The sequence below is a fragment of the Ixodes scapularis genome, unplaced genomic scaffold (assembly GCF_016920785.2).
Source record: "Ixodes scapularis isolate PalLabHiFi unplaced genomic scaffold, ASM1692078v2 PGA_scaffold13__105_contigs__length_92229423, whole genome shotgun sequence".
NCBI lineage: Eukaryota > Metazoa > Arthropoda > Arachnida > Ixodida > Ixodidae > Ixodes > Ixodes scapularis.
The window spans coordinates 56,122,790-56,266,968 of NW_024609839.1; the positions used below are offsets into that span (position 1 = coordinate 56,122,790).

General features: G+C 48.8%; 3 protein-coding genes across 4 annotated transcripts in view; 1 reads left to right on the forward strand and 2 right to left on the reverse strand.

The window, feature by feature from the left end:
• LOC115323039 (G2/mitotic-specific cyclin-A-like) overlaps positions 1-2,080 on the reverse strand; it is a 17,435-nt gene extending 15,355 nt beyond the window's left edge. The window contains exon 1 of the mRNA XM_040220891.2: positions 1,954-2,080. Within this exon, the coding sequence (XP_040076825.2) occupies positions 1,954-2,070 (117 nt within the window). The 5' untranslated portion in view covers positions 2,071-2,080. The remainder of the gene's footprint in view (positions 1-1,953) is intronic.
• A 64,687-nt stretch (positions 2,081-66,767) lies between these two features.
• On the reverse strand, positions 66,768-106,703 carry LOC115332903 (cyclin-A1-like). 2 transcript variants are annotated; one of them, XM_042289909.1, is made up of 9 exons: positions 106,253-106,703; positions 102,451-102,697; positions 101,092-101,216; positions 99,715-99,786; positions 97,929-98,152; positions 94,939-95,143; positions 92,366-92,479; positions 87,178-87,310; positions 66,768-67,047 (listed from the first exon to the last, which is right to left on the reverse strand). In XM_042289909.1, the coding sequence occupies exons 1-9, from the start codon at positions 106,469-106,471 to the stop codon at positions 67,025-67,027; spliced, it is 1,362 nt and encodes a 453-aa protein (XP_042145843.1). In that variant the 5' UTR covers positions 106,472-106,703; the 3' UTR covers positions 66,768-67,024. The 2 variants fall into 2 exon arrangements, with proteins under 2 accessions (XP_042145843.1, XP_042145844.1); XM_042289910.1 differs by lacking the exon at positions 99,715-99,786.
• A 28,989-nt stretch (positions 106,704-135,692) lies between these two features.
• Positions 135,693-138,676, forward strand: LOC121835441. The gene is made up of 2 exons (XM_042289641.1): positions 135,693-136,192; positions 138,537-138,676. Exons 1-2 carry the CDS (start codon positions 135,739-135,741, stop codon positions 138,674-138,676), a joined length of 594 nt encoding a protein of 197 aa, XP_042145575.1. The 5' UTR covers positions 135,693-135,738.
• Positions 138,677-144,179: the final 5,503 nt, after the last annotated feature.

Genomic DNA, 144,179 nt, shown 5'->3' on the forward strand with positions numbered 1-144,179 from the left:
GAATCCGGTGTCACTAGTCTGGGTTCCCAAACTGCCTTTTGGGGGATGTAGGGGGTTCCTCCAGGACTCTCCAAACTCCCAAATTTCCTCGAACGTCCCCACCCCCGAGTGAAGCGTTTCCTTGGTTTAAGTGCCAATTTAGCAGATCTAAGCCACCTGTCAATGCTTAACTACAAGCCATACACTTCCTGCACATCCTGTACATCTTGTAAGCAACGGTGGCTCCTTAACCTCCTCACTGGGGCATCTAAAAAATCCTGTTACCTTATCAGTTTGACATTGTTTTCAGAATAAACGTCCAGTTTTAGGTAAACATCTGGGCAAGGCCACTGGTGCAAGCGCAAGAAGACAAGTTAGTCCTGGTGCCAGAGTTTTGAGAGGCAGCAATTCAGGTTCCACCAAGACTAGCTTCCAAGCGGAGTCGCGTGCACTCTGTCCTGCACCAGATGCTCATCAATTACAGTCACTCGAAGAAAGGGAAGCACAGTTTCCCGACCGGTGCCGATCACGGTGGAGAGTCCCCGGCTTCTACAGAATCGCCGAATTCCCCTAACAACTCACGGTTTCCACTGTTACCAGGTTGGTAGATGACCAGTTTACTGCATAAATCTCCACATTGGGGTGTCCTCGAGTCTGGAACATTCCCCGGAGCGGTTCGCTGGCGAGTGCGGGTATTTCTCCCGGCGAGAGATTATCTGGTGACGTGACTGGCTCAAAGGACGAACATTACCTGTACTCAATGTCACTAGTTGTGTGCAGTGCAGGCCAAGGCAATGACAGGCAAAGAGAGAAAGGACGAGCACTAGGAAGGCGAGGGGAGAGAGGCAGAGCACTACGAGCCTTGGAGAGGAAAGGAGGTTTCTCTCCTCGTCCCCAGCCTCCCTAGTGCTTTCCCCTTCTCACCTGGCGCTGCCTTTGCCTGAACCGCATGCAACTAGTAACACAGGCAATAGCGTTCCAGCCGATATCGCTCGTCAGACCCTTGCCCATTTTTTTTTACTCTCACTCCAAGACTATCTTTCCCAGAGATAACTTCACATGCCGCTCCTAAAGCAGACAAATGCTATTAGTCTCGCATTTCATGCCTCTTCATCTTCTCGCCCGTGCAAAAGCGTACTCGAATAATCTCAGTGAGGACAGAATTGTGTCAAAAGGGGGCTTAAGCTACGTCTTACTTTCTGTCCATGTCTCGTGGCACTTCTGTCAAAAGGAATGACGTACCAACTAGCCCGTCTCTCACTATTGATACTATTTATGGCAGCCATTTGCCAATCTCACAGCCACCTATGCTGCCCTGCAGAGTCGAGGCTGGCGCATCTTCCACAGGGCTCGCACACCGTTAAAGCCACAAGCTCGAGCGCTGTATTGTCTAAAGAAACGATAGACGAAACAGAAATCAGATAATAAAAAAAGAAGACGAAAGTCGTACAACTGAATCGGCGTTTCTTCATCTTACATTTAACTACACCTCATTTGCGTTTACAACGCGTTTAGACGGTCTCCTTTCCATGAGAGAGCGTGAAAACGAGATGCAAGACAAAGCCGTGCACTCTCGCAGCAGTGCCGCGCTGCAGCACAACACAAGAGACGCTCTACAACATAGCAGAAAACAGCAGACGTCGAGTTTTCTTTGTAGGTACCTAGTCTATCAGGAAGCCGGTCATGCGACAGCCGAACCACCGGCAGAAATAGCCACATTCCCTAGCAAACCGACCCAGGTGGAGAAAGCGGCCCATTCGGCGGCTCTACTACACCGGCCGCGGCGAAGCCGTTCCAAAACGAAGCAGCGGCACCGTCTCGCCATGCCGCAGTCACACTGCTCGTACAACGTACAAAAGGTATGGTGCGTACATGGAGCACGTTTGCTTCATACTTATGTATGGTTCCAACACATCCTTGCAAAAGGATGTGTTCGCATATCAGCAGCAGCGTGAACGAAAGAAGCCCACCCACCTCCTGCTGCCTGAGGTGGGTGTAGATGTCCTGGGCGTACTCCGAGCTGGCCTCCAGGTCCCGGATCTCCATGTAGGACATGGGTTCCAGGGTGTGCAGGGACGTGTCCAGGACCATGGGGGAGTCTGGGTCCAGGGTCGGCAGGGTTCCCCGGTTGGAGAAAGAGGGGAAGACGGCGGGGGGTCCGCTCGTCGGTGCAACCAAATTGCCGCCCCCAACATGTTTTGACCGGAGCGCCCGGCCTCCTGTTCCGCCCACGCATTACACCATCTCCAGAGCGGCGACGAAACGAGTCGCAGGAGCCGTCGAGTAAAGGTGGATTCGGGCATTTGAATTTCAGTGACCAACTACGCCGCGACTCCTCGAGTAAGCCTCGTGTTCCCCAGTCTGTCGCACTCTATGCAAATGTCAGAACAGGTATGCATCAGGTAGGAGCCTCTCTGGCACTTGTCAATGCGTAAAAAACTTCGTGAGGTAACAAGGCTGTTTTTACTTTAAAGGTGCACTAAAGACGTTTCTGAGATCGTCTGTTCTCAGGGGCGGATTTAGAGGGGGGGGGGGGGGGGGGGGTCCGGATGCCCTGACCCCCCCTCTCGATTTCTGAATGTGTAAATTTAGGGCGTGAAGAGAGGAAAAAGGGGTTCCATAACATATGGTACGCTGACCAACTCCTGACCCCCTCCTCAGGAAATTCCTGCATCCGCCCGTCCGTTCTTGGTGACAACTCATTCTATGGGATCTTAGCACCACAGAAATTTAAAAAAAGTATGCTCGTGCGACGTCCATTTTCCTACTAAAAATGTGATTGACGTTAGTGACATGCCCTTTTGTGAGCGGAAAACTCTGGAGCACAGAATCCAGCGGACGCGTGACAACGGGCACACGGCCTGGCTGACACTCATCGTCACTCGGCTGCCTCCGCTGGATTCTGTGTTCCAGAGGTTTCCACTCAGTAAGAGGCATGCCACTAACTTAAATCAAATTTTTAGTAGAAAAATGGACGTCGTACGAGCATACTTTTTAATTTCTCTTGTGCTAAGATCCCGTAGTATGAGTTGTCACCAAGAACAGACGATCTCAGGAACGTCTTTAGGGCAGTTTTAAGTTCGGAAGCTCCTTATGCCATGAGCCAATGGGGCTAACCACAGCGCAATAGGTGCATATATGCGGTGGTCCTTAAATTACGGGAAAGGCCCAGTAACTCGCGTTTTCGAAGTTCTTTGGTCGGTCCCATCGTCTGCGACTGAACTTAGTGAAACGGTGTGTAGGAGTTGTGGGAAAAGCCGCAACGCCGACGGACGGTCCGCAGGTACGGGACGCGGCGGTAGACTCACCCAGGGCATCGCACTCCATTCCACAGTCGGGAGAGTCTGAGCAGACATCGCCGGACGTCCCCCGATCATCGGAATACGGAGCCTTCTCGCCGTCCTCATCGGGAGCAACGGCGGGGACAGCCGCCTTGACCTCGACTTGCGACCCCCGTGCGCCAGACGACTCTGCGTAGATCTCGAAGCTGGGCGGAGCACGGCACAAACTGGATCCTCCGCAGCTCAGTCTGGCCGACCGCCGGGCGTTGGATTGCTGCGTTCGAACGTTGTTGCCACCGTCGATTCAATCGATCGATAAAGCGACCGAAAAAGGGCACCGTATACCCCGGATTGGAGTCGCTTTAGAGCCACGCGGAGAGTCAGGCGTGCTTTGTTAATCCGGAACGCAATTTAAAAGAGGCAGAGTAGGGATTGGTGCCGCCGTTCCGCAACGGTGTAGCCACACGGTGCCACTGCCGGCTAACTTTCCTGGGCTACCTTTCCGCCACGTTTGGTGGGGGCGCCGCGGGGGATCAACTGGGCATGCGACTTCTCGGAGTCTCGCAACACGGAATGCAGTCGAGTAGTCGTGTCGTAAACGATCAAAAGCTCCTGTTGTCCCGACTCCAGCGCTACTGCTTTACCTTCGACAACTCGTAGACTTGCAGCACGGGTGCACAGCCATTCAGAAGGCATGAAGCACGTGTTCGAGGGCTGGCAATTCAAAGACATGCCGTTTTCAATCTGCCAGCGACTGCAGCGACGTTGGGGATCGAGTTGCGGTGCAATTTGGCACCACGACCCGACTTCTCGACGTAATGCTGCCCAGATTCGCATATGTATTACTAAGGCCTTCTGTGTACGGGATGTCTGGGCGGCAGATCAGAGAAGCTCCTTACTTATTGCAAGGAGCAGAGACCAGAGACAAGCAGGTGGGCTGCCAAGGAGGTTATAAGTACTAGGAGGGGGCGCGTTGCAATATTGGTGAAGCCTAGTCATAAAACGTTTAAACGATGTTGTGGCCAATGTGGTAGTAGATCTCTCTGGCAATTGAGGCGCGTGGCATATCACGTGAGAGATGGATGGTTGATTGTAGAAGGATTCCTTGCAGGCTTGTGCGCGCTCCGTCCAGTAAGTTTTATCAAATCGAAGGCTAGAAGAAGGCTAGCTATGGTCACGTGGTCATGTTAGGCTGAGAAGTGAGGAGAGTAAGGAGGAAAGTGAGAAAGAGGCGTCAAGGGAGCATGGCTTGTGCAGGCGGCTGACGTCATGCCCTCTCCTACCCTTCTATCCTCTTTGTTGGCTGCTCTTAGGGAGCAGCCATCGGGTTTAGACCCTCAGCATGGGCATCGCGAGAGCGACCATGTTTCAAGAGCAGCGACACACGTGCATCTCATTACCATCGGTGGCTTCCAAATGCCCGCATATCGCCATGATAGTGGAGTAGGCAAACTTCGTCAGAGAACAAAGACCCAACCTCCCACGGACTGTAGACCACTCAACAGTAGCCCCAGCGAACCTTTTCATTCATTTAACACTCAAAAGCCCACATGCACCTTATGAAAAGTTTCAAATCGCAGGTTGTTTAGAGTGGGGAAATATTTTTCATAACCCCCCTTTCCCCACCCGATTTAAAGGTGCACTAGAGACGTTTCTGAGATTGTCTGTTCTTGGTGATAACTCCTACGAAAACTTAGCATCCCAGAAATCGAAAAATTATGCTCGTGCAAAGTCCATTTCCCTACTAAAAATGTTATCGAAGTTCGTGCCACTCGTCTTTCTGAACAGAACAATCTGGAGCACATAATTCAGCAGAGGCGCCAGCCAGTCGCAAGCAAAGGCTCCACCAGCAACTCCGCTGAATTCTGTGCTCCAGATTTTGCCGCTCAGAAAGGGGCGTGGCACAAACTTAGATCACATTTTCAGCAGGGAAATAGACGTCGCACAAGCATAATTTCCCAATTGCTGGAATACTAAGTTCTCGTAGAAGGAGTTATCACCAAGAACAGACAATCTCAGAAACGCCATTTAGTGCTTCTTGAGGATGGTGGCCAATGACTGCCTATAAGATTTCTTACCTAAAGAAATCTAAAGCTAAATTTTTCCAGCTGAATCCGACAACACGGTATACAGTACTTTTGCCAAATTCAGTGGCTCTCAACTGCACCAGCTACATTTGCTAACTAGTCTTTTCTTTACTGTTTGTGTTTGGCACATGAGAACTCTAACCAAGCCAGAAGTGGCATCATTTTGACATTGAGGAAACTACTCTATTTCTAGTTGATGTAATCATACTACTTACTCACAAGCAGTCTTCTGTAGCATTAGGTTAAAAAGGTCACATAACAATAGAAAGAAAGGGGGGGGAGGGTACTAGGGGCAGAAAACTTAAGTCTTCAAGCTCTCAGTTTCTTGCCAAGGGAGAAACTCCGTTACTCCCTTTAATCGAGAGCACAACGTCGCATATGTACCAGAATTCAAAAAGAAAGAGGCCAGGTGAACTGCAAGCTTCTTTACCTCACAAACTGGGCAATGTCGATAGATAAACAAACTGTTTGAGAAGCTGCGTGAGCGGTTGTATGTACGTCTTAAATCAGAAAAAAAAGACAAAGTTTAAGAAACGGTCGACATAGAAAACCACCCATTCCAATGTTACTGTCACGGATATCAGCGAAAATCAAATTGACCGGAAAGCTGACGATTGTTCAAATTTTGCATTGCCAAAAAACATCTAAAAAAAAGGGAACAGGTATGATTTTACACAAACGAGCATGGAAGTGTTAGCACAATGGAAAGGCAGTTCGCACCAAACACTACCGGCTTCGAAATGATGCATGTACAGTGCTAATCACACTTGTCTATGACGCGCGAGAGTGCGGCTTTCTCCGGGGAGCGCTAGAATGGTGGCATTCGCGTAAACTAAGCTAGTCACGCGGCGCAACATGGAACGGCCCGCTCGAGGGGTGTTCTGCCCACTCTATCAGCTGGAGGCGAACGCGGAAGAATGCTCGCACGCTTTTTACATACATCATTGCTCGAACAATAAACAAACTGAAGCATGAAGGCATATCAACAACGTCGTAATCAAAAAAAAAAAAAAAAAAGAAAAAACATACCATAAAGCACTTTACTTTTATCGCTTATCAAGAGATAGAGTGGGGAGGATACCCCTCGAGCGGGCCGTTCCACGTTGCGCAACGTGACCAGCTTAGCTTCCGCGAATGCCAGCAGTCTAGCGCTCCCCCGGGAAAGCTGCACGCTCGCGCGTTATAGACAAGTGTGATTAGCACTGTGCTTGCCAATTCCCATAGCTTTTAAAATACATATTCTCACAATAAAGTGCTGAGATTCTGGCGTCGAGCACTAACGCTCGGAAAAGCCGATCCAGGCTGGATATGAAAGCACACTTGCTGCGTCGACCTAGCATGTTCACCCCTGCAGCAATCAGGACTACCCGAGATATTTTTATCCAGTACACAGAGTATCATAATTGCTAACAAATTTACTCGGTAAGAAAGAAAAATCTACGAAATCCTCTTTTCGAAAACGCACGTAAGGCACACAACCAAACTAGCGAAACGAGGAGGTTTAATAAATGTCGCGAAGATAATCCAGAGTTACCGTGAAAAACACAAACACAATTACAGCAAACCGAAGCTTTCACAACAAAGATCCCAGGTCCAAGACGCCCCCAAAATCTCGCGAACAACAGAGAAGCGACGAACAAATGGTTCAAGACAACGTGATGAACAGGCACATTCATCCACGGGAAGATCTATGAACAAGGACAACATAAAACCTAAAAGAAAGGAGGAAGGTTCTCCGGAAACCAATAAAAAAAGGGGGTGTCAACGACTGGAACAAAGCGGCAAGGCATGAAAAAACGCACCTGTCGAACCAAATCCCGCTTCGTGGGCCCGGCCTGCTTGCCACCGCCCACCACCAAATTGGGCTGCAAATTGGTCAGCGCCGGCCTCTTGGTCAAAGCATGGGTATGCATGTTGCTGTCGGGGTTCTCGGACCTCTTGGAAGGGGCAGCCCCCAAGGGTCTGGAGTTTTCGTCGTCGGCGTCGACAACGGATGCAACGTGTGCTTGACGCCTCGCCATGTTTAAAAAAAACGGTCGGCTCGCTTCTTGCGCTCACGGGCAGAAAGAAAGACGGGCCAGTTTGAAAATCTCGCGTCTCCCGGTGTGGGTCTGACTCACGGCTGCATGGGGGCTCCTTTCGGTGACCTTCGTGGCTGACCCGAGCTGGTGTGCGGTCTTTGTATTGATGTCCGAATGAGGATTTGTTTCCCAAGCATTGGATTGGATTGAGGGCGCGACACTAGACTAGACCCAGCTAGCGCTACTAGAGTTACTAACAAATGGGGTAAAGCCGCAGACCCCAACCCAAGCTTTACAACGAAAGTATCCGAAAGTGTGCATCTGGTGGCCATGCTGCCATTCGGTTATTGACGTGTGTAGTTGAGCTTTGTGTTCTCAACGTGCCTCCGAAAGTGGCCTCTTTACTGACAATGATGGCAGCAAGAAAGTGTTCATTTAATCCTGATTAGCCGAACCCTAATATTTCGGAATATGCAAGTTGGATTAAGCCCGTGCACAATGATTCTAGCAGTGCTCAGTGCTCAATGCCTTGTGTTGTAATGGCCTTATATATTTAACCACTTCTACAGTGGTTAGGAAATTTCACCTGAAATTGACAAGGAATTTCGAAATAATAATTTGCTAGACACCTTGATCCACAAAATAAGCTTCTTCATTGACTCTAATCCCGGAGTAACAGGATGCCGTGGTACGGGACACAGTCAAAACACACTGCAGCAGTGACCAGAACTACAGCAATTCAATTTGTGTGTTCAAAGTTGTACCTTCTGTTTAAAAAAAGACATGATTGAGCTGACAACTTCCAAGTGCCCCTATGTATGTTTTCTAGTGTTGATCGTTCCCCCGTATCGCTGCGCTTTTAAAACCCTCGATAAGAACCACGGTATCTTTTAAATGCGCAGCCGTGCCTCGCTCAATTATTTATATAATTTACAATATATTTCTATACCCAAGCGGGGAGGGGTGTACACAATTCCTTTGACTGGTCTCTTGTCATTTTACAACAATCACATCTTCATTCTCTTCAACGTGTTATGTGGTCCACGCGTGGGCATAGGACCGTTCCCAGTGTCCAGTGGACATCTTTGAAGAGGAGGCAGTTTGTTTAGAAATGTGGCTTTCTTGTGATTGCAGGTTTGAACTGAGCAATAATTTCGACACGGAATTCCCATTAACGCTATCTGCTAAGGTAAATACCCTCTTCGAAATCCTAACCCATTCACTGACAACCCTTAATCGCTGTGGTTATCTTGAGAGACGCTCTTGTAGAGATATGCTAGTCTTAAGAAACAACGGTTAAGATTTCAGCACAAATCTGGCTGTGATATGGTGACGCACAATGTGGGGTCACGAAATTTTGCTAGCACAATTGTCGTAAAATTGGTTTGTCTCGCTAACATACTTTGGTCCATTTATGGCCAAACCAACTTGATTATAGGCTGCGATACATGTTACTGGCCTGCAGAAGCTCCTGTGTGCAAACAATCATTCTGTATTGTCTATGAATGCGACCTCGTAAGAGGCTTGCACCAGTTTTTCATAACCTTAGTTTTAATTATTAATAACTGCCTACTATCACTAAGAAATAATTGTTCCTGTCTACGAAAACAATCTTTAACAAGCCCAGTGAGCCTGTTCAGTGCATTTGGCGGTAGTCTTTTACCGCCGTCCCCGCTAATCCTATCTGAGTGGACCGTTGACCTCGATAGGTGCAGGCTGCGTAGGTGCAACTTCAGACACAGCTGGCAGCTCAACTCTCGCCTTTTCCCGCTGTTTTGTTTTGCATTTAATGCTGTATGTACTTTCCCAAAGACATTGAAGAAGCATCCTGCCGCATTTAAAACAAAAAGGAAACTGGTTACTACAGGGTGAAACAAGGAGACGGCAGGCTCTTTAAATCGACCGCAAAATTCGGTTTCTTAACCTATCGCGCTACGACTTTGTGCAGCGTAGCCCACAGATGGTGTATTTTGTTCGTAAAATTTCCAAAGAGCGACCTTACCTGAGGAAAAAGTAAAGAAAGAGAAAGGCTTAGCTCCTATGGAAGCACAGCGACGCCACCGGTCTTCAAACAACATGGCGCCGTTTCGCACGGGACACAAGAGATGGCGCAACGAACGCCGCCAGTGAAGGAGCATACGGTGCCGAGCGTGTCAAGAGCCGGCGTTTTTAGCAGACGATCATTTCGACCCAAAAGCGGCGCGCGTTCCGCAAACGGCGACAGTCGCGGAAACAAAAATAGGCGCGGTAACAACAAGCAACTGCAGTTTCTTGTCTGCTAAAAACGCCGGCTCTCGGCGTCGTCTGCTCGTTCGTTGGCGGCAGTTGGCGTCGCGACCGCTTGCGCCATTTCTTGTCTCCCGTGCGAAACGGCGCCGTGTTGTTTGAAGACCGGTGGCGTCGCTGCGTTTCCATAGGAGCTAAGCCTTTTTCTTTCTTTACTTTTCCCTCAGGTAAGCTCGCTCTTCGCAAATTTTACGAAAAATATGCACCATCTGTGGGCAACGCTGCACAAAGTCGTAGCGTGATAGGTTTAGACACCGAATTTTGCGGTCGATTTAAAAAGCCTGCCGTCTCCTTGTTTCACCCTGTATTCTTGTTGGGTACGTGCACGACTAAACAAATGTGGCTGGCATGTTTGTTTTGTTTACGACAAGTTTTGCTGGCACCGCCTGCTCGGCAGTGTCAGTCGACAAAGCTGTCGAAAATCATTGACAACAGAAGGAGGCCGAAAGGCACGCATATTTGACGAGCACAAATGATGTGATACCAATCTACACGGCACGACTCTGACATCAAACTTAGCAAGCGTCAACATTCAAACAATATATTGCGCATACCACAAGGTACACCATTATTCGAAAAGGATTTATCCGAGAAAGATATCAAATAACGCGGCACAGCAGTGTCGACGAAAGTCGCGCCTCTACAATCGGCCGTAATCCAAGAAGACCTGGTTTTAGGGAAACTTTTTTTTTTACAATACCAGCACCAAGCAGAGAGACAACTGTTCACTCCAGTCCTCAAGATAAACCTCTACGCAGATTATCTCTGGGACTTAAAAGAACAGTTCTCTTTGTTTGCAGAATTGTGTCGTGGCCCGTTCGATGTACTTTCCTTGCTTTGTTTCTTGTGAATGTCGAGCAGAACCGCTCAAATGGTGTGCACTTACCAGCGTCATTTCTCACGGGGGAAGACAACAAAAAAAAGGGCATGCAGCATGCTCGAGGAAAATAAAGCAGAAACTTCCAAGAGAGGCTGGAAATCTTTCTATGCGAAACCGCCAAACATAGGTGACGATCTCACTGAGCAGGTTTCAACAATGCAGGAGAGTGGCAGAAAAACTGATAGGGCATGCGAGAGTCGCACCAGACGCTTTCATCATCAGCAGCATGGTGGCAGCCTCGGAGCGTTTTTTTGGAAAAGGTGTGTCCGGATTGCCCTGCTGCATGCCCGACCCGGAGGAATAACACATAGTCAGTTCCGGTTGCTGTCCCGACCGGTATCCGCCTCTAGAAAAGACGAGTGTCATGCTGTTGCTTGTAACGAAATCTCGGCCCACGATCACGGGTGCCGCGTATCCTGGCAGATAAAGAAATCGCTGACGCCGCTCCTTTCCATTAAACTGAGTCCGCAGCCTCACTGCTCCTGCAGCTGTTATCGCTGTGCCAGAAGCTAGCTGCAAACGGGTTTTTGCATTCCTGGAGGCTTGTCTCCTATGCTTTGCAGAGAAATCACCTATAAGGGATATGGCGGCCCCAGAATCCTATAGCACGGCAATGGGAACATGAAGCAGTGAAGTAGTCATGCGCGGTTCCATGATGTTGGGCGCCGGCTAGATTCGACGTACCGATGGAATTTGTGCCGCGGCCTCACTGCTCCCAGGGACTGTGATGACCGTCAGCGAGTCGCTGGCTGGACTGAAGCACCACCAGTGCTCGTTGGTTTTCTGTTAGTATTCTTCCTCGTTCCGTCCACGTCCAATTAAATGTAGTTTCTTGTTGTTGAAACCGTTTTGCTCCGTGTTATTTCTCTGGGTCGGGCATGCAGCAAGGCAAACCGACCACTAGGTGTACACTCTATTGCATGTTAAGAAAACTGAAACAAGCTCTGCCTGCAAAGCCCTACATTCTTTCGATTTTAGCAGATCAAACACTGGAGAGCAGGCAAGGGAACTCATCTCCTCTTTGGCATTCACTCTGCTAAAGTAGAAAGATTGGACGGCTTTTTGGGCAAAGCTTGTCTTCCTTTTCTTAACCTGCAACAGAGTATATACTCAAGGACACCTTGCTGTGGCTAGGCGGTCAAAGTTGTCGGCCCATGGGCACTCGAACATCAGAGCCGTGCACGAGCGCTCTTCACTGAAATGCCACAGGAAGTAGTCCACGAGTATAGAGGCTTGCATTCGTGAAGTGTGTAACGAGTTTTAGGAATGTACAGTCGGGGACAAAAGTCTCCAGGACGTGCGAGCTGCGGCTGAAACGCATCGCTCTGCCATCTGCCGGCGGGTGGCCTGGTTTCGAGATCACACAGAAGCGCATGCGCGTCCTACTCTGCCTGCAAACATGTCTGTTTTCCCGCTCTTCTGCGGCACAGCGCCTAAATCGGAATCGGGCGCGTGGTACCGCCTCGGAGATAGCGCTGGCGTCTGACGAGCGTCTGCTACACATTCCGAAACTCGAGATACCGCCTGGCGCATTTCGCCGCATTTCGCCGTGTCAGCGCACCTTGCTTTATAACCAGTTGAGCTTATCGCTCAGTTGAGATGCCGTGACTTCTTGCTTGATAGGTGCCATGTCAGTTAGCGCTATCTCCGAGGCGGTACCACGCGCCCGATTCCGAGTTAGGCGCCGCGCCGCAGAAGAGCGGGAAAGCGCACACGTTGGCGGGCACAGTAGGACGGGCATGCGCTTTTCTGTGATCTCGAAACCAGGCGACCCACCGGCAGATGGCAGAGCAATGCGTTCCAGTCGCAGCTCGCGTGTCCTGGAGACTTTTGTCCCCGACTGTACATTAAAAAAAATGCTGGGCAGTATACGAGGCAAGCAAGTGGCTCTGACTGAGCAGGCGAAACAAATGGGCACTATGAGCAGATATCGTTGCCGGACCGATACTTTTCATCCACCGTAGTCGATGGGAAATGGCGCCAACCTCGTTTACACGTAGGGCGAAAGTTGTTTCTCGTGCGAGGTGGCGTGCTGTGGTAGCTGTAATTTAACCAGCTGCAAAATTACCGCAGGTGGCTATAGAAGAATTCAAAGCTAACATTGTGCGCATCAACAGCGTCCTGCCCAAGACTCTACCCGTGAACGTCAAGTGGCTTTTCTGCGGCTGCCTCTGTTGTCGCTGTACCCTCGGATGCTCGCTCTGGCCCGTCGTCTGCTTGAGCAAACGGGTGAGTCGTTCGTCTTCTCGAACACTGAGCTCCCTTCCCAACGTTTATCTTTTCCCGAAGTTCTCTTTGGGAGCATCTAGCCCAAGCGCTAGGAGGAAGTACAGTGGAATCCCCATTAATAGAACCCGAAGGGGACCAAAAATTTCTTTGAATAATGCAAAGTTTGAACTACCGGGAGTTTCCTCCCTTATAACTGATAGGACGGGACCTGCATGTTAGTTTGAATTATCCATGAGTTTGAATTAAGAGGGTTTAAATTAACGAGATTCCACTGTAGTAATGAACCCTTTTCAAGTAACAAGCACAGTCTGAGAGGTTGCCTGTGAACTTGAAACAAAGTGCAGACCAACATAGCATCCGTCCGTCAAAACGTGGTGGCATTGTATTGGTTTTTATTGATATTCATGCTGCATACTACCATTGCTTAAAAGAGAATCGTCGAAAAAGGCTAAATATGCCCAAAGACGGGTACTGACTACGTTGGTCGTGCGAGACGTTGCCCTTCGAAAAGAACGACAGCGGGAAGCAAGGCAATGGGAGAGGGTGTATGTACAGGGTGGGGCAGTAAGGACCGACACATTTGGCACGCCTTACAAAATTCGAATTCCAAGCATGCATGCGAGAAATTGGGCACGGAAACGTAGTTTAGCAAGAAGTTTTATGTCTTGTTTTCAGAGCCCAACTCGGAGGATGTGAAATGTTAGAAATAAAGTGAAACCAGGGGCCGTGTATTTCTCTTGTCCTATAAAAGCCTGTTCGTCGTCTGCACACTGGTTTACGAGTTCGCTCCCGCATGGCTCGCAATACGCAAAAACACTAAGAGCCAATAGTAGAGGCTGGCGATGTGCGAGATAATCGCGTTAATTAATACTTTTAACAATATATGATGAATAATGACCACCTGCGGGAAAGCTCACAAACCGATGTGCAGACAACAAACATCTGGTATAGGCCATAGGAAATGCACAGCCGTCGTTTGTGCTTTAATTTTAATATATTACCATCTGTGACTTGAGCTTTGAAAAAAAAACAGACATACATCTTGAGAGACTATGTTCGCGTCCCAATTGCGGGTATGCAAGAGTTTGAAATTTTGCAATGCATGCCGATGTGTTGATCCTTATGGCTGCACCCTGTAGGAGCAGAGGAATACTGGACTTAACGTTGCTGTTAGTTTGTGGGGTGGCGCTGAGGCTTGCTTGCGCCAACCCACTAACTGACGGGACTGTTGCTTCCATCACACTTCATCGGAAGAACGGAGTGGAGTCAACAGTGGGTGAACTGAACGCGCGCAGCGCGCTACCGCTGCTTATATCCACACTTGAAGGAGAGGAGACTAGAGGAGGAGAGTTGCGCATGCGCGCGCGGTGTGAGTAGAAGCGAACGCGCGCGAAGTGCACGCAACTGGTAGAGAGAGAGAGCGGAGAGAGTAACGCGCAGCTGTTGAAGAGAGGGAAGGAGGAGAGTTGCGCATGCGTAGTGTGAGTGCGGACTACGACGCCGCGGGACATAGACCCGAGCAAGATATGCTCCGCATCTAAAAGATGCGAAAACGGTGACTCAAATATACCCGAGTTTTTCAGGGCCGTAACGTCAGCGGCAGGCGGGCTCGTCAGTCGAGCAGGCAGTCTAAAAAGTGAACTGTGCCGAGCATTTGCTTCGTGCTGCTGCGCGGTGGCTGGAACGAGTTTCCAGAGAATTCAATTGAAACTCTGAATCTGCTTGTAATCATTTGGGAACAAATCCTGCAGTCCAAAGAATGAACCCCTGCCTGCCAGTGGCGTCACTTTCTTGTTGTTGTCAGAATAGACTTTCAGTTTGAAATACATGAGGAGGACCAAAATTGTAGATTCAATATATTAGCGAAAGAACTATTTTGGTCGAATATATAGGATACTCTTTCTGTGATGTGTGCAGGTAGTGTCTAGGATAATTTTAAACAAATCGGGAACCATGAAGAAAATGCCACTGACACCCCCAATATATTTATTTTTATTTTTTAATGGCGATTGAATATGGTGGCACTAGACTACCCACTCGATATTTTGCCGCAAAGTCACGTATGGTTTTAATAAAGCCAAAAAACGCAACTACTCGTAACAGAAACGGAAACACGAGCACTCAGTAATGGCTCCACATGCCGGCTATACTCAGTTCACACTTAAAAGGATTGTCCGGTCGAAACCGGAAGTACTTAAGTTTTTGCGCTCGTTACGTTAAGAAAGCCTTCATATAGACATACGTCATTTTCATTTCGATATATGATTTCCCCTTATTAATTAAATCTGTCATGAGCTATGTACGAAACTGCACCTTGTGGACGCTATAGGGGGCGCCACTCTGTGTAGAGAGCGCGGGGGCGTTACCCCCAGGGTGTCGAACCGGAACCGAACCGAACCGAAAACCGGAACAGAACCGCTATTTTTAGCCGAACCGGAACTGAACCGAACCGAAATCTTCGCCGCCATCTTGGAACTGAACCGGATCCGAACCAAAAAAAAAATATAATGGTAACCGGTTCAAAACGGTTCAAGGTAATATTTCTTTTTTTTTTCTTGTTTGTTAAGATCACAAAATGAACATATGGGAATAAAAAATTGGCGTCTGTATTTCTATCTATCGATCAAATCGTCATATACAGAATTGAAAAGTATGGTAAGTTGTAGGTTTTCATGGCACTATGATTAACCATGTGTCACGTTGTCACGTGACGTCATGGTGTCAATACATGTTGTCACGTGACCTCGTGACGTCACGTGACTCTCTGCGCCAACTCGATTTAATTTGAGGAAGTCACTAGATGTATTAACATTGTTGACAACATGACGTAGCATGACATCACGATTTCGCACCGAGGGTTACGTGACACCGTGACGTAAGTGATTTTCATAACCCCTAGTCGAGTGCTCGGGTTCATGACAATCAGCACCGCCAAACATTCGGGTAACAGCTCATGTTCAATTACATATGATAATAGCCCAACTCTAACAATATCTGAAGCTCAGCCCAAGCTTTTGCTTTCCAAACCCTGGCCGCCTAGAGCATGACTGTGATGAACACTGGCGGTATCAGATCACGTGGCCGCCTGTTTAAATTGCGAGTTGAGGAGATATCGACAGCTGTCTCTTTCCTTTATTTTTTCTGCATCTACTATTAGGGGAAAACTAATGGATGTTTCCGCAAGCTATCAAAGTACAAGAAAAAATGTTGCAAGACCCATTTTACATTACTAAGGCACCCAAATATTTTTTCGTTGTTGCTGAACTGCGTCCGAAAGATGTCCCTTAGAATACAAGTGCTGAAATTACTAAATGCGACTTATTAATATGACGTTACATAGAACCACACGTGTGTACGGAAGGAATACTAAAAAAAAGGATATTTTAGTGACCTCAGAGAGACAGCCGAACGTTGGCAGTCGCTGTAAGTCTCACACGAGCGTCGTTCTCAAGTTATTGCCCAAGTTTCGACTCCCTCTGTACTTTGCTTAAAGGAGCTATAGAAATATTTCTATATATCACTAAATACTACTCAGGATCACTCCTTAACGTTAATAACTGCTTGAACTTGGCTTTGCTATTTTTTCTAGGCAATGGCAGTCGCCAAAAAATTCGAGAAATATGAGCATCGTTCATCCCCTCAACTCGGAGCCAGAAGCGGCCATGTGGCCTGGTGCCTATCTTATGCCGCCAACGTTAATCATACCTCCGCGCTGGGGTTTTAAAGGAAGAAAACGCGTGCTCAGCTCCAGGCATTGTTAGAGTTCGGCTCTTCTCATCACCGTAGTGGTTGGATACGAGCCACTACCCAAGTGTCTGTCAAGACATTGATTGTTACGAGCCGATGTCCAGGGCTCACGTCGTTCTCGTGTTCAATCCATGCGCCGCGCTCGACTGTCGTCAGGCGGGTGGTTTTGATCCTACAATTGCGACATCAATCTTTGGGAAGGCAAGACTAAAAGAAATAGTCTCATTTAATCCTCGCAATTTCACCGCGACAAAGAAGCTTCTGAGTCAGTGGCGGCCTATGCGAGTACACTTGAGCCAGAGGACCAGTACGCCTCGGAAAAGTCATGAACATTCGAACCCGATATCGTTTCATGACCCCTTTAAACTTCACGGGGTGTAAAATAAAAGCAATAAAGGGTTGCGGTTAACAAGTGTCAAATAAAATTGTCGAATTAACAGACACAAAACAAAGGAGGCAATCCCTCAGGAATACTTTCAGTCTTTCCACTCTGGTGAAGAAGGAAGATCAGAAAAGCTGTACTATGGTGGGAATGAAGTAATGGCCGGCCGCAAGTCGGCAAGTCAGAGTGGAAAGGCTGGAAAGGTTCCCGCCATCTATGAGCGACGGCGGCAACCAGGCAACCGGTAAGCCGGTTGTCTGGTTGCCGTCGTCATTTATAGATGGCGGTAGCTCTCCAGAGTTTAGTGTCATCATTTGTTTGCTGATGGACACGACACTGGGGAAACAAGCCCTTAACAGTTCCGCTGTATAAAGAGGTGTGTGTGTGTGTGTGGGGGGGGGGGGAGTTTTAAAAACATACTGTGTTGTAAAGGTTCTTCTTCCCTGCCTCTTTGGCGCAGACCAAAAAGCGTGACTCCGGAAACTACTTTGCTTGCAAAAACGCTCTTACCAAAAGGCACGTTTTTGTCGTGCCAGACGCTCGCGCCGTTCCCAGTGAAAAGCGTCTGACCCGAAACTAAAGAGTCGTGGGATTGAATCCCGCTTAAAATTCTTAATATTTTTCTTTAAGGCAAAATATTTACTTCCAAAAGTGAAATCATTTGAGACATACGGTGACCTTTAATTCGCACTACATGTCATGTTTTAATCACTCTCATTCCACGCGTGATGTCACGTTTCACGTGAGCATTGTGGGTTGCTTGAAATTCTTGCGCGAGGGTATGTAGCTCTGACGTTATGAACCTATCGACCAATCAGGATTTTCCAGTCACGCCACCGACATCGGCTTATCTGCGACATGAGCTCCTTAATGCTATCGAGTTAAAATCATCAGTTAGCAAAGGTGATGCTCATTTGCAAATTAAATTGACCGGCACCTTGTCAAGAACAAACCTCAACAGCTAGGCTATGCCAGCTTATTCTGCAGAAGAAAATGTTCACTTGGGCAAGCGCTATTTTGGGCCAGATTCGATCTGAGTGCGAAGGTGCGTATAGTGAACAATTGGGATTACTTCTTGCTGCATGATTAGTGGCATGCATGCGGTGCTGAGTGTAGACAATGTTTAGTTAGAACAACAAGCATTTGGATTGCCGCTCGGTGTTTCTATAAAAAATAGACTGAAAGGAATTATCCTAAAACTTTTGTTACATTCTGAAAATTCCATAGCTTTTAGCTCAGTTGCGTCGTCATCATATACATATATATTGTGAAGTGTATTTCGTAAACCTTATTTCATAATTAGCATGAGCACCCCAATGTGCTCATTTCATATTTTTATGTGATGTAATTAATTACTTAGTTCCAGGACACAATCACGATTTCATTTTTAACACTGCGACGCAAAGTTGTACCAATCACGGGTATTTTAGGCGACCTACCACACTTTGCGACAACATTTTATACCGTGTAAATAGATCAGCTTGAACTTTAGAATTTTACTTAAACACAAAGAAAACAAGCACAATAAAATACAGTATAGTTCTAAATTTGAAGCTGATTTATTTACAGGTATGTACCAACCAGCTCAACTCTTTACTCTTGTACTTAAACATTTTGATTCAGGTAAAATATATGTTACTGGTAAACAAAGGGATGTGGAGTCGCATGAACACGGCGTTTTGTATGTTAATGTAGATTTTTTCTACTCTTGCGTCGAAATTAAATAACAGAATTTAGTATTTTTAATACCTAAAAACAAAAGTAAATTGCACGGATGATCGAAGAAACTATATAGTTAATCGTTTCACGGCGTAAATAGTGTATATTGCCAGAACAACGCGAAAAATGTATTCTGAATTTAGCAGTTCAAACCGGTTCGAACCGGTTCGAACCGGTTTGAACCGTTATTTTTTGCTCCCCGGAACTGAACCGGAACTGAACCGAAAGCCGTGAACCCGAACCGGAACCGAACCGATAAAAGTTTCGGTTCGACACTCTGGTTACCCCCCGTGAAAGAACGGATAAAAGCAGCAGCGGGGACGCCGACCAGGGGGAGGGAAGCGGGGTGTGGAACGAAAGGTACACGCTGCGGCGGTGTCGACCAACGACCTTGTTAACACTAACTTCATGTTTACACTTTACTAATAAATGTAGTTTCACGTTTTCCGAAATCCTGGCTTCGTGTTGTTCCGCCGGGTTGGGCACACAGCAAGGCAACTTTCCCACATGCCACTTTCGGAAAAGCACAAGCATGAATTAGCTAACATCATCACCATCATTACATGTAAGATTATCCAAAAAGTTTTCCCGCGACCATATCGATTCAAACACCCTACAAGAGACTTCTCAAGCCCGCGGAGAGGAAGGGATAGCCGATGTTCGACCGCGGTCAGCAGAGATAGAGCCCCCTCTCCTAAGCCAGAGCCAACCTGCTAGTATGCTTAATGCATCCGCAATCATGGATAACACTATGGTAAATTTTTCATCAGCTGAGCTTTCTCACTCGGATATAAATCTATTAAGAAAGGAACTTTCCTTCTGCCCAGCCAATAACCATGTAAATTAATACCAAATCCACCTCGACCTACATAACTTCGCCCGAAATCTCCGTCTTCGGGAGCACTTTCACGAAAAAGTCTCCTCTCCCCCTATCCATCCCTTTAGACAACCCAGTGATTTTACACCATTCGCTAGCAAAGATCCAAATCTAGACCTATACGTAAAGGAAATTCAAAAAGATGTTTTGATGCATTGTAGACGCAAAGACTCGAATGGTAGAAAAAGTAACCTAAAACCAGACGAGAAAAAAAGTCTGGAGAACCTTCAACAAAGAGACGACATTGTGATCAATCCGGCGGACAAGAGAGGGGCCACAGTCGTAATGGATACCGCCATGCATAAAACAGAAGCCCTGCGTCAACTCAGTAAAAAACACTTTTACACCGCCCTAACTTCTGATCCCACTGCTAACTATGCAGCTACCATCGCCCGGGTCCTAAGGAGCTTACATAAAGAGAACAAAATAGACGACCACTTTTTAAGCTTTCTCGTTCCCACCGTCTGCAAACCAGGACTCTTTTATCTCCTACCCAAAATTCACAAACCAGAAAACCCAGGCCGACCTATTGTCTCGTTGAACAGCACTGTGACTGAAAACGTATCAAAGTTTGTTGGTTACCTCATTAAGAATCTGCCCGAAACTTTTTATTCATACATCACAGGCACACTTTCTAAGTCTTATCTCTAAAGTCGACTTTCCCCCAAACGCGCTATTGGTAACCTTAGATGTATCCTCACTCTACACCAACATATCATATGCCGATGGCATTCAGGGGACCGCTTCCGAATACAACCGCGAAAAAGAAAAGCTTCTCGACTCCGAGACTTTCTCAAAACTTTTGGATTTAATGCTAAACTTTTATCATTTCTAATTTGACGACGACCATTATCTTCAAACTAATGGTACAGCAATGGGTACAAATATGGCACCAAACTACGTGAACGTATTCATGTGAGTTTTGGAGGAGAGTTTCTTGGGACAATGCGCGCTAACCCCTCTCTTGTACAAACGATATATTGATGACATAATTATAATTTGGCAGCAGGCCTTACCGATCTACTTTGTTTTATTAAAAATTTAACCAGTTTCATCCTACTATAAAATTTACGAGCTCTTACTCCCTCACAAGTATCAACTTCTTGGATGCCTCCGTGAAACTCGTAGGTGGTGTACTTAGCACCACGCTCTTCTGAAAACCAACCGATTCACAGCAATATCTCTCTTTCAAAAGCTCGCACCCCCGACATTCCAAAACAGCAATTCCTTATAGTCAAGCCCTCCGATGCCGCCGAATCTGTTCAAACGATGCCGATCTAGACAGAAATTTAGAACAACTCAGGGAGGCGTTCCAGGGACGTGAATACCCAAAGGCCTTAGTTGATAACGCGATAGACAAGGCACATGCAAAAGATGGTAATTTAATACTCTCTCCGGGCACCACGCGAAATGCCCCCCAAAATCCTGTGAACTTCCCACTTACCTACAGTAATAACCTCCCAGCCATCTGCTGCATCTTAAGGAAACATCAGTATTTGATACAGCAATCGACTAAACTGAAAGAAATATTCGCCGAAGCGCCCAGAGCGGTTTTTAGACGACCTCGAAACATTCGTGACAATCTCATGCATGCAAAACTAAATAAACCAAAGTATTCAAAACCAACGGGAGTGTGACGTTCCTGAAGTGACGGTTCAAGTAAAAGATGAAGAAGGGGAAAAGCTCGAGCACGAAGGAAAGGGATAAGCTCGCGAGCGAAGATGACATTCGACGACTGAATTTGAAAGGCGGCAGTTGACCCGCCAACGCTCGCGGCAGACCAGGCTTCGCTCCTGGTGAACCCTGGCTCCGCTCCAGGTCTTGTCGCCACCATCGAGCCGGAGCGATGTCGTGCTTGCTGCTCGCACCAGAAGCTCGGAGCATTGGACTTTGAGCTCGAAGACGGACGCGAAAGGGTGGCCTCGCAACATTCCTGTCAACCCAGGCCGCGTACCTGGTTGGTCAAGCGACACCATCGAACCGGTGCTGGAAGGCCCAGAGCTCCTAGCAAGCTTGGACCCACACCCGTGACATCGAATAACAAAGCCTGGTTCCGTCGCAAGCAAGATCGACGCACGAGACTGTGAGTGTTTTCAGCTCCCATTTAAACTGACTGTCGTGACTGTAGCTATTTAATCATTCTATTTTTGTTCTTTCGCTTCTGCTTATAAGTTTTTTCCTGTTGTGTTTTTTTTTGTGCTTGTGAGTAAATTAATTTTCGTTCGGCTACTTCTGTGTAGCTTCGTCTTTCGACCTGCCCTTGTCCCCTCGGAGGAACATGACAGGGATGTAAACCATGTGGAAAATCTCCTTGTTAGATATGCCGTCAAATGCTTCCCACTAACATTGTCTCTAGCACAAATTCGCACTTCCGTCAAACGATTAACAGTGATGTCAAAGACTCAGACAATGTAATACACCTATTGAATGTCACAAATGTAAAGAGCAGTACATTGGACAAACTAAATCCACGTTTCGTACAATATACAACAATCATAAGCCGACGTTAGATTCAAACCCGACCTTCCGGTATCCAAACATTTCAGCCAGAATGGACATATAATAACGCAGGCAAAATTAGTCATAACAGAGTGGCGTCAAGACTCAAACAAATAGAGAAATTCGCGAGTCGTTCCTAATTCATAATCTCCACTTCAAAATTAACAAAGATTTGGGTACTGTGTCAACAATACACAGCTTAGACAACCACCTTCCGCGACACCCCCGCCCTGCTTGATTCTCCTTTTTTTTTTTCTTTTATTTTTCTTTCTTTTTGTGTCTGGACGAGCCAGTCCTCGGGGACAAGGTGGAAGATGGCCCCAAACGACCCGGTTAGAGTGCCTTCATGTGCGCTTCGCATAGAGTTATGCCAACCACCTATTTCCCTTTCCCACACCCTCTTCCACCGCCATTTTCTTCCTGTCATTGTTTCCCCGTGCGCGGGAAAGTGGCCTTTGTGTCCATCGGTCCTCCCATCCGAGGGGTAAAACGCTAACCTTCCCTCCGTGGGTTCCACAACGCTGCTTCGAACTTGTGAGATAAGGTGCTTGTTTCCGGGAGGATTATAAGCTCCACGGACTATCGCCGAGAACCAAAATGGCTGCTGGTTTGTCGGCGAGTGGTATTACAAAGGGTGGCATCACCCTAGCAAAGCGCACATGAAGGCTCCCTAGACCCGGTCATACAAGAGCGCCACCACTCACTCACTGCACCGCCATTACCCAGGAATGCACCTCCCGAACAGAATCCACAACCGTAACCCCTCACCGCTACAAAAGTGGACTCATTCCCGCTGGCGCTTCCCTTTCCCTACAAGCCACTTCTGCTACCAATGCACCTGCGAAGAGAACCTACAACAACCGTCATGCCTCATAGCGCCAAGATTGGACTTATCCCCTCTGTGTTTTCCCTTCCCAACAAGCTCCTTCATACCACCAATGCACCTGTGAACAGAACCCAAAACCGCCTCCCTCATCGCGACAAAATTGGACTCGTCCCCCCCGTGCTTCCCTTTCCCTAAAAGCCCCTTCGAACTTTCGCGACAGGAAACCCTCCCCCTAAATATTTTATAAAAATAACCCACCACGCCGTGTGGGCTCCCGTCCTGAAGAAGGCAGTGCCACTGCCGAAACGTTGACGGAAGTCAGGCCCGTTTCTTATTTTTAATGCTTTATTTTATTTTCTATTTAAGAATTTATTTTTGTAAGTTCTTGTGTTTTAACTTTGACTTTTATGCCGTTCCTTTTTAAGTTTGTTTCCTGCGTAACTAGCGTTCTTGGGCCTAGCTTTCATATTCCCGTAAACTAATACAACGTTTTTTGGCACTTCACCCCCTTTTTTTCTTCCATGACTTTTTTCGCCAATAAATTAGAATTTTATTTTTATCATCCTGCGGCTGCTGTGTCCACGCACTTTACTTTTGCCTATATATCAACGGAAGGATCTGCAAACATTCGCCACTTTCTACGTACATATATATATATATATATATTTATATAACATGGGTGACCCAAGTCACCAGGTGGGGTCTAAAATGGACCGTAAAAATCAACGCCTGCACCTAGCAACATAAACCTTTCGTCAAAGGTGTATTTCACAGGTCGGTACTTTATTGAAAAACAACCAGCGTAGCTCTCTTTCTGTAAAAACTAGGGCCAAGAAACTTGCCACGGTCTACGGCGGGCGGCGACACAGACGCCCAAGTAGAGTAGTGGGGTGTGTTTGGCGCTCGTATTGATAGATGGCGTCGGGAGCGGCGTCTGAAGGTGTAGCCGACCAGTGAAAGAAGGAGGACGATACGCAGAGGAAATTCGTTGGCAGCCAAAGCAGCGTCGTTATGCAGACGCGTTTTTTTTTTACTTTAAGTTTTGCTTTATTGCGTGAATTTATTTTTTAACTAAAGGAACATTTCAAAAAGATTTTGTTCATTTTAATAAACCACGGTAGTCGCGAGCCGTCGTGATGAGAAGGTAGCGCCATCTATCAATACGAACGCCAAACACACCCCGCTACCCCACTTGGTCGTCGGCGTCGTCGCCCACCGTAGACCCTGACAAGTTTCTTGGCCCCATTTTTTACAGAAAGAGAGCTACGCTTTGTAATTTTACAAGAAAAAACCGACCTGTGAAATACACCTTTGACGAAAAGTTTAGATTGCTACGTCGTACAGGCGTCGATTCTTACGGTCCCTTTTAGATCCAGCCAGATGACTTGGGTCAGCCTATCTATATACTTTTTATTCAAGAAACTAAATGTATTTAATGCCTTCGATTGGATACATTTTTTTGTGCATTAATAAGGCAGATAGGAAGCACCAGTAATTGAAGGCGTAGGGATGGAGTGGTAAGCGCACCCACGCGGACAGTGGAGGCCCAGAGTTCAAATCCTAGCTCCGCCGTTTATTTTGACTTTTGGAGGTTTCAACTTTGATTCAATCACAGCTCTTCAACCGTATGTTTTGGATTATTTCCTCTTCAGAGGCCACGCACGATGACGAAAAGCCAAACAGTAGTTCTTCCAGAAAATATATCCCCGAGGAAGTTATTTTATGCAAAATAATTTGCCTGAACGACGATAAATACCTAAAGACAGACCGTTCCGGTTGAGTGCTATTCAGCACCGACTGGCGGAGCAAAGTGTAGTACCATTAGACAATTCACAAAATTTTTCTTTTATGCAGAAACAAAATAACCATTGTGTTGCAGTCTAAACAATAATTCACACCCAAATAACAAGCGCGGCAGGCGCTCACTCCATACTTGCATTAAGTTGTCTCGAATGCTTGAAACGAACGGTGCACACTGTATAGAATACTACATGAGATTCAGGATGACGCGTCCTTGTATCTCAACAAAGACAAAACGAAGACACTTAACACTGCTAACGTGTTAAAATACGAAAGCAATCCTATACTAGTACGTAGCGTATTCCTAGAAGGTGCACGCCGCGCTGAGCTCGGCCGTGCAACCTCTCCTGCGTCTGCCCGGGAGGGCTTTGCTGGCTCTGCGGCAGGCCAATCCCTCTAACCGGCGGCCGGGCCACTGCGCCGTGACGAGGGCTTCTCTGTGGTGCGGTTCCTTGGAACTACGCCGTAGTTCCTTGGAACTACGCCGCGCGCCAGCTAACAGGGTGGCTTCTACAGGCTTGGCTCCATGGGACAGGGGGATTGAGGTGCCGTTCGGCGCGGCTTCAAAAGCTCACAACGCCGGTTCGCTCCATGGGACAGCAAATGTTTTCGCATTAACAGTTCTTCACCTGGCGACGTAACGGCTGGCACCAAGCGGCGGAAGACGGCAGGGACCGTGGCGGGATTGGTTGCCCGCCACCTGTGCGCAACACGAGCGCCGGCACCGCGACTACGGTGAGAACGTTTTTCACTTTATGATTCAGGTCAGTGACTGATTGAGTGTGATGACCGTGATGAGCAGTGAGTGAAAAGACCGTGATCAACTGTGAGTGTGATGAGCATGTTGAGCTGTGAGTGTGATGAGCGTGATGAGCTGCGAGTGTGATGGAGCGTGATGAGCTGTGAGTGTGATGGAGCGTGATGAGCTGTGAGTGTGATGAGCATGTTGATCTGTGAGTGTGATGAGCGTGATGAGCTGTGAGTGTGATGAGCGTGATGAGCTGGGAGTGTGATGGAGCGTGATGGAGCGTGATGAGCTGTGAGTGTGATGGAGCGTGATGAACTGTGAGTGTGATGAGCATGTTGAGCTGTGAGTGTGATGAGCGTGATGAGCTGTGAGTGTGATGAGCGTGATGAGCTGTGAGTGTGATGGAGCGTGATGAGCTGTAAGTGTAATGAGCGTGATGAGCTGTGAGTGCGATGGAGCGTGATGAACTGTGAGTGTGATGAGCATGTTGAGCTGTGAGTGTGATGAGCGTGATGAGCTGTGAGTGTGATGGAGCGTGATGAGCTGTGAGTGTGATGGAGCGTGATGAGCTGTGAGTGTGATGGAGCGTGATGAACTGTGAGTGTGATGAGCATGTTGAGCTGTGAGTGTGATGAGCGTGATGAGCTGTGAGTGTGATGAGCGGGATGAGCTGTGAGTGTGATGAGCATGTTGAGCTGTGAGTGTGATGAGCGTGATGAGCTGTGAGTGTGATGACCGTGATGAGCTGTGAGTGTGATGGAGCGTGATGAGCTGTGAGTGTGATGGAGCGTGATGAGCTGTGAGTGTGATGGAGCGTGATGAACTGTGAGTGTGATGAGCATGTTGAGCTGTGAGTGTGATGAGCGTGATGAGCTGTGAGTGTGATGAGCGTGATGAGCTGTGAGTGTGATGGAGCGTGATGAACAGTGAGCGTGACGAGCATGTTGAGCTGTGAGTGTGATGAGCGTGATGAGCTGTGAGTGTGATGGAGCGTGATGAACTGTGAGTGTGATGAGCATGTTGAGCTGTCAGTGTGATGAGCGTGATGAGCTGTGAGTGTGATGAGCATGTTGAGCTGTGAGTGTGATGGAGCGTGATGAGCTGTGAGTGTGATGGAGCGTGATGAACAGTGAGCGTGACGAGCATGTTGAGCTGTGAGTGTGATGAGCGTGATGAGCTGTGAGTGTGATGAGCGTGATGAGCTGTGAGTGTGATGGAGCGTGATGAGCTGTAAGTGTGATGAGCGTGATGAGCTGTGAGTGCGATGGAGCGTGATGAACTGTGAGTGTGATGAGCATGTTGAGCTGTGAGTGTGATGAGCCTGATGAGCTGTGAGTGTGATGGAGCGTGATGAGCTGTGAGTGTGATCGAGCGTGATGAGCTGTGAGTGTGATGGAGCGTGATGAACTGTGAGTGTGATGAGCATGTTGAGCTGTTAGTGTGATGAGCGTGATGAGCTGTGAGTGTGATGAGCGTGATGAGCTGTGAGTGTCATGAGCATGTTGAGCTGTGAGTGTGATGAGCGTGATGAGCTGTGAGTGTGATGAGGGTGATGAGCTGTGAGTGTGATGGAGCGTGATGAGCTGTGAGTGTGATGGAGCGTGATGAGCTGTGAGTGTGATGGAGCGTGATGAACTGTGAGTGTGATGAGCATGTTGAGCTGTGAGTGTGATGAGCGTGATGAGCTGTGAGTGTGATGAGCGTGATGAGCTGTGAGTGTGATGGAGCGTGATGAGCTGTAAGCGTGATGAGCGTGATGAGCTGTGAGTGTGATGGAGCGTGATGAACTGTGAGTGTGATGGAGCGTGATGAGCTGTGAGTTCGATGGAGCGTGATGAACTGTGAGTGTGATGAGCATGTTGAGCTGTGAGTGTGATGAGCGTGATGAGCTGTGAGTGTGATGAGCGTGATGAGCTGTGAGTGTGATGGACCGTGATGAGCTGTGAGTGTGATGAGCGTGATGAGCTGTGAGTGTGATGAGCATGTTCAGCTGTGAGTGTGATGAGCGTGATGAGCTGTGAGTGTGATGGAGCGTGATGAGCTGTGACTGTGATGAGCATGTTGAGCTGTGAGTGCGATGAGCATGTTGAGCTGTGAGTGTGATGAGCGTGATGAGCTGTGAGTGTGATGGAGCGTGATGAGCTGTGAGTGTGATGGAGCTGGAGGAGCTGTGAGTGTGATGAGCATGTTGAGCTGTGAGTGTGATGAGCGTGATGAGCTGTGAGTGTGATGGGCGTGATGAGCTGTGAGTGTGATGGAGCGTGATGAGCTGTGAGTGTGATGGAGCGTGATGAACTGTTAGTGTGATGAGCATGTTGAGCTGTGAGTGTGATGAGCGTGATGAGCCGTGGGTGTGATGAGCGTGATGAGCTGTGAGCGTGATGGAGGTGTGAGTGTAATGATCGTGTTGAACTGTGAGTGTGATGAAATGCGAGTCTGATGATCTGTAAGCCTGGGGATCGTGATGACCTGTGAGCGTGATGATAGTGACGACGGTGGTGAGAACGTTTTTGTTTCGTTTTAAAGGGGCGATTCAACAATTTTTCTGCTTTCAATAAATAGAACTTAAAATTGTTCCTCGACATTTGTGAACTATGAAACGCATGTTGCTTTTGATCTCTACGCAATCGCAGATGAAAAACAAGAAAAAAGTTCAAAGTAAAACTAACACCTTTTACCCCCTCAACTCGCAGCTAGAAAAAGCGGCCACGGGGTTTGGAGCCGATTATATGCCGCCAATGTCAAAGCGGGTTGGTGTTGGCAGAGCACAGGGCGCGTGCTGAGTTCAGAGCGTTGTTAATGTTCGGCTATTCCCGCCCTCCCGGCGATTTCGCACGAGTCACAACCCGAATGCACGCTGAGGCATTGATTGTCACGAGCCAAACTGAAATGCGTACGCAGTCTTCGTGTCCACTGTATGAGCAGCACTTAAATATCGTCACAGCGGGAATCACAAGGTTTCGCGACGCACACCTGGGGATGGCACTGTTGGCATTGTCCCCTCCGTCATCAATTTTTGCGTGGAAGAGAGTGAAAGAAAACGACCCCTTCTATCTTCGGAATTGCACCACGACGAAGACGCTTCTTGGTTTTTCTTGGTCAGTGGCGTTACGTTCAAGTACACTTGGGACCCACTAGTGCCAGTAAGCTGGTGTGAAGTGAGACGCCTTCCCACCCAATACGATTGCATGGCGCCTCTCATCATGATGCTGAGTGTGTGTGATGACCTTGTTTTGAATCAATCGTGATGTTAGTGCGAGCGAGTTTGAGTGGCGCATTGAATCGTGATGGCGAGAGTCTCCGATTTGAATACATCGCGATTGTGAGTGAGTTTTGTTGCGGGGAAAATGGGGTGATCGTGAGTGTGAGTGAGGTCGGCTCAAAAATGCCGAGGACGGCATTGGTAACTGTCTCTGACTTTTGGAAGGCCCGCAGTTGACGATCGTTTTGTGTTCTCTCAGCGTCTTCGAAAGCAAAAAAAAAAAAAAAAGGTGAAATGCCGTAAAAAGAAAAAAGGAGTGCACAGATTTTTTTTACCAGCTCGTTTGCGCTTTGATAGCTCCTTTTTTTATTTTTTTCGTTGGAAAAAAACATTTTGATTTTGGAAGTGTGCCTACTATTGTTTTGCAGCGAGAATCCGGTTCTTTGTATCAGTGTGCTACCCCCCCCCCCCCCCCCCCGCTTTTCCGTCGCCGTGGGAGCGCAAGCTGACGAGATACTACCTGGAAACCACAAAGCCATAAAAAAAAAAGAGTTGAGTCCAGGTTTCAGGTGACGCGAAGAAAGTTTTCAGGCATCTGAAGAACGATAGGCCTCGCGTTGTGTGTTTTCGGGTCACAGTGCGATTTCATTAAAACTTACCCTTACAAAAAAAAAAAAATTAGACAGAATTTGTTTTGTATTTTATATGCAAGCGTTATTTTTGTGAAGGAAAAATGTAACAGATTACAATCATTCCCTTACGTAAATAAGCAAGAAAATTTCTTTACATATATTTTGTAAAATATGTTATTGTTCCTTTACAAAATTACTGATATATGGTAGAGATTGCAAGTAACTTCGTTGATTGGCACAGATTGCGTAAAAGTCTGAGTATGGGCTACAGCCTACCTAGGGGGCTCTACAGGAGCCAACTTGCGTTAGTGAAATCAGACTGTATTTGAATGCGAACTTGCTTCGCTGTAAACGTTTTATCTCTTCCACTTAAACAATAATCATTCCTTGCCAGAAAGTATCGAAATCCTATCTTTAACATAGATACAGTCCTATACTTCTGCTAAACGACACGATGCTGTTAAATAAAAGCTTGTCGTAACGTCACAAAATAACAGTGTAACGGAGACCATTCACAACCCAGGAACATTTTTATTTAATGGCTGGGAGTGCGTGCACCTCTCCCAAAAACAGCAGACGGCCGGTAGCCTTCTCGCAGATGCAGAAGAGGAAAGGTCTATTCACGACAAAGGATTGTGTACGATTTTTCCTAGCACGCACTTCTGTTGCGGCGGCGGCAACCGTGCCTTCTTCGTTGATCTCAATGGCTGCCTTGTGCTGGACCTCGGTTACCACCTGCCCTTCGCCGCCAGGGATTCCCGACAGATCGGCGTCAGAGAAGATGGAACCCACACCCAACTTCTTCAGGGCAGGAACGAGGTTGTACTCCGTTTTCAAGTCGAACTTAAGAAGTTGAAACATGAGAACCGTCTCTTTCAAGTTTCTCTGGATTTTTTCTATGCTCTCGACAGTTATGGCCTGCCGAAGTTCGGCGAGTCCATTTTTTTTCATTGGGAAATACGAATATCATGCTGTGTCTGCCCCCTTTGTAAGGATGTTCTATGCCTTCACATTTCAAGCCGGGTTCAGAGGTGAACAATACCGTGACGTCTCGCGACATGGTTTCTACTATAACTACCTCGGATCCTTTGTTGTAAAAAGGAAGTGAGAAGGAATACTTGAGATCGAAAGGGGTCTCCCATAGCCCCTTGAAGTAAATGGCATTGAGAAGCGCCGTTATGGTGCCTGCAGGAATTTTGAAGCCTGAGATCTGGTCTGTGGTCTTGTTTTTTACCCACTCGTTAACCTCGGATTCTATGGCATACTTTTCTCCCCGAACGTCCACCGGCCGATACATCGCCGCAAAGATGTCAACGATCTCCTTCCGATAACTTTTGAGGACTTTCAGCTTCTTCTACAGAAAAACTGCGTTGGCTATCATCAAACTTGCATTGTCATCAGTCTGCTGTTCTGCCAGAATCTTTTTGTAAGACTCCAGTGTAGATTCTCTGCTAGGCAGTCCCGCTGCCGTGTGGCCAAGAGCAGTGGAAAATTCCGCTTCGGACTTGCCCCTGGCGGCGGCGTACACCATGGCGAGTGCGACGGAGATGCTGGTCGTCGAGAAGATGATGTTCGATTCCGGTTCTTCGCTGCACAGTTCCTCGAGAAGCTTGAGGGCAAAACGATTCTGGGCACGGGCGAGCTTCATGTCGCTATCTTCAGCATTGCATTCGCTATCCCCCGCTAGCAGAACGAACAAGACGGTCAAAACCTTTTGAGCAAGCATCATCAAAACAGGACTTCCCTTCTGTTCTTCCACGTCCCTTTTTGTGTATATATATTCTCTCATATACAATAGGCATCTTTGATGGTGGAAACAAACAGAATATCTAGCCAATAAAACAATACATATCTATATATATTCTAAATGTGCTCGTAAGTTGTTCATCTGCCAAGCATACGCGGAATCCGTAAAAATAAGCACACCCTTCAAGCCTGATACTCATATTATATTCATAACATTGTGATCATTGTTCGAATGCTGCCACTTAGTTTTACCGAGCTTTTGCTATGGCCTACACTTGCTTGCCTCGCTTCTTTTAAGGTGTCGTTAAATGTGCTATTATGATACCCTTTAAGATGTACTCCAGTGTTTATTGCACTTACAAGCTGAATGGTGAAAATTTCTGTGATTAGAAATAGAACTCCAAGCACAATAACTGCAACAAATGACCTGCTGTTTGTGTGTGTGCGTGTGTGTGTGTGTGTGTGTGTTTGTGTGTGCGCGCGCGCGTCTGTGTCAGACTTGTGCCTATCTCAAATACTCGACTCAAGATACTGTATTTTAAATACTTTTTGAAGTATCTTGCAAATACTTTTGATCGAGAGTATTTAATACTCTATCTTAATTACATTTTTGAGTATCTCGTAATTATTATCTCAAATACATTTCTGACATTCCGCCATTTTCCGAGTTTTTCGATATGAAGTGGCGTGGGCGTGGCACGAGCAAACGCGAACATTCTTTCGAGCAACCAAATCTCTTTGCTAGCTCCGATTAGCTACGGTGACTTTGGTTGAGCTCGGGCAAAAAGACATCGCTTTTTTGCCGATTCTGACTCATTTTTCAGCCAAAAGTTCGTACAATGAAGGTTTTCCCCTCACGTTCCCAAAGGCGCCTTTTGTTTCCTAGAGTTTCCCCCGAAAAATCCTCAAACGAAATGGGTGGTTTTAGGGAAGTTAGGATTGCCAAAATAACGCGTAACGCAGACCGAGAAACGACCTACGACAACAATGCAGACTTAGTTGTCAAGAAAATAAGAAATAAAAAAAAATGAGGTCGACAGAATTTTTTTTTTATATTTGACTTTTTTATGGCAGAACGTCTAGGCTTTCTTGTTTATTTTCTTTTTGTCTTCAGTCCGTCACTTATTGTCCTGGCGAACACTGTTTGTAAGCGAACATTGATAAGCAGAGAACAGGACAGGAAACGAACTAAAAGCTGGATGACCTCTCAAAGTCCCAACAAAGCGCCCCCCAACGCTGAGTGCCTTTTTGAACGCAACCTACTTGAAGAAGGTGCGACCACTGCCGTGGCTATTATGTGGGTTCTCTTCTCTATCCATTCACTCATATCCGTATCCCAAGTTTGTTTATAGTGAACTTCCCATATAGGGAACATGGATTCTAGGTAAACGATGCGTCAAGGTGCGCCGCAGCACGTGATATTCAGCGATGTCACTATAGCTAAAGCGACCTCTTTATTTCTCTCCCAGATATGTTTTGTAACATGTATCCGTGATATTGCCACGCGCTTTGCCGAGCGAGCACGAGGCCGAATGGTTCCCGCGCTTGGCTCTCGCGCGGAGTCTCCGGGTGCGATTCCAGGGAGCGGACTCCTCTTGAATTTATTCTTTCAACTTGACATTCTTGTAAGTTCGAGAACCTTGTCGTCTGATTGAGTTACGAATGTTCTTCGCGCGGAACGTTCTATGTGGAATGTTCCAGAAACCCACGTGGGTACAAAAGGTGCTCCGCGTGGCGGTAGCGAAAGCTTGCGCTGGGAACCTCCTTGCTTCGATCCCCAGCGGCCTCGCCCGTTTTGATCTGGGTGAGTTTCGTACTGGCACGCGTTCGTGTAATCACTACTGCGTGATGCACGTTAAAAACCCCAGGTTAGCGGTTGTACTGCACTGGCTAAATTTCTCATCTACCGTTAAGCTAGCGGTCACCTGTTAAGACGTACTACCATCAAGGTTGTATAAACATACAAAAGCAAGCCAATTTTGTTTAATCTCGGTTCGGAGTTATGGCTCTTTCACACTGGAAGTGGATTCGCGTTCGCGAAGCGGTTGCGGATGCGGTTCGCGAGAGACCCCGTTCAGACAAACCGAGAGGCGGTTGGCGGTTTCTCGGCGATCACGCGAGATGTTTTGAGACTTTCGTTTGGCAACCCTGTTTCACAATCCGCAATCCACTTTAATCAACGATCCAAAGCCAAAATTTTGCTATTTTGGCACTCTGAAGATTTTTCTCCAGGACGTTCACACGCATCCAGCGTTGCCAAATTGGGCTATATATAGCAAAATTGGGCTACACTTTTTTTTCTATATGGCGTCAAAATTGCGTTGTTGGCTACATGGCTATTTCGGGCTATTTCTAAAGATTCTGCAAACTTTTGTCGAAATCTCAGGTTCGACGTCAAACTTTGAGGTCGACTAGTTAATTTTCGAACTTCTTATCGGCTTCAAAGAAAATCGTTTCTCTTTTGTCCAGTCTAGAGGAGAGAGAGTAAGTAGAAAGCTTTCGAACTTCAACAAACTTTGGGGTTTTCACAATGCGCAGAAAATCAATGCTTGCAGAGTTCAAGCGGTCTCCCCACAGCGCAGTCGGGCTAACCAAACAGATTGCACTATTACCACAGGCCCGGCAGCGCGTGTTCTACTCGAACCTATGGTTTGGTGCCCATCGTGAGAATCCTTGGGCACCCAAGTTCCTAAGAACGAGAAGTCCGCAGCTTCGCCGCTAAGTAATTGACCACCTTCCAGTCTTCGCCCAACCCAAGAAAGGACGGTGAACCGGAACAGGGGACACTCATATTCTACACAAAAAAAAATAATAGACGGGTGGAATATTGGTAAGGACATTACATACTGGGGTTCTCGTTTGAAACTACTAGTGTTTTTACTGTTCTGCTTCAGTGTTTTTTTTTTATGTATGATCAAATCTCCCAGGCTTCACAGTAAAGCTGTGTTTTTCGGTTTCTGTATTTCTGAAAACGTACGAAGGAAGGGTCACTGCTGCACGGATTTTCATCCCTCCGAAACATATTTTTCAAAACTTCAAAAGTGACATTATGTACACAAGGTGCGGCGCATCTGAGGGTTAAAATAAAATACAACGTGTTTTGGGGTATATGTGTGAACAATTGTCAATAAAAGGCTTGAAAATAATAGTTTTATTCTTGGCTATTTTGGCTATAATTTGTTTACGGCTTTCGCTATATTTGGGCTATACTTCCCAGACGTTTGGTGATTTTTTGTGGAACCATCTGGCAACACTGCACACATCACGAGTTCAGGCAGCGAAAAAAGAAGCCTAGACCCGGGAACCTCGCCCGTGATTCCCTTGACTTCGCCCACAAGCGAAGCCCAGCTAGGCGTGCCTTGCTGACTCAGAAGAGGATGCCCCCGACCTTTTCTTCGAAGTGGACCCTTCCCGCATGAATAGCTGGCCTTGTTTTCGGGATAGAGGGACAGCTTTCCCCCCTTGTTCGCTCTTATCATATTCGAAGTTGGGAGAAGTCGGGTGGACCGTGGTGCGGGGGAATGTGTTCGGTGCTAGCCGGTCGTTGCTTTGTTAGTGGCGGACTCCTCTCGTCACTCGCGCGTCGATCGAGTCTACTATTTGTTTGTCATTCTGCTCAAATAAACGCCGTATGGATTACCTCTGCATTGTCTGGTACGTACCCTTTATTTCTTGGGTATGTTTACTTTATTTCTTTTGTTAGTAGTAAACGTTACAGGTCGAGCTAGCGCAGGTAGCCCGCCCGCTTCGCGGTAGTGCGTTCGCTACGCAATCAGGCTCACGGCGTCTCTATCGGCCTTCGTGGTGGTCATTACGATGTCTAAAGCTCTCAATAGTTCACGCGACTATCTTAGTGGGTACAAAAGCTGACATTTCGGGCGATCAGGGGTGGGCTCCGACGTTCCACGGGCAGAGACTAACAAGGCAGCGAGCTTCGTGCTGTGGCACCCGGAATAATAAACAAACTCTTACCCGAACCAAATCACCGGTGCGAAGCCCGTTAAGATGATGAGTCAATTCTTTTCTAGGCGGAGACAAGTGACGGACGTGAACATCACATTTCTCCGTTGATTTGTCTACTGTAAGGCTAGGACTACAGCGCCTTGGTCGGCTCACCAGCGACAGGTGCCATCTTGTTTCGAAAGTCACTGACGTCACGTCAGCATCGCGTTGTGATTGGTTGCCGCTTTGCGATTCGTGAAGGCGGTTGGGACAAATCGGTCCCAAAGCGGTGGGCAAAAACGCGCTTCAACCGCTCGATCCTAGCCGCTTTGCGGTTGAGAACGCGCGGATCCGTTTCGCGTTTGCGGATCAGCTTCCAGTGTGAACGCGCCATAAGGCCCATAACTCGTCCCAGCGATTGATCCTGCTCTTTCGCCGACATCGACGGCTGCGACGCTAGACATTCTCTATTTTGTTTTGGGCGCAAGTTCGCCCCATTAAACGTTTAGTTTCTTCAGCTATTCGCCGCCTCAATATTTGTCATTCGTGTCAATATTCTGCTCCTTATAGGGTGTTTTCACTGACGTAATTTCATCCACCATTTTGTTGTTGTAAGCTGTCCGGCGTGAGCCAAACTCGAGCATTCCAAGAATTTACAAGACCCCTCAAATGCGTAGAGCACAGAAGCTTATGTATTACCACGCTGACATCTCTTCAACCGTTTGCGATGCAACCCTTTAAGTTTGTAAATTTGTTTGTGAAAACAAACTAACAACAAAATAGCGGATTGACGTCATGTGCAAACACCCTATATAGTTTGACTGCATAAAATAGCCCTGCGATTTTGTTGTTGCCATTTTGTGTTGTTGTGTGCAAATAAACGATTCTTGTAAACCAGATTTGCGCAACTGTAAAATTGTCGTTGTCACTGACGTCCATTCAAAGTACGCAATGCGGAAGTATCTTCAAAAGGAATTGAATTACATTTCTAAGTAGGTATTTGTACTGTACTCAATATACTTTAAAGTTCAAGTAACTTGAGTAGTATTTTAAATACTTTATGAAGCAGGTATTTAGTAAGTTAAATACTTTTATTGAGTATTTTGTCGGACACTGGCCTGTGTGAGTGTGTGCGCGCGCGCGTATGTGTATGTGTGTGCGTGCGTGTGTGTGTGTTTGTGTGTGTTTTATTTAATGGTTTCTCACCGGCATTTCCAGCTAGGGCGAGAGGACCGAAACGCATTGATCCCTACGCAGAGTTCAGAGCAGTACGATATTTGATGAACAGTCTTGGCACGAATATCAGCAACTAGGCATGAAGCAAAACAACACCAAAATAAATTTCACCTAGAGCATGCGAAAATATATATCTGACTTACTAAAAAAAATTTAACAAATAGTTCCTGTTTTCAAATTATAGGGTATTGCACTTATAACGCAAAAATCATATGTTCTTCAATATCTAACTGAAAAAAAAAAGAAATACCAGGTTACTTCCGCTCTCATGGCAGAGTTGGAAACGCACGCTGCTGCCACGCGGACCAAAAAAGATCGAGACCACTCGGCCCGGTTCTTTTTTCTTTTTAATCTTCACTTTTCCGAAAACGTTCAGCCCATTCGCGGCTGTCATCGCGTGTTCAGCTTCGGGACGTTCCCGAACGGACCGCTTGCGTAAAAACAGAGGCAACGTGATATTTTTGGGGCGGTCGTCCTTCTGTCGCCGACGTAAGGGGGCACCATATAGCCTTCGATAGAGGCATCTTTCTTTTTAAAATGAGGCGATAGAACGATCTGTTTACTTTCCGTGACTAGCGCTAAGAATTGTTCCCTGACATTTATTACCCATAAACCAACACCCGTCTCATGCGTAATGCAGCAGTGGTGGCGCTGCTTTCGACGCGTCCGCCTGCGCACACGTGTCACGGGACACGGGTTTCTGCGCACGCGCATTGACCAAACCTGGTTTCGGCAAAATATCAACTTCTTTGTCAACAGTGTGTAGGTCTATAAAACACGCGTTAGGTTGTTATTGCTTTTCTGCGCAGTGGAAGTCACAGAAAAAGCTCGATAAAAACGAGCCGCATTGCAGAAATAAGGGTTGTGGCGCAGGCTAACTGGTGAAGGTTCATACTTAAGAAAAACCGAGACAAGGGAAAAGGAAGGGACAAACACTCCGGGTTCTTTTAAGTATGAGCCGCATTTAATTTTTCAACTTGCGACTGAAAAGTGGCTTTATGATCTGGAGCCGATTCTGTGGTACCATAAGGGTACCACAAAATGGTACACTAAAAAGAAGGGGCTCACCAGTGCGCATGTGCCGAACCCAAACCTCGTTTTGTGTCTGGAGGCGCAATCGAGTCAGGTCCGAGATAATATAGCAAGGGTGCAGGCGGAGCTGGTGAATGTTAACTATGTTGAATAAACCTGGCCACTGGGGCAGAAATGGAGATATAAGTCGAAGGAACAGAAAAGGGAGAGGACGACGTCTCAAACTCAGCTACTAGGTTTATTTAGTCCGCCTCCTTATATAGCCCACAATCAGCCACCACCAACACGAAAGGTCAACCTCTAAGCAGTTCAAACGCCAAACCCTCCAACAGCCACCACCAACAAAAAGGGACAACCTCTAAGCAGTTCAAACGCCAAACCCTCCAACACACAAAGTAGTACAATGGACGGTCTTCATGCCGATTTACAAAAGATAATTCTTCAATCTCCGCCAAATTCATTTCTGCCCAGTCTCAGGTTTATTCAACATGAGTCACATCCGTTCCTAAGAAAGGCTACAACAAACACTACCTGTGTCATTATCGCCCACTCACTGTCCGACACCTCCTAGATAACAAAGCGTCGTAGTGCCGAATGAGATGGCGTCATAGTAGAAGGTCAACGCTGGTCACAGATTGGACATGACGATTGCGTCAACGTTCGGCTCAAACTTGACTTAAAGCCTATCCGCTGACGCAATACTCGTTTCCAATCCCAGCGTTAACCTTCTCTTATGACGCCATATCATGCAGCACTTGGGTCTTGTTATCTAGGAGGTGTTGCACCATCACGGCCCCTGCCTATAGACCAACACACGGTTGTGACGTCACACCTCTGCGGTGGCGCTGTTGTCGCCACGGCGCATGCGTAGAAGCTCCACCTCGCGCGAATCTGGTTTCTGCGCCCGCGCAATGCCCACAGATGGTGTGGGCGAACGCGGGCTTGTTTGTAAACAGTGTGCCGGTCTATTGGATGTCTGCAACTATATTCATTTAACGGATCTCATATTGGGCTGGGTGAGGGTGCTGGGGTTCTCACAGAGCTGCAAGACGGCATCCGCAGATATCGTCGGTCGGATGACAACTCGTATACCCTGACGCAGTTCAGCTATATCGTGCGGGTGGAAAAAACGAAATTTATTACGTTGCTTTTTAGACGTAGCTAAGTCGCACGACAGGGTTGGTCATTCCTTGTAATATGGGAGTCTCCAGCAGCTTGACATGCCGGAAGCCTGGCTGAGCCCAATTCTTCAGCGACTTCGTGACTGCAGGGTCTCACCCACAGACGTTCCGGTGCGCAGGGAACTCCGTCAGGGTTGCCTACTGTCTCCCGTTCTCTAAATGCTATATAGATTCGGCATGGAGAAATCATTTGAACAAACTCGCGTTGGCTTCCCTCTACAGGATATTCAGCACGGGGATGTGATAAAACAGCGGCTCCCTTGGCTTGCTTACAGTGACGATCTTTTTCTGATGTTCGACAATGTGTTAGACATGAGGGTACTGCTGATCACCTGGGAAGAGGAAGCTAAACGGCCCCAACTGCATTTCTGAGTCAGCAAACCGGCTGTGGTGCTCGTTTCCAGGGAAAGCGAACGCCTTGAGACGCTTAACACCCAGAACACTGCGCTCCCTCCAGAACACTGCAAGATTATCTTGCAGAACACCACGAAAATTATAAGAAATTAACGCTAAGCAAGCAAGACAAGCCCTGTCGAAAATCAGTTGGAGCTGCGGCCGCTATTTTGTCACACGAGAGCTTTGTAAAGCTTTCGCAGTAACTGGACTAACGTTCTATAATGTTTTTGTGCCCCCGGCGAGATTCGCCATTCCATCAAGCGACGACACATCGAAACATGATGACAGGCGCAAGGATGTGATGGTAGTGTTTCCAACCAACTTATCCAGGGAGATGTTGAATGGTTCTTCTTTGAAGGGACTACTGCGGACCACAAGGCAGAACGCAAAGCGACGGCCTCCCGTACCAACTGGACCAAAAACACAGTGCTTACTGACGCAGGATTTGATGTCACTATTCGAAGTGGCAAGCTGGCAGTGATCTCACCAGTAGACGAGGGCAGATGTATACATCAATACGACCCATGACTCAGGCCAACTGGAACTGTCTGCGACACTGAGTGCGGTCCACAGGGTGCGCGAAGTGGCGCGTCAAGGACTACGCTAGGCGGGAGAACGTGTGGTTGTCTACACCGAGAGCAGAGAGGCGATTAGGCGCGTTCGCAACACTCCCAGGATGGGCACACTTGCCCGCGACATCAAAATTATGAGCTCAATGCTCCCCAGACCACGGTGTGGAGGCGAGGGTGAACTGGTTACCGGGACACGCAGGCGGCGTCGACAACGAAGCCGTATACGCGCTGGCGAGCGAGAAGGAGGACAACCGCTCCGTCTCGGCGCTCGATGCCCTTCCCGCCCGCACCCGACGACCTCGATCCGACCGTCCGCATTAGTGCAGCCAAGCAAGAACGTAGACGTACCCTTAGGGAGCAAGGTCCGGCGAACGATCACCCGCTGCCACCAAGCTTGCCACGTGGAGCTCAGGTTATAATCCAAGGCCCGGGCAGGGGCCGCGCTAACCGAGGACAGCCAAATGGTGGACTCGCCGAAAAGACTGACATCGAACCAGCCTTGGGTAAGTTACTTTTAAAATGTAGCTCGTTACAGTTACAGCAACTTTCAGAAAAATGTAGCGAAGTTACCGTTACAGTTACCGCATCATAAGAGTAACTCGTAACAGTTACAGTTACTTTTAAAAAGTAACGACGTTACTTTACAGTTACTTTTCTATAACACGAAACATTGAGAAAATACTCGGAAACGCCCCTCACGAAGATTTTTTTAATAAAAGTAAAAAAGTACGCTTTTTATTTCAGATTGTATCAAAGCAGCAGTTTCTTCTCGAAAGTAGTATCTGAAAGTTTCCCTCGTTTGCTGGTGAACACGTCCCTGCCCTTGCTGAACAGAACCCGCGCAACCAGGGCAACGAGCAAACCCCGCGCAAACAGCAGTAAATTTTGCCTCGACTGTTGACACCATGTCGGAGTAGTGGCGCGGATCAAAATACGAAACATGCGCAGTGCCCTTCGTGTGTATTGCTGTTTCACGGTTTATTCACCCGATTAAAAAGTGTTTGCGCAGAAAAAAGAACAACCGCGCATAGATAGTGGTTCAAGCTACTAAGATGCAAGTGTTCAGTCATAAAGTACACGCGCGTGCGTAAAGATAACTAGATTTTTTTATCAAATCAACACGTGGCTATTTTCGGGTCGTGACTCACGAAAAAGAACGAATTCACAAGTTTGTGCATGGCCAACTTGACACTTGAAATGTCGGAACAGGCAATTTCGAAAGTGCAAGAATAGCTAGATTCTACTCGTTCAGTCATATGTTTTTTATAACAAAACTGGAAAGTAACGAGCAAAGTAACGTCGTTACTTTAATCGTTACCTCAGAAAAAAGTAATGGAGCTACAGTTACAAGTTACATTTTTAAAAAAGTAACTCGTTACAGTTACAAGTTACTGTAGTGTGCTGTAAGTATAATAGATGGCGTTTTCAGCTGCATTTGAGATGGTGCCGCGTGCTTGGCAGCGGCACGCGCTGATTGATGTAGATATTGTAAATAGAGGCAGTCTTGATCGAAACTCTGAGCTGGCGTGTCGTGTCTTCCTTTACCGGTGTGCCCGCTTGGTCCCCGGCCACCGACCACCTGGTGTCCCACGCGCCACGGCAATGTAAGCCTTTCCAGCATCTCTACAGGCCTTTCGGGGCGCTGTCTTCATCCTAGCTTTCCCTGTCTCTTACCACCCACCAGTAATGGCCCCACGCGACCATTACATTTTGGGGACGAGCTTTAATTACTACAGTTACCAAAAAAGTAGCGGAGTTACAGTAACGCGTTACTACCTAAGACTGCATCTAACCGTCACTACCTGTGCAGACTCGGACGAAGAGGTTGCGCCCGCTGTATCGTGTTCGACGTGTACAACGGGAGCCAGCCCGACCGTCAAGCACATGCTGCGGGATTGTCCTGGCTACGAGAACCTCCAGCAGCAACACCTCCCGCGAAACTTTCGGATTTTCCTCGAGTGGACCACTCCAGGCAACGATGGCCCGACCCGCGACACACTGTTCTCCCTGTGGAGATTTGCGTGTGGTTTTTGGTAGCAGTAGGGGCAAAGGATAAAATAGCTTTTCAAATTTTTTCCTTTTTTTTTTTGCAGGCACGGGAGTTTATTACGGGACCACATGACGAGGCGACGTGGCTTTGTTTGAATGGTTACGGGATGGACAGCGGCGCTGTTTCGAATAGGCACTTGGGGAGAGCGGCATATAGCGGCCCATTTCATTTATCGAGTAGATATAGCGTAAAAAGGGGCGAAATCGGCTAGATTTGAGCAGCAGACCATGTGGTGTTCCACGTGTTTGAGTTTTGTGCCGAATTGGGTTGGGCTCCAGAAATAGAGAAGAAGGGTGAAGAAGGACGTTCAGGTACAGTGCGGGAATTGTCCGATCTGGGTTAATATGTCGGAAACTAGGTTCGAGAGCTCTGAGGCAGGAGAATTTCTATGCAGGCTGTGCGTCTTACAGGCGCGTCTAGACAGGATGGACACCGAGGGCACGACAATGGGAATACGAATTGTAGAACTGGAGAACAAACCGAGAAGGGAAAGAGACGAGGGACAGGTGCTGGAGGAGAGGCTGCAGAACGTAGAGGGCAGTCAGACACAGACGGTCGACCTCTACGGTAATGGCGGAGAGGCTGAGAAGCGAGATGACAAGGCGCGGTCTGTCACCAGTGTGGGCGACGGGGATGGGGACGACGACGGCATCGTTAGACAAAGCTATGCGGGGGCGCTGACGCAGAACAGTTAGAAGAATAGAAGGGAGAGAAACGCGGTGAACCAGACAGGCCAGTTGGCGGGTTGAATGGAGGGGGGTCGACTGGAGCGGCCCCAAGTGAGGAAAAGAGAGTCCTTGTAGTGGGAAGTTCAAACGTGAACAAGTTCAAGGCAGGTCTCGGTTGGAAAGTAGAGGAAGATGGGAGGGTGATAGGGCAGGCGTACCCAAGTGCCTGCATTGGGAAGGTTATTAATGGGTCGAAGACCAACTTATAGGACAGCATGGACGGGCAGAACATTCTGGTGGTACACGCTGGCCTGAACAATGTTTTGCAGGGAAGAGAACGGAACCTGTGAAGGCAAATCGAAGCCGGGGTGCGGAAACTGAGGGTGACGGCAGAAGGGGTCCAAATCGTTATGTGCACGATTCCGGAGATTTAGGGGCAGAGTGTAAAAACGGAGAGGACGGTAGTCCAGGCAAATGCGGTCTTAAGGAAACTGGGGCGAGACCTGGGGTGCGAGGTAGATATAAACAGAGAGGTGTACCAGCCAGCGTCTGTTGGTTCATGTGTAGCAGACGGTATTGACTGCCGTGAGCACACCGAAAGGAGGGTGGGTCGAAGGATCGGATGCAGAACGAGGTATTTGTTTTAATACACACAGGATCCTAAGGGACGAAGCCTAGAGGCCGGGACTGGGAAGCTGATGAAACAAAAAAATGTAGGGTTAGGAAACAGAAAAACCATAGAGCTAGAGGCACAAAGCATCTTCGGCTCAATGGCAACATAGAGGGAGAACATGTGCCGCTACCAGAGTCGGGAGAAGTTCCTGGGTGTGACTACTGCAGGAGCACCAGAGAGAGCAGGAGGAAGCCCCGTAGAAGTAGGAGAAGAAAAATGAAAGCCGCTTACAACTCCCTGTAACGCCGAATTAGAGCGCAGCTCTTGAGGAGGAGGAGGGAAGGGCACTGGGGGGGGGTTAAACTAACCAGGGGGGGGTCACGTTACCTTGGGGGTCACGTGACCCCCAATGCCGATGATGTCATCACTGACGTCACTGATGACGTCATCAGTGACGATGACGATGCGGGTACCGATGACGTCATTAGTGACGTCACTGATGACTTCACCAGTGATGATGACGATGACGATGCGAATGTCGGTGACGTCATCAGTGACGTCGCTGATGACGTCATCAGTGATGATGACGATGACGATGCGGATGCCGGTGACGACATCAGTGACGTCACTGATGACGTCATCAGTGATGATGACGATGACAATGCGGATGTCGGTGACGTCATCAGTGATGATGACGATGACGATGTGGATGCCGGTGACGTCATCAGTGATGATGACGATGACGATGTGGATGCCGGTGACGCCATCAGTGATGATGACGATGACGATGTGGATGCCGGTGACGTCATCAGTGATGATGACGATGACGATGCGGATGCCGGTGACGTCATCAGTGATGATGACGATGACGATGTGGATGCCGGTGACGTCATCAGTGATGATGACGATGACGATGTGGATGCCGGTGACGTCATCAGTGATGATGACGATGACGATGCGGATACCGGTGACGTCATCAGTGATGACGATGACGATGTGGATGCCGGTGACGTCATCAGTAATGATGACGATGACGATGTGGATGCCGGTGACGTCATCAGTGACGATGACGTCATCGGGGGGTCACGCGACATCGGCGGGGGTCACGTGACCTCGAGGAGGGGGCCACGTGACCTCAGGGGAGTCACGTGACTTCGGGGGGTCACGTGACCCCCCACGAGGTCACGTGACCTTGGTGGGGGGCTCGCGCGGTGCATTATGGGACATTTCCCATGATGCACCGCGCGGTTACGCCGACGCCGACGGCGACGCCGACGGCGACGCCGCTCAAGCCGGCAACGGGCCCCTAAGAGCTGCGCTCTAAAAATCGGCTCAATATAGGGTTCATAAACATGCAGGGAGGTATAAAACAGAATAAAGTGGGAGGAGATTGGTGAACAATTCGAGGCTGAAAATTTCACAGCGTATGGGGTAGCAGAAACGCACTTTAGAGATGAGGAGGAACCACAGTACATATACCAGGCTACTCCTGGATGGGATGCAACCGGAGGGGAGACGAACGCAAAGGCGGAGACCTAGGCACGGTTGTTAAAGAACAGGACTGGGAAAGAGAGAGGGAAGGCTGCAGAGAACAATTATGGTTGAAAGGTAGAGTAACAGGCCTGAACAGTCCTCTGGGGTTTGCTTACCTGAAAGCAGGAAATGACTCAACAGAGGGAAATACAGAACTCTTCACATGTATATCGATCGGGACATCAAGGAAATCGGCCTTAATCAGGAAATAATCATCATAGGAGAAATGAGTGCCCATTTAGAAGAGTTTGACGAATTCACAGATGCAATCGGAGAGTTGCTATAATATATCTGCGATGCCCTGGACCTAGTGTTAGTGAATGCACAAGTAAAATGCGACGGAAAAATAACGTGGGAACGAAACAGCTCACACTCAACAATAGACTATGTCCCACAAACTGTATGACAGCCTGGGCAAGAAAGTACGGAAATAGATGAGGAAGATGAAACAAGCTAGGGAGTGACCACAAGGGAATTAAGACTAAATTTTGCGCATCCGAAAAAGAAACAACAAGCTCGGGAACGAGCGGGTAAGCCGAAACTAATTAAAGCTCGAGCACAAAAAATATCTAAAAGCATTGACAACATAGTATCAAAACAACCTGAAAGCGAACGGACATATGAGGATCTAATAGGAATATTTAAAAGAGAATTAGAGAAGCACAAAATGAAACAAAGAGGAAAGCAAAAACAAAGACACAAACCAAAAAGTTGTTGGGATAAGGAGCTCAAAGCAGCCATATTGCGGCGCCAAGATGCATCTAGGGAGTCATTTGCATCTAGTCAGTACCCTTTCCTCCCCCTCCTCAAGAGCTGCGCTCTAATTCGGTGTTACAGGGTGTTGTAAACGTCTTTCATTTTTTCGCCGATCCCCCAGAGGTCATCATGGTGATACCCCTTACTGCCTGGTGATAGTTATGTGGAGGAACTTGGTCTTAAAAGCGCGGGAGGAATCATGTTTCCGACCTTTTAGACTTAGCCTAGGTGGCACAAGCTACCGCCCGTTACAAAGGGTATAGCCATTAACACAGATTGGGGGGGGGGGGGGGGGGGGGAAAGGGGAATGGCCGCCGCTTCCCCTGCAGCCTCCTCAGAATTTACGGCTGTCCATGCTGGCCGCCATGAGAAAATTTGGTACTAGTGTTGCTGCATCTGTAGGTCATCTTTAAGTTAGAGCTGACAGAAAAGATCTGGCCACGGCGCAGCGTCAATGTACGCTGGAAGCTAGAGCAGGTTTGGTTTCGTTGTTTTTGTTTGGTTGGAGAAAACCTGGCAACAACGCACGTTCAACATAGTGCCGTTATTGTTCTTGGTTCGACGGGACGCGATAAGCTCTGCTGTTTGCAAGCACATGTAGCGAAGACGTGACCGGAGAAGTGTCCCTGTGATGTTCCGGTAAGACAGAAAGTATCATTTGTAATCGTCGTGTGTGCTTTGAAAGCGAAGGGAATCACCGGGTCCACGAGTGCGCAACCACAAGTCAAGGTTGACGACGGTGCTGCGTTGACTTCGGCGATCTCGTTCTGTTTGGTGCAACACGGCGATGCGACGAAGAGCTGAAACGTTCGTGGTGTGTGGTGCGGAGCTTGGAAGTAGAAACCCACACCAATTACCCGTGCCACACGGGCAACTCGAATGCCATTTACAACGAATGACATTTGGACAATCAGCCAATCAGCGCGCGACACTCCGAGCGTAGGGCGTTCCACGCGCGACAGACCGCGAGCCGATTCGTTGATCACACGAATGTCATTCGTTGTATATGGCATTCGAGTTGCCCGTGTGGTACGGGTATAACAGGGAGCGCAAGTTGGTTGTTGTGGGGGTTGAGGTTCAACGGGTTCTGTCCCGTCGCCGTCAGCTGATCCGGTCTAGCTGGTCCGAGGGGACGCAGTGAGCGTCTTTAAAAGTAAATCTTGTTTCGTTCCGTTTCAAAATATGGAAAATTTCCGACGCATACAGTGAGTAAAAAGCTGCGGACGTTTTCGACAAGATTACGTCGTTTTAATTGAACAATGGACTCCAGATTGTTGTCCTAAATCTGCCGTTTTTATGCTTCGTGTTGTTGGACTGCGTTTGCACAGCGACGTGCTTGCACACTTGAGGAGAGCGAGAAGGCTTTTCCAACTTTGTCTTTTTTCTCTCGCACTGCCCCTACAGTTTCAAGTTGCAGTTTCAGTAGACATGCCTATTAGCAGGTACGAACCGCTCTAAAGCATGTAAAAGACTGGGAAGTCAGGACAGTGAGGACTCCGCGTTTCGCGCTTTTCGCAAGGTGACTAGGGAAGTACTTTTGCGAGGTATGCGGAATATGCAAACGATTTTGTTATGCCCGTCGTTTGCGTCTCTCCAGCAAAACGAATAAGATGATCTACAAAGGCGGAATCATAAGCCAAGTCTTACGATAACAGTGCGTTTGCTTCGGTGATTCGCGTACTTGTGCTTTACCCTGCTCTCTGCAACACCGCGTCATAACGAAGAGCTGGAACGTTCAAGGTTTGTGCTGGGCTCACAGGGATCACGGTCTCCGAAATCGAAACCAGACAGCCTTGCGCGCTCCAAAATGACGGAAACAATAAGTTGTCAAACGCCCGTTTTTAGGGTTTCGAACCAAGTAAACAAGACAAAAATAATTAAATTTTGTTTGTTGTATGCAAGAGGACTTACGTAACACAACAATACATTCTCTTTCCCAAACAAAACAAAAAAAAGTAACACTCTGTCCGCCGTATATGGCAGCAACTTCTTCGTTGCAAAACCTATGCTGGCAACGTAAGCGGTTTTCTAAAGGCCTTCCTCTCGTTCACTTTACCGCCACCGCGTTGAGCAAACACCCCTAGAAATAAGGCCGTAGCGCTCTTCTCGTGACGTCGCAAAGGAAGGCCATCGGGGGCGCGCGTCGAAGCGAAGGCAACGCGCGTGGATCGACCGTCCTAACGCGCTTTTAGTCGCACACGCGTGTCTCATTAGCTAGAATGAAAGCTGCACATAGCAACGGGTCTAAAGAAGACACTTTATTACACGGGCAAAACACTACGCCGCTAAATAATCGATGCGAAATGGCACGAGGCATGCGTAAAAGACGTCTGTAGAAACATGTGATTGTTATAAGTACAAAATATTGATTCAGGCAATTATTGCTGTAGCAATGCATATTTTATACAGAAATATTTCGACAAGATGGCGAGACATGCAGTGATTCGACACAGCAATACAGATCAATTAAAAATCAGGTAGACATAGCCAACGCGGACACGGCTCGACAAGTGTCACTTACGATCATGTAAGCGATGTTATCGCGTGCAGTCACTGAATTGAAATTAATGAAATTTCGATCGAATGACAATATGGGGTCGACTAATCAGCTTGCGACGCTCAAATAATCGCTCAAAACACTGAGCTGATTAAATCCCGTATTATTTAATCAAAATATATTAACTTTTTTTGTGTGGCAGGGGTACTAAACTTACTATTTACAGTCAACTAATTTACTTCTGCCTATGGGCTCGAGCTGCCTAAGAATAACATATAACCTATTTTGTATAGAATATTACTACTACCTTAAAGGGGCAGTGCAACGGTTTTAATGTTGAAAGAATTGCCAGTTTGCATTTTTTATATTGTTTATGCAAGCCCAAGTGACCAAAAACGCTTCACTTTTCCCCAAAAAACGGCTATTCTGCTGCGTAATCGCTAGGCAAAAAACGAATCATTCGCCGATCTGCAGCCGCCGGTGGTGGCTACGGGAACTAAAATTACGGCGTCTCGGGGGATACGCGGAAGTCAGCAAACCCTGTCCCCCTCCGGTGCTACACTCGCAGTCAGCCCCTTGGCGAACCGTCCTTTGTGTCCATCGCTCGCCGCGACCTTCGTCGAGGCTAATCCTTTGAAAGTCGACAATCGCGGAGGAAGCGGCTGGGGTCTCTGAAGAGAGGGCCCAAGGAGAAACCACGTGAACCCCCAGAGACGTCACTCGAAAGTCGGCGTGGAGAGTTGAGAGGCACTTCGACCTTCGACATTTTTCATTTTCTTTAATAAGAAATAGCGCTCGCAAGAAAATGCGGCTTTCGGTTTTTCGTTCCATAGGTGACGTAGATTAATTTCCGCAGTTAATTGGCCAAAGTCTGAAAATTGTTGCACTGCTCCTTTAATACAGTTAAGATTCTAGTATAAACGCGGTAACGGCAACAAAATAACCTTGGTATAAATAAACACATAAGCACAAACAACGCACTTTCAATAATCGCAAACTTGTTATTTACCTTCCAGTAAAAACTAGAATATTACCACGCATATTTACAGATGCCGACGCAATAGCGAACGGATAACGACGAAGAACCAAATTCCATTCTATCACCCCCGCAGGGGGCACCTGTGAAAGCAGGTGTTTGGAGAATGGCGTCTCCACGGACCCCGAGCCCCGCAGGGGGCGCCTGCACCTTTGGTGCTAGGTGCTTGGTGAGTAGCGTCACCACGGACCCCAGCCGCGTGGGCCACCATACCCGCACGCAGGGGGCACCTACTTTAGTAGGTGCTTGGTGAGTGGCGTCACTACGAACCCCGAGCCATGTGGGTTCGCCCACCGACGTCTGGCTGTGCGTGGCGTACCCCTGTCCGGCGAAAAGGGGACCCTGGTGGTTGAGCTGAGCCCGGGATATGTTTGGACCCTTCGGGGCCCCCCCGGGCGAGGCAATACACTGCTTCGACCCCTGCTTCTCGTAGACGGGTGTCCTGGCTTGGCCCGACCAGGATGATTCAGTCAGTCGATTCTTCTACCCTCTTCTTCCTGCTTTCACTTTTTCTCCCACCTCTTTCTCTTTCCTTCTCCACTCTCTTCCTTCCTTTTTCATCTCCTTAGGCGGCAAGGGCCAACCTTGAGTGGAAACAGGTCCTGTCCCTGCAACCACACTAGGGTATAGTGCCCGGGCAGCACTGGTAGCGTAATTGTGTCAGCCAAGCCCATCTTCCTATGGCACATTACCTACCCCCTTGTTGGGCTCCGTGGTGGGCGGTGCACCCGGGCACTGAACTTTCCTTCCCATGTTATGGGTTCTCGTTCTAAAACCTTTCTCGATCGGCCCCCGAAAAGGGTCCGCACCGAAGTTCCAACCACAATCAACACGCCATCTACCCCTGATAGGTTCCCAAAGTTTTTGGTCCTGCATTCTGAAACTGAAAAACAACTATCAAAGTTTTCTCCTTTTCATGTTGCTAAGGTACTTGAGTCTACCGTTGGAAAGAAATTCAAGGCCAAGAAAATGCCTTCTGGCGACCTGCTTGTTGAAATCGAATCAAGCCAGCAGAGTGCTGCACTTCTTGCTTTAAATGTCATATCTGACCAGAAAATCAGAGTTACGCCTCACCGCACCCTAAATACCATCCAGGGGGTTATTTTTGAGGATGACCTCCTTGACTCCTCAGACACTGAAATAGTTGAGCGACTGTCCGACCAAGGCGTTGTAGCTGCAAGGCGTATCTCCTTGCGCCGCGATGGCCAAGAGCGGAAAACGAAGCACATCGTTCTTACATTTGAATCTACTACATTGCCAGAGGCCGTGAAGGCTGGGTACCTTCACTGTAGATTGCGGCCCTATGTGCCGAATCCTCGGAGGTGTTTTAACTGTCAGAGATTTGGTCATGGATCCCAGAACTGCCGAGGCATAGCCACGTGTGCAAAGTGCGGTCAGGCTGACCACCAAACAGATACATGCTCTAACGACCCCAACTGTGTCAACTGCAGCAATCCCCATCCCGCATATTCCCGCTCTTGTAAGACATGGAGAGATGAAAAAGCCATTCTTACCGTGAAAGTAAAGGAAAACCTCTCGTATCCAGAGGCACGCCGCCGCTTTGCGTTCTTGCAAAAAGGCGGCTTCGCGGAGGTGGTGCAGCGGGGGCCTGCACCACTGAAAGTGGCAGTGGCAACCCAGACGTCTTTTCCAGACAATGGGAAGCCACTGCAGTCCCCCACGCCCAAGCTGAAGATTCAGCTCCCTGGGCATGCACTCTCAGCAGGTCGGTCTTCCGGCCACTCCAGCCAGAATGCTAGCTGCCCTGCATCTTCAGGGCAGCAGCCTCAACATTCTGGTGGAGAGTGTGCACAGGCCCCCTTCCCAGGATGGGCCGGCAGCTGCAGCTGTCGTGCCCGTTCGCACTCCGCGGTCCCCTTCCAAGGAACGGAGTCGACGCTCTCGCCCGCACTCGTCGGAGAGAGCGTCGTCTTCCAAGGAGTGGCATGGCTCTTGTGTTGCTCCTACAGTGACAAAGGGGCAGGAACGGGTGGATTCGGGCAGTGCTTTGCCCAACACACCTGCTGCCTCTTCTGCTGGGTCAGGTCGTGGCCGGGGCCTGCAACCCCGTGCCCCAAGCGTACCCAAAGCCCCACCCAAAGCCCCGTCCCAAGAGGCGGAGGCAATGGATGATTGCAGTGAGATGTCTGCGCCTGCGTCTGATCAGGACGACATGGACTGGCAGGTAGCTAAATCTAAGCATAAGGGCAAAAAACCAGTAACCCCTCCAAAGTGACATTGTACATTCCTTTTGCCCTGCGCGGCATAGTCGAGGTTTTATTTTTACTTGGTCTTTACTATTTTTACTTATTTACTAAGTTTTTTCAACTTTGTTTTCGAATAATGGTTAAATTTACTTTTATGCAGTGGAACTGCCGCGGTCTTTTACGAAATATTGATGACATTAATTTTTTTATGGACGAATTACGTCCTATTGCTCTCTCTTTACAAGAGACGCATCTTAATGATCATAATTCAGTGTTACGTCGCCATCAGTTTTTTAGAAAGGATCGCCCTGCATCAAATGCATCAGGTGGAGTAGCTGTGGCTGTTCAAAGTGGAGTCGCATGCTCGCAGGTTCCTCTTTTCACACCTCTTGAAGCAGTGGCTGTGCGCCTTCTTTTGGACCGCCTCATCACTGTTGTCTCCATTTATATTCCACCAAACACTCCGCTGCATCTTCATGATCTCCAAAGACTTGTCGCACAGCTTCCTCATCCCTTTTTACTATTAGGAGATTTTAACGCTCACCACCCCTTGTGGGGTAGTGCCCGTCAAGACTCACGTGGTGGGGTCCTTGAGCGGTTTTTATTAACATCTGGGCTCTGCCTTATGAATAAGAGAAAGCCAACCTTTTTCAGTGTAGCTCACAATTCATTTACATCTATCGATCTTGCTATCTCATCACCTTCATTGTTTTCTTTATTTACATGGAAAGTATTGGATAATCCTTTTGGAAGTGACCACTTTCCAGTCATTCTGGAGAGTCTGGTTTCTGTTCCAAGCCTAATGAAACGTACCCCTCATTGGAAACTTGACAAGGCAGACTGGGGTCTATTCAACCTAAATGCAGAGCTTAAGCCTTGCATGTTCTTGTCCTTAACACACGATGAAGCCACCACATACATTACAGAACAGATCACTAATGCCGCTTTTCGCTCCATCCCTCAAACCTCCTCTAACATCCCCAAAAAGTGTAAACCGTGGTGGAATGAAGATTGTTCTAATACTAAGAAAAAACAGGAGAAGGCATGGGGTATATTTCGCAGATATCCGACATTCATGAATTTACTAGAGTTTCAGCGAAATAGGGCCCAAGCTCGTTGGACCAGGAAGCAGGCCAAGAGGAAGTCCTGGAGAGGCTATCTGTCCTCTATCAGCTGCTACGTCCCAGCAAAGGAAGTGTGGGACCGACTGCACAAGGTCGAAGGCAAATACCGCTGCTTTACAGTCCCTCTATTTCCCTCTGTAAGCTCGCTACATGACCAGGCAAACGTGTTGGGCGCACATTTTGCAGCCGTTTCAAACTCCTCTCACTACTCTCCAGCGTTTCTGAAGTTTAAAGGAGATGCAGAAAAAATGAAAGTCAGTTTGGCAGGAGGAGCGTCTGCACCATATAATCAGCCAATTACAATGGTTGAGCTTCAAATGGCTCTCAAAATCCGGAAGCGTTCATCGCCCGGTCTTGATCGGATACATTATGAGATGATCCGGCATTTATCGGAGGAGTCACTCACAGCCCTCCTGACATATTTCAATAAACTATGGAACGATGCACACTTCCCCGCCGATTGGAAGCAGGCAGAAGTAATTCCGCTGCTGAAGCCTGGAAAAGATCCTTCACTTCCTACAAGTTACAGGCCGATTGCACTGACAAGTTGCTTAGGGAAAACGTTTGAAAGGATGATTAATAAGCGTCTTGTTTATTTTCTGGAGCAACACAATGTTTTGGATGTAAATCAATGTGGGTGCCGATCAGGACGTTCCACCATAGACCATCTAGTCCGGCTGGAGACTGTTGTACGTGAGGCGTTTGTGAATAGACAGCATTGCGTATCTGTCTTTTTTGATTTAGAAAAGGCTTACGAAACCACTTGGAGACATGGCATCCTGCGTGACTTGTTCATGTATGGAGTACGTGGCAGAATGCTTCATTGTATAAAAAACTATCTTAGTGGACGTTTCTTTCGTGTACGGTTAGGCGCAACATTATCCAATTGCTTTGTCCAGGAGAATGGTGTTCCTCAGGGCGGAGTACTTAGTGTCACCCTTTTCGCAATAAAAATTAACTCTCTCTGTCGTGTCATACCTTCCTCAGTATCGTATTCATTTTACGTTGATGACATTCAAATCTCTGTAGCATCATGTAATATGTCTAGTTGTGAAAGGCAGCTACACCTAGCCATAAATAAAATGATCAAATGGGCTAACGAGAATGGTTTTAAGTTCACTCCAGAAAAAACTATTTGTGTCCCCTTTTCTGTGCGGCGGGGGCTAAGGTTGGAGCCCACTCTTATATTAAATGGAAATGCCATTGAAGTTAGAACTGAGCATAGGTTTCTGGGGGTGATATTTGACAGTAAGCTTAGTTTTGTCTCCCATCTCAAATGGCTAAAGCAGAAATGTATGCAGACATTGAACATTCTTAAAGTCCTCTCACACAAGTCTTGGGGTTCTGATAGGAGGTGTCTACTTCGTTTGTATTTCCTTCTAGTACGGTCGCGCCTTGATTATGGGTCTGTCGTGTTCGCGTCTGCTCGACCGTCTACCTTAAGAATGCTTGACCCTGTGCATCACCTTGGTTTGCGTCTTGCAACTGGTGCTTTTAGAACATCTCCTGTTTTAAGCTTGTATGCTGACTACAATGAAATGTCACTGGAAAAAAGGCGGCAGTATCTAAGTCTAGTTTATGCCTACAAGGTGTTATCAGAACCCAGCCATCCAGCCCACAGTAGTATTCGAGACTAAGTTTTATCGTGCTTTCGAGCATAAACCAACTGTTGTTCGACCCCTGAGCCTTCGTTTTGAGAGCCTCCGTCTCTCTCTTAACCTGCCACGCGAGGGTGTTCATTTCCTACAAAGTGCATATCATACTGCCCCATGGAATATCAAACCTATAGCTTGCAATTGGTATTTTACAAAATTTAATAAGCATAATGTTTCTCCACTCATTCTACAACAAGAATTCTTAGCTCTGCAAGAAAAATACAGATATTACTGCCAATTTTACACTGACGGTGCCAAGACCTCAATGTATGTCGGCTCCGCTGTTTATTCAAATTCGTTTACCCATGTTACTCGACTTCACAATGTTGCCAGCATTTTTACTACCAAACTATATGGTGTTCTGGCAGCACTTGACTACATAATCAGGGACAAAGTGATGAAAGCCATTATATTTGTGGACTCTCAAAGTGTGCTTAGTGCAGTATGGTCTGCTGCACCAACTACAAATAGGTTGACTCAACTCGTACGGGCCAGAGCTCAACAGGGACACGCTGGTGGGAGGGACATCAAGTTTTGCTGGGTCCCGAGCCATGTGGGTATTGCAGGCAACGAGGCTGCAGACAGACTAGCTGCCTCTTCACACAACCTTTTACTAACGAATGTCCGCATACCTTACCAAGACCTTAAAACGTCCGTAAAAGTTTCACTCTCACAGCTATGGCAATCTGAATGGAAGTTAGCCAATAATAATAAGCTTCATGCCATCAAACCAGAACTTGGTGCATGGGAAACCTCATACAATAAAAATCGTTTTCATGAAGTCCTCCTGTGCCGGTTGAGAGTCGGCCACTCGTTCCTGACCCATCAATATCTGCTTATAGGTGAGGAACCGCCAATATGCGAGCACTGTGGAGAAACTTTACCTGTTCTGCACTTCCTGTTTCTCTGCCGTGGCCTCCTACAACAATACAAGACCTATTTCCCGAGTTTTTCAAGTACAACATCCCATTTCACCCTGTCTTGGTTCTAGGGGAACAGCCTCTCGTATCATTTGAACGTCTTTTAGCTTTTCTCAAAACTACAGGTATCTTACACAAACTATAGTCAAGTTCTAGTCTAGTCAGAGCACTTTTACCAATGTTTTTTAACTTACCTGGTTTGGCGCAGTATGGCCGTCGGAGCTCTTGCGCCATAAAACCCGCAAACAACAACAACAACAATCCATTCTATCACGAGATTAAAAAAAAATCGACTGCAGCACTTTACTTGCGTCTTACATGACCAAGAATGCCCGTAAATAAATTGTTCCTCACTTGTCGATCGTATCCATACGTCCCACAAGATCCATCACAAAAACATTTGAACACGAACTTCGAGTCTCTCTCTGTCGGGAGAGAGGTCATCGGCCAGTGCCATTGTTGACTACAGGCTTTCCCGCTCATTTTAATCCAAGCGACGACCAATTTAATCCCGGGGTCACTCAATTTAATCCAAGCGCCATACAATTTAATCCAAGCGCCACACAATTTATTCCCGGGGTCACTCAATTTAATCCGCAATATATATATGCACTTATTCTGTTCAGTGTTCGTATTTTGCTTACACATTTGGTAACTTAGAATAATTTTTTATACAATACGAGTTTTTGTAGGAGCAATTAATAATTTGTTCACTAATCTGATTACTTTGAGCTACTAGTGCCACTATTGACGAGGCTTAATTGATATGTTGGTTACTCTTTCTACAGCGCAGCTCATAGGCACCCGTTTCTGGCTTAAGCGGCGTCGGCGTCGCCGACGCCGTCGGCGTAACCACGCGGTGCATGATGGGCAAATTCCCCCGCTAAATTTAGCGGAAAATTTCCTCGCTAAATCTAGCAGAAAATTTTCCCTGCTAAATCCAGCGGTACATTTTTACTGCTAAATCTAGCGTAACATTTTCCCCGCTAAATTTAGCGGAAAATTTTCCCAGCTGGATGTAGCGGAAAATTTGTCCCGCTAAGTCTAGCGGAATATTTTCCCCCTAAATCTAGCGGAAAATGTTCACCGCTATATTCAGCTGGAAATTTTCCCCACTAAATCTATCGGAAAATTTTCCCAGCTAGATTTATCGGAAAATGTGAACCGCAATGTCTAGCGGAAAAGCTTCCCCGCTACATCTAGCGGAAAACTTTTCCCGCTAAAGTTAGCGCAAACTTTTCCTGCTAAATCTAGTGGAACATTTTCCCCCCTAAATTTAGTGGAAAATTTTTCCCCAGTCTATCTAGCGGAAAATATTCTCCGCTATATTTAGCAGAAAATTTTCCCCGCTAAATCTGGCGGAAAATTTTCCCAGCTAGATTTATCGGAAAATTTGTCCCGCAAAGTCTAGCGGAAAAGCTTCCCCGCTAAATCTAGCGGAAAGTTTTTCCGCTAAATCTAGCGGAATGTTTTCCCTGCTAAATCTAGCAGAACATTTGTCCGGCTAAATTTAGCGGAAAATTTTTTCCGCTAAATCTCGCGGAAAATCATCCCAGCTAGGTTCAGCCGAAAATTTGCCCCGCTAAGCTTAGCGGAAAGTTTTCCCCGCGATATCTAGCGTAAAAGTTTCCCCGCTAAATTTAGCGGAAAAAGTTCACGCTAGATTTAGCGGAGAAAATTTGTAGCGCCAAAGCGCGACACTTATTGCGGTGGCTCACGCAACGTCTGGAGCTAATAGGGCATTTTCGTAGATCTATTCTGCTGTCCCGCAACCGCTCTCCGCAACCAGCTACGCTAGCCGGAACTCTACAGTCAAGGCCATCGGCGCGCCGGCGCAGTAGCGGCTTCTCTGTTGTGGAGGGCTTAGCGGAGGGGGAAACGCGGGCTACGAAAACTCCCTATTGACGTTTTAAGCGTGCAACACGAGCAGCACCGACGGGACCGAGCTCCGGGCTCGAACAGAACAGCACGAGACTGGCAGCGTTCCACGGTGCAGCAGGGCGTCTCAGCGGAGCCCCCTTTTGATGATCTTTTTCAGTTTTATTGCGGTTATAAAGATCAGTTTGTTAATTTGCATCGACGGACGTCTTTCCTGAACCCCACAATTTTTCCGCTAAATTTAGCGGGGAAAATATTCCTCTAGTTTTAGTGGGGATACTTTTAAGCTATATTTAGTGGGGAAAACTTTCCGCTAAATTTAGCGGGGAAAATTTTCTGCTAAATTTAGCGGGGAAACTTTTCCGCTAAACTTAGCGGGGAAACTTTTCCGGTAGATTTAGCGTGGAAAATATTCCACTAGATTTAGCCGGGAAAATTTTTCGCTAGATTTAGCGGAAAAATGTTCCACCAGATTAAGCGAGAAAACTATTCCGCTAGACTTCGCGGCGAAAAGTTTCCGCTAAATCTAGCTGGGAAATTTTCCCGCTAGATTTAGGGGGGAAACTTTCCGCTAGATTTAGCGGGAAAATTTTCCTCTAGATTTAGCGGGGAAACTTTTCCGCTAGACTTTGCGGGGCATTTTCGCTAAATCAAGTTGCGAAAATTTTCCGCTAGATTTAGCGAGGAACATTTTCCGCTAGATTTAGCGGGGACAACTTTCCGCTAGATATAGCGGGAAAAAGTTTTTCGCTAAATGTAGTGGAAAAATTTTACACTAGATTTAGCGGGGAAAATTTTCCGCTAGACTTAGGGGGAAAATTGTCCGTTAAATCTAGCTGGGAAATTTTTCCGCTAGATTTAGCGGGGAACATTTTCCGCTAGGCTTAGCGGGAAAAATTTTCCACTAGATTTAGCGGCAAACTTTTCGACTAGACTTTGCGGGGCAAATTTTTCGCTAAATCTAGCTGGGAAAATGTTCCGCTAAATTTAGCGGGGAAAACTTTATGCTAGATTTAGCGGGAAAAAATGTTCCGCGAAATTTAGTGGGAAAAATTTTACACTAGATTTAGCGGGGAAAATGTTCCGCAAGACTTAGCGGGGAAAATTTTCCGCTAAATCTAGCTGGTAAATTGTTCCGCTAGATTCAGCGGGGAAAGTTTTTCGCTAGATTTAGCGGGAAAAATTTTCCACTAGATTTAGCGGGAAAACTTTCCCGCTAGGCTTTGCGGTGCAAATTTTTCGCTAAATCTGGCTGGGAAAATATTCCGCTAGATTTAGCGGGGAAAACTTTCCACTAGGTTTAGCGGGAAAAAAATTCCGCTAAATATAGCGGGAAACTTTTTACACTAGATTTAGCGGGGAAAATTTCCCGCTAGACAGCGGGGAAAATTTTCCGCTAGACACCGGGGCAAATTTTTCGCTAAATCTAGCTGGGAAAAATTTTCGCTAGATTTAACAAGGAAAGTTTTCCGCCAGATTTTGCTGGGAAATTTTTCCGCTAAATTTAGCGGGGGAATTCACCCATCATTCACCGCGTGGTTACGCCGACAGCGACGGCGGCGCCGACGCCGCTTAAGCCGGAAACGGGTGCCTAAGAGCTGCGCTTTAAAAAGAGTAACCAACATATTATTTAGCCTCGTCAATAGTGGGACTAGTAACTCAAAGTAATCACATTAGTGATCAAATTCTCAATTGCCCCCCAAAATTTCAAATTGTATAAACAATTGTTCTAAGTTACCAAATGTGCAAGCGAAACACGACCACTGAACACAATAAGTGCATATATATATATATATATATTGTGGATTAAATTGACTTACCCCGGGATGAAATTGTGTGGCGCTTGGATTAAATTGTATGGCGCTTGGATTAAATTGAGTGACGCCGGGATTAAATTGGTCGTTGCTTGGATTAAAAAGAGCGGGAAAACCTCTAGTTGCCACACACCTTACTCAAACCGTATCAGGTCTTGTTTCGCGAATCCACGCAAATGCCGTAGTATCAAGCAAACACAAAAGAAAAAATAAAAAAAAAACTACCCGAGATGCGGTGACGGCAAAACAAAAAAAGAAACGACGGGTGGGAGGATCAAAAGATCCCCCCCCCCACCCACACACGCACACGCAATCACGCGCACACGCACACAAACACACACACACACGAGAGCAGCACCAGCAGTGTGGGACGACAGGCCCCATCTCTTGGTCGTGTGCGCTCCCTCCCTGGGTGATGACTGGATTTTTTAGATGCGGAGCATCGCTTGCTCGGGTCTATGTCCCGCGGCGTCGTAGTCCGCACTCACACTACGCATGCGCAACTCTTTTCCTTCCCTCTCTTCAACAGCTGCGCGTTACTCTCTCCGCTCTCTCTCTCTACCAGCTGCGCGCACTTCGCGTGCGTTCGCTTCTACTCACACCGCTCGCGCATGCGCAACTCTCCTCCTCTAGTCTCCTTTCCTTCAAGTGTGAATATAAGCAGCGGTAGGGCGCTGCGCGCGTTCAGTTCACCGCTGTTGACTCCACTTCACTCCGTTCTTCCGATGAAGTGTGATGGAAGCAACAGTCCCGTCAGCTAGTGGGTTGGCGCAAGCAAGCGTCAGCACCACCCCACAAACTAACAGCATCGCTACGTCCACTGAAGACAAGCTGCGCAGCGAAGGGCACGCGACGCTGAGCGGAAACGCTTGAAGCGAGCGGCAGACCCTGAACTACGGCAACGAGAAGCGGCGTCCATTCGTCAACGTCGAGCGGCGGATGCTGAGGTTCGGGACCGTGAAGTTGAACGCAAACGTACGAAGCGAGCGGCGGAACCCGACCTTTGAGAACGGGAAGCCGCGTTGGTTCGTGAACGTCGAGCAGGAGAACCTGAGGTTCGGGACCGTGAAGTTGAACGCAAACGTACGAAGCGAGCGGCGGAACCCGACCTTTGAGAACGGGAAGCCGCGTTGGTTCGTGAACGTCGAGCAGCAGAACCTGAGGTTCGGGACCGTGAAGTTGAACGTAAACGTACGAAGCGAGCGGCGGAACCCGACCTTTGAGAACGGGAAGCCGCGTTGGTTCGTGAACGTCGAGGAGCAGAACCTGAGGTTCGGGATCGTGAAGTTGAACGTAAACGTACGAAGCGAGCGGCGGAACCCGACCTTCGAGAACGGGAAGCCGCGTTGGTTCGTGAGCGTCGAGCAGCAGAACCTGAGGTTCGGGACCGTGAAGTTGAACGTAAACGTACGAAGCGAGCGGCGGAACCCGACCTTTGAGAACGGGAAGCCGCGTTGGTTCGTGAACGTCGAGGAGCAGAACCTGAGGTTCGGGATCGTGAAGTTGAACGTAAACGTACGAAGCGAGCGGCGGAACCCGACCTTCGAGAACGGGAAGCCGCGTTGGTTCGTGAACGTCGAGGAGCAGAACTTGAGGTTCGGGATCGTGAAGTTGAACGTAAACGTACGAAGCGAGCGGCGGAACCCGACCTTCGAGAACGGGAAGCCGCGTTGGTTCGTGAACGTCGAGCAGCAGAACCTGAGGTTCGGGACCATGAAGTTGAACGTAAACGTACGAAGCGAGCGGCGGAACCCGACCTTCGAGAACGGGAAGCCGCGTTGGTTCGTGAACGTCGAGCAGCAGAACCTGAGGTTCGGGATCGTGAAGTTGAACGTAAACGTACGAAGCGAGCGGCGGAACCCGACCTTCGAGAACGGGAAGCCGCGTTGGTTCGTGAACGTCGAGCAGCAGAACCTGAGGTTCGGGACCGTGAAGTTGAACGTAAACGTACGAAGCGAGCGGCGGAACCCGACCTTCGAGAACGGGAAGCCGCGTTGGTTCGTGAACGTCGAGCAGCAGAACTTGAGGTTCGGGATCGTGAAGTTGAACGTAAACGTACGAAGCGAGCGGCGGAACCCGACCTTCGAGAACGGGAAGGCGCGTTGGTTCGTGAACGTCGAGCAGCAGAACCTGAGGTTCGGGACCGTGAAGTTGAACGTAAACGTACGAAGCGAGCGGCGGAACCCGACCTTCGAGAACGGGAAGCCGCGTTGGTTCGTGAACGTCGAGCAGCAGAACCTGAGGTTCGGTTCGTGAAGTTGAACGTAAACGTACGAAGCGAGCGGCGGAACCCGACCTTCGAGAACGGGAAGCCGCGTTGGTTCGTGAACGTCGAGCAGCAGAACCCGAGGTTCGGGATCGTGAAGTTGAACGTAAACGTACGAAGCGAGCGGCGGAACCCGACCTTCGAGAACGGGAAGCCGCATTGGTTCGTGAACGTCGAGCAGCAGAACCTGAGGTTCGGGACCGTGAAGTTGAACGTAAACGTACGAAGCGAGCGGCGGAACCCGACCTTCGAGAACGGGAAGCCGCGTTGGTTCGTGAACGTCGAGCAGCAGAACTTGAGGTTCGGGATCGTGAAGTTGAACGTAAACGTACGAAGCGAGCGGCGGAACCCGACCTTCGAGAACGGGAAGCCGCGTAGGTTCGTGAACGTCGAGCAGCAGAACCTGAGGTTCGGGACCGTGAAGTTGAACGTAAACGTACGAAGCGAGCGGCGGAACCCGACCTTCGAGAATGGGAAGCCGCGTTGGTTCGTGAACGTCGAGCAGCAGAACCTGAGGTTCGGGTTCGTGAAGTTGAACGTAAACGTACGAAGCGAGCGGCGGAACCCGACCTTCGAGAACGGGAAGCCGCGTTGGTTCGTGAACGTCGAGCAGCAGAACCCGAGGTTCGGGATCGTGAAGTTGAACGTAAACGTACGAAGCGAGCGGCGGAACCCGACCTTCGAGAACGGGAAGCCGCGTTGGTTCGTGAACGTCGAGCAGCAGAACCTGAGGTTCGGGACCGTGAAGTTGAACGTAAACGTACGAAGCGAGCGGCGGAACCCGACCTTCGAGAACGGGAAGCCGCGTTGGTTCGTGAACGTCGAGCAGCAGAACTTGAGGTTCGGGATCGTGAAGTTGAACGTAAACGTACGAAGCGAGCGGCGGAACCCGACCTTCGAGAACGGGAAGCCGCGTAGGTTCGTGAACGTCGAGCAGCAGAACCTGAGGTTCGGGACCGTGAAGTTGAACGTAAACGTACGAAGCGAGCGGCGGAACCCGACCTTCGAGAATGGGAAGCCGCGTTGGTTCGTGAACGTCGAGCAGCAGAACCTGAGGTTCGGGATCGTGAAGTTGAACGTAAACGTACGAAGCGAGCGGCGGAACCCGACCTTCGAGAACGGGAAGCCGCGTTGGTTCGTGAACGTCGAGCAGCAGAACCTGAGGTTCGGGACCGTGAAGTAGAACGTAAACGTACGAAGCGAGCGGCGGAACCCGACCTTCGAGAACGTGAAGCCGCGTTGGTTCGTGAACGTCGAGCAGCAGAACCTGAGGTTCGGGATCGTGAAGTTGAACGTAAACGTACGAAGCGAGCGGCGGAACCCGACCTTTGAGAACGGGAAGCCGCGTTGGTTCGTGAACGTCGAGCAGCAGAACCTGAGGTTCGGGATCGTGAAGTTGAACGTAAACGTACGAAGCGAGCGGCGGAACCCGACCTTTGAGAACGGGAAGCCGCGTTGGTTCGTGAACGTCGAGCAGCAGAACCTGAGGTTCGGGACCGTGAAGTTGAACGTAAACGTACGAAGCGAGCGGCGGCACCCGACCTTCGAGAACGGGAAGCCGCGTTGGTTCGTGAACGTCGAGCAGCAGAACCTGAGGTTCGGGACCGTGAAGTTGAACGTAAACGTACGAAGCGAGCGGCGGAACCCGACCTTCGAGAACGGGAAGCCGCGTTGGTTCGTGAACGTCGAGCAGCAGAACCTGAGGTTCGGGATCGTGAAGTTGAACGCAAACGTACGAAGCGAGCGGCGGAAGCCGACCTTCGAGAACGGGAAGCCGCGTTGGTTCGTGAACGTCGAGCAGCAGAACCTGAGGTTCGGGACCGTGAAGTTGAACGTAAACGTACGAAGCGAGCGGCGGAACCCGACCTTTGAGAACGGGAAGCCGCGTTGGTTCGTGAACGTCGAGCAGCAGAACCTGAGGTTCGGGACCGTGAAGTAGAACGTAAACGCACGAAGCGAGCGGCGGAACCCGACCGTCGAGAACGGGAAGCCGCGTTGGTTCGTGAACGTCGAGCAGGAGAACCTGAGGTTCGGGACCGTGAAGTTGAACGTAAACGTACGAAGCGAGCGGCGGAACCCGAACTTCGAGAACGGGAAGCCGCGTTGGTTCGTGAACGTCGAGCAGCAGAACCTGAGGTTCGGGACCGTGAAGTTGAACGTAAACGTACGAAGCGAGCGGCGGAACCCGACCTTCGAGAACGGGAAGCCGCGTTGGTTCGTGAACGTCGAGCAGCAGAACCTGAGGTTCGGTTCGTGAAGTTGAACGTAAACGTACGAAGCGAGCGGCGGAACCCGACCTTTGAGAACGGGAAGCCGCGTTGGTTCGTGAACGTCGAGCAGCAGAACCTGAGGTTCGGGACCGCGAAGTTGAACGTAAACGCACGAAGCGAGCGGCGGAACCCGACCGTCGAGAACGGGAAGCCGCGTTGGTTTGTGAACGTCGAGCAGGAGAACCTGAGGTTCGGGACCGTGAAGTTGAACGTAAACGTACGAAGCGAGCGGCGGAACCCGAACGTCGAGAACGGGAAGCCGCGTTGGTTCGTGAACGTCGAGCAGCAGAACCTGAGGTTCGGGACCGTGAAGTTGAACGTAAACGTACGAAGCGAGCGGCGGAACCCGACCTTTGAGAACGGGAAGCCGCGTTGGTTCGTGAACGTCGAGCAGCAGAACCTGAGGTTCGGGACCGTGAAGTTGAACGTAAACGTACGAAGCGAGCGGCGGAACCCGAACTTCGAGAACGGGAAGCCGCGTTGGTTCGTGAACGTCGAGCAGCAGAACCTGAGGTTCGGGACCGTGAAGTTGAACGTAAACGTACGAAGCGAGCGGCGGAACCCGAACTTCGAGAACGGGAAGCCGCGTTGGTTCGTGAACGTCGAGCAGCAGAACCTGAGGTTCGGAACCGTGAAGTTGAACGTAAACGTACGAAGCGAGCGGCGGAACCCGACCTTTGAGAACGGGAAGCCGCGTTGGTTCGTGAACGTCGAGCAGCAGAACCTGAGGTTCGGGACCGTGAAGTTGAACGTAAACGTACGAAGCGAGCGGCGGAACCCGACCTTTGAGAACGGGAAGCCGCGTTGGTTCGTGAACGTCGAGCAGCAGAACCTGAGGTTCGGGACCGTGAAGTTGAACGTAAACGTACGAAGCGAGCGGCGGAACCCGACCTTTGAGAACGGGAAGCCGCGTTGGTTCGTGAACGTCGAGCAGCAGAACCTGAGGTTCGGGACCGTGAAGTTGAACGTAAACGTACGAAGCGAGCGGCGGAACCCGAACTTCGAGAACGGGAAGCCGCGTTGGTTCGTGAACGTCGAGCAGCAGAACCTGAGGTTCGGGACCGTGAAGTTGAACGTAAACGTACGAAGCGAGCGGCGGAACCCGACCTTTGAGAACGGGAAGCCGCGTTGGTTCGTGAACGTCGAGCAGCAGAACCTGAGGTTCGGGACCGTGAAGTTGAACGTAAACGTACGAAGCGAGCGGCGGAACCCGAACTTCGAGAACGGGAAGCCGCGTTGGTTCGTGAACGTCGAGCAGCAGAACCTGAGGTTCGGGACCGTGAAGTTGAACGTAAACGTACGAAGCGAGCGGCGGAACCCGAACTTCGAGAACGGGAAGCCGCGTTGGTTCGTGAACGTCGAGCAGCAGAACCTGAGGTTCGGGACCGTGAAGTTGAACGTAAACGTACGAAGCGAGCGGCGGAACCCGACCTTTGAGAACGGGAAGCCGCGTTGGTTCGTGAACGTCGAGCAGCAGAACCTGAGGTTCGGGACCGTGAAGTTGAACGTAAACGTACGAAGCGAGCGGCGGAACCCGACCTTTGAGAACGGGAAGCCGCGTTGGTTCGTGAACGTCGAGCAGCAGAACCTGAGGTTCGGGACCGTGAAGTTGAACGTAAACGTACGAAGCGAGCGGCGGAACCCGAACTTCGAGAACGGGAAGCCGCGTTGGTTCGTGAACGTCGAGCAGGAGAACCTGAGGTTCGGGACCGTGAAGTTGAACGTAAACGTACGAAGCGAGCGGCGGCACCCGACCGTCGAGAACGGGAAGCCGCTTTGGTTCGTGAACGTCGAGCAGCAGAACCTGAGGTTCGGGACCGTGAAGTTGAACGTAAACGTACGAAGCGAGCGGCGGAACCCGAACTTCGAGAACGGGAAGCCGCGTTGGTTCGTGAACGTCGAGCAGCAGAACCTGAGGTTCGGGACCGTGAAGTTGAACGTAAACGTACGAAGCGAGCGGCGGAAGCCGACCTTCGAGAACGGGAAGCCGCGTTGGTTCGTGAACGTCGAGCAGCAGAACCTGAGGTTCGGGACCGTGAAGTTGAACGTAAACGTACGAAGCGAGCGGCGGAACCCGACCTTTGAGAACGGGAAGCCGCGTTGGTTCGTGAACGTCGAGCAGCAGAACCTGAGGTTCGGGACCGTGAAGTAGAACGTAAACGCACGAAGCGAGCGGCGGAACCCGACCGTCGAGAACGGGAAGCCGCGTTGGTTCGTGAACGTCGAGCAGGAGAACCTGAGGTTCGGGACCGTGAAGTTGAACGTAAACGTACGAAGCGAGCGGCGGAACCCGAACTTCGAGAACGGGAAGCCGCGTTGGTTCGTGAACGTCGAGCAGCAGAACCTGAGGTTCGGGACCGTGAAGTTGAACGTAAACGCACGAAGCGAGCGGCGGAACCCGACCTTCGAGAACGGGAAGCCGCGTTGGTTCGTGAACGTCGAGCAGCAGAACCTGAGGTTTGGGACCGTGAAGTTCAACAACGTTCCTAACACCGTTAATAACACCGTTAATAACGATCCGCGATGCTCCGCATCACCCCATGGTTCCCCTCGGAAAGATGGTGTAATTTTTTTTCGGTTCCTTTCCCTTTAAACCTTGGTAAGGCGTTGTATATTACGTTTATATTATATATGTAAGAAATTGTACAAGACTGCGTTTTTAAAACGTGTATTAATATCGAATAAACGTACACGAAGGTTACCGCGCCGCCCGAGAAAAAATATTTTTTTCACGTCGATATGCGTCGACAGCAGAACTTCTTTCACGTAGTTGCGCCATGGCCTTCCTGCCTCCGAGGTTGTGAGGTACCCACTCGGAGCGCTACGGCCTTATTCCTAGGAGGTGTTGGTTGAGCCAATTTCCCTTTCCCTCTTCCCCCCTGCAACACATGGCGGGTGCGGCTATCTATATGTTACCGTAAAATCAGTCTTTTTTATGCAAAATGTCAATTTGAAAAGCATTCCACAAAACGGGGCTTTTTCTCCTCATTAAGACGACGTTTTGGCAATAGAAACTTCATTTAAATAGAAAAATAAACATCTAGCCGCATTCCTCACTAAATTTCGGCTCCGAAACATCCACAGCGGAGAATACGTTCGGTGAATCGTTGAAATAACACATTTTCTAAAACGAAAGTTGCTGCAAAAAAGTGAAACTGCGAAAAACCTGTTTGAAGTTTCTACACCACTCCATTTGATTTTACTGGTGGTGGTGGCAACTAAAAGGCACTAAGTGCATAGTGGTGCCTTCCGCTTTCACCCAATCTCCTGCACGGTTTTGCTGAGTGAGTCCGAGCTGACAATGCTTTCTTCGAGTGTCATTTTGTTGTCAGCATGTGGATTGTGAAAGGAGTGAGGAATTCGGTATGCTTGCAATACACAAACCAACATCAGCAAGAATGGGCGGGGCAAGCATCATCGAAATACAAAGCAGACAAACCCCCGTGACTTTCTATAAACAAAATGATGGTGTTAGTCAGTTTTGTGTTCAATCAGGGCAGACTTTTCGATACTTAGACATATATATAGCCTCCTCCACGTGAAAGCTGAACTTCTATGGTGTTCTAGCCCGAATAGAGTTTACTCTCAAAGATATTTAATGTACTGATATTGAAGAAACTCTTTTTCCAAAAGAGTGTAATCATCATTCTAGCAATAAGAGATCTAGTGCTTTAATTAAAGGTATAGAAATGTAAAAGCTCATACTCTGAGCCAAATATGATTATTTAAACTTGACCGTCAATCAAAATAAAGTTGTTTTTAGAGCGCAGCTTTTAAGTGATCGTTTCCGACTTGAGCGGTGGCGCCGTCGGCGTAATTGCGCGTTTTGCATTATGGTGCGTTCCCACGCTAAAGATAGCGGGAACATTTTCCCTCTACATTTAGCTGGGAAATGTTCACGCTAAATGTAGCGAGAAAGATTTTTCCGTTATATTTAGCTCAAGTCACCGGAGTGAACGTTGCCTGGAGATATTTTGCATTTGCCGTAGACTAGTGTACAGCACAATGGCAGTTTAGCCCCATGTCGGAGTACAAACATCTCGCCCGAATCGCAAACTAAAAACATGCCTCCTTTGTAAGCCTCGTGAGAGGCCGGCTGGGGAGTAGGTAAACCACAGACTTTCACACTCTCCTAAAGTAATCGCATTCATTCAAAACACACCAATGCAGACCAACAAAATCTGGTTCAGGACATTTATTGAACAGGACAGATACTGGCTTAAAAAAAATAAAAAAATGGGTTTCATTTAAAATCTTGCAACAGCAGTGGTGACTTTCATTATTTTCACAATGACACAATACATAAAATTGCACACTTCGACCATTGACGTACGTTATTGTTCCGCATGCAATTAAAAAAACTCTTTCGTGTTGAGTTTGAGCACCAGTGGTGGTGGCGCGGAGTCGTCCGCTAGGAGGGCAGCGTGGATGCAGGCTTCATATTCGCGACGCAGTGAAACCTGGCGTGGAGGAAAAACAAAAGGCGGTGTGAGCAACGAGGTAGAGGGGCTTAGAGTGATAAACCGGAAGTTCGGAAGTGGCACCCCCCCGGTTGCCGCCATATTTTACGCAAATGTGACCACTCGTCACGTGACCTCCCAAGAGCCGTGACGTCACAGGCAAGATGGCAGCGCCCAGAGCTGGCGGATGCGAGTTTGTTCGGTGCGCGGTAGCCGTGATGTGCAGCTGCTTTCCGACGACTTCGGGCTTCTTCGTGCTCGCTGACGCAGGTATAATGTGAAAATATGAAGGAATGAGACTTTATACCGTTTTTGCGCAAGATCGCTCTGGATCATCTGGATATTAACGCCTGTGAGACAACATCAGCTGTGCATCGCCGTACCGGTGCTTGGATTCCGGGATGTGTCCGAGGATCGATAGAACTTTGAGTGCTTTTAACATGAAATTTTCGCATTCTCTTAGCTTTGTTTGAACGTTGAAATATCTGAGAATCTACGCGAAATGTATACGTCGCGTTAGGGCCTAAGGGAAGTTGTTTCAGCCCTCCGTCACCGAACAACCATAGCAACTTTTAGCGAGGAACCTCCTGCGATTTTAACCTTTTGTGCTAATCCACGACTCTACATTCGATCGCTTTTCTTCCCTTTTTTTTTTTGTGTGTGTGAGTGCGAAGTGCACCCTTATTTTCAGCTACGAGGTTGGCGTTTTATTGAGTATGGGGAAGAATAAATCGTTGCAGGCACCTGCTTCAAAGCTATTCGACTTGCTATAAGAACAACTGTTTTGGTGCATGCATAAATTAACTGCGCATTTTTTCTGTTTTGTAGGATTTATTGCAGCTATACTCTTTTCCATCAAGAGTGCATTGTATTAGTCGGTCAATTATTTAATTGTTCTAATTACCTGGATAAGATGATTCATATTTGTGTTCATCCCTTGCCTGGAGAGCAGTCTTGTTGAAAAATGTTGACTACCATTCCTTTCGGCCTCTTCAATAAACTCTTTTTAAAAGTGTGGGCTGTCTATACTTCGCATCACCGTAACTTGGAAAAGGCCAACCGCCACAGCCCCCTCGAGGCAATCAGAGAGACGGAGCGAAGGTGTGTGACAGATCTGTGCAGACGAGCACTCTGGTGATATGCTGTCATGTGCCTCTCTCCAATGTGTGTATTGACTCACCGAGACCGTAGCCTTTGCCGTCTGCCGAATTCTGATGAAACAAATTACAGTAGCTACTACTGTAATTACCCCAGGCTTTCATACTTTGGGTATTTGTTCGACAAGAATGTTATGTCCGCCATCCCTGTGAATTCGGCTCAGCAACTATTGGACTCGAATGCTGCATTGGCGTTCGACATGAACTGGGGCCCATTCGTGTGCTTTGCGCCGAAAAAAATGGTGACGGTTGTGTTGCCTGAAAAGGTTCTGCAAAGGGTCTATTGTGTCATACATATAGGAAGTGTCATGCTATATAACAATGCATCGACACATACTATTAAGCTATATGCTCAGAGGTGTGTTTGTTTTTCCAATTGACAAGTTACAGCAGTGTGCTTTAATGCTATTATCATGTGTGTAGTTTTAAGTATCCTCTCTGCAATGCCTACGAAGGCCCCTGGAAGGAATAAATTAATGAATAACATTTTCACATCACTGCAGTTGGTTTTCGGATGCACCACATGTTCAGGAAAGGTTGAACGAGTGCAGCCCCTTGCAAGAAGTCTGCCAGTCTGGTATGACCCCTTAATTAATATTGAAGAGTCAGAGAAGCGAGTGTCCTCGTAAGGTCCAGAGCGTGAAATGGACACAATTTTTGGTGTGTAGACTCTCAAGGCATGAAGGCAAGCGGAAATATGTTTATCTGGTTAGTGTATCGAATATGTTTATTTCCACTTGATTATATAATTATTGATTCTTAGTAAATGGTTCCATAACGAGTTCTTTCTGCGACAGTCTCGTGTCAGGCGTTCAGACGTAGTACCTGTGGACCTTGTTGTCGGATGACGCTCCTGGCACGTCGGTGTTCAGTTTGGTCGAGTAGCAACTTTGACCGACTGATGCTGTCTTGTAATCATACGTCATGTGCACTGAAGCTGCAGGGCTGGCTTCTAATCCGAAAATTTTCCTGGTAGTTTTCGGCATCAATGTAGCAAGCTCGGGCATGTATTGCTTACATGGCTGTGCCTTTCGCTGTACCGTTGACTTGAAAGCTGGCAACAATTTTTGTTTGCTATCCAAGTCTGGTGATGCTTGCAGTTCACTTTTGAGGGCAACCAACCATTTTATTCCTTCAAGTCACTCAGGGGCATTCTCCATCAAAGTTGGAAATTGTGTGCTTCGTGGAGTGGACACAGAAAATTGGTGTCAGCAAATTTTTAGGTATTGTCCTTGGACGACAACCGACACCAAATCCACTGTCACTGCATCGCCGCTCACCTGCTTTGTCGTGCTTACCTCTTGTTGAGGTGATGGACATGAGGAGCTTTGGGGTAATCAGGGATTCAGAATCTTCGATTCAGCACCTTCGGCATCAGGGACAAAGATCGCCGAAGGTAATCCTTAATCTCCCGTGGTCGCTCCTTGAGACGTAATCGAGGGTCGTTTGGCACGAACCCTCGCCGACCAATTCATTAGTACGGGCTGCTTTGGTAGACATGGTTGGCTTCATGCAGTGGTAGCAAAGTGGTTTTCGGTCGCACATTCGCATCACCTACGTTTTCCTCGGTGTACTTTGTTGAGCACAGACCTACACACGATGTCAAGAATGCTTCGGCGTTAGAGTGTCTCATTGAATTGGCATTGAATACTAAGGGGCAGCCGGTGGCGGTCGTCGTGCCATTGTGGCGTAAGTTGCCCTTGGTTTGTCAGATGCCGCTTCGCTCGCAGAAGCCTCGGTTGAAATACCTGTCAAACTTGTTCCGAAACAATCTCGGCAATCAAAATAAAAGCCGGGCAACTGATGGCAGGAAGTAGCGTCCTGATCTCCTCCCAGACAACGTCGTGGGTGATGTCGTGGATGCCTGGGAGGCTGGCGTCGAAATAGTAGCTGGACAACTCGAGTGTCGAGACGCCGGGAAGTTGTTCATAGTGGCAGGCTCGGGCATGCAGTGCACATTCCATGTTGGAAGCCTCAGTGATATGAACACTTCGACTGTTGTTGGGGGTTGCGGACAAGGCTGCCGAAGGTGTTGTCCCTCATGTGAGGCGCATGGGATTCTTAGGTTCTTGTCTTCTGTAGCATCAAGGCCGGCGTGGGCGTGGGCGTGGGCGCTTGATCAAGCACAGAACATCCTCCACGAGTGCGGTGGCGCTCTCATTGGGGCAGTGTCCTGGACAGAATCAAGAATGCGGCTCTCTTTCGTTGATGTTGGCTGACGGATGCGCGCTTCAGCTTGATCTTGCAAACTTCCCATGACGTTAAGGAGAATCCATGGTTCTCAGACCAGCGCCGGCAGTTTCTTCCACGAGAAGTATAGGTTCTGCAGGAGCTGGTTGTCTGTCCACTCAATGTGGCGGGCGACACTGTCATATTGTTCAATCCAGTCCTTGATGTCTTCATACAGCTTGCGTGAAAAAGCGTCGGAGTGTGATTTGCGACGGGCATGCAAACAATGGTGGGAGGGGACACGGTTTGCTGCTACAGGTTTGTCATTGTTGGCTTAGTCAGCTTCGGAGTTTCTGACAGGAGACCGAATTCTGGTGGTTTTTCCTGGTAGCAGCAACTGGCTCGGATTTCAGGTGCTTCGTGGTGTATTTCCAAGGTTACTCCTTGTGGTACTCGGTCGTATTGCGGTTGTTCTGCCAGGCTCGGGTCAGGACTTTGCCTACGGCTCGACAGGGGTATAAGACGCAGAATAGTCCGCCAGCCGTGTCCCATTATTGGGTAACTCGGCTGAAGAGCCGCCGGGTTCACACAGAGTGAAGGGCTACGGGGAAAGTGCCCAGCACCTCCACCTGAACATACGATTACAGCTGAGCATGACCTGCATTGTCCCAGAATAGTGAATATTGATAGAAGATAGGACTGGAACAAGGATCCGTGACAGTATAACAAAACTAGCAGAAGAGAATCTATCCTGACCACTGAAGAAGCTGCATTGCTTTAGTGGCATTCTGTCCGAATAAATCCTCTCCTTCGGGGTTTGGCGACTGCCGTGGACGAACTGAACTGAAATGGATGTGGGACCACTTTTCTGGTAATGAGCCACTGCAGACTGTTGCCACAAAGCGGCGTGAGCTGGGTACGTAACACGCTCGGTGAAATGTCCGGACAGCTTGCAATTCGCGTAACGAGTGTGGATGAAACGTTTGTGTTGACGAAACGTGCGGCAGACCAGCGGGATCAATACCAACTGCAACACCTGTGCTCCGTGAAAGTGCACGTCTACGCCGGAACAATTTCGGAAGCAGCACAGCATCACCTAAAGCATGGCACAGGAACTACCAGCTTGAAGGCAGCTCTTCGGTGCGCCGCACACCTGTGCTCCGTGAAAGTGCACTTCTACGCCGGAACAATTTGTAAGCAGCACAGCATCATTCAGCACGGCACGGGAATTACCAGCTTCAAGGCAGCCTTCCGGTGCGCCGCACAACCGAAGTGAGCCCTCGGTCATTTGATCGAAGCTGCACCGCGATTACACACCGCCAAGCACTACTCACGCAATTTCCGTCGCTAAACTGTGTATCCAAATATATTGCACACGCTTCACTGCAAACCTCGAAGATTCCGATGGTCAACGAGAGCACAGAAACGTCGCCTTAAATTATATCCTAGTGGTATCCGAATCAATCCGAGGTCCGAGCAACGTAGGTCAGATTGTCTCTTCCGTGGCAATATCCCGGTCGGTCACCAGCGAAATGCACACCGTTTCTCCATATTTTCACGTTATACCTACGTCAAACACCACGCTGAACTCTGAACGCGCTTTCGACCGGCCTCATATGACGGCTTCCGCGTCTGAAATCAACTCGCCGAGACGAACGACAACCAACAAAGCATCCGACAAGCTCCGGCCCAGCTGGGGCCAGCCGCTGCATGGGCGCTGCCATCTTTCCTGTGACGTCACGTATTTGGTTTGGTCATGTGACGTGTGGTCAAATTTGCGTACAATGGCAGCCTCCTTATGGGGGTCACTTTCGAGTGCAGACCGGAACCCCGGTTTATCGCTCTAAGCCCCTCTACCTCGTTGGGTGTGAGCGACAAGAATCCTAGCAGCACACTTTGTTCCGCGATTCCTTAGGACATCCAAGGGACGTTCACTGAACTAGGCGCCGAAATCACAAATCTCGCCCCAATTGAGGCGCCCCTCCACTTCCTCGAGGAATGCGCGAGGACCGGCGCCGGCCAATCGCTAGGACGAATAGGCGACCTAGGCTGCTTATTCGCCCTTGGGATTGGCCAGCGCCGGCCATCTCGCTTTCCTCGAGGAAGTGAAGGGTCACCTCGATTAGAGCAAGGTTTGTGCATTCGGCGGTAAGCGTGCTAGTACTCGGGAAGGCAGGCAGCACCGAAAGGGTGTAGGTCTAAGTAGGGCTCCACATTTTTAAGGCAGAATCTGTTTATACCCCATTTTAGAACTGCTCCAACTGTCGACTGTTCCACGTAGGTTGAACTTGTATGAAGCGTATAGGCCCGTTATTAAAACACAAAGGAAAGATTACTCTCGGATGGGGATGGAACAAGGAACAAGCCATTCCCAGCCAGACACCACACCGACTGAGCTACACAGAGCGGGTGAGCGGGGCGGCTAAATGCACTGGCACGCTGGCGCCATTAATGAGGCAGCTCCAGAACTGCAATTTACCAGGGCGAAGGTTTTGTGGTATTTGCAACGTCAAATGGATGTTACCACCAATGGGACATGGTCGTTCGTAACACCTCCGAAAGTTTTTCGAGCCAGAAAAGAAAAAATGATGCACAAATAAATTAAATGTAACTTAATGCAAACGGCAAGCATTCCGCAGCTACTCAAAGGACGGCATTGGCGTGTTCCCTTGTCGCAACAGATCCCGAGAGCTGTCACTCGTCCGTAAGCAGTGCAAGCCAACCTTAACAGCTTGTTTATAAAGCCATATTCACACCAGCTCAGCTACGCTGACAAAGACCAGACAAAAAATGTGTCCAGCTAGCATACACAAACTGTGCAGTTGTGCTAGCCCAGGAGAAGTCGTGAAGTCGAGAACATGAACGCGGGCAAACCGCTAAGCTGTACGGACCACCTGCGGCCGTCGGTGGGTTGCGTACGAGGCCACCGAAAATGTCGTCCTTCACGCCGCGCATCAGGATACGCAGCTTCTTTTCCTCGGTGGACTGAGGGTCGGCGCGGCTGCTCAGGCGGAGGACGTCTTCAACGAAGCTGGTTACCGTTTCGTTGGGCCCTTGAGTTCGGACTTGAAGGAGGTCTTCCGCTCGCTGTCGTCGTGTCTGGTTCGTGAATGTCTCCTTCAGGCCAGCGATACAGGTGTCCCACGACGTAAGCGACGCCTCGTGGTTCTCGAACCACTGCCTCGCGGTACCCTCCAAGGAGAAGTAGAGGTTTTGGAGGCGCTGCTCAGTGGTTCATCCATTATGGCGTGCTACACGTTCGTAGTGCAGGAGCCAGTCCTCTACGTCTTCGTGGGTCTCGCCATGGAAGGTCGTCGGAGTTCGCTGGGCAACAGGCAGGTAGACGACGGCGGCGGCGGTCGGGGACTGCGATTGCTGGTCGTCCATCGTCGGCCTCGTAGGCTGCCTGGTCCTGGGTGGCAGAAGTCCGTATTCCGGGTGTAGACCTTGGGTGCGGCGACTGGTCCGAGTTTCAGGTTCCGCGTTGAGTGGTCTTGTCACAGGGCTTGGAATCGGGCTTGCACTGCGGGCCCTGGGAGGGGAACGCTGTACCGGCATGCGGTACCCCGCACCTCCACCAAAATGTCACGGGTGGTGACCAAAAGAAAACAGGAAATAAACAGGGAGAAATAAACGTTTAATGTGGCGAACTTGTGCCAAAAATAAAGAAGGAAACGAAAGAAAGCAGAGCGTCGCGGGCGTCGAAGTCGGCGTGTCAGCAGAATCGAGCGCTAGGGCGAGACTGACTCGACAAGGTCGCGGGCGGCCTCTTATCTAGAGTGAGTCACTATCTCGAAGATTCGGCGGAGAAGGTTCGAGCGTAGCGGGCTCGGGGCGAGAATGAACAAGCACTTTCTAGAACAACAAAAACAGGGATGAACGATAGTTATGTCCGCAGCAAGAATGAACGAGAACTTTCTACAAGTCCGTGACCCTGCGCGCGGCATTATCCCCCCCTTTAAAAAGTGCATCGTCCCGATGCAGTCCGAAAACAAAACAAATAAAAATAACGGTAAACTAAAGAGTCATTTGGAACACATAAGGTCCACAGTCCTATCGAGCGTAGTACGGCTTCAGTCGCACGACGTGGACGACTTCCGGACGTGGAGGGCGGCGTGACGAAGTCCGTGTTCCGTCGGGCATCACTTCGTAGTTCAGATCCCCGAGTCGACGAAGCACTTTGTAGGGTCCAAAGTATCGTTTCAGCAATTTCTCACTGAGGCCGCGGCGACGGATGGGCGTCCATACCCACACCCTATCTCCGGGCTGGAAGTGGACGTCCCTGCGACGAAGGTTGTAGCGGCCGGCGTCGACGCGTTGCTGGTCTTGAATCAGGAGTCGGGCGAGCTGGCGAACTTCTTCGGCGCGTTGAGCAACCGCCTGGGCGTCGTCGCTCTCGTTGTCAGATGGCTCATGGGGCAGCATGGCGTCCAGCATGGTCGTTACCTTCCGACCATGTACCAGCTGGAAAGGGGTGAATCCAGTGGTCTCTTGAACCGCCGTATTGTAGGCGAACGTGACGTAGGGAAGCACCTCGTCCCACGTCTTGTGCTCTACGTCGACGTACATAGAGATCATATCGGCGATTGTCTTGTTGAGTCGCTCCGTCAGCCCGTTGGTCTGCGGGTGGTACGCAGTTGTACGACGATGGCTGGTGTGACTGAGTCGGAGGATTTCTTGGGTCAGTTGTGCCATGAACGATGATCCGCGATCTGTAATCAGAACTTCTGGAGCGCCGTGCCGGAGGACGATGGACTCAATGAAAAACTTGGCAACTTCCACAGCAGTCCCCGAAGGAAGAGCTTTCGTTTCGGCGTACCGCGTGAGATAATCTGTGGCGACGATGATCCAGCGGTTCCCCGACGTCGAAGGCGGAAAAGGACCAAGTAGATCCATTCCGATCTGCTGGAAGGGTGCAGTTGGAGGAGAAATAGGCTGCAGGAGTCCGGCCGGCCTCGTCGGAGGTTTCTTGCGTCGCTGGCACTCGTGGCATGATCGTGTGTACAGGTGGACGGTCTTGGGGAGCTTGGGCCAGTAATACTTTTCACGAATACGGGCCAGTGTCCGGCTGTATCCAAGGTGTCCGGACGTCGGGTCGTCGTGACATGCTTGAAAGATCTCCCCTCGAAGGTCGGTCGGTATTACCAGCAGCCACGGCGAGTTGTTGTTCCCGAAGTTCTCTTTGTAGAGTACACCTTGCCGAATGGTGAAGGTCGTCACGGCTCGTGAGAAAACACGGGGTACGGTAACTCCGCGCCCTTCCAGGTGCTCGATTAAGGCTCGCAGCTCCGGATCGTCTCGTTGACGTCGTGCCATGTCATCGGTGTTCACTGCCCCTAGAAAGCACTCGTCATCATCGTCGTCGCTGCTGCCGGAAGGTGTTTCGACAGGGGCCCTGGACAGGCAGTCAGCGTCGCTGTGCTTGTGTCCTGACTTGTAAACCACAGTCATGTTGAACTCTTGTAGCCGGAGGCTCCATCGAGCGAGGCGTCCTGACGGGTCCTTGAGGTTCGCAAGCCAGCAGAGCGAGTGGTGGTCCGTGACTACGCGGAACGGGCTTCCGTACAAGTACGGACGAAACTTCGTGATAGCCCAGACGACCGCAAGGCATTCTTTCTCAGTCGTGGAGTAATTTCTCTCTGCCTTGGACAGTGTCCGACTTGCGTAGGCGATGACTCGTTCGGTGCCTTCTTGTACTTGAACTAGTACCGCGCCAAGTCCTGCGTTACTTGCGTCAGTGTGAATCTCGGTGTCCGCATCCTGATCGAAATGTCCAAGAACCGGAGGCGTCTGGAGTCGTCGCTTCAGCTCGTCGAATGCCTGCTGCTGTTCCTCGGCCCATTCGAACCTCTCGGCGTCCTTCGTGAGGTTTGTAAGCGGTGCGGAAATCCGTGCGAAATCCTGAACGAAGCGACGATAGTAGGCGCAAAGTCCGAGGAATCTTCGCACGGCCTTTTTGTCTGTCGGCACTGGAAATGACGCGACGGCGCGAGTCTTCTCAGGGTCTGGGCGCACGCCTTTGTTGCTAACCACGTGACCTAGAAACTTCAGTTCGTCATAGGCGAACCGACACTTTGACGGCTTGAGGGTGAGTCCAGCGGTCCGTATGGCTTGAAGAACAGCTCGGAGTCGTCGCAAGTGCTCGTCGAAGTCGCTGGAAAACACCACGACGTCATCGAGGTAGACCAGACAGCTCTGCCACTTCAGTCCTGCCAGTACGGTGTCCATAACACGCTGGAAAGTTGCTGGCGCCGTACATAGTCCGAAGGGCATTACCTTGAACTCGTACAGCCCATCCGGCGTGACGAAAGCTGTCTTCTCTCGGTCCCGTTAGTCGACTTCGATCTGCCAGTAGCCGCTCTTCAGGTCCATCGATGAGAAGTATCGAGAGTGGCGCAGCCGGTCTAACGTGTCGTCGATTCGGGGGAGTGGGTAGACGTCTTTCTTCGTCACCGCGTTCAGCTGCCGGTAGTCCACGCAGAACCGAAGCGTTCCGTCCTTCTTAACCAGTACGACTGGAGAGGCCCACGGACTGCTTGATGGCTGGATTATGTCGTCGTTCAGCATCTCTTGAACTTGCTCCTGGATCACCTCCCTTTCTTTAACGGAGACTCTCCCTTTCTTTAACGGAGGTAACGGAGTACGGTGATCGATGCACAGGGCGCGCGTCGTCCTCGCTAATGATGCGGTGCTTCGCTACGGCTGTTTGGCGTACCTTCGACGACGTCGCAAAGCAGTCACGGTATTCGGCGAGGAGGTTCATCAGCTGCCGTCGTTTTGGGTCCGGAAGCTTAGGGTCGATGTCGAGTTGCGCTGGCGACGTACCGTCTTGCTGAGGTGGCGAGGATTCATCAGTAATGGCGGCGATTGCGATTTCGGCGGAGTTTCGGAGTTCCTCGACGTGGCCAACGGCTGAACCTTTCGTGAGGTGCTGCGTTTCATTCCGGAAGTTCGTCACGAGGACCACAGTGCGGCCATCCTGAAGTTCAGCTACTCCTCGTGCGACGCCTATTCCTCTTCCCAGGAGCAACTGGAGGTTACCTTCCAGAAGAACTTCGCTACGGGTAGCTGCGTCGGTCACGACAGGTACGACAACACTTGATCGCGGCGGCAGATTCACGTGGTCGGCAGCGACTCGGACGGCGGCTGACGCAGTTTGGAGTTTCTCTGAAGGCGGAACAGGTGTCCGCAACGTCAGTCTGTTTTCTCCAAGGTCGATGACGGCGCCGTATTCACACAAAAAGTCCATGCCGAGAATGACGTCTCTGGAACAGTCTTGTAGAATGACGAATTTCACAGGACACGTCTCGCCGTGAATTTCGACGCGAGCGGTGCACCTTCCGACAGGCGTGATGAGGTGTCCTCCGGCGGTTCGTATCTGCGGTCCATCCCACGGCGTCGTGACTTTTCGAAGGCGGCGGGAGAGCCTCCCACTCAAGACTGAGTAGTCTGCTCCGGTGTCCACGAGTGCCGATGCGTCGAGGCCGTCGATCACAACGTTCAGGTTGTTGGACACCGATGCAGGAGCGTCGTTGTGATGCGTGGGGTCGGGAGAGTGGGAGCGCTCCGTCGTTCTTGGAGGCTCTTTACGTCGGTTGTCTTCGGCAACTCCACCTCCAGGGGTTGCCGCGCCTAGTTTCCCCGGTGAGGAGCGAGGGGTGACAGGCTTTCACGTCGGGGTCGGTGCATCGGCGAAGCTGGACGTCGGGGCGATGGCGACCGGAACTCGCGGCGGAACGCAGGCTCGGGGGACTGGGGTCGTCGCAGGTACTCGTCGATCTCCCGAGGGCGTTCACCATACCGGGGGCGCGGGTCGTTTGGGTGGAATCCGCGCAGCCCGAGTCGTCGGTATGGGCATCGGCGGTACACATGGTCGGCTTCCCCGCAGTGGTAGCAGAGCGGGCGTCGGTCGGCCGTTCGCCACACATCGGTCTTCCGGGGTACAAGGGGCTCCTGGCTGGCGTACTGGGGCTGGACGTCGCGGCGTCGGTCGTGCTGCGGCGCAGGAGACTGGCGTCGGGGCGGCGCGACATAGGCGCGAGGAGGAGGCGGTGGCCGCCGGGCCACTGCGGCGTAGGTCACGGTGGGCTCCTCGGGTGCAGCTACGTTGGCAGGAGCCTCCAGTTGAATTGCCCGCTGAACCTCGTCGCGGACAACTTCGGCTATTGACACCGAAGCCGGCTGGTGGGTAGCAGGCAGGAGCTTCTTAATTTCCTCCCGGACGACGTCCCGGATGATCTCGCGAATGCTGGAGATGCTGGAGCCAGGGTCGCAAGCGGACGGCGGAACCGCGCTGACGCCGGGTAGCCTCTGGTAGTGGCTGGCTCGGGCTTGCAGTGCACGCTCAATGTTTGTCGCCTCGGTTACAAATTCTTGAATCGTCGTCGGTGGGTTGCGTACGAGGCCACCGAAAATGTCGTCCTTCACGCCGCGCATCAGGATACGCAGCTTCTTTTCCTCGGTGGACTGAGGGTCGGCGCGGCTGCTCAGGCGGAGGACGTCTTCAACGAAGCTGGTTACCGTTTCGTTGGGCCCTTGAGTTCGGACTTGAAGGAGGTCTTCCGCTCGCTGTCGTCGTGTCTGGTTCGTGAATGTCTCCTTCAGGCCAGCGATACAGGTGTCCCACGACGTAAGCGACGCCTCGTGGTTCTTGAACCACTGCCTCGCGGTACCCTCCAAGGAGAAGTAGAGGTTTTGGAGGCGCTGCTCAGTGGTCCATCCATTATGGCGTGCTACACGTTCGTAGTGCAGGAGCCAGTCCTCTACGTCTTCGTGGGTCTCGCCATGGAAGGTCGTCGGAGTTCGCTGGGCAACAGGCAGGTAGACGACGGCGGCGGCGGTCGGGGACTGCGATTGCTGGTCGTCCATCGTCGGCCTCGTAGGCTGCCTGGTCCTGGGTGGCAGAAGTCCGTATTCCGGGTGTAGACCTTGGGTGCGGCGACTGGTCCGAGTTTCAGGTTCCGCGTTGAGTGGTCTTGTCACAGGGCTTGGAATCGGGCTTGCACTGCGGGCCCTGGGAGGGGAACGCTGTACGGGCATGCGGTACCCCGCACCTCCACCAAAACGTCACGGGTGGTGACCAAAAGAAAACAGGAAATAAACAGGGAGAAATAAACGTTTAATGTGGCGAACTTGTGCCAAAAATAAAGAAGGAAACGAAAGAAAGCAGAGCGTCGCGGGCGTCGAAGTCGGCGTGTCAGCAGAATCGAGCGCTAGGGCGAGACTGACTCGACAAGGTCGCGGGCGGCCTCTTATCTAGAGTGAGTCACTATCTCGAAGATTCGGCGGAGAAGGTTCGAGCGTAGCGGGCTCGGGGCGAGAATGAACAAGCACTTTCTAGAACAACAAAAACAGGGATGAACGATAGTTATGTCCGCAGCAAGAATGAACGAGAACTTTCTACAAGTCCGTGACCCTGCGCGCGGCAATAATTACACCAGCTCAGCTACGCTGACAAAGACCAGACAAAGAATGTCTCCAGCTAGCACACAGAAACAGTGCAGTTGTGCTAGCCCAGGAGAAGTGGTGAAGTCGAGAACATGAACGCGGGCAAACCGCTAAGCTGTACGGACCACATGCGGACTACGTTCAGCGAGTCTTGAAGTCCAAACGGGCGCCTCATCATTTGAACTGTCGTCTGCTCTTTCAAACGTTCCTGCTTGTTGTCGTCTGCTGCATAAACAGGCCCTGCCTGACCGATCACTCCAATGACATGCACAAGCAATGTATTTTTGAAGCAGGAGGAAACAATGTGCAACGAGAAGCGGCAATTTACCAAAAGGAAAGAAGAGGCACCTGCATTCCTAGTCACTGCCATGCCAATCACACAATCGGGCACCTTGGAAGCTACAGTAGAATCATTATTTCAAGCTCCAGGAAGCGCCGAATTTCTCTCGAATTATCAGAAATTCATTTAAATACGATGCAAGATAACGTTACAATTTGGTGCATGAATGGCTAGACATACAATGGAAATATTTTATGATTTCCTCCACATGGAGGAAAACCACGAGCAATAAAAACAGGCGCTGCACTGCAATTTGCATGGCAACTTCCGCGCACGCCGCAGCTATGGCACGGCTGCCCCGTCACAGCGTTCGTGCATGTTGCTATTGAAGCTGCTGCACTTACATTGCTAATGTGTCCCCTGCTGTGGCCCCATTGAGCGTGCTTCTTAACGAGCACTGGAGCACTGCGGAAAAGTAACACCCGCAGTTACAAGCTCCGAGGTGCTGCTCCTCCGCAAGGCACCGATGCTTGGAAAGAAGCACACCCAATGGGGTCAGCTAGAAAAAAATACTGAATTGCATGAAAACGCAGTTTTAATTGAATGGCTTATGAAATTTGATCAAAAAATTGCATTAAACAGAGTGAGACAACCCAAATTTTTAAATTTAGTTCAAACTAACAAGAAGTATGGCATATCCGAGTTTGAACTGTTGCGAGCCTACTGTATGTCACTGCACTCTCTCCAAGTGTCCACACAAATGGCAAATTCGGGTGGTCAATCGCCGGCAAGACCGAGCCGGTGGTACCGGCAACCACAAGCGTGCTGGCAGTACACCACGTGACCCTCAGCAACTGAACATGGAACGCCAGACGGTGGCAGTTTACTTCGCCGCTTGACCGCGAGACACCGATAGCGAGGCTGCTGCTGCAGCTGCTGCCGCGTCACCCGTGTCCCAATGGCTTGGACTGGCTCGAGTATTGGCTGCTCAAGTGACTTCACATCATAGACAGGGACAAGAAGCTGACGTAAACACTGGTGCAACACGGGGCCAGTATTTACGTCAACTTTTTGTCCCCGTCTATTTTTTGGCGCTGGTCTACGACCTTGAACCAACTAACTCAAATTGCCACGATTAAAATAAGAACACCGACTTCACATAACAAGAAAAACAGCTTCATTATACGTTTCGCCTCCCATGCGGGAGGCATCATCAGTACATACACAGGAATGAGAGAGCTCCGGTCAACGCAGTCCTATTTATCGGGAAGGTCCATATAAGCTTCCGGGAGGGGGCCACGGTTCTTGTTGCACGCCGTCTTATCTCCGCGAATGAACCATGACTCAAGTAATTTGCGTGGGCCCCACCTATCCTCCTTCGCCAAGGTCGTCGCGGCTGTGAAGTCAAAGGTGTGTCCTGTGGTCCACGCGTGGTCTTGAGACGGGTGGCGTTCGTGGAATACTTGACGTCACGTTGGTGTTCTTTCATCCTGGTTATCTTCTTGCGTCCGGTCTCCCCAATGTACGAAGAGCCGCAGTCCTGGCAGGGGATCTTGTACACAATGCCTTTCTCCGTATCCGCAGGGCCACATATATGCCACATAGAGACTTCGGATTTGTATTGTTCTTTTGCTCAGTTTTTCTCGCTGAGCCCACCCATTTCGGAGGTGATGACACCGGATACAGTCTGGCGCCCTCTCGCCTGGCCGCTCGGGCGGAAAAGCGCCGGAAAGTTTTCGCTGCTTGCCGGAGGAGAACCACCACCTGAACTGTGCGCACCAGCCAGAAACTGGCAATGCGAACACCATACTTGCCAAGCTGTGGACTTTCAAATTCGTAAAACTCCCGCAGCCGCGGGGCAAGTTGTAAGAGGCAGGCACTTATCCCTAATGTTTATGCGAAGCGATGTGCACCTTAATGTCAGCCTTGCGACCGCGCGAAACGCTTACATCACACGTGCACGTGTGACAGAATGCAAACTTCTCTCCCGTCTTGGACGGCACGAAGCAAGGGAATTTCAACATGTAGGATTTCAGGAACACCTGAAAGTACCTCTCTTGAGGCTTGGAGTGCGCCATTCGGCTGCAAAGCCAACGCGACTAGGGAAATGCTATGAATATACGTGCAACAAATACACCGCACTGCTTGCCACGAAACTGGCCAAGACAGCGAGGCACAACACGTCGAAACAACGAGCGCCGCCAAACACATGAACAAAGGCTTTGGGCTTTGGATTGGCTTTGGATCCGTGGCCACGGGATAGACAAATAGTAAAAACCACGACGCTGCCGTGGATGGTACCTATCGCCCTCTTGTGGCGGTGCAATATACCGCAATTTTTACAAAAAAAATTTGAAAAAAAAAAATTGTCACATTTTTGTAAAATTTGAAGCAAGATTTGTAAAATTGTAGAGTTAGTCCCAATTTATACTTTTCTAAAAAAATTCGGAAGAATTGGCAGGCAGGAAACACTATTGCCAGCTTTCTGGCAAAATAAATTGCCGACGATTGACCACCCGAATTTGATATAAATAAAAGTATGGCAATGCCTGGCACTTGTGGGAGCCGAGGGTGAAAGACGAGGCAGAGAGCACGTGACAGGCGGCCGGCAGAGAAGACACGTGCTGGCACGAGAGATTGGGTGCAAGGAACGTTGAAGCCAAGCTGCCTAGCCTGGCCCATAACGAACCCCCGCGCTAAGGCTGCTACGAGTGCCGGTTGCTTCGCCTCCTCCCAACCGTCCGTGAGAGACCTCACCCCTGCATCCGGAGACATTCTCCTGTTCTTCCCGCGCTTCTCGTTACACTCTGGTTGCGTCATCTCCTCCCAACCACCATCCTGGGGCGCCCGAGAGAGCGCATCCGCGACCTTGTTGGTCGATCCCTTTCGGTACTCAACCGTGTACGAGTAGCGCTGCAAGGTTAGTACCCAGTGGGCCAGCCTTCCCGCGGGCTCTTTTAGCCTCTGAATCCAGGTAAGTGCTGCGTGATCAGTCTGAATAACGAAAGTCGTACCGTCTAAATAGAGGTCGAACTTCTTCAGAGCAAACATGACGGCCAACCCCTCCTTTTCCGTCACGCTGTAGTTGCGTTCCGACGGTGTGAGCGTTCGACTAGCGAATGCCACAGGGCGCAACTGTCCATCGTGCTCCTGTAGCAATACTGCTCCGACACCGTAGTCGCTCGCATCTGTCTGCACAACAAAATGCCGATTAAGATCTGGTAACCGAAGGCTAGCGGTGCTTGCTATTGCCCTCGCAAGAGACGAGAAGGCAGCACCCTGCTCTGGACCCCAGACCCACCTCGAGCCTTTCCGGAGCAGCAAATTCAATGGCCGCGCCAGCTCCGCGCACATCGGGATGAACTGCCGGTAAAAGCCAACCATCCCCAGAAACCTTTGAAGGCTCTTTACATCGTGCGGTGGTGGATAATCGAGAATGGCCCTCAATTTCTCATCGTTCGGCTTCAAGGTACCATTGTCTACGACAAAGCCCAAAAGATTTACCTTTGAGGCGGCCAGTTGCACCTTTTTTGGATTAATTGTTAGACCGGCCTCACTCATTCGCCTTAAGACGATCTCGAGATGAGTTAGGTGCTCTTTGAACGACTTGGAGAATACCACAACGTCATCCATGTAGGCCATGGCGAAGTTAAATTTCGCATCGCCCAGCACGATGTCCATGAGCCGTTGGAAACTCGACGGCGAGTTCGACAACCCAAACGGAAGACGCGTAAACTCAAATAACCCCCTGTAACAGGTGAACGCCGTCTTTTGGACATCGTCTGGCGCCACCTGGATCTGGAGAAAGCCCCTGCTACAATCCAGCGTGGTGAAAACCCTCGCGCCTCCAAGCGAATACATTATAGACTCAATAGAGGGAAAAGGATACGCGTCCCTTCTAGTGACCTCATTAAGTCTTCGGTAATCAACGCAAAGGCGCGCGGTGCCGTCTTTCTTTGGCGCCAAAACTACTGGAAACGCCCAGGGACTCTGCGATGGCCGCACCGCCCCTGTGTCCAGCATCTCGTCGAGAGCCGCGTCTAGGAGGGCCCGTTTATGTACGCTTAGTGGTCTAGGATTACACCCCCACGGCCTGGCCTCTCCTGTATCTATCTTATGTTGTAAAACAGTCGTAAGCCCCGGTCTCTCGGTAAACATAGCTGCGTGTTGGGACAAGGCGTTCGCTAGCATCCGCCGTTGGTCGGCGGGCCCATCGAAAGACGCAATTATCATTTCGACGTTCCCGGGCACGACTCGCGCAGCTAATGCCTGCTCCTGGCGTGACGCAGCGAGCGAACGTTCCATTCCCTGCACCAGAGATGAACGGGCAACAAAGGGAATAAGAGGAGAAAACGCATGATAACGATACCCGTTGTTCCTCAAGTCCAGGATTATGCCCTCACGACAGACGAAGTCCTGCCCCAAAATAACAGGAATCGACATACCGGGCAAGTAAACGAAGCGTTGCCTCCTTCGTCTGCCGTCAAGGTCAAGGTGAAGGCGGATCGCCCCTTGCGCTTCGGCCAATCCTGTCGCTAAACGCAGCGGAGTTACAAGTTCCCGCGCGCAAAGGTTCCTGTTACGGCAGTCCTCGTACACATTATCGCCAATTAGAGAAAGGGTAGAACCGGTGTCAATTAGTGCCGAATATTCTCTACCACCGATCTCTACACGCACGTACGGGCCCTTCTCAGGTGTCGTGCTCTGAGCCCGACACGCCGACGGGGCCATCGCCACGCGGTCGCCGGCCACAATTTCCGCCCTGTCGGCACACTGATACTGGGCCTCGGCAGCGGCCGGCAACCTCGACTCAGAGGACCTGATTAGTGGCGCCGGCCTCTGGCGTTTCCCTCGGAACCCTGAGAACCAGACGCTACCCACGTGCAATGCCGCCTGATGTGCCCAAGACGGTGACAGTTGTAACACCTGACTTGTGGCCGGTCGTTACGCGCAACCTGTCCATCGTTACTCTCACGCGACACTTCATCTGTGGCAAACCGCGGTGAGTCATGATTCCCGCGACTGTCGTGACCAGTCGCGCCTCTGCGGTGGTTGACCACTGCGCCACCCCTACGGGTCTGCACTCGGGCCGAGTTTACGTTGGCTGCCCTACGCCTTTGCTCGTAAGCGAAGGGGTCCAAAGCCCGGGGCGTTATAGTTACCCCGTGACCGCGCTCCGCAACGGCCGTATACGCTGTCCGCGACTCAATGTTAGTGTCTGCGGCGCGTCCTGCCCACGCGCATCTTGGCTCTAGGGACTCCTCGGCCCTCGGAGGGGGGCGGTAATGCAGCTCAGCGAGCAAGCCCGCTTGGACCGTTCGCGCCTCTCTGGCAAGTGCCTCCAGATCCGCGAAATCCCGCCCGCGCAGATAGGCTTTGAATCTAGGGTGACATTGCCGTATCGCTCTAGCTACCTTCTCTGCGTCAGACGCGGATGGTTCGGCCCTCGAGTAGAGCTCCTGGAGCGCGCGAACGTACTCCACGAGGCTCTCGTCGGGGTGCTGAGTGCGATTAGCTAGTTCGTCCCTAATCCGCATCTCGTAATCAGGGGGCAAAAATTCCTCCCTAAACCGCGTCCGGAAGTCCGCCATCGATAGAAACGGTCGTTGCAACCGTCTCCAGCGCGACGCGTCGCCCGTTAACGCGATTGGCACGATCTGCACCAAGGCCGTTTCCTCTGATGCTCCCAACGCGGCTACATACGCGTCTAAGTCCTGTAAGAAATCGTGGACCGATTTCCCGTCGGAATATCCCGCGTAGGTCGGCGTCGGTACGGACAACCGCGGTCGGGGCAGAGACATAGGCGCGGCACTCGCGACTCCTGGAGTCGTCGCGATTTGTCGCGAGAACGTCTCCATCATCGCCGTAATGGCGCGCATAAACTCGCCGATAGCTGCCGCGCCTCCAGCTGGAGCTGGTGGTAAAATCCCAGCATCTGGAGATGCTCGCGTACTAGAGCCTTCTCCGGCCCCCGCAGCGTCAGACGGTTCCTGAATTCCGCTCTCAGACGAGTCGTCCTCGTCCCTATTGGGGGTCGACCTCGTCTTGGGGGGCATCGTTAGCGTTTACCCTTCTACACCACGCTGAACGCTCAATAGATCTGTGTGACTCCCCGGGACGAACAGAACAAGCAGCAGACCAATCGGGCCCCACGTTGGGCGCCAGTTGTGTGGGTCGCTCTACTATACTGCTGCCCACTCGGTCCCTGCCTGGTCCGCCCTCCCAAGAAGTCACACGAGCAAGAATGAATTCAAATCACTTTACTGTTTCGGCTGGTCGCTGTGCCTTGCCGTTGCAGTCCTCGTCCGTGTCTTGCCCCAGTGCCTGGCGGAATCTCACGTGCCCTCTGTCACACGCACTGGGCCGCCGGCCTCCGCTCCTGCCCCTCGCGCGCCGTCGTCCTCCTCGGCTTCCCACACACTATCACCATACAGCTGCTGCGAAAAGCCAAAGGAACGATAGAGTTATTGAAGAATGTGGCATTTGGTTATCTCGCATCAGGGGGCTAGCAGAGTGCTGCGGTTTTAACTTTGCTTGAACACCGGGTAATATGCCTTTTCACTGCCACAAATACCATAAAAGGGTTCCCCTAGATAAACTTGAAAAAAACTTTCAGCCTTTACACTCTGGTGAAGAAGGAAGACCAGCAAAGCTGTACCTCAAGGATGACAATGAAAAGGTTGCCGCCATTTCTCATAGATGACGGTAGCTGGGGAAACTAGCCCTTAACAGCTCCCTGTAAAACTACAAGGGACTTGGGAGTTCCCAAAGGAAGTAGGACCGCATTGTTTTGAACGCAATGGTACTACCAGTGATTATACTGCGTGACAGCAACAATGCCACCTCCGATGTTCTCACCAACGTCTTCCCATTTTTGCAAAGGATGTTTCACACCATGCCCGAAGTACCGTCAATCGTTGCTGCTTTCTCGAAACAAGCGGTCAGACAAGGCCAAGATATCAAGTTTTAAATCGATGTTCCCCACATGGTCATTTTTGTCACAGGAGTCTTGACAATGAAATTCGAGGGCTCACAAGGGAGCACAGAACAAAAAGGCATGCAGTGCAGTAGACTCACTTGGAGGACATGAACTTCTTCTGGATGGCCTGCTGTGCTTGTGTGCCAGCATTGCAGAAGCTGCTGTGCAGGCTGTGGATGCACTCCTTGAATCTTCCACGTTATAGCCAGAGTAGAAGACCAGGTCCGAGGACTGCACGCAATGAAGAGGAAAATACTTATGGATTGCGGAAGTTAAAGGGGCACTCCTGCGTTTTCTTTATAGTCCCAGATTTCCCTCAAAATTGACTCAACTCTGAGCATATGTTAACCGTAGCTGTCTGTTATTCTTCCATTCCCTCTGCCGCCCCCGCTATGTTCTTTCCTTCCGAATTGCTCCCCGCAACCCGAGTTCTCTAGAGCCAACGAGCCCTCGCCGTTCAAAGCACCGTCCATTCTTCTTGCCCTCAGTTCTACCCGTCGCCCAAATGTAAACACCAGCCAAGTCGACTCTGCTCGCAAGCCCCGGTAGCAGACTTGTTCGCCGCAGCTGTAACCTTACACCTCACTTCATAAACTAGCCTCGCCCTCGCCCGCTGCCATAGCCTCAAAGTACTCCAAGCCCACGTTCTTCTCTTTCCAGTTGCTTCCGCCGGTCCCACTGACTCAGACAAACCTTTCTTTTCCATAATAAACAGTTATCTTAATCTTTCAACTTGTTCTTTCTTCCTGGGGACTACCACCAGCCCCCACACAACAAACACTGCCGAATTAACCAAATTGTTTGGCCAAAATATTTCCGCCAATATATTAAATTTACACTGTTTGTCCACGGTTTTCTTTGAGACTGAAAGTTTCTACTGGCAACAATGAAAAAGTGACGCCAGCGGCAGGTAGGGGTTCATTTTTGGAATGTAGAATAGGTTCCCACTGATTGCAAGCAGTTTCATGGCATCGAATAAATGTTCTGGAAGCGCGATCAACCACCCATGCTGCAGCATGAAACATGCTTGGCATGCTGTACTGCATTTACACGATTGTAGGTTGAGTCGTAGAAACAAAGCATTCCACAGCCGACAAAAATGAATCAACTGTGACATCAAGAACACTAATGCTCGAGTTCAGCCGGCTGAACCTGTAGCATTGCGCTATTCTGGACGTTCATTATACAACTTTTCCTCTTCATTATTGCAGAAAAATGTATTATTTATTTCCATTTGCAAACCAGCCTGAATGTTCGGCGGTGAACGGACGCGCCTGAATCACAAGGGTGACGGCACTTGACGCAAGAGCCCCTACGGAACGACCATGGAACAGCCTCACTCCCCCGCTTTTCGCAAAATGCACGGTCGCACATCGTTTGATCGAAAGTCGAGGTCATGGAAGCTTGCTGGAAAGCCAAATAAGTTTCTACCGACACTTGTCATCCAGGCAGCTTCGGTTTTCGGTGCTCATTTACGGCCCATACTTCATACGAAAGCGACCGAAAACAGCGCTGCTAGACGCAAGTTCGACCCGTCAAAACGGGTGGTGCTCTAGCAGCGTCTGCAACGGCAGAGGGGCTTAATCATGGCAACAAACTGAGTGGCTTCCGAGGGCCAAAGTCTGGATAGGTCCAGATGCTTTCCAAAATTAGAGGTCAAGCTTGTAACGTACGTCGCAGAAGCGCGCGATCGGCTGCTGCCCGTGACGGGCGATGCGATCACAGTGGAAGCGCGTAAGATGCGGTCATTTGCTAAGTGCGAGAGTTTCTAGGACGATACCGACGAATCATTGTCTAGTAGCAGACAAAGAGAAAGAAGGACAGGGGGCAGCTTCAGTTGTTCCTCCAGCTTTGATAACTCTCCGGCATCTCGTGCGCCTCGCATGTGCGTGACCGACCAAAGCACGGCAGAAGGCATCGAATGCATGCTGGAGGCCGAGGTTTTGAGAGACGCCCTGCCGTTCACATGTTAGCCATGGAATGTGCCTCTAAACTATAATCTTTCTTTTTTGCTGCTGTGGATTTTTTTACGGGGGGGGGGGGGGGGGTGGGGGGTCACTTACAATCGTGGGAATACAGTATTTATACTCCCTGCTCGTCTGTAATGTGAAACTGAAAAGCACAGGTATATTTGATTGTTGCGTTTGACCTAACCTTCATTTGCTCATTTCACAATAACTATTTTGACTTTTGCGATACAAAAAAGTATACCAGAGGGGGTAAAAGACCGGCGATTCAAAAAACCGAGTTAGCTCGGGTGGCTGAAAAAAATGTTGTGGGAGTACCCCTTTAAGCACAGCAGACTTCAATGGCTTTTATGCCCAAACTATGGCTCATGAAGGTCTGCATAAAAAGTCACAAGCGCGCCGCTTGCCCGCTGCGCAATCGGTCAAGTGGTCAAGGAACCGCCCACCTAAACTGGAGTGTGAGTAGCACAACATGCAAAACAAACACTCGCATGGAACGTCACAGCTAGAGCATTAAAATGGCAGTCTTGCTCTCAGTACAATGAAGAACTAACTACTGTACGAGGGCGGCAGGGTATCTATGCTCACTGAGGTTCTCATTTTAACATGACCTACATGAGCCGAACCACCCATAACACAATTTTAATGCGAAAGCATTAACTGGACCCATGGAGCGAACCACAGTCATCAGCATTGAAGCGGCGCCAAACGGCACCTTCCCCCGTCCAAATATCGTCTGTAGCAGAAATCTGATGGCCCATTGGCTGGCACATGTCATAGTTCCAAGGAACGAGGCTCCCATCGGCTCTCGTGCGGCGTAGTTCCCCTGGACGCCACCAGGGAAGCCATCGCCATGGTGGCGCAGCGCACGCAGCAACTTGGCAAGGTGCGGCAGTGCGGGCCTGACCGCAGAGCCCGTCCGGGCAAGCTCAAGAAAGAATGCACGGCCGAGCTCAGCGCGGCACGGGCACTTCACGAGAGCTCGTGCTCTGCTGTCGCCAAGCAAAATCTGGCCGTCCACGCCATGACGCCGCAGACGAAATGAGGGAACGGAAGGTCGACATTCATGCTTTCGCATCCACAACTCATAAGTGCGTAGGTGTCCTCGAAATATATTGGCTGGAAATTCGTTTTCTCTCCGCCCAAAAACAGCCGGTTTCAGTGGCGCTCACTCTTTTCTCTGGTCACGTGGCGTTCAAACTACAGTAATCCTTAGCTATAATAAAGTCAAGGGGACAGCAAAAAAAATCTGATATGGTGGTAATTCGATAAAAGCGAGAGAGGAAAAAAAAATAGTGCCAACACCTTGAAGGTGGATGGTAAGACTACGGTAGACTCTGACCGTACATTTAATCAAACCCACCTTGGTTATGAACATCTTGCAGCCGATTTGTCGAGTAAAAGAATAACTAAATGGAAGTTTGCAGATGATTTCATCCTGGCACGAGTTCTCCTCGAATTGCTCCAGGCATTGCAAGAACACTGTCACCGCCACCGCACTCCACTTTGTTTCGAAGTAGTCGTAAGATGTTTCGCATCTCCGCAGTCGTCGGAGTTTTAGTGTCTTCTTCAACGTCACTTTGTGCTTGCCCCGGCCGCACGCAAAGTCTACGATCGCAGCATCTGTTGCAGGACCTACAACGGGAACGTCCGCATCGACAAGCACGAAGCAATGAAAGTTACCCTCAAGAGCTTTACAAATGTTTTTTAGGGATGCCGCGAACCTCCCAAAGTTCCAGTTCTAAAGGTTGCGAAATGTTCAAACCTCTCCTAGATCAGAATTCGAAAAGTTTGCAACATAACTCTGCTAAGGTTCAATGTTTCGAATAATTCGAAAATGTTAAGCTTTCTGAAACGTACGAATCCAAAGACGTCAAAATAGTTTATAGATAGTTAGAAAAATTTGAATATTGAACATTGAATTGAACACTGAAAGGTTCAAAAGTTGAAATTTAAATTCCAAGCCTGAATTTCATGGAAATTCAGGCTTCGAAACTGCGGGAATCAAATTCCACAGTTTCGAACTAAGTTTTCTTGAATTCATATAAAACAAAACGCGAAATGTGCTACAAATTTCACTGAAAACGTTGACCATTTTTCTTACGCCGTGAACATACACCTTTCTTCTTCGTGCTGTGCTACTGACGGTACTACCTCTATTACTCGTTATTTGTCGTAACTTACGAAACACGCGTTGAACTGGCTGGTAGACTCCCGGCACCATATAAACAGCCTGGCCAAAAATTAAAGGAATTTTGCGGAGATGCCATTGTCTCTTGAAAGGCCGACGTACAACCTCGGTTTACTGCAGGGAAGACACTCCTCTTAGCTTTCCCCTCTCCTAAGCTGCGAGAAGAGCCAAGTTGGGGCGAGGTAAAAACTGGAGAGCATATAGGAAAGGAGGACAGCAAAAGTGGAAAGCCCGAAGTCGGCCTTTAAAGGAGCTGTGCAACAATTTCAGGGCTTTGGTTAAATAATTGTGAAAGTTGATGCCTGACACTTCTGCAGTGAACTACAAAAAACTGATTTTGACTGGATACCCTAGTTTTTATTTTAAAAAATGAAAAATATCCAGGTTTTTGCCGCCTCTCAACTCGTACATCGTCTTCCGGGTCACGTCCGCAGTGACGTCACTTGAGTAGGCGGGGGGTTCCGGAAAAGGTCCCTCTTTAGAGCCATCAGCGACAACTCATACGATCGCGACCACGTGACCACGTGCTGGCGGGCGCCCCGCGAAATATAAGGTGAAAGGAGGAAAGTCATCCGGGTCCGGCCATACCCGTCCTTGCCCGTCCGGCGCTGTCCCCCTCCCGCTCCGGCTTCTGGTGGCTATTCGCGGTTTTGTGGACCTAGGATAGATAACGCCACTAAACCTCCGTATAATAAAAGTCTTGTCGATGATACCAGGTTTTTTGACGCATTTATATATATTTTGGAACGACAAGATTTATAGAAAAGTTACCTTTCATCGAGCAGGTATTCGCACAACTTGCTATCTTTTTTACAACTACCCAAGTGACGTCACGCCGCTTGTTTCTCATGGCCGCCGCTCGTGGCTGCAGGTCGGGAAATATTCCAAGTTTTCCCTCGCTATTACGCGGAGGAATCGGAACATTTCGATGAAAGGAGGTGTGTTTGCCTTTTGTGACAAGGTGAACAATATCAAAAGCAGAAAATGCCAGTTTTTTTAACGTTAAAATCGTTGCACAGCTCATTTAAGTGGTGGGGGAGTGTTAGCACCGCTACTTCTGTAGCTACATCCTCATTGCCGTTCACCACGAGGAATAAGAGCGCTAACCGATTGATAAGTCAGACTCACCCACGAAAATCGGTTGAGTGTGTGGTTTGCCAGGCACAAGGACGCACCGGCAACGATGCTGGGCAGGTACTGAAGGTACGGGTCGTCCTCCAGGAACGTCAGCTCGCACAGATACTGGAAGAAATGCCGCGCTATACTCGAGTGGCAACTGGTTTAAAAGCACACAGAAGGCACTTCCAAACTTCTCATAATTAACACGCTTGAGGGAACGGGTAGATGCCCCTTTAGGCCAGTGTTGTGGAACAAGCACTGTCTTCCCCGCCGAAATTCCGGGGAATTAGTTTATGCCTTTCAACTCCCAGGAGTGGAGACACGGAGCCCATTCTCACTCCTGAGATGGCTGAACTGCTACACTCCTCCGATTCCTAAACGACGAAAATGGCTTTTTGCAGCTCCATGGCATTGCCGCCAAAATCTACATAAAATCTATGTCTTAAAATGCGTAGCAGACAACTGCATAGACCGGTGAAATGCGTCCACAAAACACTGATGTGAAGAGCACGTAATGCAAAGCACAACCTCTTGCGGTCCCTTACCGTGCAAGAGCACCCCCGGCGCCATCTGTCGGGCAGCTGTGGAACTCTTGCGATTTCTGAACATTTCCCATTTTTTTATTCACAACATTCTTTTGCTATGCAGAGCGCAAGTTGGTTTGCTTTTTTGCAGGGGTGTCAATAATGTGAGAACGACGATTTTTATTGGCTAATGCAAAAATATAGTAGGTAGACCTCAAGGCACCAAGCATAAGGCCTAGCCACTATTCTTTCGATCAAAGCCAATCAGAGCCCGGCGTCGTTCTGACGTCACCACAAATCCTCTGCGAAAAGCTGACTTTCTCTCCGTACTGGCTTGAAAACCTTACCGCAAAGTTCTGTGAGAACGCCCGCCCCCGAGAGATCGCCCATCCCATTTTTCTGGGTAAATATCTCCAACATAAAAATTCCGAAACATCGCCCACCCCCGATTCCTGTAAGAGGTCACGCAATGTCCGACAGGAATCGCATCAACCGCGTAATTTGTTGCACCAGCGAGATTATAGCGGTTTATAGTTTGTGTGACACGCGACTTTATAGCGGGTTCCCGCGTTTTTGTCCGCGATGTGCGTGAGCGATCTCGATTCCACTTGAGTTGGTCCCACATCTACATTGCATCGTAAATACGATTCTGCTGCATTCACAATCTGCGGGATTTGTTCCCGTAGCATGCGAGTTTGTAGCGGGTTCCTGCCTCTTTGTCCTTGATCTGCGCGCGCGATATTGTTTCCCGTGACAGACAGGCTTGTAGCGGGTTCCCGCGTGTTTATTGCACCATAATACTTCCATCTGCTACGTCCGTGATTTGCGGCATTCGTTCCCTTGAGAGTTCTCGGCAGATTTCCGCGGGACCTTAACACCATGAAACGCGAATCTGCTGCGTCCACAACCTGCGGTATACTTTCCCGTGACACAGGAGTTTGTAGCGAATTCCTGCTTGTTTATCGCATTGCGACACTCGAATTTAGGGTGTTCACGATCTGCCTTACCAGTTCCTGCATCACGTGGCTTGTAGCCAGTTTTAGATAAAGTTTTGCTGTGGCGTCCCCAAGGATAGCCCTCCCCTGTTTTTCACCATTAATCTCTTCATTTTGGGTGGGCGTTCTTTCGGAACTTTTCGCTAATGTCATAAACGACCGTTTCAATAAATTAAACACCGCAAATACTGCAAAACCTTCGCTGCAATGAAATGCAGTTCCAAAGTTGTCTCATTGGTGGTGCCAGTATTTTCTTGTCTTAAAGGGGCACTCCCGTGCTTTTCGTAGACGCTTGTTTTTAATGGCCTTTTGTTCAATAAAAATGACCAGTTCTAGATGGCAAGATGTCATAGTAAACTACCAGCAAAAAATACACGACTACTTCCTCTTCGGGGAGTAGGGAGGGAGGAGATCTTCCGGTCTCCACCCCCTCCATAAAATTGGACCAATGAAAACAGGGAGTTGCGTGAAATCACAAATATCTGTAATAGTGTTCTTTAATTGCATCAAGCACTATATTTTGACAAGAAATAAATCACTGGGTGCCCGATCGGGCTGACGTGGTTTATGGGCCACATTGGCCAAACGAGCTGCAAGGAGTGACATAAGCGTCGATCGTCTGCAAACGTCTCCGCCTTTCCTCCTCGCCACCCGCAAACACAGCGCGCCTGCAACCGATCATCACAGGAGGTGTTCACCATTGAATTGTAAACGCTACCCATGGTTTAAGATGGATCCTCTCTTCAATCTAGGCTCTGGTGAAAATGCCAACCGACGGAGCCCCCAGTGTCTGCTTTAAGGCGCAGAAAAAAGTGTGTGTCACAATCTTCGGTTAGATTTTTAATACGAAAATCTGTCACCCACGAGCGTAATTTCGGGTCTTTTTAGGATGACTTGGGCCCGCATATTGAGTCGTCGTCATCAACAGACAATCTTAGAACCCATTCCAGTTCCCCATTAGGATATCGTGCAAGGTCGTAATTTATCAAGTCGCAAGCGGTCGCAAGAGTGCGCACCGGCCTTTGGTGACAAAGGCGGCACCTAATCAAAGAAAACCTCTCGCATGTGCCAGGTGCTTGACGGTGTCCGGGGCCTTGCCGACTTCCGCGAAGCGGAGCAGGAAGTAGTAGATGGTGGGGGCCGTCATGTCGAACGAAAGCACCTTGAGCACCAGCTGTTCCATCCGAAGCACCTGCTGCTTCGTGTACGTGTCGTCCGTGATGAAGACAAACTCCGACACCTCCGGCGGGTAGATCTCCTCAAACTTCCTGCAGCGCCCACGTCAGACGCACCGATTGGTCTACAGACAAATGGCGCATTTACAAAGGGTAAGAGAGAAACGAGAGCAGTCTTCCGGCCGTACGAGCTAATCGTGCCAGAACTGCTCGTTCGGGAGAGCTTCCGTACGCCACCGTCTGGCAAAACCCAAACACAACAAATGATGTCAACTCTGCTATGGGTTTGTCGAATGCAGCTCATCTAGGAGGAGGTGCCGAATAAGTCACGAAAGGCTTAAAGGCTCCTACACACGACTGCAGCCGCTTGAGTCTCGTTAAGGCTGCTTGAGTTGAGCTGTTGCTATGGTGACCCCTACGATGAGCCAATGGGCAACGCAACGCAGTCGATGGAACTGCGTGAACGAGCTTTAACGCTTCGAGTGCCACGCCCGAATAGAGCAGGGTGCGCTTTCATATCGTATCTGGGTTTTCTGCCTGCCCCATTCAACCGGGCAGTCTTTTTTTTTTTTTTTTCAACGTGTAGCAGCATGCAAGGGCAAGCGATGAACTCACTGTTTTATTGTGTAGTGTCACTTTTTGTGGGCGCATAATTTCTTTTGTTTAGGCAACTTCCGTTTCTGTATCGTCCTCTTGCTTTGTTACAGAATGGTAGATCTGTAAGTCAACCTCGCACTTCGAGGAGGACGCCCAGATCTAGAAATTGCCGACAAACTATATTCAACGACCGCGAGATTGCATCTTAACGAGTTCATTTATGATAGTGATCAAGGGTTCCTCTGACACTCGAGGACATCACCTATTACCGTTTGTGATAAGAACAGATATGGAGTAAAGGAAGTCTTAGATAAGACTCTAGTCAGAGTAGGTTTCATGTACAATGGGTAATAAAAATTATTGAAAAGTGAATCATAGCGCCACACTCCACTGGAATAAATCCTCTCTCCCTTTTACACTTGGTAGTTTGTTTAGCCTGTAAATATAATTTATTTAAAATACAAGCAAGAGACAGCATATCCACTAACACGTCTACCAAGAGAAATCTGTCCCGTAAGTTTAATGAACCTACCAAACTCGAGACATATCCTAAACTGCAAAGACAACCACACAAAATTATTACAAAAGCCTACACTTGAGCTTTAAAGGTGGCACTGCCCTTAGTGGCATAGGAATCGGAGTGGATCAGTTTGCTGCTCTTTCGATCTACAGCTGCACGGGGACTACCGTGCCTACTGTATTTATACGAATGCATATACAATAAACGATCAATTTTATCGCGGGCTCAATATTTCGCGATTTAGGTCAAAGCTGAAGTTTTGGAATATTTTGCGGGTTTAAACTTCGCGATGCGGTGGAATGATCTCAATATAGATTCCAATGCGTTTACATTTTATCGGAATTGTTCGCGGGAGCCATTTTTCGCCAATTGTAAGCGATTCGCAAAAATCAGGTCCTCGCAAAAATTAAGTTGTTTACAGGGGTGGCCAGGCTTACCCAGGCTAGCAGCCGCAAACAAAACCACGAAACTTCCAAGAGCCGTGGGGGCGGGGGGGGGGGGGGGGGGGGCACACCTTTTGTTGAGAGCAATAAACGAAACTCGAACTACTTTCAATCTATCCGAGTTAAAAGCAGATAAGACTACCGAACCGCAATCTGTCTTTTGATTTAAAACTCGTTTCATTTGCTTGGGGAAGTGTGTGTGTGTGTGTGTGTGTGTGGGGGGGGCGGGGGGGGGGGGGGGGGAGTGCAGGAGAGGGAGCCGCGAGCCGCACTCTAACATCCGAAGAGCCGGATGCAGCTCAGGAGCCGCAGCTTGGCCACCCCTGGTATAGACCCTTGTTTTTTTCTCCCTTTTTCTCTGCTTTTTTTTTTTTCAAGAGATCAATTTGCAATTAGGACAAAGGTCAACCCGTAATAAATCGGAGCATAACTTGCATGCCCATCGCGTTAGGCCAGGCGCTGCCCCACAACAGCCGCTGCTCGTAGCACTCTGGTGCAAAGCGGTGAAGCTCGACGTGCGCACACTGATGAAAGGCAGTGAAGGCTGACGCAAGCGGCGCAAGTGCCACGGGACGGAGGCATGTGGCACACACGATAACTGAGTGTTCTTATCAGGAGTACAAGTAGCTGCAATCAACTATCTTAATATTTTGCAAAAGGTTTCTCGGGACTCGGTCTCCGACATCGACTGGAAATTTAGACGTCGTCGATTAACCAGCCAATGCTACAAGCGGCCAGAGCAGTCGATCCCAGCATCAACGGCTCTGCCCAGTTGAATTGCCGCTTCAAAGCGCGACATCGTGGCGTTCATCATCTTATTGTACCCGTGCTTTCATCGGCTAAACCAGTCAAGCGCAATGAATAGCCCCGTGACTTGCCACTTGTAATACGAGTGTTTTTAGGTGCGGGTGTTCCTGCCTTCGCCAGTGCTCTGACATAAGACGGGGCAAACTATACGATCTGTAGAGACGCCGTGAAACTCGTATTTGTAAAAATTTTTCTTTCCCTCTACTTCCCCAAATATTAAAGTGGACTAATAATAAACCATTAATTTTTTTCTGATTTAGGCCCATCTAGGCACATGTGAGGCACTAGTCTTAGCAAAAATGGCATTGTGACGCAAGTAGTACCAGGATTCATAATGCAATTTGGCGCAGCACTTCCATCACCAATGCTTGGGGCACATAAATTGGGCTTGTGCCATAAAAGCTGCCCTAACCATAAAAGAAAGAACATGGATCAGTGTTGGGTGTAATCAAGATCGGAGCACGAGCGTGACGTCACGGCCTTCGCTCTCACGCATGAAGAGTCCACTCACGCAGCGATGTAGAGGGCGGCTGTGCCGACGAGCTGTAGCTTGTTGCGGATCACCGACATGGCGGAGAGGAAGCGGTCCACGTGCGAGATGCCGAGGAAGAGCGTCTCCGAGTGCAGGCGATACTCCTCGGCCACCTCCACCAGCCAGTCGACGAGGATGGCGCGCATCGAGGACGTGATGTCCGGCTGCTTGCTCATGTAAGTCGGCTTCGGGGTCAGCTTCTCCTTCGCGCACCCGGGGAGAGAAAAATAAAGCCGTGAGAGACGCACGCGAGAAGGCGTGATTGAGGTCCTCCACCCTTTGCAGTTCTCGTACAGTGCCGACTAGCAGCCGACCGTGGCAGCTCCCACTCGCTGGCCCGGAGTGACATTCTTAAAATTTTTTCTACAATTTACGAGGCATTGAAAATGACGGCTCAGAGTTCCGACACTTTCAAGGACTTGTGGGAAGCCTGCACGATGGACAGTTTCATTCAAGTGCTCAAACGCGTCGTTGACGGTTAAGCGAGGTTTCGTCTGAAGTTGCGGAGCAGCTTAAGCGGTTCCGCGACTGAGCGAGACGATGTTGCCCGAGCCTCTCGACGCCTAATCTAAGGTTCGCGGAGTCCCAATTCGAGTGGTAGCTATGGTCAACTGCTCTTGTGCTTTGCGAAACAATCCGGGAATGCGGTGTCACTAGTCTGGGTTCCCAAACTGCCTTTCTGGGGATATAGGGGGTTCCTCCAAGACTCTCCAAACTCCCGAATTTCCTCGAACGTCCGAAACTTTAAGTGAAGCGTTTCCTCGGTTTAAGCGCCACTTTAGCAGATCTAACCCTTTTGTCAATGCTTAACTACAAGCTATAAACTTCCTGCACATCTTGAGAGCAACGGGGGCTCCTTAAAGGGATACTTCAACGAAATTTGAAATATTCCCGTCGTGTTCAAAAATAGGTTGAATATGATCCACAATATCCGTAAATGACAAGCGCACGTTTGTATTTTGAGCCTGGTGGCTGTATTTTCCGTTATAACAGGCCCACTCTGGCAAGCGCTCGGAGAAGGCCCAGCGGAGACCACGTGATATCCGACGCAATCGTTCCAGCCACCGAAGCGGCTGCTTTTGTACGAATTTTGAGTGACGGGTTAATCTTCTGTAATCTTGTAGGGGGACAATAGGGACTTCTGCGACACACAAAAAGCATTCTCGGAAAGAGGGGAGTTCCTCGTTCCCCCCTCTCGTCGTGGCCGGAGGCGAGACAACCTCCGTCACTCGCTGTCAAGGGTCCTAGACGGGCGTTACAAGCGAGGTCTTAGCGACATCCAGCAGGCGCTCTTTGCTAATCGTTTAATTCGTTTTAAAATTCCTTTTCGTGACTTTTTAACAAGATATTGGTATGTTTGATGTGATGCTGCTCCTTTGAACACATATAGACCAAAAAAAGAGCGCCGAAATTTCGTTGTAGTATCCCTTTAACCTCCTCACTGGGGCATCTAAAAAATCCTGTTACCTTGTCAGTCTGAAATTTTTTGCAGAATAAATGTCCAGTTTTAAATAAACCTCTGGGCAAGCCCACTGGTGCAAGCGCAAGCGGACAAGGTACTCTTGGTGCCAGAGTTTCGAGAGGCAAGAATTCGGGTTCCACCAAGACTAGTTTTCAAGCGGAGTCGCGAGCAATGTGTGCTGCACCAGACGCTCATTGTTTGCAGTCACTCGGAGAAAGGGAAGCACAAATTCACCGAACGATGCCGATCGAGGTGGAGAATCCTCGGGTTTTACGGAATCGCTGAATTCCCCCGAAAACTCACGGCTTCCACTGTTCCCAGGTTGGTAGATGTCCCGTTTACTGCATCAATCTCCAGGTTGGGGTTTCCTCGAGTCTGGAACGTTCCCCGGAGCGGTTCGCTGGTGAATGCGGGTACTTCTCCCGGCGAGAGATTATCTGGCGACATGACTGGCTCAGAGAACGGAAAGTACCTGTACTCCATGACACTAGTTGCGTGCAGTGCAGGCAACGACAACGCCAGGCAAAGAGAAAGGGCGAGCACTAGGAAGGCGAGGGGGGAAAGGCAGAGCGCTACGAACCTTGGAAAGGAAAGGAGGTTTCTCTCCTCGTCCCCACCCTTCCTAGTGCTTGCCCCTTCTCACCTGGCGCTGCCTTTCCCTGAACCGCATGCAACTAGTAACACTGGCAATAGCTTTCCAGCCGATATCACTCGTCAGGCACTTGCCCATTTTTTTTTACTCTCACACCAGGACTATCCTTCCCAGAGACAACTTCACATGCCTCTCCTAAAGCAGACAAATGCTATTAGTCTCGCATTTCAGGCCTGCTTATCTTCTCGCCCGTGAAAAAGCGTATTTGAATAATCTAAGTGAGGACAGAATTGTGGCCAAAGCGGGCTTGTGCTACGTCTTACTTTCTGTCCATGTCTCGTGGCACTTTTGTCAAAAGGAATGACGTACCAACTAGCCCGTCTCTCACTATTGATACTATTTATGGCAGCCATTTGCCAATCTCAGTTACCTATGCTGCGCTGCAGAGTCGACGCTGGCGCATCGTCCACAGTGCTCGCACACCGTAAAAGCCATTCGCTCGAGCGCTGTATTGTCTAAGGAAAAGACGAAACAGAAATAAGATAATAAAGGAAGAAGGAGACGAAAGTCGTACAACTGAATCGGCGTTCCTTCATCTTACATTTAACTACACCTCCATTTGCGTTTACAACGCGTTTACACGGTCTCCTTTCCACCAGAGCGCGTGAAAACAAGATGCAAGACAAAGCAGCGCACTCTCGCAGCAGTGCCGAGCTGCAGCACAACACAAGAGACGCTAGCCTGGACAACACAGCAGAAAACAGTAGACGTCGAGTTTTCTTTGTAGGTACCTCGTCCCCACGAAGCTAGTCATGCGACAGTAAAACCACCGGCAGAGATACCTACATTCACTAGCAAACCGACCCCGCTGGAGAAAGCGGCCCATTCAGCGGCTCTACCACGCCGGCGACGCCGTTCTAAAACGAAGCAGCGGCCCCGTCCCGCAAGACCGCAGGCACACTGCCCGTTAAACGTACAAAAGGTATGGTGCGTGCATGGAGCACGTTTTCTTCATACAACTGTATGCTTCGAACACGTCCTTTTGCAAGACGTATCAGCAGCGGCGTGACAGAAAGGAGCCCACCCACCTCCTGCTGCCTGAGGTGGGTGTAGATGTCCTGGGCGTACTCCGAGCTGGCCTCCAGGTCCCGGATCTCCATGTAGGACATGGGCTCCAGGGTGTGCAGGGACGTGTCCAGGACCATGGGGGAGTCTGGGCCCCAAGGTCCGTGGTCGGCAGGGTTCCCCGGTTTGGGAGAGAGGGGAAGACGGCGGGGGGTCCGCTCGACGGTGCAACCAAAATGCCGCTCCCAACGCGTTTTGACGGGAGCGCCCAACCTCCCGTTCCGCCCACGCATTACACCATCTCCAGAGCGGCGACGAAACGAGTCGCGGGAACCGTCGAGTAAAGGTGGATTCGGGCATTTGAATTTCAGTGTGACCAACTACGCCGCGACTCAGAGTGAGTCTCGCGTGCCCCAGTCTGCCGCACTCTATGCAAATGTCCGAACCGGTGGGTTCCGGGTAGGAGCCTCTCCGGCGCTTGTCAATACGTAAAAGCTGCACACGCGAGGTAACAAGGCTGTTATTACTTTATAAAGGTGCACTAAAGTCGTTTCTGAGATCTTGTGCTCTCAGGGGGGGATTTAGAGGGGGGTCCGGATGTCCTGACCCCCCTCTCGATTTCTGAATGTGTAAAATTTAGGGCGTGAAACGAGGGAGAGTGGGTTCCTAAACATATGGTATGCTGACCAACACCTGACCCCCCCCCCCCCCCCCCCCTCAGGAAATTCTTGCATCTGCCCCTGTCTCTTCTTGTTGATAACTCATTGTACAGGATCGTAGCACCAGAGAAATGAAAAAAGTATGCTCGTGCGACGTCCATTTTCCTACTAAAATGTTATTGAAGTTAGTGCCATGCCCCTTTCTGAGTGGAACCTCTGGAGCACAGAATCCAGCGGAGGCGTGACATCGGGCACACCGCCTGGCTAACACTCACTCATCGTCACGCGGCTGCCTCCGCTGGATTCTGTGCTCCAGAGTTTTCTACTCAGAAAGGGGCGTGGCGCTAACTTCAATCACGTTTTTAGTAGGAAAATGGACGTCGCACGAGCATACTTTAATTTCTCTGGTGCTAAGATCCTGTACAATGAGTTGCAACCAAGAACAGACGATCCCAGGAACGTCTTTAGGGTACCTTTAAGTCCGGAAGCTACTTATGCCATGAGCCAATGGGGCTAGCCACAGTGTTTTAAGTGCATATTTGCGGTGGTCCTTATATTACAGGAAAGGCACTGTAACTCGCGTTTTCGAAGCTCTTCGGTCGGTCTGTCGGCTCGTGGCATCAGCTGCGTCTGAACTTAAAGTGAAACGGTGTGTAGGAGTTGTCGGAAAAGCCGCAACGCGGACGGACGGTCCGCAGGTTCGGGACGCGGCGGCAGACTCACCCGCGGCCTCGCACTCCATTCCACAATCTGGAGAGTCTGAGCAGACATCGCCGGACGCCCCCCGATCATCGGAATGCTGAGCCTGCTCGCTGTCCTCGTCGGGAGCAACGGCGGGGACAGCCGCCTTGACGTCGACTTGCGACCCCCGTGCGCCAGACGACTCTGCGTAGATCTCGAAGCTGGGCGGAGCACGGCACAAACTGGATCCTCTGCAGCTCAGTCTGGCCGACCGCCGGGAGTTGGATTGCTGCGTTCGAACGTCCTTGCCACCGTCGATTCAATCGATCGACAAAGCGACCGAAGGGCACTGTATACCCCGGACTGGAGTAGCTTTAGAGCCACGCGGAGAGTCCGGCGCCCTTTGTGAATCCGGAACGCATTTTAAAAGAGGCAGGGTCGGGATTGGTGCAGCCGTTCCGCAACGGTGTAGCCACACGGTACCACTGCCGGCTAGCTTTCCTGGACTACCGTCCCGCCACGTTTGGTGGGGCTCCGCGGGGGATCACCTGGGCATGCGACTTCTCGGTATCTCGCAACGCGGAATGCAGTCGTGTAGTCAAGTCGTAAACAATCAAAAGCTCCAGTTGTCCCGACTCCAGCGCGACTGCCTTAGCTTCGACAACTCGTACACCTACAGCACCCGTGAACAGCCACACAGAAGGCATGAAGCACGTGTTCGATGACTGGCGATTCAAAGACACGCCGTTTTCAATCTGCCAGCGACTGCAGCGACGTTGGGGATTGAGTGGCGGTGCGATGTGGCACCACGACTCGACTTCTGGACGTTGTGCTGCCCAGATTCGGATATGTATTACTAAGGCATTCTGTGTACGGGATGTCTGGGCGGCAGATCAGAGAAGCTCCTTAATTATTGCAAGGAGCATAGACCAGAGACAAGCAGGTTGGGTGCCAAGAAGGTTAGAAGTACTAGGAGGGGGCACCTTGCAATATCAGTGAAGCCTAGTGATAAAACGTTTAAACGATGTTGTGGCCAATCTGATCGTAGATCTCTCTGGCAATTGGTGCGCGTGGCATATCACGTGTGAGATGGATGGTTGATTGTAGAAGGATTCCTTGCAGGCTTGTGCGCGCTCCGTCCAGTAAGTTTTATCAAATCAAAGGTTAGACGAAGGCTAGCTACGGACACGTGGTCATATTGGGCTGATAAGTCAGGAGAGTAAGGAGGAAAGTGAGAAAGAGGCGTCAAGGGAGCATGGCTTGTGGAGGCTACGCGGTCATGCCCTATCCTACTCTTCTATCCTGCTTGTTGGCTGCTCTTAGGGACCAGCCATCGGGTTTAGACAGTCAGCATGGGCATCGCGAGAGCGACCATGTTTCAAGAGCAGCGAAACACGTGCATCTCAAGAGCATCGGTGGCTTCAAAATGCCCACATTGCGCCATTGGAGTAGGCAAGCTTTGTCAGAGAACAATAGACCCAACCTCCCACGGACTGTAGACCACTCAACACTAACCCTAGCGAACTTTCATTCATTTAACACTCAAATTCCCGCATTCACCTTAGGAACAGACAGAAATCACAGGTTGTTTAGTGTGTGGAAATATTTTGCATAACCCCCCTTTCCCCAAGGGATTTAAAGGTGCACTAGGGATGTTTCTGAGATTGTCTCTTCTTGGTGATAACTCCTACGAGAACTAAGCATCCCAGAAATCGAAAAATTGTGCTCGTGCGAAGTCCATTTCCTTACTAAAAATGTCATCGAAGTTCGTGCCACTCGTCTTTCTGAGCAGAGCAATCTGGAGCACATAATTCAGCAGAGGCGCCAGCCAATCGCAAGCAAATGCGCCACCAGCACCTGCGCTGAATTCTGTGCTCCTGATGTTGCCGCTCAGAAAGGGGTGTGGCACAAACTTCGATCACATTTTCAGCAGGGAAATAGTCGTCGCACAAGTATAATTTCCCAATTTCTGGGATACTAAGTTCTCGTAGAAGGAGTTATCACCAAGAACAGACAATCTCAGAAACGCCTTTAGTGCTTCTTGAGGATGGTGGCCAATGACAGCCTATAAGATTTCTTATCTAAAGAAATCTAAAGCTAAATTTCTCCAGCTGAATCCGACGCCATGGTATACAGTACTTTTGCCAAATTCAGTGGCTCTAAACTGCACCAGCTACATTTGCTAACTAGTCTTGCTAACCAAGCGAGAAGTGGCATCATTTTGACATTGAGGAAACTACTCCATTTTTAGTCGATGTAATCATAATACTCACATGCACTCTTCTGTACCATTAGGTTAACAAGGTCGCATACCAATAGAAAGCAAAGGGGGGATACTAGGGGCAGCAAACTTAAGTCTTCAAGCTCTCAGTTTCTTGCCAAGGGAGAAACTCAGTTCCTCCCTTTAAATGAGAGCACAACGTTGCGTATGTACCAGAATTCAAAAAGAGGCCAGGTGAACTGCAAGGTTCTTTACCTCAAAAACTGGGCAATGTCGATAGATAAACTGTTAGAGAAACTGAGAGAGCGGTAGTACGCATGTCTTAAATAAAGAAAAAAAGACTAAGAAACTTTTAAGAAACGGTCGACATAGAAAACCACCCATTCCAATGTTACTGTCACAGATATCAGCGAAAATCACTATGACCGGAAAGCTGACGATTGTTCCAATTTTGCATTCCCAAAAAATATCTAAAAAAGGGAACAGGCATGATTTTACGCAAACGGGCATGGAAGTGTTTGCACAATGGAAAGGCAGTTCGCACCAAACACTACCGGCTTGTAACTGAGATATGTGCAGTGCTAATCACTTGTCTATAACGCGCGAGCATGCGGCTTTCCCCGGGGAGCGCTAGACTGGTGGTATTCGCGGAAACTAAGCTTGTCACGTGGCGTAACATGGAACGGTCCGCTCGAGGGGTGTACGCCCACTCTATCAGCTGGTGACGAACGTGGAAGGCTGCTCGTACGATTTTTAAAAACATCATTGCTCGAACAATGAACACATTAAGGCATTAACGTGTATCAACGATGTCGTCATCAAAAAACAAGAATATATTGCAAAGCACTTTTATCGCGTATCAAGCTGACAGAGTGGGCAGGACACCCCTCGAGCGGGCCGTTTCATGTTGCGCCACGTGACTAGCTTTGTTTCCGCGAATGCCACCAGTCTAGCGCTCCCCGGAGAAAGCAGCACGCTCGCGCGTTAAAGACGAGTGTGATTAGCACTGTGCTTGCCAATTCCCATAGCTTTTAAAATATATATTCTCACAATAAAATACCGAGATTCTAGCGTCGAGCACTAACGTTCGGAAAAGCCGATCCAGGCTGGATATGTAAGCACACTTGCTGCGTCGACCTAGCACGTTCACCCCTGCAGCAATCAAAACTACTCGAGATATTTTTATCCAGTATACAGAGTATCATGATTGTTAACAAATTTACTCGGCAAGAAAAAAAAAATCTACAAAATCGTCTTTTTGAAAACGCACGTAACGCACACTACTAAACTAGCGAAACGAGGACGCTTAATAAATGTCGCGAAGATAATCCGGAGCTACCGTGAGAAACACGAGCAGAATTACAGCAAACCGAAGCTTTCACGACAAAGATCCCAGGTCCAAGACGCCCCCAAAAATCTTGCGAACACAGAGAAGCGACGAACAAAACGTTAGGTTTACAAATGGTTGAAGACAACATAATGAACAGGCACATTCAAGCACGGAAGGATCTATGAACAAGGAGAACATAAAACATAAAAGAAATGAGGAAGGTTCTCCGGAAACCCATAAAAAAAGGGGGGGTCAACGATTGGAACAAAGCTACAAGGCATGAAAAAACGCACCTGTCGAACTAAATCCCGCTTCGTGGGCCCGGCCTGCTTGCCACCGCCCACCACCAAATTGGGCTGCAAATTGGTCAGCGCCGGCCTCTTGATCAAAGCCCGGGTCTGCATCTTGCTGTCGGGGTTCTCGGACCTCTTGGAAGGGGCAGCCCCCAAGGGTCTGGAGTTTTCGTCGTCGGCGTCGACAACGGATGCAACGTGTGCTTGACGCCTCGCCATGTTTAAAAAAAACGGTCGGCTCGCTTCTTGCGCTCACGGGCAGAAAGAAAGACGGGCCAGTTTGAAAATCTCGCGTCTCCCGGTGTGGGTCCGACTCACGGCTGCATGGGGGCTCCTTTCGGTGACCTTCGTGGCTGACCCGAGCTGGTGTGCGGTCTTTGTATTGATGTCCGAATGAGGATTTGTTTCCCACGCCCGAGCCAACCGCGCTGTCGGAACCCAACTGACCGGAATGCAGCTGAGCTGGCTGAGCCAAAAAGCGTTCAATTCCCCGTGACGGGTTGGTTCCGCACAAAGGGACCAATGAAATGCGCCCGTTCGGGTCACGTGAGGCCACGCATGAAGCCCATACGTCGCTTATTTTTATGTTTTTTGATCTCGCAAGTTCGCGCGACCGCGCGCGACTTCGCGATCACGGCGCCACCAGCGCCACTTCGAACCTTAATTTCGAAACACAAAACCTGGTCCAAAAATAATAGACATTTGGTGTGCGCTGTGCTGCAAGATTTAAAAATTAATCATTTTTTTTTTATAATTAATAATTTCTTTGCCTCGTCCCAATGAGCTTCAAGCAAGTCAATTTAATGTCTAGTTTATTATGAATAAAGCTATACGCACTCCGGAGTGCATTTCGGTCGAAGTGGCTATACCCACTCGGCTAAACTCGTATAAAATGAAGGGCCACAACATGCTGTTTAAGCGATGGCGTAGTATAGGAGTTAAGGATTCCGGTTTGTACGCAAGTGGACTCGGGTTCGATCCGCGGTGGGCCTACTTATTTTTTTTTCTTTTTTTCTTCTCAAAACATTTTGTTTTGTCGAGGAATGGGCGATATTTACATTTCTTTTTTCCGATGATGTTGTCGACGAAACTTCGCAGAACTAAATGTTATGGGTCTCCCTTTTCGGAGGTGCGATCGGGGACTGCGGGGCTTGGGTTGCCGGCTGGACTCCGTGCAGCGGCGTGTACTGGTTAAGTTTTGTAATTAGCAGCCGATACTGTCGCCGCGAAGCGGCGTGAACGCAGGCGGGGGGCTGTGTTAACGAGCCCCCCAGTGATACATGCGCCGTTCGAAAAGGGTGGCCCGAGCGGCATGAGCTCTGCGCGGAGTGCGGTTACCTATTTCGTCTAAAATGCACTCCGGAGTGCGTATAGCTTTACTCGTTTATTATTGCCGAAAAATACCTCGGAAGAATATGAGTACGGAACCCGTACAAGTTCACAAAATGTGTAGTTATTTGTTTGACGCCCTTATCGAATATAATATTGGTCCGTAAATATGGGCACATGCTTTCATTGCCCGTCGTCCGCGATGCGAAATCACACTAGGAAAATCTGCGCAGCGTCGAGTTTTCAACGTTGACAATTATTTGTATTTGTATGACAGTGTTGTCCTCATCTAGCATATTGTATCACCACATATGAACACAGTTCTTGCAGTCTGACAAGATGAGAATGATGGATTCCTACTTTAGATACCGCTTCGGCGTCTTGTAAGCCTGCAATGCGCAGCCCCAGCACTGTGCATGCTGGAGCAGGGGCATTTGAAACAGACGCCCTGTCGTTCTTGTCCCCATAGTTTGGACTGTTGCCTTTGTGTTGCTCTCATAAGCCAATAAAAAATTTTATTATTACTTCTCTTTTAGATGCTATGCATTGGTTCATTTCCACTAAGTTCCTTTAGTCGACTGTTCCTGAGCGGTGTGACATGGAGGCACAATCCGGAATTGTCAGGGACATTGTCAAAAAACGAGCCCAGTCAGGGAAAATAAGCCGGAAACGCCATCGAGTGCCCTGAGCAAAGACTTGCGGACTTAGTGGAAGAAAAATGGGCAATAAATTCTGCTTAGAGCAGAGCGCAGGCGCTGCTCACCCGATATAGAGTGTGCTATGCGATGCAAAGGGAACAGCCGACAAATCCAGTCCAAGCATTGGATTGGATTGAGGGCGCGACACTAGACTAGACCTAGCTAGGGCTACTATAGTTACAAACAAATGGGGAAAGCCGCACTCCCCAACCCAAGCTTTACAACGAAAGTATCCGAAAGTGTGCATCTGGTGGCCATGCTGCCATTCGGTTATTGACGTGTGTAGTTGAGCGTTGTGTTCTCCCCTTGTCTCCGAAAGTGGCCTCTTTACTGACGATGCTGGCAGCAAGAAAGTGCTAATTTAATCCGTACTGGACGAACCCGAATATTTCGGAATATTCATGTTGGATTAAGCCCGTGCAAAACGATTCTCACAGTGCTCAGTGCTCAATGCCTTGTGTTGTAATGGTCTTATATATTTAACCACCTCTACAGTGGTTAGGAAATTTCACCTGAAATTGTCAGGGAATTTCAAAATAACAATTTGCTAGACACCCTGCTCCACAAAATAAGCTTCTTCATTGACTCTACTCCCGGAGTAAAAGGATGCAGTGGTACGGGACAAAGCAAAACACACTCCAGCAGTGACCAGAACTACAGCAACTCAATTTGTGTGTTCAAAGTTGTACCTTCTGTTTGAAAAAAAAAAGACACCATTGAACTGACAACTTCCAAGTGTCCCTATGTATGTTTTCCAGTGTTGATTGTTCCCCCGTATCGCTGTGCTTTTCAAACCCTTGATGCGAACCACGGTATATTTTAAAAGCGAAGCCGTGCCTCGCTCAATTAATTATATGATTTACAATATATTTGTATACCCAAGCGGGAAGGGGTTTACACACGTCCTTTGACTGGTCTCATGTCATGTTACAACCATCACATCTTCATTATCTTCAACGTGTTATTTGGTCCACGCGTGGGACCGTTCCCATTGTCCAGTGGACATCTTTGAAGAGGAGGCAGTTTGTTTAGAAATGTGGCTTTCTTGTGCTTGCAGGTTTGGCCTGAGCAATAAATTCGACACGGAATTCCCGCCAACGCTATCTGCTAAGGTAAATACCCTCTTTGAAATCCGCACCCAATCACTGACAACCCTGAATCGCGGTGGTTATCTTGAGAGACGCTCTTGTAGAGATATGCTAGTCTTAAGAAACAAAGGTTGAGATTTAAACACAAATCTAGCTGTGATATGGTGACGCACAATGTGGGGTCACGAAATTTTGCTGGCTCAATTGCCGTAAAATTGTTTTTTTCTCGCTAACATACTTTGGTCCATTTATGGCCAAACCAACTTGATTATAGGCTGTGATATATGTTGCTGGCTTGCAGTAGCTCCTGTGTGCAAACAATCATTCTGTATTGTCTATGAATGCAACCTTGAGAGAGGCTTGCACCAGTTTTTTCATAACTTTAGTTTTAATTAATAATAACTGCCTACTATCACTGAGAGATAATTGTTCCTGTCTAGGAAAACAATCTTTAACAAGCCCAGTGGCCTGTTCAGTGCATTTAGCGCTAGTCTTTTACCGGCGTCCCCGCTAACCCTATCTGAGTGGACCGTTGATCTCGATAGGTGCAGGCTGCGTAGGTGCAACTTCAGACACAGCTGGCAGCTCAACTCTCGCCTTTCCCGCTGTTTTGTTTTGCAATTAATGCTGTAAGTACTTTCCCAAAGACATTGAAGAAGCATTCTGCCGCATTTAAAACAAAAAGGAAACTGGTTACTACTTTTGTTGGTACGTGCACGACTAAACAAACGTGGCTGGTATGTTTTTTTTTTTTTTGTTTTACGACGAGTTTTGTTGGCGCTGCCTGTTCGGCAGTGTCAGTCGACAAAGCTGTCGAAAATCATTGACAACAGAAGGTGGCCGGAAGGCACGCATATTTGACGCGCACAAATGATGTGATACCAATCTACACGGCACGACTCTGACATCAAACTTAGCAAGCGTCAACATTCAAACAATATATTGCGCATACCACACGGTACACCAATATTAGAAAAGTATTTATCTGAGAAAGATATCAAATAACGCGCCACAGCAGTGTTGACGACAGTCGCGCCTATACAATCGGCCGTAATCCAAGAGGACCTGGTTTTGGGGAGAGTTTAATTTTTTTTTTTTTTTCACAATGCCAGCACCAAGCAGAGAGACAACTATGGTCTCCAGTCCCCAAGATAAAGCTCTGCTCAGATTATCTCTGGGACTTGAAAGAACAGTTGTCCTGGTTTGCAGAATTGTGTCGTGGGCAGTTCGATGTTCTTTCCTTGCTTTGTTTCTTCTGAATGTCGAGCAGAACCGCTGAAATGGTGTGCACGTACCAGCCTCATTTCTCACGGGGGAAAACAACAGAGAAAGGGCATGCAGCATGCTCAAGGAAAATAAAGCAGAGACTTCCAAGAGAGGCTGGAAATCTTTCTTTGCGAAACCGCAAAATATAGGTGGGGGATCGCACTGAGCAGGTTTCAACAATCCAGGGGAGTGGCAGAAAAACTCCTAGGGCATGCGAGAGTCGCACCAGACGCTTTCATCATCAGCAGCATGGTGGCGGCCTAGGAGCGTTTTTTCGGAAAGGTTGTGTTTAGTTTGCCCTGCTGCATGCCCGACCCGGAAAATAACACATAGTCAGTTCCGGTTGCTGTCCCGACCGGTATCCGCCTCCAGAAAAGTCGAGTGTCACGCTTTCGCCTGTAACGAAATCTCGGCCCACGATCACGGGCGCTACGAGTCCTGGCAGATAAAGAAATCGCTGACGCCGCTTCTTTCCATTAAACAGAGTCCGCAGCCTCACGGCTCCTGCAGCTGTTATCGCTGTGCCAGAAGCTAGCTGCAAACGGGTTTTTGCATTCCTGGAGTAGGGTGACCACCTTCCTGATGGTCAAATGCGGGACACGCTGACCGGGGGGGGGGGGGGGGGGGTTACAACTGCGGCATCTAAGAAGGATACATTGGAGGAAATGTATTACCACGCACACCACTAAATGTGGCTGAAAGCATATTATACACCTGCGCACTGTATTGCTGCCATTAAGCTCAAATAACTTTCACACTAATGTTAATGACAAGTAAGCTATTAAATGTGTCTAAGTTTAGAACATCAAACTTGACTGCAACAAAGCTCAACGCGTCAAAAGTAAAAAACAAACAGTAAACCTTTTTTCGGCTCATTGTTTCCTGTCGATATACTTTTACCAACATACTTTTACTCAAATTTAGAACCCTATGTTTTTATTAAAACTTGGGTTTGGGCTAGTTGGCCCACACTGAAATAAAAGGACAAAAGCACGAACAAAACGAGGACAGTAATGAGGTGGAGAACTGGGCCAGCTGGTTGACGTTATACACGTCCGGTCGTGTTTGCTCCTCTTCGTATAGTCCGTGTTTTTTTAACTGTTTGCGATCCCCATCATGTAAAACGAGGACAATGAAGACACGAAGACGAAGGGACAGGCGCTACCTCTTCACTAAAAAATAGTTCACATCAACGCTTTCGCATTGACACAGTTTAATTTGAAAATAATTGCAATAATTTATATTTCATATTTTGGCTAGCAATTTTCCCTTTCAGTGCTTTTCCTCCAGGGGGAGAGGCACAACAGCAGATGCGCGTCGACCTCCTGCAAGAATGACGATCGCTTCCCGCAATGCTAGGATAGTACATAGCGCACCATCGCAATCTATACGATTAGGGAATTGTAGTAGACCGGTTTCCGCAGCTCGCTAAGCACCCGGATAGCGCTCCGAAATCCGCCACAAGACCTTGAACTATGCAGACAAGGCTAGCGGCGCGCATGCGCAGCTGCGACGTTTTTATCGGGGATACCGTAGCGGAGAAGAAAAACGATATACTACAACTCCTTATTACCAGAGGCCTCCACGCTTCCCCGCGGCCCTTCGTTCGGCAGCGCCATAAGATAAATTGTGATTTTTACGACAGCGTGACATGAGGGACATTTTGAACATTTCTGGATTATCTTGCGGGACGCGGGACACAAGCCCTCAATGCGGGACAGTCCTGCGAGTCGCGGGACGGGTGGTTGCCTCGTTTGGCACCCTCGCCGCGATCATCAAGGGTGATCGCCGTTATCGGCGACACTCAGCTGAGCTCCTGTGCGGTATTTGGGTCATCGGCGCCACCTCCACTTCTGACCTTCATGACCCCCGGGCCTTGGTCTGAGGGGGGGGGGGGGGATGGTGTGGGGTCTTGTCAGTCCCCCTCTGGTCGACAACCGGACGCCGGCGCCTGGGGACTCGTTTTCGGTCGCATCCGTGGCAAAGACGGCGTCTTTGAAGCTTGGTTTCCGAGTGATTCCCCCCTCGGGACCCATCTTGAAGACGTTGGCGTTGTCGGCGGTGGACATCTTAGGACCCCTCCTCCCGGACAGCGTCGGCGCTCGAGGCCCTGCACGTGCCGCGGCAGAGCCAGACGGGGAGCTCCAGCGAGAGACCGTCCACGATGGGAGACAAGAGGCCCCCGCCGGTCTGGTGCGCGGCGACGGCAGGAACGGGAGAAGCTGGGACGACGGACGACGGGAGATTGGCAAAGGGGACTCTTGCACGGGAAACGGGCCACGACGGACGTTCGCGCTGGTGGCGATCGCGCCGCCGGCTCGGGCGACGGCCCGGCGATATGGTCCGGACTCAAACACCGGATTTGACCATCGACGGCGACGTCCACAGAATGCGGTGTGGACTAGCACCGCACGGACGATCGGCATGCAGCATACAGTGGCGGCGCACCCCCTCCAGGCCTCCTCGATCACTTCACCCGATCCCGAAACCCCCAGCAGAATATGAGTGGAATAAACCCCTTCTGCCGAGAGCTATGCGTTTGCTGTGTCACGTTTATCCGGAGACAGGGGCCTGGGGAATCGGACGAGAACCCTACAGGTGTTCCATTGCGAGAAAAGCCTATACTTCTAGGAGGTTGTTAGCGTCTGGCAGGGATGGGCAGTATTTCAAATACAAGTATTTGAAATGCGTATTTCAAATACTTTGTGTATTCTGCATTTGTATTTAATTACAAATTGGGTAATGTATTTGGCGTGTGTATTGAAATACTAAAACGTGGGTATTTCAAATACAATTGTAATTAAATACAATTTTGTGGGCGAAAATACATCCCTCAAATTTATTCTCACTGTCCAGAGCAGGAAGAAAAGTACGTTCTGCACCAAATGCAGTGTCTCTCAATCAAGCACAAGCGTTTAGTGACTTGTGATTACGGTGCTACTCCAGGGCAAGAATAGTGACGAAATCGACGTTCACAGGCAGACTGGCTAAATAACTGCCTGTGACAACTTGTGATGCTTTCCAGCCTGATTTCCCTTCATATTTCTGCCTGGAAGATTCTAAATGCGCGCGTCGTCCAGGTTTTCGTAACTGGTGCGAGTTGCAACAATAAAAACTTCTCTAGCTAGTGCTGCGCGTCTTGGTCGCCTCGGTTCTTTGTTGCTCTATACCAAAATGTAATCCACAAAAAAAGCTGCTTGAAGCTATGTACTTCTTCCACCTATTACGTCCAAGCTGATTACATTTTTTGTGATTATATTTCTATTACGTAACTAGAGCCTCGCACACTAACTCCCGAGTGTGCAATGCAAAATTAAAATGAGATACCCAGAAACCCGTTTCAGGTGCCCTGAAGTCGCTGACGCAAATTTTGAGGAATGTATTTGGAAAAGTATTTGGAGGAGACCAAATAAATTTGGTTGTACTTGTATCTTGTATTTAAATACTTTTTGGAAATGTAATAAGATTAATAATTAAATGCATTTTTGACGAAGTATTTTGTATTTGTATTTAGATACCTATTTGCATGTATTTTGCCCATCCCCGCATGCCGATGTGTTGATCCTTATGGCTGCACCCTGTAGGAGCAGAGGCATAGTGGAAAGCTTTGTTCGGCGCAGTTTTACAGGAGCCAAAGAGATAGGTAGATAAATGTGGCTGAACCTTTTTCATTGGGCAACAAGTTGTGCCACCTACAGATTGCAGATTTCTCTAGTTTTGGTGCCACTTATCCAAAATGGGAAGCAATGGTCCTTGAAAATAGCGATGCTTCTATCGCTTCTCATAACGAATGTTCTAAACAGGTCTGAGAGAAAAGGCTCTAGTGCAGGCTGCAGTTCTTTGTTTTTCATCTCTTTTCCTTTGAACAGTCAATTTGGCACAACGTAAGAACACTAACACAGCACAGGCGTGTCACCATCTTTGAGTCTCGGAACACAGCCCTCATAGTTCTGCACGACTTCACCAGGAAAAATAAGGTCTATGGCGCTTCGATCCTCGCCATGTCGAATCTCGGGAGATACAGTGAAATACAACTCAAACAAATTTCAAGGCACCTCGAAGAAAAGTTTACATCGGTGAAAGTTCACTCCATTAAATGCTTTATTCACAGTGTGGCTTTGCTGGGGAATTTGAGTTTGTTCATCTGAATAATTTTTTCAATTCAAGTTTCTTCAAGTGGTATTTCAAAGTACGCTTTGTTTCTCTATGAGTGCAAGCAACGTAGAAGCTGCTATAGACCGGAGGTCAGGTTTATGAAACAATCTTACGAACGCTGGATCCGAAGATATCCGAAAAAAGCCACAACGGCAGCAATTTCGCCATCCAAGCAGCTGCCAAGGGCTAGTTCGGCACACTATAGGCCTAGCAAGGCACTCCTACGCTGTGTTTCTCCGACTGTCCCTGGCCGAGACCGTCTGCTGAATAGAATGTGCCCGCGCGACCCTTGTCGACCCTTCACGAATAAATAGTTTAATTTCTGACCTCGATTTTCAGCTCAGAAGTCAGTCTCTTCCCCTTGTCATTGCCTTGTTTTCAGGGGCAGCGGCGGCAAATGCTCTTGCTGAAAAAGGAAACTTTCGTTGATTCTGCAGAATGTAGAGAGGTGGCCCGCAAAAATCACTTTCTTAATGTAACGCCTCATGTTAACCACTTGTGCAAACTTGATCACTACACACGACAAATCTCTTTATTTTTCTTTTCTTTTTTTCTTTTCAAAAATATGTTGTTTTCTGGAATGCCCTTCCCGATTCCTTTGTCACCAAAACTAACCCCAAATATTTTTGGACTCTTATTTCTTTTATTTAGAAATGTTGTGATTTCTCTTCTACCATTTCTTGTTTAAAATAGTGGTGGCTGTGTGATTTGCTTTAGTTATTTATTAATTTTTTTTGTTTTGATTCTTTTGGTTGTTTTAGTAAGTTTTCCTCGTAATGTGTGTGCCTTTTCTCTTATGTAATCCACTCGAAGAAACCTTTAAAGGACCACCAAAAAAAAAAGAATTTTTTTTTTGAACAGTTTGGTTGGGACACGTGTCTCATAAAATGAATTTTACGAGAAAAAAATACATTTTTGGAGCAGTATTGACGGCTCGAGATTTACTTAAAATTCTGCGCGTAAAGTTCATGACGTCACGGAATTGTCATACACTCTCGCCACCTCAACGTGATGGCCAAGTCGATCCACCTCTCCTCCATGCACCCGAAATGCCGAGAGAAAACAAGTGGAAAGGAGGTTACTACCGACTAAATCGCGTCTCACACCGTCAATATTGCTCTAAAAACTTATTTTGGTTTTGCGTAAAGTTAGTTTTTTGACACGCGTGTTTCAACCAGACTGTTTAAAAACATTTATTTTATTTTCAGTGGATCTTTAAGGTATTTCAGTAAATAAATAAATAAATAAAAGATTGGTCCCAAAGCGCTGACCGAGATGCAGTCCAACAGCGCTGTTCCAGCGATTCGATCAAACACGCGCATGTCCCCTCCCAGTGTATTAAATAGGTATTTACATGGCTCTTGCCGACACTTTTGTAGTTCACATGTATGTTCTTGGACGACTGCTCGCTCCTACAGCCCCGAGGCCGCGAAAAAACGCCGCAGCAATCTTTTTCCCCTGTGCGCCGCTTTTGCAGACGACCAGTGCAAGCCGTCTTCTTTTAGCAACGATGGTAGTTGTGTTGACTTCGTAGTGATTGAGTTTACAGCAATCGACCGAGGCGGTTATCCCGGCATTCTCTCTCGACATTAGGGCCCATGTAAATCATAGCGTCGTCATTTCACTGCGCGGAAACAATCTCCAGACAAGCATTGGCGGAAGGTCCGCCTGCGCTTGTTGTAATTCAGAATCCACGTGCTCCGAAGCGGGTTGAGCCCTGATTGGTTGTTTGTGTTGCCGAAAGGACTATCGCCATAGCAACAGCCACGCTCTCGCTGGCATCGGGAGGTTGCAGGGCACCAAAAGACTAGAACTTCAGTTCGTAAATATTAACTTTCGCACTTCTTACGATGTGTGTTACTTGCGAACATAGCTAAGTTGCGTAGCCTGAGAAAGACTTCGTGAATCTGGGCTCTGTAGCTTTCAAGTTTCGACTAGTGCCCGTGGCAAGACAAATCAAGAATCCTTCGGTCGTGTTTTCCACATTGTTTAAAACAAATCTGAAAGAACTACATGCTTATCATTTTGGGAAGACTCTGAAGCCCCGCGCTGTACATTTGTTCTGTTGTTTTTGTTAGCACAATAGAACAGGTGCTGACAGACGCCTGGTGTATGACCACAACTTGTACACAATTGTATGCTGCAACGCCGCATTTATGATTCCATCTTGCAAACACTAAAGCGCCAATGTACACTTTTGACCGTGTATAGACGGCTACAGACCTTCAAAGACTGTGTCAGAACGGGATAGAAAACTGGAATCTATGTTATTTGCAGACGCGGCATTCGATAGAGAAAGTCCTGCACTGGGAGAATAGTCCCCTTTACCACAAGGTAAGTGTGCCTTCATCGCCATGCGGTCCTGTTTTTGTGCCCATTGCATTTCTGCAGACAACCGTTAGAGGGCTGTCTCAATATAAAATTGGCTGAAGTCAAACACGAAATTACACTATTCTACTTCATTTCAACTTTAATAAAACACGTTGCACCTAGTACCCTATCTAGTGAGAACAGGCATATCTAAAAATTTGTCTGTCGCAAAAAAACATTTTTTTTACTAATATTTATGCTACAATACAAACTTTTTGGTTTGCGGACGAAACCAAAACTGTACCCATGTGGGATGATGATGATAGCGTTTGTACCCAACTAGTGTCTGCTCGGAGTTTGCTGGACCTCCGAGTTGCCTCAGAGCGAACACTATAGCCCATTTCAACTCAAGAAGGTAGGGCGAAGGAAAGGAAGGTTTGGGAGGAGCAAGCAGACGGTATGCTGGAGAGGAGAAAGGAAAACTTCCTCCTTTCTTTTGCGTTTCATCTGCCTCCTCCTCCCCAGCCCTCGTTTCCCTCACTCTACATTTTTTATAATAATATTAGTTTATTTACGATATACATGTATACTATATGGTGAAAGCTGGGGAGGAAAGCTTACAAAGAGCTTGACTGGTCCCCAGCCCCCTCACAGGAACACAGCGGTGTCAAAAATTGTACAAAGCAAAGAAGTCCACCAATGCAAAACAGGAATAAGAAAACAAAGGGAACAAAATCAAAACACTGGGCCGAAAATGCCAACTAGATATCAGCCACACACAACAATGAAGAAAATGGACTCGCAAAATACAAAAAGTTAACAAGACATTATTGCAAAGAAAATATTCATGAATCTCACGTGGGGTTAAAGATACTATATCAACATTGGAACGCGAGAAAGTGTCGAGCAACGGAGGCAGGGTTCTTCTAATCGTCTGAAGGCTGTAGTCAGTACGCGATGTATCTATCTATTATCCAAAGATCAGGGTGACGAAGGGTATGCGTTTGCGGTTTTTTTCTGAGGGAAGCCAAGTCAAATAAGGATCTTTAACTCTCGGTATATTCTTGTTTATATTTCATGGCAAGTCTATACTTGTAATATTCATGTATTTTCATTATCCCCAGATTAGCAAAAACTCTCTTGAGTTGGAATGGACAATAAATAGTTTGGTACAAACCTGGCCTAGAGTACAGTTTCGGTTTTGCCCGCAAATCGGAAACTTTGTACTGCATCATCAATACTACAGGGTGATTCAAGGAGACGCCAGGCTCTTTAAATCAGCCACAAAATTCGGTTTCTTAGCCTATCACGCTACGACTTTGTGCAGCGTTTCCCACAGATGGTGCATTTTTTTTTTTGTAAAATTTGCAAAGAGCGAACTTACCTGAGGAAAAAGTAAAGAAAGAAAAAGGCTTAGCTTCCATGGAAATGCAGCAAAGCCACCGGTCTTCAAACAACACGGCGCCGTTTCGCACGGGAGGCAAGAGATGGCGCAAGCGGTCGCGACGCTAACTGCCGCCAACAAACGAGCATACGACGCTGAGAGCCGGCGTCTTTAGCAGACGAGAAACTGCAGTTCTTTGTTGTTACCGCGCCTGTTTTTGTTTCTGCGACTGTCGCCGACAGCGGAACGCGCGCCGCTTTTGAGTTGAAAAGATTGTCTGCTAAAAACGCCGGCTCTCGGCGCCGTATGCTCGACCCTTGCGCCATCTCTTGCGTCCCGTGCGAGACGGCGCCGTGTTGTTTGAAGACCGGTGGCTTCGCTGCATTTCCATAGGAACTAAGCCTTTTTCTTTCTTTACTTTTTCCTCAGGTAAGTTCGCTCTTTGCAAAATTTACTAAAAACATGCACCACATCTGGGCAACGCTGAACAAAGTCGTAGCGTGGTAGGATAAGAAACAGAATTTTGTGGCTGATTTAAAGAGCCTGGTGTCTCCTTAAATCACCCTGTACAAAAGAAAAAAAAAACATTTTTTTTTACATGCATTTATTTTAAGACATGTATTTATTTTGAGACGTCCTGTTCTTCAAAATAAAAAAAAAACGTTTTTTTCATAGGTTTAGTGTTTTTTAAGGGAGGATACTACTCTGGAAAGCAAACTTTTTCACCGTTAGTCTTTTTCGTACAAAATTTGCAGGGCATATTGATAGCTGGTAAAGAGGATGACATGCTAAATTTTAAAAGTATAAGTATATCCTTTAAAAAGTTACATAAATGTACATCAAATGAACATGCACCCCCCCCTCCCCCCCAGAAAAACTCGTTTAGAAGAGGTAATGATAATGGCCAGTTCTTTTGAGCAAGCATGCAATATAAAATCTCTGTCACACGGGTATGTAAACAAATGACAGAACACCATTTTTTAAACAAAATAGAAATGTAAAAATTGAAAAAAAAATTGTTTGCCAGCATTAGGTATAAGTTACTGCAGCTTTTTGATAACAAAGGACCATGAAAATGCAGAAAGTAAGCTCATAGCCAAGTACGTTCCTTACAAAAGTTTCAGTACAGAAACTTCAAAAATTGGATCCACACATCATTTCATTATCAAGTGGTAGCTTTCCTGAAACAAGATTTGATGCTGAAAAGTGAAATTGACATAAATCTGTTTGAAAGTTCAGAAATCCACACTTCAGGTGGCACCTGCATGTCGGAAGTAATTTATTGCAGAAAAAAATACTTCAGTTGCGGGAGTGAAACTTTCTGGCAGCATCCATGAGGATACTTGAAAGCTGCTACAAGGTAGTTGGGACCAATCAAGCAGCTTCAAAACCCCAAGATGAACCAGTCTGTTTGCGATTTCTTCAGCGATGATAGAACGCATACATAAACAAGATAAGCTCCATGACGGTGCGCGTCTGACACTGCCTGGTAGATCTCATCAGCCCAAAGTGTCGGATGTGTCTGCACTTGAGGTGAAACAATGAATCGCTTGATCATGCCGACAAGGAATGTGGGGGCACAAAATGCTACGAGCTGTGACAAAACGACGCCGTCATGATATCACCATGTCATGGCGTCAGGTGACGTCACAGTCCTTTGTGACAGTTCTTCATGACTGCTCTTGACGACGGTTTTCTCCTAAGAGTTCGGCTGTAAAAATGCGTTCTGTAATTAAACGAACATTGAATTCCTGTTCAGCAAACAAAGGAATTGGTAGGAGAATCTGTGTAGTACAGTGCAATCCACTTCTAACGATACCAGATATAACGATGTACTGATTATAACGGTCAGTTTCTATACTTCGTTTCAGCTTCGGTCAGAGCGCGGCCGATGTTATGAGCAGAAGGGCCAATCAAACAGCGAAAGAGGCACAACGTCATGGCGTGCTCTCTGCGGTTCATAGGACCAGCCGGTATTCGCCGTCTCTCCGTGTGCGCTCCTCCGCCGGCTAGTCCTATCAAGAGCGGAGAGCACGCCATGTCGCTGCGCTTTTTGCGCTCTTTGACTGATCCTTCGGCTCATAACATCGGCTGCGCTCGGACCGAAGCTGAAACGAAGTATAGAGTTTCGTGACTAGAAACGCCCAGCTTTTAGTCCAGATACTACGATAATCAGTTATGACGAATGATATTTGGGATTTTTTTATTATCGTTATAAGCGGATTTCACTGTAGTCAACCGTGTCACACTTTTTTATGCTTGCTTTACTTGATACTGGGTAGACCTTTAATAGAAAGGCTCGCGCATCTTCGACGTGCCTGCTTGGCGCATCAAGCACATACAGTTAGTCACTCTACTTTAGAGAGAGAGGGCAGCAAATGTGATCTATGCCAAGGTTCTGCCCATGTGAACATCACGCTCAACAATCCGGCGGTTTCGCTTCTTCTAAATCAGATCTTTGCCTCGTTGGTTTTGTGCAAACAATTACCCTCCAAGTTCTTAATGAGAAAGTAAGTGTGCGGGTTTCGTTCATAAAAATGACGACCTATTACTAGAGACACCACAGTGTGAACATTTTTCTGTCATTTCGGTTTCTTCCACCTTTTAATATTTAAAAGGGGGGGGGGGTGTCCACTACACTGCATTCGTTTGGTCATGACAGCAGGAACATCATCTGCTGACTGCTCCGAGTTTCAGAAACGTAGAGAAATTTTCTGCAAACGCTTGCTATTTTGCAGCAAGTAAGTGCTGCAGACGGTCTTGCATCCACACTATGCACCTTCGACAAGTGCACAACCTGATAGCATGTTGTAGAGACGTCATATCATATGATGATATGATGTATTATAAGTATGTCATGTCATCATCATATCCCATGCAAAAATGGTCAATGGACGTCTATGGAAAATCCTATGGTGAGCTATCACCGTTATGACCCTCTATGGTCAGCCATAAGAAACCATAATGCACGCTATAGCCACCTATAGAAAAATGTATGTCTTCAAAGCTATAGAATCTTAACCATTCCGAATTCTATACCTGGCTATAGAATAATTTATGACTATGCAACTATAGACTCGCGACCATTCAATATTCTTTAGCAAGCTATGGAAATATGTATGTCCTTAAGCTATAGTTTCGCGACTATTGAATTTGCTTTAGCCGGCTACAGAGTGACGTATGTCCCTAAATCTATAGAATCGCGACCAATGAATTTTCTTTAGTCGACTCTATAGTGTTTTATGTCACCAAAGCTATAGGCCTCTGACCTTTCAATGTTCTTTAGTCGGCTATAGAGCGGTGTATGACCCTAGACCTATAGACTCGCGACCATCGAATTTTTTTTAGCCGTCGCTATAGTGTTTTATGTCTCCAAAGCTACAGCCTCCGACCTTTCAATGTGCATTAGCCGGGTTTAGGCTGATGTATGTCTCCCGAGCTATAGACTCGCGACCATCCAATTTTTTTAGTTGGCTGAATGATTGCTCGGGCTATAGGCCCGCGACCCTTTTTTTTTATTTTTTTTTTTTTTATTGCAGATATGGGAAATTGGAAGAGAGTCATTCATGCGCTCGATCGGGGCGAGAATTTTCTTCAGCCAGGTTAACGGGGCGTATGTCGCCGTGGCTATACGCCCGCGATCACAAAAGCGTCCTTAGCTGCCTATAGGACTATTGCAGTTTTTCCGGCTGCTTTCCCTGCGCATTGCCTTATTTCGGCGTTGACGTCATCTCAATCTTCCGTTCTTTAGCTCAAATTATCTGTCGTTTCCAGTGTATTTTGTAAGTATATGTATTTCGTAGCGCGCCTTCTACTTTGTCCGTGTCCCAACCATGTTTGTATTTCTTTCTGCCTGCTGTGTTAAGTATATTTAATGTTTTTTTCTGTATATTTCGACTTTCTTGACGCGGCGTCAACGAACATAAACCCGCTGCTTACGCCACTACAGTTGTGAGCTTTACTCTTCTCACGACGGTTTATCGCGCTATAAAACCTCCCATTGGACTCGAATAAAGTCTCGAGAGGGCGGTTTCGAACGCCGGTGCACATGTCATCGGTGTAGGTAGAACAACGACGTAGCAATCGCGACGCGAGTGCCGACTGCGCCTCGATCTGGCCGGCCGCGCTCGCTCTCTGGAAATGTAAGCTTGGGACTCACGAGCAGCGTTAGCTTACTGAAGATGCAAGACACTACTTTGTCGTCGCGAATCCTTTGTCCTTCGAATGGCTTCGAAGCCGTTCCAGCGCCCGGCGTATACCCTACGCAGCGTCCTCCAACAACCGTTTGCACAGCATCGGGACCCTCCGTCTGCGAGCGCCGGCGGTTCGCCGTCGCGGGGATTATGTTCGCGGGAGTTCATGTTCGCGGTGTTTCATGTCCGCCGCAGGAGTTCATAAAATGCTCCCATTTAAGTCGCGATGATAAATAGTCGGCTCTCGCAGACTGCCAGTAGGCTCAAGAAAGGTTGCGATGCTGCGGGGGCTGTCGCTGACAGGCGCTGCGGCCTAGGGTACGCCGAGCACTGGAATGTTTTCGCCGGCGTTCGCAGGACAAAGGTTCTCAACGACAAAGTAGCGTCCCGCATCATCAGCAAGCTAACGCTGCTCGAGTCCCACGCTCACATTTTATCAGAGTGAAGGCGGACAGCCGATTCGAGGCGCAGTCGTCTCTCACTTCGCGATTGCTGCGTCGTTGCTCTGACTAAACTATTGACAGTTCTCTCGAGACTTTATGAGCGTTAAATCTACGCGTCTATAGCGCGATAGAGTGTCGTGACAACAAAAAGCTTACCCCGGCAGGGGCGTAAGCAGCGGTGCAATGTCCGTCAACGCCCATGTCGAGAACGGCGAAATATACACAAATAACAACCGAAAAAAAAATATCATTAGGCACGCGCTACCCTAGGTGCGTTCTCTTATCTCTCTGTTCTGCGAATTCAACAAATCAGCAAGCGCTGTGGCTAATTTTTCTTCTTTTTCCTTAAATTATGAGGCATTAAAGTACTGGAGCTCCTTGGAGCACACAGCCCCACCATGTGTCATCATGGTGCTCAGAGATTGTAATTGATGGCAGTGGTATATACTCAACTCACGGATGAAAAACGTATTACGGCACAAATTTCTCAAACCATGCAATCAGAAAAGCCACAACGATGCAAAGATTCCCGGAATTGAATTTTAAAAATGCGAACCTAACAGTGTACAAATAATTCAAAACTGCTTTTTAAAAAAAAAAGTATCTATCTATCTATCTCTCTATCTCTCTATCTATCTATCTATCTATCTATCTATCTATCTATCTATCTATCTATCTATCTATCTATCTATATGTCTATCTATCTATCTATATATATATATATATATATATTTATTTATTTATTTATTTATTTGTGGACATCCTGAACAAAAAAGTATTCGCCATTAATTATTCATTTTAAATTATAATGTGGGTTACACGGCGTAAAATATGACATCTTCAAACCTGCCTCGTTTTTGGTCACTTCTGGGAAGTGCAGCTTTAAAAAGAAGTCCAAAAGTTGGGGGGCCTTCATGGAGCTGTCCTGTTCACTCGGTAGTGACAGCAGAGTAGACGCTATGCGTGTTTGAGGCCAATCATGCCTCCGGTTAGGGTCTCGTGACAACTGTCTTGAAGCTGGTGATAACGCTGAACACGGCACCTGCCTTAAGCCCAAGGCGACACATAGCATCCACTGCACTATCAACCTTGGCTCGAACTGTCAAGAGGATATAAGTGGCACATTCTCTCGCTGTCTTCATTGTTGGTATGCCCCTGAAGATTAGTCTTTGTGATCGCACCCCCGTTCTGGCCTTGAAGGAGCTCTGCTTTTCAATTCCTCTGTTTTCTCTCTCTCCCTAAGCTGAAAGCATTGTAGAAGGTGCGGACTCGGCGAGGCAATCAACCGTAGACTTCCATCGCTTCACTCCGCTCTGTGTGCGCATGTAACGGAAGGAGCGTGATCACGTGGTTTGACGGATGACGCATTAGCCGCTGCCAATCCCGGAATGATGCTGTTTGCGGACCTCGTTTCGCGTGTCGTGCGGCCCGCGGGGCTGCTGTGGATTTCGCTTCTATGGTAGAAGGTATCCCGATCGAAAAGTCCTACCCGTATGTCGGCAACAAGCGATTTCTTCAAAGGAGCCCAAGACATTCTTGTGATGCGTTCAGTGTTCGGTTCAGCAAATGACAGCTTGTGCTACATTGTGGTGAATCTTCACAGATCCCTTCCTTCTCGGTTTTGTGTTTGAGTGGTTGCTTTGAGTGCCCGTGTCGACTTATATTTCGGATTACATCATTCAAGTCCGGTATTTTGAACGTAAGTGCGCTGCAACCTACTCGGCGACGATTGACCGTTCTGTAGTGTCTATCTCCTGGCAGTGCCTATCTTCTGACAGCTGGGAGAATAATTTCCCCGTAATTCTACCGCAGTCGCCTGCCATTAGCTCTCTGAAATAATGTGAAAATTGCAGTTAGAATACTGACTGTGACGGTGTCGCGTGAACGCTGGGAGAAAAAGGAAAGGAAGAAGAAGATCGAGCAGGAAAAGAAAAAGAATGTGACCACGCCTCAACGGAGCCGAACATTAAAATATATATTTCTACGACCAATCGAGCTTCGTCGCACTTGGCGCCCGTGATGAGGTAAATTTATCTGGGGACGGCGGTCATTATCAAATCGCCCATTAAGCTCTTGGCATCAACGAGAAGGCTTGACTACAACGTCAGCAACGATGGATGAAGACGGCGCAAAAAGCGGCAGCGACGCGTCATTGCAAGCTAAAGTTGAGGCGGCAGTTGCACGGAGCGAAGAACTTCAGCAGATCCTTTCGAGGAGGGACGAAGAATTCGCTGAATTGAGGCAACGAATCGCAGAGCTTCTTAGCCGACAACAGACTGTACCCGCACCGACGCCTGCCTATTCTGCAAGTGCCTGCTGGGGATAGCGCTTCTCTGAAAGCCTTGGAGACCCTGGTGTGCGGATTACTGTCCCCAGTAATCGAGAGACTCAACTGCTTGGAGGCCGCGAGCTCGAGAAGCAACTCTGAAAGCAGCGACGAGGGCTCCAAGCACCAAGGGCAACAGAATAAAATATCCAAGAAAAAGAAACGGCAGCAGCGGTCGCGGCATACCGAACTACAAGAGAGCGTTCCAAACTCATGCAGCACATCTGAAAGCAGAGACAAGGGCTCGAACCAGCAAAGCCAGGGGAGAGGACTGGGAGATACCATCAACCACCGAGTGCAGCCATCCACCGCGGCCGTAAGTCCAGCTCCCCTCCTTGCCACTGACGTAATTGGTTGGTTCCATCAGGTCGAATTTTGGCTGAAAATTTACGGGCTGCCGGAAGATATGCCACTGCCGCTGCTCATATCAAAGCTACCTTCCAAAAATTTTGCTTGGATGCGCTTCGAGCCTAACTCCAAGAAGATGAGCACTTGGAATGACGTGAAGTCCGCGTTTCGGCGGCACTACAATTTAGAAAGCCCTGTGGAAAATCAAAGAGCAATGTTCGCTCGAAGACAGACCTCCACAGAAACGTGCATGGAGTACGCTATTCAGAAGCTGCAACTGATAGAAGAATGTGTCTTTACGGGAAGCGAAGCCGAGAAGTGCGAATTGCTTCTTGAATCGCTGAACGACAAGGCAAAGCGAATGTATTTCGATAGAAGCTTCACATCGCTTGATGACTTGCTCGACTCCTTTATGAAGTTTGATTGGGCAAGCGGAAAAGCCAAGAAGCCCGAAGAGAAGTCATTAAACGTTTCAAACTTCCACGAAGGAGGGGCCAATGAGCTGTGCAGTTTCGTCAAACTTGATCGGCAACAGCAGCCTAGGGAAAAACGTCAGGAATACGATGCAGCGAGCAGTGCGAATGACAAATCACGACCAAGCCTGACTTACCAAAGTAAATTCCGTCGCCAGAACAATGCAGCCCAGACCAAGGCTCAAGGATCCCGTCGGAAAGTACTCAAGCTTTGCCTAAATTGCAAACAGGAAGGCCACTTTGTTGCATGGTGCCGCCAGCCTCTCACGCAAGAATTTTTTGAATGGCAGCGCGCATTTCAAGCGGAGCCTAACGTTCCGACTGACCCGGAAAACTCCGACCTGGTGTCTTTGGGGCTTGCGGGGAGACACCAGTAGTGCAGCGCGTTAGCTGTGAATCTTCTGCGGGCGTCAAACGGGTTCCAGTCTTTATGGGATCCCTTGAACTCAGTGCAGTTTTGGATTGTGGTTCCACCAGAAGCCTTGTGAATGAAGCTGTTTGCCGGATACTTCAGATGACACCTTCAAAATCTTCCCTGAAACTTCTGGGAGCAAATGGGCTGCCACTTGAAAATAACGGAGAAGTGAGTGTCGACATTACGGTGGACGGAAGGTCATTCCGACAGACTTTTGTGATTGTCCCACATTTAAAGGAAGACTTAGTCTTACTTGGAGATGACTTTCTACGCTCATCAAAAGCATTTATCGATTGGGGTACAATACGTTTTCGATCCAAGCCGAAAAACCACTCGACGTTTATGCAACGACCACCCAAGTAGTACCGCCTCTTTCCCGGAAAGTCATCGAAGTCGTGTTGGAAGACCCAGACGGCGAGACAAGTCGCGACATCTTATACATAACAGGTTCTCAATCAGCTATTGAACGGTACCTGTTGGAACTGCAACCGACAGTCACCGATGCAGGAACAAAGACTTTCAAACTTTTGGCTACAAACTTTTCCTTGAGGCCATCCAAGATACCTGCGAGGGCATCTTTAGGATCAGCAGAAAAGGTAGAAGCTTTTGAAGCGGTTGACTTGTCTCCCATCGAATGGGAATCAGTCCTGCAATGTTCCAGTTTTTCTGATCTTGAGAACCAGGAAGATGTGCCGAAAGTCTGCAACGAAACGCAGCAGATAATAATTGATGAGTTGAGCTTCAACGTGGGAGCTTCGGTGAACTCCGAAGAGCTGGAGGCAGTAAAACAACTGTTGATGAAATATCGTTCTAGTTTTGCAACCGACACTGCACACCTGGGATCTTGTACGATAGAGAAACATTCCGTTTCTACTGTTGGTGCAAAACCAATTGCACAATACCCAAGGCGAATTTCACCGGCTCAAAGAGATTTGGTGAAGGCAATGATAAAAGACCTCATGGATGCAAAAATTATCCAGCCCTCGAAAAGCTTCTAGGCGTCACCACTGGTTCTATTTCAAATAAAGGACAAGTCGACAAGGATGTCTGTAGACTACAGGAAGCTAAATGCTGTAACTTAAAACGTTGTCTATCCACCACCACGAATCGATGATGCTCTGGCGGCATTGAGTGGGAGCAAGTATTTCTCAACATTGGACCTCCTTTCAGGATTCCACCAAATAGAGGTGGAACCTGGCGACACCGCTAAGACAGCTCTCGTTACGCCGTGGGGGTTGTATGAATTTCTGAGAATGCCGTTCGGGTTAAAAGGGGCACCGGCAACGTGTCAGCGAACTGTAGATGCCATTATCGGTGATCTAAAGTATCGCAACGCACTGGTCTACATGGACGACTGCATTGTTTACAGCACGACGTTCCAAGATCACCTTCGACAACTGGGAAATAGTTTCGCGCGTTTTGAGACAGCAAATCTCAAGTTCAAACCACAAAAGTGCAATTTTTTTTTTGCACCAGAGTGACTTACCTTGGACATATTGTATCTCAGAAAGGCATTGCACCTGATCCAGAAAAGTCCATGCCGTAACGCGATTCCCCGTTCCTAGAACTCCGGCTGAAGTTCAATCGTTCTTGGGACTGACGTCCTTTTTCCGAAAGTTCATTTGGAACCATAGTGACATCGCAGCCCCCTTGAGAAAGCTCCTGAAAAAAGAAGAAGCCTTCACATGGGGTGCTCCACAAGAACACGCCTTCCATGAACTGAAATCTGCTTTATGTGGACCTCCCGTCTTGAAGCACTTCTCTGAAGACTCTAAATACGGCCTCCAGGTCCACACTGATGCTTCCAGAACCGGCCTCGGCGCCATCCTCCTCCAGGAAGATGAAACTGGGGATTACCGGCCTGTTGTATGCCTCATCCGTTCTCTTCACGGAGCTGAAGAGAACTACACATCCACTGAACTTGAGGCCCTTGCAGTTAAGTGGTCCCTGGAACAGCTACGTCCCTACCTAATGGGCAGAAAGTTTCATGTTGTTACAGATCACCATGCGCTCTGCTGGGTTTTTCTTTACAAGGAGGGAAACCAACGCTTGCTCAGGTGGTCTCTCCTGCTCCAAGAATTCGACTTTCAAGTTGTGTACAAGTCTGGCGCATGTCACACTGCCCCCGATTGTCAGTCCCGTATTCCAAGCCGCTTCTGCTCAGGGGAACCTTCGAGTACCAACGGCTCGGGAGAGACTGGGAGGACCCGCACTTGCGATGTGTTTGAGGTCAAAGAGCCCAACTTAACCTCCAAGCAGGAGGACCCGTTCTGAACAAAAATCATAAAGATGCTGCAGAAAAAGGCTGGTACAAAGAAACAGCAGAAGAGAGCAAGTAAACAATTAGTGCTTTTTCATGATGTATTGTACAAAAGGGATGCAGGACGAACGCCGGCGACAAAGCGAGCGGAAGTACTTCACGAATTTCATGGAAGTCGATTCGGAGCACACATGGGAATCCGTCGCACATAGGAGAAAATTCACAGTAAATATTTCTGGCCTCGACAGTATCTGGATGTCCAACGGTTCGTGAAAAGCTGTGACCTTTGTCAACGGATAAAGATGACTACGACGTGCCCTTATGGACTGCTGCAGCCAGTTGAAGTCGATGTGCCATTTCATACAGTTGGACTTGACATAATTGGGCACTTCCAGGCGTCACGAAGGTACAAGTTTGTCATAGTTGCCATAGACTACCTAACCAAGTTTGTTGAGGAGAAAGCTGTTCGTAACATTGAGGCTTCCACGGCGCAGAAGTTCATCGAGAGGAGAATTATCCTCAAGCACGGATGCCCCACAGTACTAGTTACGGACAGGGGCACACAGATGACTGCCAGGTCAACTTCCGATTACCTCAAGTACCGTGGTATACGTCACGCAACGACTACAGCTTATCACCCAGCTGTCAACGGCCTCGTCGATCGAGCCAACAAAACGCTCAAACAGATCATGCGAATCATCACCTCATCTGGAGATAAGTGGGCTGATGTTTTGCCTATATAGTGTTCTGCTATAACACAGGATATCAGGACACAGTTCGTACTCCTTTTTTCCTTCTGTATGGACGTGACCCTGTTTTCCCCTTAGATGTGGCTTATAACAGGAAAGAGCTGCAAGAACTGCAAGCAAGCTCCGAATACGCGGTGCTCGTGCGTGAGCGCTTGAACGAAGCGCGTAGATCCGCTGCACGACACATCAAGTTGGCTCAGGAGAAGCAGAAGAGACTATTTGACGAACACCGAACTGACACAGCGTTAGAACGAGACCAGTTGGTGCTGTTGAGGACCCCGCCAGTGGGGCTTAAAAAACGGACAATGTACACTGGGCCTCATCGAGTTGTGGCCAAGCTATCGCCGGTGAATTATGAAATAGAGTTCGGTGATGGTTCAGGGCGGGACATCGTGAATGTTGAAAAACTGAAACCGTATCTAGAGCCAGTTGGAGAATTTTCACTCTCCTAAAACTGTTCAATAGAAGAATGTTTTATACTTGTACACGAGTTGCGATTACCACGTGGGACGATTGTGTCGTGTCTGTACTTGAATGTTGTATTATATGTGTACAGGACTTGCAATTACCGGTTCGGACGATTGTGTTTTGCGTGGACTTGAATACTGTTTTATACGTGTACAGCACTTGCAACTATCGCGGTTCGTGTGTGCTTTAAGTGTCTTCATAACACCAGTTTCTTTGCGTATTGTGTGCGTCGGGTCGACGCCTTTTTGAGGCGGCGGCATGTGACGGTGTAGCGTGAACGCTGGGAGAAAACGGAAAGGAAGAAGAAGATCGAGCAGGAAAAGAAAAAGAATGTCACCACGCCTCAACGGAGCCGAACATTAAAAGATATGTTTCAACGACCAATCGAGCTTCGTCGCACTGACATTCTTATTCTCCCTGCGTTTTGTGAAAATACGTTTCATGGACACCTTTTCGTGGATACGCGTTTCCTGGACACACGTTCAGTCGACACTCGTTACGCAAATTGCACGCTGCAGGGACATTTCGTCGCGCCTGTATTCCTGAGGCGCGTGCTCACCGACTCAGCCCACGCGTTCACGCCACGTCTTGGCAACTCATTACAAATAAATACAAAAAAAATATATTTTGAGTTGTTTATAAACATCACGTGTTGATGAAACGATCTCGCTGAAACGTCTTTTGATGAACTGATTGCAGCGCCAATGAGTGGCGACTGGCGTTAGAATTTCGGAGGGAAGGGGAGAGGGGAATTCGGCTGGCTACCGGGGGGCTAGACACTACCCAGGAATTGCCTTTGGTGCTTGTTTGCTTTGCAATATTCTCAGTTGTATAACAGCTCAGTAGTACCTCTTCACATAGTAGAGATTGCTTAGTGTGTGCCTGTATACAGAATGGGCAATGTGTAATAAACTTCTAGGAGATTTGGAAACAATACCTTGTGTCTGTTTCTTTACCTGTGCTTTTGCGAACATCTGAGTGAGTGCATTTTTTTTTTGTTGTTTTGTTGAAATGTTAGCTATTTGTTTTAAATGGGGCTATGAAGTTCCGGAGTCTTACAAGGTTTTTTTAAAGATGCCCAGTGACAACAAATATTTTGTTTCCCATTTCATACGATTGCGGTAAAAAGAAAAACTACAGGCAGCTATGGCACGATGGTAAAGAGACTCATAAGACGAGATATAGAAGAAGCTATAGCAAACCATACAGAGAGCAATAGGCAGCTAAATAAATCATAAACAAGGCCATAGACAGCTATGGCACGGTGTCTAGAAAGATCCATAGAATAAGCCATAGAGATTTCTATAGCACACCATGCAAGAAGCTACAGGCGGCGAAAGGAACCATGGGAAATGCCATAGGCAGCTGTAGCACGATGGGTAGAGAGAACGATAGGACGAACTATAGAATGAGCTATAGCGGACCATACAAAGAGCAATAGGCGGCTAAAGCAACCATAGGAAAAGCCATAGGTGGCTATAGCATCCTTTCTAAAGATACCCATAGATTAAACCATACAAGATTCGATAGCAAAATTTGCATTGAAAAAGCTATAGAGAACCACAGGGAAGACCGTAAGAAAAGCTATAGACAGCGGCTATAGCTAATTGGGCCAATTTGCTATAGCCGGCCATACAAAGGATTTTCTATAGCCAACCATAGACCATTTTTGTATGGGATCAAGGCGATTCATGCTACAGTACAATCTCTTTATACTGAAATCCGAGGCATCACTCAAGCCTCTCCCTCTTCACGGGAATTACACCGATCGAATCACTAGAAGACCACTCTGAAGAATCGGTGAAGTTTCAGTTGCATATCTATAAAGAACCGCCCGTGAAAGTTCCACCAAAAAAGCTTCCGCCATATTTATTTAGCATAGGCGTAAATCCCCCCATGGGGGCACAGGACTGTTGCTCAAACTCTTGCAGATTATTCAACGGTTAATGAGCGTGTTGCTTTGTTTCAGCTCGGTCTAAATTGGAAGCTTGGAAAGCAACGGTGCGATTCCAACAGCATGATGGAATACGTACCCAGGCAGCACCGAGTTCTGGGCCAAAACTTGGCTTGCGTCTGGCAGTGTAGGGAATTAAAAAGCCCGAAGAAGCCAAAGTAGTGTCAAACCTGATCTCCCTTGGCCACAGTTTGGTTATCTTGGCCCTAATTCGCCAAACAACCCTATTGGAAAAACGTACAAGAAACAAACCTGTCGCTTGTACAGTTCTGGTATGACACCAACAAAATATTTTTTTGTTGTTATGTATGCAGCTAGTTTGGTTTGGCGTTCTGCATAACTGGAGATATTGGACCGCTATGGCTCCGGGTCTGTCTATACTGGCAGCCAGTTTGCTTGCCGATATGATTCGGTGTGGCTGGTATGATTTTGAGTCCGATGACGTAGGTGACTGCCATCCTTCCAACAAAACGCTTATACCACAGGACCACCGGTATAACTAAATCATACATGCAGAAAGACGACCGCCGTCTTCCAACAAAAACGTCCATCGTTCACCACCGGTATCGTTACATACACCATGCATGTTGAAAAAGAACATAAGCCGCGTTTACATGAATGCGACTTAGTCGCATTGAATCCACTTGCCACATTCAATATACGGTCATGTAAACGGCATAATGCGCAAAGCGCATCGCATTTTGGAACGGGGAGGATAATCGCAAGGCGCTCGCTGCGGGAGCGAGTGAACAGCTGAGAACATGGCGGCGGCCAACCTCGTCGGCGGCGCGGAGAGCGGTCCCGCAATTTTTTTTTCCGAGAACAAACGCAAGCTTTTGTTGCGATCATAAGTAAGCGGAATATAGCGGAGCTGCTCGGTGAGGGCGGCCCCGTCCAAACCTTTGCGAAGTACGACTTGCGCGTCCGAAGGGGTCACAAAGGCTTCAGTGCAAGCACGAATGACACCGAGAGCTCCGAGCACTGTAGAGCACTGCATGGTAGCGCAGAACGAGCAGCTCCTACTTTGGTGCCGTTCCTGGCTGCGCAAGAGCCTCTCGAACTCGGGGTCCGGTTGGTCTGGTCGCGATCGGCGAGGTCTGGTGCGGCGAAACGCGGAGGCTTCCTCAAAGCGTGCGCACACACGTCGCCTTTCGTTCAGAGTGAACCGGCGGCCCGGCCTGGAGTCCTAAACGCCTTGGTTTTGATGCTTCTTCCGTCTGTCAACTTCTTCCACTGCACCGAAGACAGCGGACACGATCTTTACTTTCACTGAATGCGTCGAAAGGCCTCCACGTGCGATGCACCGGAAAACGTGGTGCGGCTGGTGCCGGAACGGAACTGCGTAACTTCGAGCTTTGAGTTTACGTGCACGGCAACAAACCGATCGTAACACCAAGCCGCGCATACCGCATCGTCGGTCGACAGCGGCAAACAGCTTGTTGCTCGTACTCGGCAAACTCGGCGTCTTTTCGTGGCCCCTAGCGTCCTTGCAACCAGCCACAAACTCATTAGCCCGCCACCGTAGCGACCGTAGCCGGCGTTGGAGAAAAGCGAAACCGAAACGTAAGGCTTCCGCCCAGTGGCTTCGGTGCTTCCGCTGCCGCGGCTTTTCTAACTTCGCGCCTTCCACTTCCGGTCGTCGCGGAGATGGCGAACAATGGCGAAGGTAGAGCGGTGTGGTTCGTTGGCTTGTTTACGGTTACGGGACAGATGTTTTGCGGTTTGTTTCTACTGCGTCTCTGGTTCTAAACTCGACGGCGCCTCTCATAGTTCAACCAGGTGTGGTCGGCCTGGGTCGGCTCGCCTCGTCCGATCTCCGGACCGCCGGCGACTTCCGAGTTCTTTAGGCCTGGGATCCGAAGTCGCCTGTCTCCGTGAAACGGTAAGCGAATCTCGTCCCGTTTTCGTTCTACTTTTAAATTGCGTTTGGTGCGCTACAGTGTAAGCATGCGTGCCAAGTGTTCGTGACAATTTTGAACTAGAATAATTGTGCTTCATTGCGTTTTGTCATTTACCGAAAATGTAAATCGAGCAATGAACGAGGAGCCATGCTTGAAAACGATGTATGTACGATGTTAACTTCTACCTGTGCGGCTTTAAAGAAAGTCAAGACTGGTTACGGTTGGATGCGAGGCTGGTCCCAATGCAATGGTAAGCACTTAGAGCGCCTTTCTGAACGGCATGTAAGCAATATAGCGATCAACGAGACGAGCGACGGCGAGAAGCTACGAGTGCCGGCGCCGAGCGACGAAGGTTTCTCACTCTCGCTGCTTGCGGCGCTCGGTTCTTGGGCTTCTAGGAAACGTCGCTCATCGCCTTGGTCGCTCGCACCAATCGCTTTCATAATGTGTGTCTCGGCGCGCGGTTGACTACCGTGTGTATTAAAAAATAAGTCGACCTTTTTTTTTTTTTTTTCCGGAAATTGTGAATAAAGAATTTCGACACCTACATTCGCGACCAAATTTTGCGACCCTACCGGAGGCATGAAGCTATCGAGTCACCGAGCCGGCGTTACCGTAGAGCCGCGCCGCTTCTTGTTTCGAAAAGCTTTTTGCTAGAGGCCGCTGCCGTTGCTATCAGCAGTACGCGTAGTACTGACGTCACCGGGCGCTCTATAAGAAGAGAACCGTCATACGCGCAGCCAGATCGCTGCCGGCCTCTGCGGAAATAAAGCTGTTTCGCAGTCCTTCCTTCGTCTGGCCACTCCTTGCACCGCAGACATAACAACTGGCGACGAGGATGGGATCAACAAAGCCAAGACGAAGGTGAGAAGCCTTGAAGGTGCGTCCAAACAGACAGCGAAACATCACCGCACGCCGCTGGGTACTCGGCGACAGCAAGTTTCTCAAGATGGCATCCTCCAGTCATATCGGCCAAGTAGAAGCCTTCGATGAAACTGTGAGTGACTGGCAGTCTTATGAAGAAAGGTTGACGTCCTTTTTCTGATCAACAAAATACCTGATGACCTCAAGGTGCATGCTTTTTTAAGCGTTATTGGGCCTAAAACGTACAGTCTCTTGAAGTCTTTGACGGCACCTGCCAAACCGTCAGAAAACACGCTAGAGCAACTAACCCAATTGCTGCGAAACCAGCTGTCACCGAGAGTATCAGTGATTGGAGAACGAGCGAAATTCCATCGCCGTAGTCAGTTGGAAGACGAGAGTATCGCACAATATATAGCGGAGCTCAGGAAGCTCTCTCAAACCTGTGAATTTGGCGGTTTCCTAGATGAGTCGCTGAGAGATCGGTTCGTGTGCGGTTTGTTCCGCGCGGACATACAGCGGTATTTGTTTGCAGAAGATAAAACGTTGACATTTCAAAAAGCCGTTGAACGCGCACTCGCGTTAGAAGCTAAAAAAAATGTTCAGGAGGCGCACGCAAAAGAAAGGAGCGATGACTTGCACAAGATGAGTACCGAAGATTCCGCGAAAAGGAAACAGTCGTTCGAGTGTTATCGCTGTGGCTCTGATAAGCATTTCGCCCGGGCGTGTCCGCACATTGCAGATAAGTGCATGTATTGCGGCAAGAAGGGTCACGTTCACCGTGCATGTCGGAGTGCCAAGAAGAAGACTTGGCGGAAAGAAGTGGGTCCGGACTCTTCAAAGCGACGACACATTCAACGTCAAGATGCTGTCACCGCAAAGCCGGCGACCCATCACCGTCGACGTGGAAGTTCAAGGAACTTCCTTGAGCATGGAATTGGACACGGGAGCCACGGTGTCCATAATACCGAAGCAGCAGTTCAAGAAATTTCAGCCTCCTTTGAAGCTTGAACCCACCGAGCTACGCCTCAAGACTTACACCGGGGAAGTCGTGCAACCCTGCGGTTTCGTCAAAGCGTCCGTAAGATACAAGGGTCAAGAGGACGTTCTACCCCTCTACGTAGTTGACCACAATGGCCCGCCTCTTTTGGGCCGCGAGTGGCTCACACGTCTTCGTCTGGACTGGGACAACATCTGCGGCGTACACAAGCTGTCGGACCCTCATCGGTCTGATGCAAGCAAGAAGTACGAGGCACGCCTAAAAGAACTTCAAGCCAAGTACAGCCGCATCTTCGACGGCACCCTTGGCAAGATAGAAGGTGAGCGAGCCACTTTATTTTTGAAAGAGCAACGTCCGAAGTTCCTCAAAGCAAGAAACGTGCCTTACGCACTCCGGTCGGCCGTAGAGGAAGAGTTGCAAAAGCTTGAACAAATGGGCGTCATTACGCAAGTGTCAACCAGTGAGTTTGCTACGCCTATTGTACCGGTAGTTAAAAAGGACGGCACCATACGTGTGTGCGGGGATTACAAAACAACGTTGACCCCTGTCCTAGACACGGAGCAGTACCCCCTGCCCAAACTTGAGGAAATACTAGCTGCGCTCGCCGGAGGCAAACACTTTTCCAAGCTAGATCTTAGCAGGGCATACCAGCAGGTAGAGATGTCGGAGGACTCAAAAAAACTTCTCACACTAAACACGCACAAAGGGCTTTTTGCGGTGAACAGACTCCCTTTCGCAGTAGCGTCTGCGCCCGCGTTGTTCCAGCGCATTATGGACAACATACTTAAAGGACTACCGGGTGTCATATGCTACCTTGACGATATTCTCGTCACGGGAGCAACCGCTGAAGAACACCTCAGGAACATTGAAGCCGTGTTTTGTACACTTCAGCAGAAAGGTGTTCGCGTCAAGCGTGAAAAATGTGAATTTTTCAAAGAAAGCCTGCAGTATCTGGGGCACATTATCAACGAAACCGGCGTCAAGCCAAGCGAGGAAAAAGTTCAAGCGTTGCTGCATGCCCCAGCGCCTACTAACATCGCACAGTTGCGTTCACTGCTTGGACTGATAAATTACTATGGAAAATTCACGCCACGGCTAGCAACGCTGGCAAAGCCGTTCTACAGGTTACTACAGAAGGATGCTCCCTGGTGCTGGAATCGGAAATGTCAAGATGCCTTCCAAGCCATCAAGGAAATCTTGTCTTCGACGGAGGTGCTGGCACACTACGACCCGGCACGCCCGCTGCAGCTATCCTGCGATGCGTCTGCGTATGGTCTCGGCGCTGTGCTGTCGCACGTCATGAAAGATGGCACGGTAAGGCCAATTGCCTACGCTTCCCGAACATTATCAAAGGCTGAGGAAAACTATAGCCAGATTGAAAAGGAGGCGCTCGCCCTAATCTTTGGCGTCAAGAAATTCCACTTCTACATTTATGGTCGGGAGTTTACGTTGATTACTGATCATAAACCTTTGCAAGCGATCCTTGGGCCAAAGAGTGGGATCCCGGCAATAGCCGCCGCAAGACTGCAGAGGTGGGCGGTAACTCTGTCAGCCTACAAGTATAAACTTGCCTACAGGACGTCCGCAGAGAACGCGGACGCGGACTGTTTTTCACGACTTCCGTTGCAGTTCACAGAAGTAGACGACAGTCACGACGAGACGTTTTATACGCTGCGATTGGCATCTCTACCAGTCACCAGTAGGGACATCGCGCGTCATACAGAGCGTGATCCCGTCCTCAGCTTGGTCGTAGACTTCACCAAGAAGGGATGGCCATCACATCTTGATGATAAAGTGTTGAAGCCCTATTTTGACAGACGCAGGGAACTCACAGTCCACGAGCGGTGCCTGATGCATGGAATGAGAGTCGTCGTGCCCCCGAAACTTCAACAGCTGGTCCTGGAGGAGCTACACCAGGGACATCCAGGAATAGTTCGGAGCAAAGCACTCGCCCGAAGCTACGTATGGTGGCCCTCCTTGGAAACGGACTTGGAGAACCAAGTGAGACACTGCACGGCATGCCAACAGCAGCGCCACATGCCAGAAAAGGCACCATTGCACCCTTGGTCATGGCCGACACAACCGTGGTCACGGGTACATGCAGATTTTCCGGGCCCTCTTCGCGGTCGTATGCTACTAGTCATTGTAGACGCGCATTCTAAATGGCCGGAGGTTTTTGTCATGACGTTTACCACCGCAGAAGCGACGATAACAAAACTGCGCGATTTATTCGCTCGGTATGGGGCACCAGAAGCTCTGGTTAGTGATAACGGTGCGCAGTTTACATCGTCCGAGTTTAAAGAGTTCCTTAAAGAACAGGCAGTTCGACAGGTTCTCACTTCTGCATATCACCCCAGCAGCAATGGACTCGCAGAGAGATTTGTGCAAACCCTAAAGAACGCACTACGAAAAGGCCCTGCAACTGAAAGTATGGAGGAAACCTTGTCAAAGTTCTTAATGACATATCGCAACACTCCGCATGCGACGACTCAAGAAACCCCATCTTTTCTTTTTTTGGGTCGTCGGCCACGAACACGGTTGGATGCACTGAAGCCGGCTCTGGATCGTACTATCCGAGCACGTCAGTTTGAACAGTCTTCACGGCGCAGGGGTGCTAACAGTGTGTTCGAAGTGAACGATGAAGTGTTCGTGCGTAATTTCAGGAGCGGCCCCACATGGTTCCACGCGACAGTACTGCAGCGGACGGGACCAGTGTCCTACGTGGTCAAGGTGCGGACACCGGATGGACTCCGTACTTGGAGGCGACACAAGGACCACCTGCGCTCAGCGTCTACTGCAGTGACAGCGCCGTCCCTTGTGGGGGAGGACGATACCGACACCATCTATCCTGCGTCTGAAGCCGACGTACCACCTCCGTCTACTGTCTCCGCAAGACAAACGGTGCCCGTCACCCCCACTAACGCTGCGCCTCGGCGATACCCACAACGCCAGAGAAGACCCCCCGATCGCTATGAAGCCTCATGACGTTCCAAATTGCGGTGGAGGAAGTGCTAGAGGCCGCTGCCGTTGCTATCAGCAGTACGCGTAGTACTGACGTCACCGGGCGCTCTATAAGAAGAGCACCGTCATACGCGCAGCCAGATCGCTGCCGGCCTCTGCGGAAATAAAGCTGTTTCGCAGTCCTTCCTTCGTCTGGCCACTCCTTGCACCGCAGACATAACACTTTTGGTAACCGAAATGGCTCGCCGCCCGCGTTTGCCGGTGCCGCTCCTCGGGCGTCGGATTTCGACATCGCGCCTCTAGCGTTCCCCTTGCTGGGCAACGGGGAAGGAGAGGAACGCGATGCGCCATGCACTTTACCCTCCATCCTCGCAAACGCGCACAAAAAAAAAAAGATGTTATTTTTGTTAGTTGCTTGAGGCGGCTCGGCTCGCGTGTTGCTCTTGGCGACACGGCGGCTTTGCTTGCGTCTTTGTAGTTTGTCTTCCGTCGCTTCGCACCTTTTTTCGTTTCTTGTCGTCATTTTACAACGGTGTCAGTGAAGTATTGCTGCGAATTTGCGAGGATGTCTACCCAGCTGACGAAGCTTCGGACGACGATGACATGTCCAGAAGTTCTGACGGTGATAAAGTTTTTGGCATCGCACCGTGATTTAGCTGAGTGATGTAAATAAAGGTTTGTTTCTTTCTTTTGCCCAAAATTTCCCCTGTTCTTAAAAATAAAAAAAAAGGTCGACCTGTATTTGAATTTTTTTTTTTATTCTCGTTGGATTCAATAAATAGGTTTCGACCTATTTTCGAGTAAATAACTTTAATTTTTATTTTGGGTTCCGTCGGACGCAACTCGAACGCTTGACAGTTACGTTGGGCGTAACTTTAATTTTTATTTCGGGTTCCGTCGGACGTAACGCTAGACACTCCGTTACACTTAAGGAAAATAGGGGCTGCTGGTTCATCATATAAACCAACCATTTGTGTTTAATTAAAATGCATCACTGACTTAAAAAAAAAAAATAGTGCTATCCTAGAGTTCATGCTATAGGAATGTAGCGCTTCAGATAAAGTTGTTAATTTTTACTTTTAGTCCCTGCCCCCTCCAGATACAACATCTGGCCTAAAGCAGTGTTCCGGATCTCCTTCCAAGACCTCAGGCGGGTCGTCATTCAATCCATGAGTCGGCGGCGTCTCGTGTGCGTGTTGCTGGTGCTTACTGGATGGTGCTACCGAGGGAAAAGTGGTCATGCTTGGGAAAGGCAAGTATGGCTGCCGTAAGTATACATATTGTCTTTACCTTTGCTCGAATCCACTTTTAAGAAATGCACAGTTCGCATGTGTGCATCTCTCAATGTTTCCACAGTCGGCTGTTTTTTTTTTTTTTTTTTTTTTTCGAGTGCTCCAACTCTGTTAGCGCTAGTTTCTCTAGATCATGCAAATGGGGTGCAACACTGTGCTGTGCAGAAACACAGTGGAATTTACTCTAGCTTTATAATGCAGCACAATATAGTTGCCTCCAAGTATGGCTACTTTTGTGACTCCGTTTAACCAAAAGCTCTGCCGAAAAAAACTTGCCGCCTTATAGGTAGTGCAAAAGAACCTCGCGTGCCTAACCTGGAGAAGGGCATTTTTTTTCATAGGCCAATTTTTTCTTAAACCAATATCTTCAGCCTCCTTGAAATGTTAACATCATGTGACACACGGAAGAACAGTAAACTCTTTAATGTTGGCGAACCTTTAATTTTCGCAGCCTTTAATTCTGCAGAATTCAGTGGCTGCTATTATGTCCTCTGTGACCGATTCGAGAAGAAATAGGGTCCACCAAGATAAGGGGGTTTTACTGTACATCGGAGGAAAGAGGAAGTCACTTATGTTTGTATGCAGGAGTAAAACCAACAACAACAATCATGGTGTCGACACTTTGCAAGCCTATCTGTGTCTATTGAATGATATCAATTTTGTTTTAGTTCGTTAAACATTGTTGCGTGTACATTGTGGCAGGGCCGTAACCAGGGGGGGGGGGGGTTAGGGGGTTCTGACCCCCCCCCCCCCCCCGAAAGTTTTTTCTGGGTACGGCCCTGGTCGGTGCACTTGCAGCCAGCCGATTTTAATCTCCACCAGTGGCACCGGTCGGCTACCGGGTACCAAACCGGGACAGGTTCTTCGGTTTGCTATAAGTCTTCATTATATGCCACGGATGCACATGATTCGTAGGCGAAAATAAGACAATAGACATTTTCAAAATGGCCGCCGTTGTCCCCGAAACCCCCCCCCCCCCGAAATTTTTTTCTGGGTACGGCCATGCATTGTGGGATGTCGTCTTCAACACGAGCAGTGGTTTTCTTCTCAAGCAGGCAGCATGGATGCGTGCCGCAGCACAACATAGTTCATTTGCAGGAGGTACCGCAGATTGAAGGATGGTTGGCACAATATGGGGGAATCACAATTTAATGTTCTACCTCGGGCGTAGACAAGATTTGCTTATTCTAAATCATTTTGTCTAAAAATCTGGGATTTGCGATGAATGTACCCGCATGGTTGGAAGGGCCAGACAAGCCTTGTGAGCGCTTCGTTTTCTAGCGTCTCAGTCCTGAACCCACTCACGCACCACATGTGTAGATGTTCCGATAGGTGGGAGCACTTATTTGGAAAATGGTGAATGGCAACTGTTATCTTTATCAGACTTCTGTATTATGGTCAAAGTTGGACTGCATATTTGCAATACTTTTTCTCACTTAAAAATATGTCATACTAAGATATGAAGAATAGCCGATGACAAAAAGAGAATGGCTGGGCGTCCTCCAGCACGTGCTTCTGCTTTTCACCCCACTTTGGACAGATGTGCAAGTCGGCAAGAATATCTAGTTTGACTAGTTAGCTGAAAATAATGATCTAGTACCCTTTAGTCAGTAAAATAGATAGTGTGTGCCGCTGTTAGTGTCAAGTAGAGATGCACGCTTTTTAGGCACTTTGCGCAGAGTGCTACCCATTTTTATTGGTTAGCCTTTTGGTGCGCCAACTAAACTCTTTCTATCCAGACACCTGCCCTTTCCTTTTATTTGGCAGGCTTTGGCAATAAAATAATATAGTGTTATTCCTCGGTGGCTTAAAAACCTAAAGAAAGAAGTTTCTTCATGTTTAAACGCAAAGTTTTATAAAGGCAAAAATCAATTAAGCCAGTAGCAGACGACACATAGCCTCAACAGTGCTCCGCGCCAACAGCATTGCGTCAAAATAGCGGTCGTCTCCTTTTTGCTGCCTTCTCTCTCCCTCCTTCGGCGCTCTCCTCCCTTTCCTCCTCTCCGGCACCTTTGTCACCACACCCACTGGTTAAACTCTCCCACTATACGGCTCTGCATTGCAGTAGTAGTAGTTTTTTTTATAGTCTTTAGAGTTAAATGTGAATATTTGACAGAAATCTCCCAGGTTGGGGTGAAAGAGGGTTAAATGAATGCATTTGATCATTCGCCTTAATTCGGTACCCATCATTTCAAGGCCTGTGTGGCCTTGTCCTGGGATGTGTCTATGACTGTGGCTGTGAAGGAGCAGTTTTTTAATAGGTACAAGTACAAAGTATAAAAAGAAAAGGATCTATGTGCTGATCACGAAAGAATATGCTAGCCATTCTAATGTAGCTCTGCCAAGTACTTGATTGCGATTTGTTTTTATTTCCAGCTACTTGGTTGCCTCAAGATCTGGAGATCCCAGTGGCCACAAGCTTGGACTCAATCTTCTTCTGTGGTCCGGCCAGGACCATGGGGGAGGTAATCCCAGCAACAAGAGCATCACAGTGTCTCCCTGCCTGTGACTTTCGATTAGCATCACAACAAGGGAGTCCTCATGCCACCAATTGTTAGGTATGCTACTCGAAATAAGAATTCTTACCTATTCTTAAGTGAAACAGCAAAAGCACTACTAAGCCTAAAATGCAAAAAAACATTCAAATCTCGGGTTGTATGGAGTTCCAATTACAAAAAGGCGTCTGCAGACAGATTCACATGTGAACTTAAAGCCCACGGATGTAGGTTCGACGGAGTCACAGAAATAACTTCCCGCAGATGGCTTCGCTAGTGCCATACACAAACAAATTCTTAAAATAATCATTGTGTTACGTTGGTGTCATTAATCTTATGTACCTACCCCACCCAGCAGTCGGGAGATGTGAAGTATAAAAAAAATGGGAACTTGCACATTGTCAGCTCTGCAAAGATAATATATTGAACCGAGCATAGCACGTTCAACTTAAGAAAGCTATTCAGTGCAGGCCTAGTTTTAAGCTTCACATATTTGTTATTGCCCTTCATAATGAAGTAAAAACTGCTTAAGTTGTGGCCCACTACAGCCTTTCTATTAGTGTTAAAAAATGTTATGGCAGTTTAAACAGCTCGCTCCAAATATTTTCTTGAAATGCATAGGTTTATGGAAATTATTATGTGGATGTTTGCAGACAGTCATGGTGAGACCAATCTTTAGTGCCAAGTGTTCCACTTATTCAGAGTTGGTTGAGTCTGTAAAAATTGTAGGTCGCAAATTAAATTTTTATGGTATGCAATGGGCACAATCATCCGTAATGACTAGCTCTACCTAGGGGAACTTTATACGTTTACTACGGCAAGATGGTTTCGCAAAACTAAGTATTTAGTTTATTCAACTCCTGCACTAACCTTATCTCTAGAAACTTTTTATATTCTTTACGATGCTGAGTTAGGATTCTGGAAGTAGTTTTTCTAGAACTACGCTAGACATTTCCAGTTCATAATTTTTCTCGCGAAGAATTCGAGAGAGCCAAACCCTGTAATATATGGATGGAACTCACAGAATGATGCGACTGGCAGTTTGAAACATTCGACACTGTAACAGTAACAATGACATGTCACTTGCCTATGTAATGCTCATTGTCGCAGATCAAACTGCTTTTTCCGTCTGCACACATTTTCAGTGGACTCATTCAGCGAACTCGCACCCGAGACTGCAGCGCTGGGTTCTGCGAAGTAATTTGCATGAATATAGATGCAACAGGTTTTTTTGAGTGTGCGTCTAACACGTATTCTTCATATTGAATCTGCTACTGTATTCATGACCATGAAGTTAATTGTATCCACATTCCAGCTTATTTTTATTTTGACATTTGAGTTTTCTTCAGTACTTTTCTCAACATCTGTGCTTGTTGAGCCGTACTCAAGACCATTAATCTTGTCTTTCACTATTAAGTTAATGTATAAAACTGTTGATGCCGAGTGAGAATTCAAGGTCCCGAATCTGTCGTGCGAGTTAAATAAGAACCAATAAAAAGCTCTACAAAGGAAATTTTGTTAAAGGAGGCTGTATAACCATTAAAATAGCACATGCCAT

Bases quoted from the DNA above. Each gene is read 5' to 3' on its own strand.
- LOC115332903 (XM_042289909.1), bottom strand. From the start codon at position 106,471: ATGGCGAGGCGTCAAGCACACGTTGCATCCGTTGTCGACGCCGACGAC. The intron at 102,698-106,252 runs GTGCGTTTTTTC...GTTCGAACGCAG, and splicing joins AGCGGGATTTAGTTCGACAG to CAATCCAACTCCCGGCGGTC. The intron at 95,144-97,928 runs GTGAGTGGACTC...TGGGCGCTGCAG, and splicing joins GCCGCCCTCTACATCGCTGC to GAAGTTTGAGGAGATCTACC.
- LOC121835441 (XM_042289641.1), top strand. From the start codon at position 135,739: ATGCTGTCACCGCAAAGCCGGCGACCCATCACCGTCGACGTGGAAGTT. The intron at 136,193-138,536 runs GTGAGCGAGCCA...GCGTAATTTCAG, and splicing joins CACCCTTGGCAAGATAGAAG to GAGCGGCCCCACATGGTTCC.